At 40.5% G+C, this 124,652-nt stretch overlaps 7 protein-coding genes across 11 annotated transcripts in view; 2 read left to right on the top strand and 5 right to left on the bottom strand.

The window, feature by feature from the left end:
• gata1b (GATA binding protein 1b) overlaps positions 1 to 2,832 on the bottom strand; it is a 4,836-nt gene extending 2,004 nt beyond the window's left edge. The window contains exons 1-3 of the mRNA XM_072680803.1: positions 2,616 to 2,832; positions 969 to 1,472; positions 705 to 850 (exon numbers count right to left, since the gene is read on the bottom strand). Of these exons, the coding sequence (XP_072536904.1) occupies positions 705 to 850; positions 969 to 1,472; positions 2,616 to 2,823 (858 nt within the window). The 5' untranslated portion in view covers positions 2,824 to 2,832. The remainder of the gene's footprint in view (positions 1 to 704; positions 851 to 968; positions 1,473 to 2,615) is intronic.
• A 6,178-nt stretch (positions 2,833 to 9,010) lies between these two features.
• cdk20 (cyclin dependent kinase 20) lies at positions 9,011 to 23,672 on the bottom strand. The gene is made up of 8 exons (XM_072680802.1): positions 23,350 to 23,672; positions 15,799 to 15,912; positions 14,768 to 14,956; positions 13,652 to 13,773; positions 13,292 to 13,354; positions 12,925 to 13,048; positions 12,154 to 12,309; positions 9,011 to 12,006 (listed from the first exon to the last, which is right to left on the bottom strand). The coding sequence occupies exons 1-8, from the start codon at positions 23,422 to 23,424 to the stop codon at positions 11,815 to 11,817; spliced, it is 1,035 nt and encodes a 344-aa protein (XP_072536903.1). The 5' UTR covers positions 23,425 to 23,672; the 3' UTR covers positions 9,011 to 11,814.
• Positions 23,673 to 23,976: 304 nt separating this feature from the next.
• On the bottom strand, positions 23,977 to 43,618 carry hcfc1b (host cell factor C1b). 4 transcript variants are annotated; one of them, XM_072681410.1, is made up of 29 exons: positions 40,550 to 40,984; positions 39,967 to 40,159; positions 37,672 to 37,820; positions 37,072 to 37,232; positions 36,628 to 36,836; positions 36,342 to 36,426; positions 35,947 to 36,053; positions 35,676 to 35,855; positions 35,207 to 35,533; positions 34,890 to 35,041; positions 34,405 to 34,599; positions 33,797 to 34,021; positions 33,542 to 33,646; positions 33,096 to 33,309; positions 32,752 to 32,894; positions 32,513 to 32,651; positions 32,176 to 32,381; positions 30,785 to 31,994; positions 30,440 to 30,585; positions 30,028 to 30,279; positions 29,846 to 29,902; positions 29,656 to 29,704; positions 29,230 to 29,526; positions 28,793 to 28,911; positions 28,561 to 28,698; positions 28,222 to 28,407; positions 27,756 to 28,053; positions 27,329 to 27,392; positions 23,977 to 26,018 (listed from the first exon to the last, which is right to left on the bottom strand). In XM_072681410.1, the coding sequence occupies exons 2-29, from the start codon at positions 40,151 to 40,153 to the stop codon at positions 25,979 to 25,981; spliced, it is 5,640 nt and encodes a 1,879-aa protein (XP_072537511.1). In that variant the 5' UTR covers positions 40,154 to 40,159; positions 40,550 to 40,984; the 3' UTR covers positions 23,977 to 25,978. The 4 variants fall into 4 exon arrangements, with proteins under 4 accessions (XP_072537511.1, XP_072537509.1, XP_072537510.1 ...); XM_072681408.1 differs by lacking the exon at positions 40,550 to 40,984 and adding an exon at positions 43,273 to 43,618 and having other exon boundaries at positions 29,656 to 29,902; XM_072681409.1 differs by having other exon boundaries at positions 29,656 to 29,902; positions 33,105 to 33,309; positions 40,550 to 40,985.
• Positions 43,619 to 49,498: 5,880 nt separating this feature from the next.
• irak1 (interleukin-1 receptor-associated kinase 1) lies at positions 49,499 to 69,030 on the bottom strand. The gene is made up of 14 exons (XM_072681411.1): positions 68,505 to 69,030; positions 64,044 to 64,211; positions 61,732 to 61,863; positions 60,261 to 60,352; positions 59,960 to 60,139; positions 59,681 to 59,745; positions 59,120 to 59,234; positions 57,387 to 57,499; positions 56,837 to 57,044; positions 56,319 to 56,387; positions 56,001 to 56,225; positions 54,456 to 54,918; positions 52,472 to 52,582; positions 49,499 to 50,600 (listed from the first exon to the last, which is right to left on the bottom strand). Exons 1-14 carry the CDS (start codon positions 68,614 to 68,616, stop codon positions 50,533 to 50,535), a joined length of 2,121 nt encoding a protein of 706 aa, XP_072537512.1. The 5' UTR covers positions 68,617 to 69,030; the 3' UTR covers positions 49,499 to 50,532.
• Positions 69,031 to 73,566: 4,536 nt separating this feature from the next.
• mecp2 (methyl CpG binding protein 2) lies at positions 73,567 to 97,949 on the bottom strand. Of its 2 annotated transcripts, XR_011979802.1 has the most exons (4): positions 97,829 to 97,949; positions 83,084 to 83,452; positions 76,749 to 81,131; positions 73,567 to 76,663 (listed from the first exon to the last, which is right to left on the bottom strand). XR_011979802.1 is itself a non-coding variant. In XM_072681406.1 (3 exons), the coding sequence occupies exons 1-3, from the start codon at positions 97,858 to 97,860 to the stop codon at positions 79,808 to 79,810; spliced, it is 1,725 nt and encodes a 574-aa protein (XP_072537507.1). In that variant the 5' UTR covers positions 97,861 to 97,949; the 3' UTR covers positions 73,567 to 79,807. The 2 variants fall into 2 exon arrangements, 1 of the variants encoding a protein (XP_072537507.1); XM_072681406.1 differs by having other exon boundaries at positions 73,567 to 81,131.
• Positions 97,950 to 109,300: 11,351 nt separating this feature from the next.
• On the top strand, positions 109,301 to 111,512 carry LOC140556740 (uncharacterized). Its single transcript, XM_072680801.1, has 4 exons — positions 109,301 to 109,467; positions 109,555 to 109,707; positions 110,196 to 110,335; positions 111,264 to 111,512. Exons 1-4 carry the CDS (start codon positions 109,308 to 109,310, stop codon positions 111,327 to 111,329), a joined length of 519 nt encoding a protein of 172 aa, XP_072536902.1. The 5' UTR covers positions 109,301 to 109,307; the 3' UTR covers positions 111,330 to 111,512.
• Positions 111,513 to 115,806: 4,294 nt separating this feature from the next.
• fgd1 (FYVE, RhoGEF and PH domain containing 1) overlaps positions 115,807 to 124,652 on the top strand; it is a 69,239-nt gene continuing 60,393 nt past the window's right edge. The window contains exon 1 of the mRNA XM_072681404.1: positions 115,807 to 115,960. Within this exon, the coding sequence (XP_072537505.1) occupies positions 115,819 to 115,960 (142 nt within the window). The 5' untranslated portion in view covers positions 115,807 to 115,818. The remainder of the gene's footprint in view (positions 115,961 to 124,652) is intronic.

Here is a 124,652-nt window from a genome sequence, read left to right as displayed (position 1 = left end):
ATGCCGACCCTGACTGTGACAATGTCTCTGATTCTGATTCTACTTTATTTTCTACCTCTGTCTCTGACCCTGACTCGGATTGGATTCTAAATCTGGCTACTACTGTTTCTGATTAGCTTCCCAATTTTGACTCTGATAATGTCTCTGATTCTGACTTCTGTTTCTATCTCTACCTCTAACCCTGACGGGGATTTTGACTTTGGCTTCTGTTCTGACTCTGATTTGGATCCTGACTCTGACAATGTCTCTGATTCTAATTTTCATTCTAAATCTATTTCTACCTCTGCCTCTGACCTGGACTTGGGTTTGACTCTGATTCTAACCCTGGCTACTACTGTTTCTAATTAGGATCCCGATTCTGACCCCAACAATGTCTCTGAGTCTGACTCTGATTCTATCTCTACCTCTGCCTCTGACCTGGACTCAGGTACTGACTCTGATTTTAATCCTGGCTACTATTCTGACTCTAATTAGGATGCCAATGTCGCTGATTCTTTCTCCACCTCTGCCTCTAAACCTGACTCACTTCTGACTCTGACTACTCTTCTGACTCTGATAAGGTCACTGATTCTGACTCTGTTTCTTTCTCTACCTCTAACCCTGACAGGGGTTTTGACTTTGGCTACTGTTCTGACTCTGATTTGGATCCTGACTCTGATAATGTCTCTGTTTTTGACTCTGATTTAGATTTACATGAGCCATACCAGTCTCTTCTTTGGCCGGATGAGGGGCCGATTCTGTCCATTCATTTTGTGGTACAGTCCGCAGGCGTTACAGAGGTAATGGCCTGTACCATCCCGTCTCCACAGGGGGGTCGCAGTGGCTCCACAATTTACACACTCTCGCGCTTCTGTAACCAAAAACGTAGGACAAAACTCATTGTAATGTGTCAAAGAATCCACACATACAAGCAAATGTGTGTATGCATGTGAGTGTAGATGTGTGTGTGTGTGTGTGTGAGCGCTCACCTGTAGGAGAGAGCCTCATCTTGCTGCGTAACTTGGGAGAGAAAGATGAGGGTGAGTAAAAGGCAGTGCTGCTGAAATCCTGCCCTGGGTTTCCGTAGGAGCTGTAGTGACTCAAGGAGTGTGCATGCGACTGAGGTGGTGTGTGAGTGTGTGTGTACACCCCGGCAGTGGCATGATTGAGGGCATAAGCCCCCCCAAGACCCAGGGGGGCCCCTGTGGGACTGGTCCTCTCGCCCTTCACTCCATCCAGCAGCCTTGGGTTCTCCTTACAGTCCAGGCCGGGCGAGTGCAGCTCAGGACGGGGGACTTTGACAGAGGACAACGGGGCGGATGTGGGGTACTGGGGGGAGGCGGAAGAGCTGTGGGGATGAACAGAGGTCTTGGTGAAGGCACTGCTATGCCAGGAGCCTGTGGGTGACGGGTACGGCGCAGAGAGAGAGTGACTGGTAGAACCGTCCAGCCACGGCAGACCGCTCAGGAACGGAGAGGAGTATACCTGCCGAACTGAGGGGGAGAGAGAGAGAGAACAAAATTAGGATGAGAACTGAATCAAACTGAACTGAGATGAGTTGTGCTGAACTTTACCACGCTGAATTCAACTAAGCTGAATTTGACTGAACTGAAACAAGTTTTACTATATTCAATTTGATTTTAATTCAATGTTACTGATTGATACTGAATTTCACTGAACTGAGTAGAAACCTATCTACGCTGAATGCATTTAATTGAACTGAACTAAACTGATTTAATTCAATTGAATGAAATAAATATAATAAAATGATAAGAATATGATCTAAACTAAGCAATATTTTTTAAGTTGAGCTAAATTAAACTGAACTGAATTAAATTTTACTGAGGTATATCACATTCAACTGAATTAAGCTGAAAGTAATTGAACTAAACTAAGCAATATTTTATTAAGCTGAACTGAACTGAACTGAACTGAACCAAACCGAATGAAACCGAGCTGAACTGAACTGAACTGAACTGAACTGAACCAAACCGAATGAAACCGAACTGAACTGAACTGAACTGAACTGAACTGAACTGAACTGAACTGAACTGACCTGAACTGAACTGGGTTAGTTCTGGTTCTGGTTAGAACTGATTTGACCAATAATAATATAATTTAATTGAGCTGTAAGTAATTGAACTATGACTGAACAACTTATAATTGTATTGAACTGAACTGAACTAAATTGAAATGAATGAATTTTAACTAAGCTATATTAAATTTAACTGAATGGAGCTGAAAGTAATTAAACTAAATTGTCCAGTATACGGCTGAGCAGGCAATGAGTTTACAACAATGTAACAGTAGTGACATGACACCAACCAAAGCAGATGGATGCCAGTTCAAGAACAACCTCTAAAATCACAAAGTGGAATTTCTTTTACCACACAGTCTCCTTCCAGACACCTGAACCAAGTAAATCATGCCTTTAAGATTATCTTAACCTCAAAAACTTACACATACTTTTACTACTCATGTATTAGTCTTAAGGTTTATTATTCAGTAACTAGGAGAAATGTGTCAGAAGCTGCAATGAGAAGAGTAACTGAAGCATAGGCCCAGCTGAAGCTTAGGATTTTACAGGGTTAAAAAATCAATAACCCCAGTGTTCTGTGTGTGTATAGACTGCTGACCTGGGCTGTGTCTGTACGCTGCAGCGCTGCGGCTATGGACAGGATTGGAGAAAAGAGAGGGCAGGCTGTAATCAGCTTCCATGCTGGAAAAGGCAGAGTCCTCCTCAGCATGGGACAAATAGCCCGCATCAGATGGATAGCTGACCGCCAGCTCAGTGGGCATCAGCGGCTGGGACACCCAGCGAGATTGCTCTACAGAGGCCTCCATTGGCAAATCCCCCTCAAGCCTGCAGGAGTGAAGAGGAAGTTGAAATGAGGGGAGAGATTCCTTATCAGATGTTGTGCATCAAACATTTTATACAATAATTGCACATTTTAAAATATAAAATGATCAGACATGTCAGAATGCAACATTACCAGACTTATCAACAGATGAAGTTATGAGCCGTCTCAAAATATATAAGACTATACTATAACAGAACGATTAGACTTATCAAAGTATATAATAATCAGACATGTCAAACTATAACATTATCAGACTTATCAAAAGATTAAAAGATTAGACATCGAAATATAAAATCATTATATATATCACTTAAAATATAGAATGATCAGACATCAAAAGATAGAATGACCAGGCATATCAAAAGATAAAATAATCACTTATTAAAATATTGAATGATCAGAGATCAAAAGATGATTTTATATATAAAATCATGTTATCTTTTGATGTCTGATCATTCTATATTATCATGAGTATATTTTTTATATATTAACGATCAAATATCAGATCAGATTATCAAAAGATTAAATGTTTCAACATATCAAAAGATTAAATGTTTTGACATATCAAAAGATACATTTTCTATATATCAAAGAAAAAAGATCAGACATCAAATTTTTAGATACATCAAAAGATAACAATATAGAATTATCAAAAAGATACATCAAAATATTAAATGAATTTTTTTAACACTAAAAAAACTACTCTTATATCTATGTGATATATACTGTGTATATGCACATATATTTCTGATATTGATGTATTATACATTATATATATAATTATTTCATTTTATTTATTTCAACTTAATAATCACTTAACTCTAAAAACTAAACAAATAAGTTCGCAAAAGGTTCTTAAATTGGACAAACAATTTTAGGAAAAATCTTGACTAATAATTAAAAGTTCTTAGAACTTAGAAAAGGTTCGTCACACTCATCCATCCACTGAAAGATTATTTATGTAACCAAACATGGTTCATCTGTGCCGCTGCCTCAAGAAGCCTGTTTTGGTACGATTATTCGTTTGACTGTATCTAATAACACTCGATGTGCAAAGATGTTATTTCAAGTCCTTCTGGAGCATTTCTACTGGTTCATCACAACATTTTGACAGAATGTAAAGATCAGCTGCTGGATTCACATTCTGCCAAAAAGTGAAGAACTTAAAAATGGAGTTACAAGGTTTTTGCTTGCGAGCAATCTTGATGCCTTTAGATGTTTCAGCACAGAAAGAACCTGTAGTAATAATAAGCAAACTGATTCTGATAAGGCCCAATATCACATCCGGGGCACACCTGTTATCTGCTGAGCTGTAGACTGCAGCAGGTTCTGCTTACCTGTCTGGAACTGCCTGATCTTCTCAGCGCTGAACAAGTCACAGGGATGTCCAGGAGCTCCAGGCGAGTGGAGGTGCGAAGCTGCTCTGAAGTGCTGGAGGCTTGATGAGTGAAAGTGACTGTGCTCTGGTGGTTTTGGTGGCTGAGGTTACTGAGGGCAGGGGGGGGGTGGACAGTTCGGGGCAGGAGCTGGAGGGTAGATTTAGGAAATGCCACAAAGACACACCTCCAACAGCAGCAAGGGCTTGGAAAGGAGCTACTATCCTCACTTGTCTATACTAAGGGTAGCCAGAACCCACATTTGAGCAAAACTATTGGCACCTCAATGAAATAATGACTCAAGTAGAAGTGAAAGTATGCTAACAAAAGACAAGCCGAGGTAACATCAGGCCTAAAAGCTCCTCCAGTAGACAATTCCCCAGCTGAGGAACGTCTTAGCAAGCCCATCGTCTCTCAGTATAGGAAGTAAAGTTTGTTAGGCTCTATTTTCTTGACGTTTTGATGAGAACAAGAGCTGAACCAACAGCCTAGACAAAAATTAAACTAAAAAAAAGACTAAATAGGCTTGTTTTAAACTGAAAAGAGTAGCTGAGTACATGGAAATGTAACTAGGTATGGTAACTGGCAAGCTAATACGCACAGCCGGAATCGACAGTACCTGAAGCTATTCTTACAACATTTACTTTACCTGTGATTTTTATTTGCTCTCATTACTCTGATATGAAAAACTGGGACAAACACTTTTCTGTCAATTAAAACAAATGGACCCAGTGAACACTATCACACCAATTATGTCACATTTCAATGCAAATGTAGTAATAATATGATAATATAAGTAATACTATGATCTTCCATTTCTGGTAAAAAGGTAAAGGTGCATGTATTTGTCACTGTACTATGTACAGCGAAATGTGTCCTCCGCATTTAACCCATCTGTGGTAGTGAACACACACACACACACACACACACACACACACACACACACACTAGTGAACTTGGGGCAGTGAGTACACACACACACCCAGAGCGGCGTGCAGTCAACTCCAGCGCCCGGGGAGCAGAGAGGGTGAAGGGCCTTGCTCAAGGGCCCAACAGTGACAGCTTGCCGAGCCCGGGAATCGAACCCACAATCCTGTTATTGATAACCTGGAGCTCTAACCACCGAGCCACCACTGCCCCCGTGCTCAGATGCAGTGGAGTGGAGCACAAAAAAAAAACAGTATGTGCTTAATACTGCAGACCAGATTCTCAGTCTTCCTGGTCTTCAAGTCAGGGTGTAAGGCTGTGAGGGCCACTCCATTAGCCTTGTGTTGTAGAACTCAGCCTCTTCACACATTCAGTATCTGGATGACCGTCACACTTGCTTCCAGAACTTCCAGAGCTAGATATTCGGTGGAATCCATTCTTCAGTGCTTTATGCTTTCTTTGCCATGGGCAGCACTGGCTGTCACATAACCCCAAAGAATAACAGGTCCACCCCAAGCGTAACAGTCGGCTGCTTCTTTCTCTCTCTTTCTCTAAACGTGTCTGTGGTTCATCTAGATGTTGCTTTCATGCTTTAGACAGTGACCTTTGTGATGAGGTCATATGCAAGGTCTCCTTCTGATGACGCTTCCATGCAGATCATGTTTTTGGGAGCAGCGCTGCACAGTAGAACAGTGCACTACTCCTCAGCTTAAATCTGCTAAGGCTTCCTGCAGGTCCTTCTAGATCTTGCATTGACTTCCACAGGTCCCCTTAACTGTCATTTCCTCATGACATTTCAGACGGTGGAAATCGTTTTCTAGTTGGGTTTATTTGTACATGTTTAGCCATAGTCGTTGAGTGTTAGCACATGGTTTGAAGAGTCAGAGAATAAACTGAGGTCTAGGCAGTCCTGCAGTTTATTAAGTTCCAAGACATTACGACTGGAAAGGTGTCCCAACTAATGGACAGCTATTAATATTACAGTACATGCTGATTCTAAGTTATTCAGTGTTGCTGTTTGTATACCCGTGTTTGGATCATGTGGCTGAAGCTGATGACAGTGCTTGTCTCTTCAACATAAGGAAACGTGTAACGCAGAAAAAACCCAAACGGGACAATCCAGACAAAAACCAAACCAGAGATAAAAACAAAAGGAAGTTGGAGCTGCTCGAAGCCAATAAAAGATGCAAAACACAGCTTTCTATGCAACACAAGTGGAGCAGTTGAGATGAGTGGTGAGATGCAAATAGCAAGAAAGGCAGCAATCATGGGGGCGAGATAGAGACCGTCCACATCCACACGGCTCACACAGAACACTGGCTGTGTGGAGGTCATTTGTTAATCAAAGCGTACCGTTCCACTTTCCTTTGTTCATTCAGTTTTCAGGGAAATGAGAGAAAGGAGGAATAGCTGGAGCATAGCTGTCCCAGGATGGGCCTCTGTTAGGCAGACACACCGCAAACATCTACACCTGAGGAGTTATGAGGGGACGAATGCAGCAATTTCGGCATCGCCGGCTCGCTGGCTTCCCTGAATGAAGAGTAACACAACTGAACTGCACTCATATTACAATCACATGCTGTTAACCATGTAGTAAATCTAATCCTACTGAACACCTCATTCACCATCCACAAGTTCACTGAGGAAACCTGTTGAGAAGTCATAACTCAAGGGTTCTTTAGTAAAGGCAATGGTTCATATACAGGAAAAACCTCTAGTAGATGTTCTTCAAAACACTTTTAAGGGAAAAAGGTGAGGATTCCACTATTCCTATCAGTCGAAGAACCCTTTTAGTTTGGAATATACACCCCGATACTTTACCTGATATACATGTGCACATCATTTCCATGTGGTAAATAGTAAAAGTGGTAAAGATCCTGCCAAAAGTAAGCACAATTACGCTGGTTAACCTGAACACACAAATAAACACACATATTTGGGTGTGGTAAGGTGTTAGGACAAGGGCCTGTGATAAATGATTTGTGATAGTATCCCAGTGTAGTATCTTTTTTACAGGGCCCGAAATCCCTAGCAGCACCCCTGTGTACACATGTGAACCAAGTTCATCCAATACATCAGTTCTGCAGTGTTATAACAAAAGGCCCAAAAGCAAAGAACACCTGTCTCCTCCGGGCTTGTACTGCAGTCCACAGGTGAAATCAAAATAACGATGAAACAAAGACAGCGTTTATTACTACTACACTATACATAGTAACTGGAGCAACTAAATTGGTCGCATTTTGCATGTGTGCAGATAACAGGGGGCTGTTTCCTGCAAGGCTTTTGAACAATGCAATGTTTGGAACCTTTTGACAGTGCTGCTCTAAAGACGAGGAGCCAACTAGATCGGCAGAGGCCTGTCCGGTCCTTACAAAGAGGGTTTCAGAGGCCTGTCCAGTCTTTCCAGAGGATGGGCCATGAAGAAAAAACACTTAAATGATTGTACAAAGTGAAAGGTTTAGAGGTACAGCTCTCAGAATACGAGCATCTACAAGTACTTCTACGTATTTGCCTACTTGTCCAGTGTTTCTTCTCAAACTAGGGTTAGAATTAGGAGTAGCAACTTGAACATCAGTGGCTCACTGGCTATCCTGAATGAGGAGTAACATATCTGAACCATACTCACATTGCAGTTTGTGAGTTCTGACATGTAAATCTACTGAACACCTGATTCACCATCCACAAGTTCACTGCTGAAACCTGTAAAAAATAAGAATTATACCTCAAGGGTTAGAAAAGATCATATGTACTCAACTCAGACAACCATGTAATACATACATTCTGTCACCCCTGCTGGTTTTCTGTCCAGTTTTGGCTCTGTTTGTTTCTTGTCTGTTCATTAGTGTTCCCACCTATCCCTCCTCTGTAGCCATGCCCCCTTGTTAGTCCCAGATGTCCCTTATTAGTCTCTGTATTAGTATCCCGTTGTTTGAGCATTCCCTCGCCTGGTCTTTAATGTGTTTATAGTGATTCACTGTATGTTAGCTTGGCCTGTTTTGTTTTGTTCAGTTTCTGTTTGTTTCCTTTCTTAGTCTTTTATATCTTTGTGTTCCATTTGTTCTGTTTAGTTTTAACTTTATTAAAAACCTGCATTTACGCCCGCCTCTGCCTCTATGCTCCACACACCCTGACAATATACAAGAAAAACCTTGTGTAGATGTTCTCCAAAGAACTTTTAAGGGACAAAAAGAGGGTTCTGCTATTCTCATGCATATTCTATACCAGGACACTATATCTTAAACGCACTGAGCCTCTGAAATGATACACCAGCATGTTAAGTGTCTGTTTACCTCAAGCACTTCAGATAAAGGCCTAAACCTAGTCCTCCAAAAGCCTCTGAAAGTACTGCTGATTTTTTTTATTACTGTAAAAAAAAATGTACTGCCAATATATTCTGCAGGACCTTATTGTTGGATCATGTACATCACTTGAGCTTCTGTTAAACCACCAGGAATTATTCAAGTATTGCTCATTTATGACTTGAAGTCATGATCTGATCTGGATTTCTCTAAATTCTAATCTTAGCCATATTAATAAAGAACAGATCAGATTAAATATATAATATATAACATATATATATATATATATACAAATATATATGTTGCATCATGCTGCCTAACACCAGGCGTGGGCTATAGAGGGGTATAAGGCCCCCAAGCATTGAGCTGTGGAGCAGTGGAAGACTATGTTCTCTGGAATGATGGATGGTGGAGCTCCATCCAATACTTATGGGATGAGTTGTGGAATTGGGGATCATCCAACATCTTGATCTCACTAATGCTCTTGTCACTGAATGCAATCCAATCCTCATAGCAATGCTCCACAAGACAATGACAAATGCAGGATAAACATTTTTTATTAGCCTTGATTTAAGGAGAAACAATTAATGAGCAGGTGTCCCAATACTTTTGAACACATTCAGGTAGTCTGTTTAGAAATGCACTGCCAACAGAAAACGTATAAGGACGGTATGCTTATCAAGGGGTATAAGGCCCCAGAGTGTTGGGTTGTGGAGCAGTGAAGGTGTGATCTGTTGGAGTGTTGGAGCTGGAGTGGCATTTGAGATCCCAAACTAATGGTCCAACATCAGTACCTGACCACAGTGATGCTGCTGTGGCTGAACAACCAGCAGCAATGCTCCAACATCTAGTGTAAAGCCTTCTTAGAAGATTGAAAGGCTGTTACTGTGCAGTGGACGGGGTGTTTTAGTGCCCTCTTAAAACGAGGGCAATCACCCAGGTTCTTCTATCCAGTTCAGGCATGTGTTTCACTTGGTCAACAGCAGAAGAGTCATGGGCGTTCATACAGTAAGACCACTGGAAACTGAGTTAGGCCTCCATCAGTGCAAAGTCAGGCAGATGGTTTAGAAACGGCATCATCGCTGTTATTATTCCTAGGACTGGGCGTCCCACAAAGAGATATGGCCAGCCATAGAACCCTCAAAAAAGTGACCTCCAAGTATCTGCTGGCAACCTTTTAAAGGTCTGTGTTTGTGAGCAATCCCAGGGATGCGCATGTTCTGCTGTACTACTGTCATTATTTATGATGATTGATGAGAGGTTCAGATTACATTTTAACAACCAGTCATGAAGAAATCCACATTCCTGTTATTTTGGGCATCATTCCAATCTCGGAAGCTTGCTTTTCAATGCCCGTATTTTGTATTGGCTGACTTTAGCTTAACTGCCGAAGTGAATGTTGTTGTTACTGTTCAAAGTTAATCTTTTATGTGGAACCGGCCCAGACACCTCACCCATAAAACTCCGCTGAATGAAACACTTCCAGCGAAACATGAAATAACTGATCTCGCCTAATGCCTTTGACAGGTGTATATCAAAGCTAATTCAAATGAGCAGTTTGACACACAGCCTCAGCTTATTCAAATTCATCTAAAAAATAAGAGGGTCAGTTTTCAGAGTGGGCATGAACTACACCACTGATCCTACTAAACATGCTGATCCTCAAAAGGAAAATTTCCACAGATAATTATAACTAGACCAACCGAAAAACAATCTGTCAATGAATGGGACATCTGATATCCACACTTCCCCAAGCACTGGCTTGGGGAAATTGGCATAAATATCAATAATACTTTCCATTTCAACTGCAGTCAGATTCATTGTTATATAATGAATTAATTACAGTTAAAAACTATAAAACAGCCCTGGTTCTAAAATCTGATTGGCTAAAACACATTCAAAGTCATTTCAAAATGCTCTATATACAGTGAAATATGGAAGGATAAGAAAAAAAAAATCCTCTGTCCTATTCCTGGGGTTACACACAGGGCCCAGTCCATTCCCTTTACTCCTATTCTAGTATCTCCTATTTCAGATGTTTTTCGCATGTAAAAATGTGGCTGTGATGACCTATAACCCCATTACAGCCAAAATGTAATTCATGATAACACACTCACACTCACATTCTATTATCATGAATTCAATTATATTTAATTGCAAGTTTATAAAAGCAATAATCCACTTTAGATCATTTTCATCAAGCCTAACAATGAGGAGTAGGTGATAAGGCCAAAATACACTCGTACACAGTATCACAGTATTTCATTTTTCTGAGATTTCATAAGTCAGGACACACAAAATGCACCACAATGATATACTATTATTAACCAGTTTACACATGGCACTGGACTAGAGCCAATTATGCAGGTCTAATTATGCTGTCTTCATGTACTGACAATATCCACAATGTGCTCAGAAAGGCATAAAACACTGTCATACTGCCCATAGTAAACTCACTGTAATTCTGGCCTCTCGTGGCCTATTGCTTTATAATATTCTTTGTTAAGGAAGTAATTTAAAAGCACTGATGTCTTGATCCGATCCAGGCATATTTTATTGGATCGCGAATCGGCTATTTTAATCCCAATCCAGTTTAGATTCTTTGTTTTAACCACAGTGTTCAGAGCGCCATCTGGTGGCCCCAGGGTTAATGGACATTATTCCCAGCCGGCTGCAGCAGCAGTGCGGACGTTCTCAGAAAGTAAATAAAAGAGTTGAGGTTCTGCAGTGTGGAGCTATTTTACAGAGGAACATGAAAACAGACCATCATACCTGAACCTTTATAAAAGTCTCACTGAAATGCTCTGTTTTACCAGCGGGAGAACCAGAGAACTGCTCCCCTTTCTCTGTTTATAAACCAGCACTGAAGAACCCATTCAGAACCACGTGGAGGCTAACGCTAATGCTAACACACACACAGGCACATGCTATAGAAACCCCAATCACACACAGCACATTCACACAATATAAACCAGTTATTACACACCAGTAGACCAACAACAACCACAGATACCAGTCCAGAGTGTGTACCACTACACACACACTCTCACACACATAGGAAGTTATTAGACTGCAGTGTTGTAAAGGAGCTGGGAGCTGATTGGTCAGAGAGGAGATCAGACTGGATTATAAAATCCAGACTAAACTAAGTCCAGAAAGTCTGATTATAGAAACTAATACTGAAAATAAATGGATTTTACTGAATGGATTAATCAGCAGCTCATCTGATCTAAACTGTGGGGCTGCATTATTTATACAAACACAAAGATCAGATTGGATCGGATTGGTATCGGATAATACTCAGGACTAAGAGTCTCAGATTTGATCGGGGACATCCCTATTTTAAAGTGCATTCCAACATATTAACCAGCCTCACAAACACCCCCATGCGTGCCTTTGGATCAGGCTGGGATCCACCAGGCTCTCCGCCAAAGGTCGATCCACTGAGAACTCAAATGGAGGCTGCAGTCGCTGGCGGGAATGCTTTCCTCCCCGCTGAGGGATGGGCAGCTCGGAGTGATGGGCAGGGAGAGGGTCTGTGAAGAAGTATGGATGGAGCAAAGCCTTGGGAAAGAAAGGAATGAGATTAGAAAATATGATGGGGTTATTTTACTCATCGGTCCAAATGCAATAAAGCTCCATCTCTGTGATTCCAACAGGTCTTTACACAACCTGGAGCATGCCATGTGATTGAGATTTGCATGGGCAGACCTGTCTGGCACTGATCCTTTGCTTGGAGGGATACACAAGAAATTTCTTCAGCAGGTCAACGGCCTGAGGCGATGTGTCAGGCACAATCTCCTCCAGAGGAATTGGCGGGTTCTCCTTAAAAGTGATCTTATTGTAATCTGGCAGTTCAGTGATTTCCTGTAGAAGAGAGACTGGTGAGGCAGTTGCGGTCTACAAGACTATCATGCCAAAGTCTTTTCTGAAGATTGACCAAGTCTTCACCCCTATGGTAGCTCTTGACTGGTGCTGAATAACTACTGTAAGTACTGCTTATTGCCGCTGTCATGCAAAAGCCTTCTTTATGGTATCTCCATTTTTGTTTTTTTCACTTTCTGACAGAATGAGAATCTGACAGCTGTTCTTTTTTAATGTAAATTGACCAATAGAAATGCTCCATAAATGGCTTAAAATAAAATATTTACAATATTACATACAACATACAAATGTTTTTGCAGTGCCAGTGATGGTATGCTAATCCCATATGTTCCTTTTCAGGACAGAAAAGCATTATAACCTACACTACCTCTAGAAAAAATAAAATATCTCCTCTATATAAGAGTGCTGTAAGCTCTGCACACCACCGATCAGTGATAAAGATACTGATTACTTAATCAGTTGTGTATGATACAGTGTAATTGTTTGGTGACACAAAGGTTTGGACCCACATCAGTCCTTTGTGAACAAGATCACTAACACACTGACAAATCCTGACAGATTAAGGCCGACTGGCTTTTAGTTGTCTATATAGCTCACCGGCCACACTTTCCGGTTTGGAGTTCCTAGCACCCGGAGCACGCAGCACAGCTGCTCGATGTCATTCTCTCCAGGAAACAGAGGAGAGTTATTCAACAGCTCCCCAAAAATACAGCCCACTGCCCTGCAACAACCAACCACCAAAATGGAGATAAGGAGTTAGCAACAAACTCCACCACATCACTACACAGGAGCTGCATTTAACTGCCAGACTGTTCAAGTGCTAAAGTTGATGCCATCTAGTGTTCACTTTTGAGAAAACAGGATGAGAAAATCTTCAGGCAGGTTTTAGAGTCTCTAGATGCAATTTATAATGTAAATATTCTGGTGGACAGAACTGTGAATCATGAAGTTCTTATGTACATACCAGAGATCAACTCCTTCGTCGTATTTCCGAGCACCGTACAGAAGCTCTGGAGCTCTGTACCACCTGAAAAACAGGGTACACTTAAGGATTTCTTGCAAATTCCTTGCAATTTTTTTTTCTAGTGAAAAGATTAAACATGTGAAGAGTTTTCATCTTCTCAATCTTTAAACTTAAAGCCACTGCCATCATATTGGACCTAAAGAACCACTCTGCTACATTTTAACATTCATGTACAGATTCAAAAATAGGGAGATGACTCTTAGCGACTCAAAGCCATCTGAATTAAGTGCTAAGATGGCAAAAAACTGTGTTTCAATTAAACGATCCAAAACTTTCCTGTCAAACGGACTGATTTCTCACCTTGTGGCCACCTGGTGACTGTAAAGCCTCTCTCCTTCATTGGAGAAAAGTCTGGCCAGGCCGAAGTCAGCAATCTTCAAATGACCTGTCGAGCTGATTAGAAGGTTCGCAGGCTTCAGATCCTTGGAATGAATTAGGGAATCATAATTAGGTCATGATAGATTTTTTTCTCTCTTATATTATTACACATATACACCAATAAGCCATAACATTAAAACCACCTGCCTAATAGTGTGTAGACCCTTGTGCCACAGAAAGAGCGCTAACCCGGTTGAGGCATGGACTCCACAAGACCTCTGAAGGTTTCCTGTGGTATCTGGTACTATACTAACATTAGCAGCAGATCCTTTAGGTCCTGTAAGTTATGAGGTGGGGCCTCCATGGATCACATGCCTTTTTTGGGGAACGTTTGGTAGGTACTAATCACTGCATACCGGGAACACCGGGAAGACCTGCCTGATGTTTTGGAGATGTTCTGCTACAGTCGCCTAGAGCATTACAATTTGGTTCTTATCAGAGTGGCTCAGGTTCTTATGCCTGACCATTTTTCCTGCTTTTATCATTTCCTGGTTATGTGTTTACTTGCTGCTTGATATAGCCCAACCGTTGACAGGTGCCACTGGAAACAGATAATCAATGCAGTTTACTTCACCGATCTAATCTAACCGATTTAATGTTATGGCTGAATAGTGTAAATGTTCAAAACATATAAGACAGCCCCGGTAATTAGTTAATTCCACTACTTTGGGGAGCTCCCTCTACTGATCAAGTCATTCAGCTGTCCACAAACTGTCAGACTTTTTTTTAGACTGGTGGAAAGGTGTCTCCTTTCCTTTAGGTCAAATGAAAATTGTGAGTCTGGGGTTCAAATCCAAGACCTCCGACACAACAAAAATAATTAAAAAGAGGGGGCCCTAGGTGGTCGCATGATCAGAGTATCGCTGGTTTGAATGCTGCTTGCCATCAACTAGCCTTGCTTTCTCGTGGCACGTGCTAGTCCGCTCTCACTGGTGACTGGGGCATCGCATGCATGGGGGGGTGGGGAGAAAATAGGGGGGCAAATTGGGGAGAAAATGGGGGAACAAAGGCAGTCTCACAATTACAGAGTTCACCTACCCTGTGCATGATAGAGTTCTCGTGGCAGAAGGCCACTCCTTTGAGCAACATCATCATGTAGCCTTTGACCTGAGACTCAGTCAGAGGCCTCTGCGAGTTTCGAATGACCTCTGATAGATCTGACAGCATATATTCAAAGACCAGCACAAAGCCTGTGCCATGGGGGAACACATCCTTCAGCTTTACTACCTGAGGAGGGAAACAAGACAAATGGTTTGATGGGATGCCCAACGATATCTGTATCATATTGGTATGGCCAGATAATTCCTTTAGCTCTTTAAACCCTGTACGTAGGTCTCACAATTAGCATCAGTTGCATAGGCCCTAAAATGGAACCCTTTGGGACTCCACAAAATATGCTAAACTGTTACCAAGTAATTCTTATTAGTTTCTACACTAGGATTAAAAGCAGATGTTTGTATACACAGAAGAGCTGAGCATTTAGGTTTCGGGGGGCTTTTAAGCTAAAATGTCCACATTTTGTTAATGTACTGTATTTGTAATCTTACAGAAGTAAATGTGACATATTTCTCTGTGGTGCTGATCCAGATGTTTACATTTTAGACATTTTTGTATCGAAATTGGCAGATTGTGCGTCCCTAAACACTAGGCATCTAAAGTCTGCAATGCATGTATAAAATGACCAGACCATTTTTTTAAACTGGAGGGTTTATATGACCTTCTGATCAATTATAATAAAAATAATTCAATATGAAAATAAATTATAATAAAATAATAAAATAGAATAATTTAATAAATTAAATAATTACACTTTGCATGTATGACTTTTATTTTGTACCATATTTGAATGTCCTTTAAAAAGTTACTTAACTAACTTCAAACTATTCTTCAAATCTGTACATATTTGTTCCTGGTGCGTGCAGTGCACTGCTGATCCACCAGGGAGCAGAAAACGTGTCTCTGATTTGATTTTCTTCTTTATTTAATTTAATTATTACAACAAAACCTCAAATATGCACCAAATATAATCCACTTGGCTCTCAAGGGGTAAAGTCATGAAGCAAACTCACATACTGATTGTCTTCAATCTCCTGAAGAGCTTTTATTTCTCTTAGTGCTTGGTTAGGAATCCCATCTTCCAGCTTCCGAAGGGCCACTTTCTTTAAAGCCACCGTCTCTCCAGTCTAAAGAGAGAGAAATGAAAAGGTGTCATGGGAACCTGAATGAGACGCTTTAAAAAGACTAAACTGCCTTATCCCATCAGAGGCAGCGGCTTGAGTCCAATTTACTTGAGGGTTTGTCTCCTGTGCTTGTCCAAAGACAGAGAAAGAAATGAGACAAAGAGTTTATGCACCTACAATTTCCTCAACAAGCACTAAAACAGATCATAATTAGGTCATGTAAGATTATTATACATATACATCAATCAGCCATAACATAGTGTGTAGACCCTTGTGCCACCAAAAGAGCGCTAACCCAGTTAAGGCATGGACTCCACAAGACCTCTGAAGGTTTCCTGTGGTATCTGGTACCAAAACTAACATTAGCAGCAGATCCTTTAGGTCCTGTAAGTTATGAGGTGGGTCCTCCATGGATCCCATGCCTTCAGAAGGCCAGTTCCTTTGTTTTTGCTGTATTCTGGAGACTTTTTGAGAGCAAACCATGAGATGACAGATCTGGATTTGAATGGCAGATCACCATTTTTTAGGTCAGCAAATGTATTGGAACAGACAGTTTTAAAGTAAATTAGGCACATCGCTTACAGAACTGTAAATAATTATAATTAATATTTGGTTGCACTTCCCTTGTATCGACCAGCAACCAAACTGCTGCTGCCATCATCATAAGTCACTAATCAATAGAGATGCTTGACTGGTGGGCCTGTATGCTTTGGATCATGAGCGGATCCTTTCTTCTACACACTCTGATCTGTCATTTACTTTGATAAAGGCAAATCTTTATCTCATCAGTCAATAAAACTTCTGCGGCTCATCTTTACCAACTGCAACGTGATTTCCACTGCTGAAGACTGGTTTGCATTGTGGTAAGTGGCATCTATTTATCTGCTCTACCAAGTCTTGTCTTCAGTCTTCAGATCTTCAAGTCACAGGTGCTGACTTGGGTTAAGTATAGCAGGAACACAAAGCAGTTTTGAACTTATGTCTAATTGATTTGAGTGAGGGTTGCTGTGCTGGTGTTTCTGTCTGACTAATGCTCAATGATGCTGCGACTGAACAGGCAGAACTTCTAGCCTGAATTTTCTTAATCAGCTCAGAAGAAGATGACACTCGTATAACAGTAAAGTGTCACGGTAGAAAAATAGTTTCAATGTAATAAACTGTTCCTTTAAATGTCCCTTCATTTTATAAATTGTACCTGATTTAAAAATTAATTCCAGCAAATTATCAATCAGTTCCTTCAATTTAATAAAGCCTTCCCTCAATGTAATCAATCATTCTCTTAATTTAATAAACCATTTCCTACAATCTCCTACATAATTCTCTAAACAAATAAAAATATTCCTCAATTCAATAAATTGTTTCCTCAGCTTAATCAATCATTGCCTAAATGTAATGTTTCCTCAATTTAATAAAATGTAGCCTTGATTTAATAAATCATTCCCTCAATTTAATAAATAGTGCCTGATTTATAATTCTATTCCCACAATTTAATAAACTGTTTCCTCAATACATAATTCCCTCAATTTAATAAATAACTCCCCAATTAAGTACATCATTTTCTAAATTTAGCTGTTTCCTCAAATCAATAAATCATCTTAATTTTACCATCTTTTCCTCAAATCAATAAATCCTCTTAATTTTACCATCTTTTCCTCAAATCAATAAATCATCTTAATTTTACCATCTTTTCCTCAATTCAATAAATTGCTCCTGTAGCTTAATCAATCATTCCCTAAATGTAATGTTTCCTCAATTTCATAAAATGTAGCCTTGACTTAATAAATCATTCCCTCAACTAGTTAACTAAATAAATCGTGCCTGATTTATACTTGATTTATACTTTTGCTCCCGCAATTAAATAGTTTCCTCCATTTAACCTTCTGCTCACTTAATTGAATAAATCGTTCCCTAAATTTTGCGGTTTCCTCACTTTAATAAATTGTTCCTATGAGTTAACCATTTTGTCCCTCAACTTAATAAAATGTTGCCTTGATTTTAATAAATCATTCCCCCAATTTAATAAATTGTGCCCAATTTATAACTCCATTTCCGCAATTTAATGAACTGTTCCCCAGTTTAATACATTATTCCCTCAATTTAATAAACTGTTTCCTTTAATTTAATAAATCATTTCCTCATTTTAATAAATAATTTCCTAAATTTAGCTATTTAGTGCTAATGTTTCCTCAATTTTATAAACCATCTTAATTTATCCATCTTTTCCTTAATTTTGGTAAATCATTTCCTCATTTTAATAAATCATTCCCTCATTTTAATAAATAATTTCCTAAATTTAGCTACCTAGAGCTGTTTCCTCAATTTAATAAACTGTTCCTATGATTTAACCATCTTGTCCCTCATTTTAATAAATAATTTCCTAAATTTAGCTATTTAGTGCTAATGTTTCCTCAATTTTATAAATTATCTTGATTTAACCATCTTTTCCCCCAATTTAATAAATCGTTTCCTTAATTTTAATAAATCATTCCCTCATTTTAATAAATAATTTCCTAAATTTAGCTTTTTAGTGCTAATGTTTTCTCAATTTAATAAACCATAAATAAATCATAAAAAATGATTTAACCAGCTTGTCCCTCATTTTAATAAATAATTTCCTAAATTTAGTTATCTAATGTTTCCTCAGTTTAATAAATTGTTCCTATGACTGAACCCTAATTTCCCTCAATTTAATAAACTGTTCCTATGACTGAACCCTAATTTCCCTCACTTTAATAAACTGTTCCTATGACTGAACCCTAATTTCCCTCACTTTAATAAACTGTTCCTATGACTGAACCCTAATTTCCTTCACTTTAATAAACTGTTCCTATGACTGAACCCTAATTTCCCTCAGTTTAATAAACTGTTCCTATGACTGAACCCTAATTTCCCTCAATTTAATAAACTGTTCCTATGACTGAACCCTAATTTCCCTCACTTTAATAAACTGTTCCTATGACTGAACCCTAATTTCCCTCAATTTAATAAACTGTTCCTATGACTGAACCCTAATTTCCCTCACTTTAATAAACTGTTCCTATGACTGAACCCTAATTTCCCTCAATTTAATAAACTGTTCCTATGACTGAACCCTAATTTCCCTCCATTTAATAAACTGTTCCTATGACTGAACCCTAATTTCCCTCAATTTAATAAACTGTTCCCATGACTGAACCCTAATTTCCCTCACTTTAATAAACTGTTCCTATGACTGAACCCTAATTTCCCTCAGTTTAATAAACTGTTCCTATGACTGAACCCTAATTTCCCTCAGTTTAATAAACTGTTCCTATGACTGAACCCTAATTTCCCTCACTTTAATAAACTGTTCCTATGACTGAACCCTAATTTCCCTCACTTTAATAAACTGTTCCTATGACTGAACCCTAATTTCCCTCAATTTAATAAACTGTTCCTATGACTGAACCCTAATTTCCCTCCATTTAATAAACTGTTCCTATGACTGAACCCTAATTTCCCTCACTTTAATAAACTGTTCCTATGACTGAACCCTAATTTCCTTCACTTTAACAAACTGTTCCTATGACTGAACCCTAATTCCCCTCAATTTAATAAACTGTTCCTATGACTGAACCCTAATTTCCCTCAGTTTAATAAACTGTTCCTATGACTGAACCCTAATTTCCCTCACTTTAATAAACTGTTCCTATGACTGAACCCTAATTTCCCTCACTTTAATAAACTGTTCCTATGACTGAACCCTAATTTCCCTCACTTTAATAAACTGTTCCTATGACTGAACCCTAATTTCCCTCACTTTAATAAACTGTTCCTATGACTGAACCCTAATTTCCCTCAGTTTAATAAACTGTTCCTATGACTGAACCCTAATTTCCCTCAATTTAATAAACTGTTCCTATGACTGAACCCTAATTTCCCTCCATTTAATAAACTGTTCCTATGACTGAACCCTAATTTCCCTCATTTTAATAAACTGTTCCTATGACTGAACCCTAATTTCCCTCACTTTAATAAACTGTTCCTATGACTGAACCCTAACTTCCCTCACTTTAATAAACTGTTCCTATGACTGAACCCTAATTTCCCTCAGTTTAATAAACTGTTCCTATGACTGAACCCTAATTTCCCTCCATTTAATAAACTGTTCCTATGACTGAACCCTAATTTCCCTCCATTTAATAAACTGTTCCTATGACTGAACCCTAATTTCCCTCAATTTAATAAACTGTTCCTATGACTGAACCCTAATTTCCCTCACTTTAATAAACTGTTCCTATGACTGAACCCTAATTTCCCTCAATTTAATAAACTGTTCCTATGACTGAACCCTAATTTCCCTCACTTTAATAAACTGTTCCTATGACTGAACCCTAATTTCCCTCACTTTAATAAACTGTTCCTATGACTGAACCCTAATTTCCCTCAATTTAATAAACTGTTCCTATGACTGAACCCTAATTTCCCTCACTTTAATAAACTGTTCCTATGACTGAACCCTAATTTCCCTCAATTTAATAAACTGTTCCTATGACTGAACCCTAATTTCCCTCACTTTAATAAACTGTTCCTATGACTGAACCCTAATTTCCCTCACTTTAATAAACTGTTCCTATGACTGAACCCTAATTCCCCTCACTTTAATAAACTGTTCCTATGACTGAACCCTAATTTCCCTCACTTTAATAAACTGTTCCTATGACTGAACCCTAATTTCCCTCAATTTAATAAACTGTTCCTATGACTGAACCCTAATTTCCCTCACTTTAATAAACTGTTCCTATGACTGAACCCTAATTTCCCTCAGTTTAATAAACTGTTCCTATGACTGAACCCTAATTTCCCTCAGTTTAATAAACTGTTCCTATGACTGAACCCTAATTTCCCTCAATTTAATAAACTGTTCCTATGACTGAACCCTAATTTCCCTCACTTTAATAAACTGTTCCTATGACTGAACCCTAATTTCCCTCACTTTAATAAACTGTTCCTATGACTGAACCCTAATTTCCCTCAATTTAATAAACTGTTCCTATGACTGAACCCTAATTTCCCTCACTTTAATAAACTGTTCCTATGACTGAACCCTAATTTCCCTCACTTTAATAAACTGTTCCTATGACTGAACCCTAATTTCCCTCACTTTAATAAACTGTTCCTATGACTGAACCCTAATTTCCCTCACTTTAATAAACTGTTCCTATGACTGAACCCTAATTTCCCTCACTTTAATAAACTGTTCCTATGACTGAACCCTAATTTCCCTCACTTTAATAAACTGTTCCTATGACTGAACCCTAATTTCCCTCAATTTAATAAACTGTTCCTATGACTGAACCCTAATTTCCCTCACTTTAATAAACTGTTCCTATGACTGAACCCTAATTTCCCTCACTTTAATAAACTGTTCCTATGACTGAACCCTAATTCCCCTCACTTTAATAAACTGTTCCTATGACTGAACCCTAATTCCCCTCACTTTAATAAACTGTTCCTATGACTGAACCCTAATTTCCCTCAATTTAATAAACTGTTCCTATGACTGAACCCTAATTTCCCTCACTTTAATAAACTGTTCCTATGACTGAACCCTAATTTCCCTCCATTTAATAAACTGTTCCTATGACTGAACCCTAATTTCCCTCCATTTAATAAACTGTTCCTATGACTGAACCCTAATTTCCCTCAATTTAATAAACTGTTCCTATGACTGAACCCTAATTTCCCTCAATTTAATAAACTGTTCCTATGACTGAACCCTAATTTCCCTCACTTTAATAAACTGTTCCTATGACTGAACCCTAATTTCCCTCACTTTAATAAACTGTTCCTATGACTGAACCCTAATTTCCCTCAATTTAATAAACTGTTCCTATGACTGAACCCTAATTTCCCTCACTTTAATAAACTGTTCCTATGACTGAACCCTAATTTCCCTCACTTTAATAAACTGTTCCTATGACTGAACCCTAATTCCCCTCACTTTAATAAACTGTTCCTATGACTGAACCCTAATTTCCCTCACTTTAATAAACTGTTCCTATGACTGAACCCTAATTTCCCTCAGTTTAATAAACTGTTCCTATGACTGAACCCTAATTTCCCTCACTTTAATAAACTGTTCCTATGACTGAACCCTAATTTCCCTCACTTTAATAAACTGTTCCTATGACTGAACCCTAATTTCCCTCACTTTAATAAACTGTTCCTATGACTGAACCCTAATTTCCCTCAATTTAATAAACTGTTCCTATGACTGAACCCTAATTTCCCTCACTTTAATAAACTGTTCCCATGACTGAACCCTAATTTCCCTCACTTTAATAAACTGTTCCTATGACTGAACCCTAATTTCCCTCACTTTAATAAATTGTTCCTATGACTGAACCCTAATTTCCCTCACTTTAATAAACTGTTCCCATGACTGAACCCTAATTTCCCTCACTTTAATAAACTGTTCCCATGACTGAACCCTAATTTCCCTCACTTTAATAAACTGTTCCTATGACTGAACCCTAATTTCCCTCACTTTAATAAACTGTTCCTATGACTGAACCCTAATTTCCCTCACTTTAATAAACTGTTCCTATGACTGAACCCTAATTTCCCTCACTTTAATAAACTGTTCCTATGACTGAACCCTAATTTCCCTCAGTTTAATAAACTGTTCCTATGACTGAACCCTAATTTCCCTCAATTTAATAAACTGTTCCTATGACTGAACCCTAATTCCCCTCAGTTTAATAAACTGTTCCTATGACTGAACCCTAATTTCCCTCACTTTAATAAACTGTTCCTATGACTGAACCCTAATTTCCCTCACTTTAATAAACTGTTCCTATGACTGAACCCTAATTTCCCTCAATTTAATAAACTGTTCCTATGACTGAACCCTAATTTCCCTCACTTTAATAAACTGTTCCTATGACTGAACCCTAATTTCCCTCACTTTAATAAACTGTTCCTATGACTGAACCCTAATTTCCCTCAATTTAATAAACTGTTCCTATGACTGAACCCTAATTTCCCTCAATTTAATAAACTGTTCCTATGACTGAACCCTAATTTCCCTCACTTTAATAAACTGTTCCTATGACTGAACCCTAATTCCCCTCACTTTAATAAACTGTTCCTATGACTGAACCCTAATTTCCCTCAATTTAATAAACTGTTCCTATGACTGAACCCTAATTAGCTAATGTCTCCTCCTTTTAATAAACTGTCCCCTTGCTTTTTGTCCCTGCTAAATAAATAATCTCCCCCCCAAGTTAATAAATCTTGGCCTCGACACAACCCCCCAGAGCCGGGCCGCTGGAGCAGGGGCCGGGCCGGGCCGGGCCGGGCCGGGCCGTGTCTCTACCGTTAGCTAGCGCTCAGGACATGGAGATCTCAGAGGCTCCGCACAAACCCTCCCAACATCAAACACCAGCCAGACTCTCATTTAGAGAAGACCTTCTTTACCTCGATGTGTTTGGCTTTAAAAACGATGCCGTGAGCTCCTTCCCCTATCCTGCCGAGAATGCTGTACTGGTCCATCTCCCCGGCTAAGCGTAGCAGCTAAACCGCAAACCGCGCCCGCTGAACCTCCGAACCGCCTCCCACCAGAGCCGAACCCCTCACTGAATAAGAGCTACACGCCTTAACATCTTTTCCCGAGGCTCATTAGACAGCAAAGCGGAGAAAACAGGGAAGAAAACACTAAAAAAACAGAACCCGCAACCTAGGAAGCTAGCGCTAGGTCTAGTTAGCTTGTGGCTAACTAGCCGCCTCGTTCCGGTCTCCATGGTAACTTCAAGCAAGAAGCTACGGCAAGCCTGCCGGCTCAGCTCCGCCCGTCCTCGTCGCGTATCACGTGTTTGTAAACGCTACGCTACTACATAAACGACTATGCAGAGTCTTCTCTAAAAGTATTTATTGTCCTTGGATAATATCCCCGTGTCATAAACAGCAGTAAAATCCCATTTCGTGTCTTGCTGGCCTTTTATATTAACTTGTACACGACCGCAAGAAACAAACAAACAAACAAACAAACAAACAATCAGCAACACACAGATAGCTACACATGCAACCCACGAATGAACACACCGACAGATTTCCATTACTTTTATATGTCAAGACACAAAAGCAATCAATAGATGACAACATGTAAAAACATTTGTTACAGATATTTATATAAAAAAGGCAGAGTTGTTGTTTTTTTTGTTGTTTTACTTCTTGCTACGTGAAAGAACTAATTTACAACCGAGTTCAAACGCTGGCTGTGCCAATAATCCATCCATCATCCACAATTTCCAACTGTCAGAAAAAGCAACCCTATAATCCTCATTTCCATTCAGACATGTCTGTTCACTTGTCTCTAAGAAAGAAAAAAAAACATTCTAGAAACTGGGGTCATATGCATAACTTCTCACGGTAAGGGTCCTGATCTAGGATCAGATTTTGATTTTATAAATGTCATTGAATACATTTAAATGAGTTCATCCCGGATCAGCACTCTCACTTGGCATACATCTGCACCCTGCATCCCAAAAAAATCACAGACCAAGTCGAGAAGGACCTCTAGAAAAATGGAAACGCCTCAAATATTCCCTCTGCTATGACAAGAATCCCAGTTTTGCTTCCTTTTTTTTTTTTTTTTTTTTTTTTTTTTTTACCTCTACCAACTCACAAACAAGCATAGAAAAAAAAAATCCACTGAAAGTAAATTTTACATTAACTATGGACTAGTGAAAGGTTAACAGGATAAGAAAAATGAACCAAACTGGAACATAAGCGTTACTCCTTTAAAATGTCCAACAGTATACAAGTCGGGAGGAAACGAACAAAAACGCAAAAACTATTTTATTCAGTATTCTCAAGCTTGGATTCGGGGTGGGTCGTCTGTCTCCAGAACGAGTACAAAAAGTTCACTTTAAATTCCAATTTCTGAACCACCGTTTGAAATACTTAACATGGGATGTAAAAAATACCGTGGCACTGAGACAAGCTGCCACACAATCCCACAAGCACACTCATCGACTATAGGAATGAGCAGGAAACAAGTTAAAACTGCGCTGATGCACACAAAAAACACAATAAGGGGAGAAAGGTTTAAAAAAAAAAAGAAAAGAAAAAATTAAGGGAAAAAAGGAAAAATACAAAAATAAACCACATACAGAGCTTCTGCATCACTGCTTACTATTTTTGGGATTTTGTTTTCCTCTTTCTTTATACAAGATGTACTTCGATGCAATGCAAAAGTCATATGCCTCTCCATCTACAAGGATCGGAGTCCTCACGTCTTCGGTAGAAAATGGTACAGTTCTTAAATCTGTCGCTCTCAGCAATGTATGAAGACACAGTGATGTAATAACAGGCTACTGGACTCGGACTGAATGTACAATTACAGATTTGTCTAAAACGAAACAAGTCTTTTCCTCAGAAGTGTCACCAAGTGCTGCGTTTTTCTTCTCCCATCAGTTGATGGGATTTTCCAGGTGAAACCTTATTGTCTGCTCTCCCTCCATTCAGTCTCCTTCCATCTTCCGTCTGCGCCCAATTGAAATTCACAAACTTGCCAAGGAACAGAAGTGGGGGGTCGGGTGGGCAACTGATAGAAGAGCAAAGTTATTGTTGTTTTTTTCTTTTTCTCTTTCTTTCTTCTTTATCTATTGCTTGTATTGAAATTAGCTAAAACAAAAAATATGAAGGAAGGAAAAGTAACTGAACTACAGAAACAATTAACACAGTTAACTTGACTAAATGCTGCCATTGGAAATCTGTCACACAAAATTGCCAAGAAAAGCAAAAGTATGTGCTTTTTACTGTTTGTCTGAAGACACATTTATAATACAAAAAAAAGAAAAGAAAAAAAAAAAGAAGAAGAAAAAAGGAGAGATAAGGCGTCCATGGCACCAGAACGTTCAGTGATGACTGGGGTAGGGCACAAATAGATTATCTTGATTTTTTTGATTTTTTTCCTTTTTTGCTGCCATCTCATGTAGTAGTGAGTGGTAGTGGGGTGATGAAGGCTGGGGAAGGGCATTCAGCAGGAAGAGGAGTTCAGTCATGGGTCTTGATCTGAGGAGGGGGAGGGCATGGCAAGCTCTTTTCACTGGTCAGCTCTGGCCTTTTTTACACCAATTCCTTTCCTGCAGGACAGAAGGAGTAAAAACAGTCAGGTCATCCGTATTTCATACTTAGTGCATCAGGCTGCTGTGATATAGTCACTATCCTTTACTCAGGTGCATGAGCATGACCTAAAGCAGCACTGCAGATGAAAACCCAGACCATACACTGAATGGAAGATCACTATTGGCCTGATCTTGCAACTACCTAATCTGTACTACAGCTGGCCTTTAAATTCACTGTTTCATGGACACCGGATCTATTGCTCAGAGAAAATACTCCATGTTAGGCTTAAGCTGTAACGCATGCATGTATTACTTTCTATGCGCACATGTATTTTATAGCAAAGTAGATCAGTTCATACTGAAGACCAATCTGGCTACCATCAAATACCTTCACTTGCATGTATACTAAATAGTGGTGGGTAAGATGGCGAATGTTATGTTATATCTAGGCTTGGGCCTAAAAACAGCTTTAAATTCAGCTTTGTCCTTTCAACAGCAGTCCCTCGATCATTCTCGTCTATGCGTTGACTTAAACATGTTTTGTGGTGATCAAACTACTCCCAACCAGCCCCTCTCTCCTGATTCAGAGCAGTTTTAAAAGTGTTTAACGTTTTCTGAATTATTTAATTTAAGTACAAATTCAGTTCGTCATCCTGCGAGCAAACTGAACATTACATTTGGTCATTTTTCAGGTTTAAAATAAGGCAGGATGAGATTGTACGAAAGCCACACAAAACATAACGCTGCTTTAAAAAACAAGTGAATCTCGTCACAGGATTTATACACCTACTGCCTGCTTGTGTAGAAAAGCTGCAGTTGTACTTGTTGGTAACAATAGACTAAAGGCCAAACTCAGCTGAGCAGCTGTGACCAATGCTGAACTAAGGACCATACATCCTGTTGGAGCACCAGACAATCCACTCAAACATTCAATTGCCACTGCAGCGTAGCGATATACCGGTGCATTTCAGATTTCACACAGGAAGAGTGTGCCTTTATCCTCATAGTATACAGAACGATGTTCAGTCTAGGATTTCTTTTCTCGTAGCCTGAAACACTCATTAATGCCATTTGGTCATGGTATGGGTCAGCCTCCAGCAGTTTTCCTGGTTTCCCAGGGAGCTTGCCAATTAGTGGGCCAAGCAGAACATTTGCACATACTCCACGGACATGAAGCATTTCGATCAGCTCATAAGTTCCAGATAATGTCAATTCAACCATCAAAAACTGTAAACACCAAAGTGACTGTCTTTAACGCCAGCAATAAAATGAGTAAAACGGAAGCAATCATATGTATTTACAAGTAGAAAGATTATGAAGATACTCACACATCAGGAGATGAGACCGGTCTCTTCACTGCAGGTTTGGCGGCAGATCCATCCTTACTGGTTTCTGTAAAACATAACATTTGGTTGCAACGGGATATCTAGAGTGGCCTTCAAAAGGGCCACAGAAAAGCTTAGCATTTCTATAATTCAATATCAATTTCAACACTGTAAATGTAATGAATTAATCAGGTCTTAGTTCAAGGTTTAAGACCTTGTGCTTGCACTATATTTACCAAAAACAAAAAACAATCTGGGTATTATGGCCACAAGTGACCAAACTGAAGATATCCATATCATAGGGCCAACGGGAACACTGTGAATAGACACTACATTGGAGCGATTCTTTAGAATTTCAAGCGTTGGCCAGCTTTACAATTTTCCATTTCCCGCCCCCGCCTCCCCCATGTTCACAACTCCCCTTACTCACCTTGCAACCACCTGACTTGCGTGGCAGGGCCGTAACCTTTCTCGTTGCGAGCGGCAATACGGAAGATGATTGCAGGTTTGGTGGTGTAGTCAATGTGAGCATTTGATAGGCTGGACGTCTGAACCAGGCAGGAAGGGTTGGGCCCACAGTAAACCCGCATGAATGCCAGCTGTGCGGGCGCAGATGCCTTTGCCTCTGTAGTCTGCGAGCTCTGGATGGCCAGATAGACTGAATACTCAATAATCTTCCCTGATGTTACTGATGGAGGCTCCCATGTGAGGTGAGCACCGTCAGGGCTCTAAGAGAAAAGACAGAGCATAAAATCAAAATGAGAGAGATAGGTAGTTTATTAAATATTGTATATTTATTTATTACACACACAAAAGAATTATGCTGCTATTACAGATTACAGAAGCATCACAACTGCATAAGGAAAATAACATATTGAACGATGTAAAATTCTCACCTTGCTGATTTTAATGGCACACGGTGCTCCAGGGAACCCAGGTAGACAGGTTTTGAAGGCTGACACTTCAGAGAAGGTTCCACGACCACAAGTGTTAATGCCCGCCACACGGAACTTGTACGCTGTGCCAGGAGAGAGCTCCACTTTCTTCATCTGGTTATAATCCGGCATGGTCCCAGAATCATCCTGCAACACGGCACAAAAAGGGGCCATGACAAAAACCCTCTAAACTCCACTACTGATATTAATAAACCATATCAAAGAAAGGCACTTTATCCGAATCAGTGTAAGATTTACAGGACACTGCTTAGCTTGAATGACTAACAAGATCTTACTTACATCAGTAACCTCTGAATCATCTGCTGGCATGTAATAATGTGTGACGACCATGTTGGTGACCTTCACTATTCCAACATCAAACCACTGATTTTCTTTCTTCACTGGTGGTTTTACAACTGCAGGGGGTGCTCCTTGTTTCTATTAACCAAAGAAACAATATAAAAGGTTAAATCAGTACATTATATGATACATTACATGGTTGTACGTAATGACAGTAGATTGATAAACTCACTCCAACTGCAGACTCTATGCCATTGGCCACTTCAGCAAGAGCAGTGGCTGCCTGCATCTTGGCAGGGCTGGCTACTACCATTGGCTGTGATGGAGCAAACGTACTTGATGGTGCCAAAGCTGAAGGAAAAACAAACATATGATGTGTCAGTTTAGGCTGATAAGAAGTGTGTACAGTCATTAGAATATACCTAGTCAATAACACTTCTCACAGAGGCTCTGGGTAACGTTCATATTATGAATAAAGGCTGGGACCACACCATTAATCATGATCTTTTTGCATCTAAATGTTTGCTGCTGTATGGAAAACGACAAACCTTAGAAACATATGATGCAATCCCATGAAACTTTGCAGGACCATTAAAAGCAACTCTTTGGCCCGCAAAACCAAAGACCTAGAACTATACATGCTAGTCTGCAACAATTAATGTGTCTCACTTTCTGCAGAGGTGCTTGGAAGAAGTCGAGCAACGGTTCCAGTGACTGCTGCAGCGGCAGCCATCTCATGGCCATTGCTCTCGGACGTGGGGTCGTTGAGGCTGTCTGCAGGGGCAAGGCCCTCAGTGGGCAGCGCTGCGGAGGCCGAATCAGCTGCCAGCTGCTGAGCAGCAGCTGCAGCAGCCTGGGCTTCCTGTAGCTGTTGCTGCTGCTGGACGAGTGCAGCCAACTCCTGCTGCGTCAGGACAATGGGAATGGTGGTTGACTGCTGACCATCTTGTCCAGCATCTCCTTCATCTTAAACAAAGAGACAAGAAAACATGTAGGACAACTGTAAGAAGTCAAGATATAAAGATTTGCTCTACTAGAGCTATAGTGTCAGGAAACTGTAAAATCAGTAAAATCATTCAGCCATCATTCACTCACTGAGCACTGCCTGTTGGGCTGCTTGGAGCACAGCCTGTATAGCAAGGGCCTGGGCCTCCTCTGTGGCTGCAGCCTGAGCAGCAGCTTCTGCTGCAGCAGTGACAGCCAGCTCCTCTGGGGTCAATCCAGTCACCATTAGTGTGGTGGGCTGCCCCTCAGCGGACATCAGCTCCTGGGGCAGTGCCAAGGCCTCAGAGTCCTGCCCTGTCAGACCCACAGCCTCTTCACTCGCTCCTCCCTGCTCCATCTGCAGAAGTACAAACAAAACTATTCAGAGAAGCCCAATAAAGTGGTCAAACTAATTGACCCACAACAATGTTCTCACTGCTTAGTCTCTGCAAAATCAAATAAATTCTTAAAGCATCAACATACCTCAGCCTGTTCGCCCTGGCCAGACTGAGCTTCCATGGCAACATGCACCTGTAGCATGGTTCCTGCCTCACCAGCGCCACCCTCTTCAATAGCAACAACCCTGACTGTGCCCTCTTCGCCCAGCACGCCTTCGGTCTGCATAGGCTCTTCACCCGTTGCCACTGCCTCAGAGTCACCCTGTTCCATTGCCTCAGCTTCACCTTCACCGGAGGCCTCCACCAAGGCAGCAGAGCCTGCCATAGAGGAGATTTCCTGCAAGGGGAAGCGTAAAAGACAACAGCATAAGGGTGAGATAATCCATCAATGGGAGATGGTGTCTAAAAGGGGGAGGGTAGTAGAGTAACTCCTTAACAATTCCTTAACATGGTCCCCTCAAGAACATGCAGACCACAACGCTAAAAAATGTACTTACTGGGACAGACGGCCCGGGAGCGGGTGTAGCTTGGGTCACTGTGGTTACAGCTCTGCTCTGGATTGTAGGATTGGCAGGCTCTGTAGATGAAGTTGCTTCAACACTGGTGCCACTGGTGTCGTCTTGTCCCTCAGCACTTTGTTGAGCTGCAAGACACAATTACAGTCCCACTAAGTTTATGGTATCACACCTCAACCTCAGACATGCTCAGCCTGATAGACCTAGCCTTTGGTTTATACAGTAAGAACATTAATTTACTGCCAAATTGCAATTGTCTGCTTAATCTTGGTTAAGTAATATTCCCTCTTTTATAAGATAGGTCACTGGATATGTAATTACACATGCCTGCTCCTTCGGCTGACTCCAGGTTGCTGGTGGCAGTTGTGGTCGTGTTTGTGGTTCCAGTCTCATGGGTTTCGCAGGGTGGATTAGAACACACTCTTTGCACTGTGCCGTTCTGAACTGCTCCCATGGTCGAGGAAGCCTGTGTGGGTGTGTTGGTGGTGCCGGTTTCGTGGGTCTCACATGGTGGGTTGGAACACACTCTCTGTACAGTGCTGGTTTGCCCGCTGCCCATGTTTGAGGAAGCCTGTGTGGGTGTGTTGGTGGTGCCGGTTTCGTGGGTCTCACATGGTGGGTTGGAACACACTCTCTGTACAGTGCTGGTTTGCCCGCTGCCCATGTTTGAGGAAGCCTGTGTGGGTGTGTTGGTGGTGCCGGTTTCGTGGGTCTCACGTGGCGGGTTGGAGCACACTCTCTGTACAGTGCTGGTTTGCCCGCTGCCCATGTTTGAGGAAGCCTGTGTGGGTGTGTTGGTGGTGCCGGTTTCGTGGGTCTCACGTGGTGGGTTGGAACACACTCTCTGTACAGTGCTGGTTTGCCCGCTGCCCATGTTTGAGGATGCCTGTGTGGGTGTGTTGGTGGTGCCGGTTTCGTGGGTCTCACGTGGCGGGTTGGAGCACACTTTCTGTACGGTGTTAGTTTGCCCAGAGCCCATGCTCGAGGATGCTTGCGTGGGTGTGTTGGTGGTGCCCGTTTCATGCGTCTCACACGGAGAGTTGGAACATACCGGAGACAGAAGTGTACTGCCTGATGAGGTCACTGTGGGTTGTTGGGATGCCGTGCTGCTGTCAACGACACCCATCGCACTGGAGCCCATGCTGCAGCTGGCAGTAGTAGCAGTGTTCGTGGTGCCTGTGTCGTGTGTCTCTGATGGCGGATTGCTGCACACCTGTTGCACGCGGCCCATGTTGGAAGAGGCTGTGGTCGTTGTGTTGGTAGTTCCGGTCACGTGTGTTTCACAAGGTGGGTTAGAACATATCTTTGCAGACGCCACGGTGGGTGTGTTGGTGGTACCGGTCTCATGGGTCTCGCAGGGTGGGTTGGAGCAGACCAGAGTCACTTCACCAGGAGCGTCACTGGATTCAGCCCCTGTGGAAGAGGGCTGCTCAGAGGTGGGGGATGCCAGGATGGAGACCGGGAGGTCCTGAACTGGTTGCGCCTCCACACCACTAGGGGTGCTAATCAGTGTCACCTGAGTTGGCTGAGCAGCTGCCTACAGGGTGAAAATCATTGGAACAATATTTAAAATATTATACTGTTAAAAATAATAAAAATAATGTGCAATTTCTTTAATAGGGTCAGGTCTCCATATTAAAAAAACAAAGCCATCACTAGGCAGTACCACAATACTTGGTGAGATACAGACCCAAGGACTAAACAGAATTAAATTGTACCTGCAGGGCCACAGAGGGTGCGGTAGTCAGGCTCGTCTGAGCTGCGGACACAGTGATGGTTGCAGGGTTTACCACATGACTGGAAAGTGTGGCAATGGTACCCAGGGTGGTTATGGGAGTAGCAAGGCTGGCATTGGCAGTGGGAACATTGCCCCCTGCCAAGCTGGTGGAGACCGTGCCGGTCACAGTGCCAAGAGTCGTCACTCCTACATCAGGACAGAGATTTAATAAAACACAAAGACTTTATTAGAGAAATTATTTACAATAGACATATTTTACTTAAGTAGACAAAGCTATAGAAAGGAGGACAAAAAAAGCTATTAACTGTGACATGTACCTGTTGTGCCTTTGACTACTAGTGTGGTAACCGTGGGTTTGCCACCAGAAACAGTTCCAGGGGAAACAAGACGCACACCTCCCATAGGCACTGTGCGCAAAATAGTGCCAGGCTGCCCTGGTGCACCTTTCAAGACCACCTGAGGAAAACATAGAAAGTAAGTAATGACAAATAAAGGACAGAAGTCACAGATCATGTAAATCTTTTGTCTATACGTTCCAAAAAAGTAATAACCTCACCTGCGTCACTCCCTGCTGTCCAGCTCCTGTGGTCAGTTTAGGTACAGCTGTAATGATTTTGCCTGGTGTGCCTGTGCCAGGCGTCACCATCTTGGTGGTGATGATGGTAATGGGAGACTTTATACCAGGGCCACTGGCAGCACCTGATAAGTACGATTAAAAAAAAAAGAAATGAATAAAACAAATAACTGGAAACCTTCTCAATAAGTTCAGTTGCATTGAAAATCATTGAAAGCTAGATCACAAGCTTAAAAACTAGACTTGGAAGCCAAGCTAACAGCAGCATTAACACCACAATACAAGCTACCAGTAACCCAGTGAGGTTAGGTAACTTAAAAACAGACCTGCAGCACCTTGTTGGATGGCAGACATGGGGATGGTTTTGATGATTGTGGTGCCAGGTTTGGTGGCAGAGCTCGGGGAGACTCCACTGATGCCCAGGATGGTTGGTTTGGTGCCAGTGCCACCTGCTTGCGTGGTTGTGATTATTGTTGTGGGCTTTCCATCTGCAGAGGTGACCAATTTCAGGATGGTACCTGCAGGTAGAGGACCCTTCGTCTGGTAGACCAATGTAAAGAAAATGTGTCAGAACAGAACAACCAATGCCAACACACGCAAAAATCCGTAACTCCAAGTTCTTCCTTAAGCTAAATTATTTGCTGTAGATAGAAAAAAAGTGCAAAGCTCTTAGGTTGTTTAATTTGCACGTATGTAGAACCACATGAATCCTATTCAGCAGTATTTTGAAATCCTATCCTGACTAGTAAAATGTACGGTCTGCTGTGATTACCTGTATAATCTGAGTTACAGGGCTGCTACCAGCTTGGCCAGTCACTGCAGATGTCTGTACAGGTTTGGTCTGTACCACAGACATCACCTTCCCCAGACTCGAGATCTGGGCATGAAAGAGGATAAAATTAATAAAAGATACAGACACAAATATAAATGCTAAATGAAAGATAATCAGCTACACATACTCAGTTCTCAGTTATACTCAGTTATCAACAATAAACTGGAAAGACGTTTTCTGAAGGCACATCCTTACCAAAGTTCCACCACTACCCATAGTGAGTGGGCTCTTTACGAGGGTGATTGTTTTGGTCACCCCTCCAACCACTGTGGTGACCACTTGGGCCTGCTGGGCTACGGTCACAGTGCCCGATTTGTGCACTGTGATGATGGGGCGAGTTGGAGTGTTGGGCGTAGAGATGGTTGATGTCCCAACCTGGGCAGCAGCGGTCTTCAGCATGCGGGTTGCTGGGTTGCTCACCTGGTGAGAAAACATTCAATGTCATTAGAGTGGGGTAATGTGATGAGATTTTATCGTAATTCTTGTTTTCCTGATACACATTAAGGATAAGTGCTTAAATAAGACTAAGTTGCAACTTTTATTATAAACTGTTTAATTAGTGCTGTTTAACTGGATAAAGTGTGGGAAGAATAGGAGAGTATACTGATTCATTTAGCCTGTATTTACATGTATTGCGATAACGCTGTGTATCGTCTTTTAATATCGTGATAGTTTTCTGACCATATCGCCCAGCCCAAAACATCATTACACATGAAAACACCACATAGCAAGGACAGATGCATTTTCCCCCACTGAGATGTGCCATATTACTAGAGCTTGTGAATAGAACCATCATCGCTCACCATCACTGGCGAGGCCACTTTCATGGTAGCTGGTAGAGTTGTGGAGCCTGGAGTCATAGCAACAGTCTTCATTATGGTGGCTCCTGCTGGAACGTTCAGCACAGTGGCTGCGGAGGAGGGCGGTATCTTCTGTGTGGCAGCTGCAGCTGCAGCCAGGGCAGCCATGCCACTCATCTGCGGGCTGCTTCCAATTGGCTGATAAGGATTGGGAGGATGGATTAGATTTAGGTAAGAAAGACCTACATAGACACATATAGGGCAGTGGTCACCAAAGCATCTTCTGGAGATCTACTTTCATGCAGGCTTCACCCCCAACCCAAATCTAACACCACTCAATGCAAACCAAGGACTTCTTCAGACAATACATTGGAGCTAAAGTCTGTAGGAAAGCAGATCGCCAGCAGGTGAGTGGTCACAGACCAAAATAGTAAAGTTAGCAGCCCTCTCCACACTCTAGTACTGATTTTAGGACTCTGATCACATACCGTTCCTTGAGTGCTCTGAGCAGGGACAACCATACGGACTCCAGCAGGAAGCGATGTAACAGTGACCGGGGACTTGCCCACTTGATTGGCCTGACGCACAGTGACAATGGAGGTCCCAGCAGTGGACTGAGGTGCAGCTACTTTCAGAATGGCTGCAACAGATAAGTCAACAAAAATGGCCGTTATTTGAGCCAACATTTGGTCTTTAGACTGTTCAGACTTAAATGTTTATATTATGTAAAGAATCCTTTAGGGCAGAGCTGCTTAAAAAATGTCACACACAAGTTTTTAAACCATTTTGTACCATACACTCTTACCTGGACCCCTGGGTGAGGCTGCAGCGAGTGGGCTGCCAGGCATGGAAGTAGTGGGTGAAGGACTCTGCGGTACGAGCGTGACCCCAGTCAGGGGCATACTCTGAGATGCTGGGGCGGCAGCGGCTGGAGCCGGGCTCTTGGGCGAGTTGGCCGGTAGAGAGGAAGTGGGCGTGATATTCGGAGAGGTGGCTGCTGTTGCTGCGGGGATGTCATATTTCTGCAGCTGCAAAAGGTAGGTGTCGGCAGTGGGAACCGCACCCCAGCTCACCTCCAGGGAGCTGGTGTTAGCACGGACCAACTGCACTCGCGACGGCGCATGAGGACGGTCTGCAGGGAATTTTAGAGATTTTTACAGATCAGCTATCATACAGTATTTCCTCCTAACAATTATGCTGTGCATTTCATATCAGGATAAACTACATACATGTATAAAACTACAAAAATGACCAACTTCAGTGCTGAAACTCACCTGTCTCCAGGTACCAGAGATCTTTGCAGCAAACCTGGTTGTTCCAGGCCTTGCGGTAGCCATCCCTTCCGCTCCAGACGTAGAGTCGGGAGTTGATCGCAACAGAGCAGTGGCCTGCTCTGGCTCTTGGGATGTTGTCTTCAAGAGTGTCCATTAAAATAGACTCCCATGTCATTGAGTCTAAAAGAGAGGAGAGTTAGAATTACTAACAACGAGTGCTCCTTTGTGGTTAATATAACCAAATCAGTTGTTTTCTATAGTTAAGACTTACCAAGATTTAGGCAGGCCAGTGTGTTTGTGCACTTCCATTCCTTCTCATGTGTTGCCACTTTCACATCATCCATCACCAAGGGCACCCAACCGCCAAATACATACATCCTAGAGACAGCAGCAATGGGGCAAGTTATTGTAAAATCAGTGACATTACTCATTCCCAGACCCAACCTAACCACAGTGTTTTTTTTTTTTTTAAATAAATCAGGTGGGCTTTTTTCCACCATCCCATTACATCAAAATCTCTTGCATCCGTACAAATCAACCCCCCTTCACCCATGTAGTGGCAAAAGAATGAATAAAAACTGCCACTTTATCACTTACTTAAGTTAGTTTCTACACAAGCCTAGTGCAGTGTTATAACGGTTATTATGATCAGGAGAAAACGCTCACTTGTTTGTTATAGTTGTGGCCGAGTGAAGACTTCGAGGAAGGGGAGCTGTGCCACTGATGGCAGGTTTGTTCCAGGTCAGTGTGTCTGCAAGAAAGAATTTGTTTAAGAAATATTTATTCAAATGCTGACGACTAGACAGCTCATTTACTAAAAGTTTAAAAAGGTCCAAACTAAACCTTCCCCAGTTAAATAAATAAACCACCTCCTTCAGCCAGAAGTGAAATAAACAAAACAAGTTTTAATATCTTAAAGTTTAACAAATAATCCCAAGATTTCACTCCTCACCTATATCTAACGTCCAGAGGTCTCCGAGTCGACAGCCACTCATGCCTCCATAGATGACAAGGCGAGACTTCTTGGAGGTTTTCTCTGTGTAGACCACGGCAGTGTGGCTCTCACGAGGCGGCGGCAGGACACCGTATGTGATTGGGATGTCCCAGCCTGCCACATTGGAGCCAGGACGCAACTCGAGTGTGTACAAGTCATTCAGGTATCTGTGAAGCGAAGAAATCTGCTTTTACAACTCTAGTCTTCGAGAGTCTGACGCAAGCTGGGATTTTGATGAAATACCAGAAGCAACATGAAGCGTTAGCTGTGCTAATTAAATGCATTACACAGCTCAAATCCTGTTAGGAATACTGCACAGTGTGTGAAAGGACAGCTACCTCTCTCTTATAGCGTAAAAAGAGACTACAAACATGTTTAACGTGCTCTGCATGAACTGCCTACCTTGGAATATTGTTCTTGGGATCCTCGCTGTCATTGGCAAGTCCTCCAAACAGGTAGCATTTGTTTCCCACCAGGGAGAAGCTGTGGCCCAGGCGGGGACAAGGGGGTGGGCCATTTTTTGGAGCTTTAGGCTTCAGCCGTTTCCACTCCCATCTACTGGCCTGTAAAAAGCATCACACTGGTCAACTACAGAGAAGCAGAGGGTTTCCTTTTAACAGCAAAATGCAGACGGGATGGTTTAACCCACTTAAATAAAAATGCTCTAACTGAATGGTATATGACAGTCCACAGCATAGCAGTTGTGTGAAGTACTGTACGAACTGCCCAACACCACGCACCCTAGACGGCAATAAGTCAAAAACCTTTTTGAGCATATTGTGGACATCGCTACTCCATGTACTAACTCCATGTTTCATTATAAAAAGGACGATATTTTTATTTTAATAAAAAGTATCAAGCATTATTAAGTATTCTTAAGTTTTTACTGCTGCTTTCATTTGTCCAGTCCAACTCATCAGACCTGAGAAATACTAAATACTGCGACGCACATCATCTCTGCCCAACTACTGCGATAGTTATAGTGCCCACCCCCAGACTTACCTGTAGTTCATAGAGATCATTGCTGTATTTTCCATATTCCACCATACCACCAAACACCAGCAACCGAGTGCCATCACACACAAATCCATAAGCGGCACAGCCAGGTGGAACGTCACCCCGGACAGCGGGAATGAACCACTGATTGGTTGCTACAAAGTAAAAAACACAAACCGGACATTCACAAACCACTCCAGAGATAAGCTGTGCAATAAAACTTTGAGCAAGTCCCCAAACCCCAAATTGCCCCATTCACCAAACCGGTGTTCAGCTCCACAAGCAGGTCAAATTTCACAGTACTGCTGTGTAACCGCTATAAAGCGGGTTTCTAATGCAACGCTATGCTGCGTCACACAAAAGGGGGTTGAGGTTTGTTGCTCATTTTGGAAACGCAACATAAAACCACGGGTGGTTAGCTTAGTTGGGAGTGAGAGTTGAACGACTTGGCTGCACGCAATCCTAAAACGCGCAGATTACCTGCAGCTATTTATTTATTTATTTATTTATTTTACTTAAAGCAGCTCAGGGCTGCACTGTGGGACATTACGGAGCATCTCTGACTTAAAACACCTTCATGTTAAAAGAGCATTGCGACGGATCCTAAAGAATTGAGGTAGGAAGGAAAATATTTAGATCGCACTGCACTTTAGCACTTGTAACAAAATCAAAATCAAAGCAAATGTAACAAAATCAGCTTCTTTTTTTTAGGATTGCTACCTTAGTTGAGAGGACGGAGAAACTTTGATCAGCATTAATTTTTTTATAATTTATTGATTTTTAAGATGGATGGATTTGTGATTGGATGAGTGGTTGATCAGTACAGAGGTCTGATATTATTGACCCCAATGCAGGAATCGAGTTAAGACTATTTCATCTGTGTGTGTGTGTGTGTGTGTGTGTGTGTGTGTATATATATATATATATATATATATATATATATATATATATATATATATATATATATATATATATATATTTGTATTTCTATTTTTTTTGCTTACATTTACATTTACGGCATTTAGCAGACGCTCTTATCCAGAGCGACTTACAAAGCGCTTTGCTATTTACCCAAGAAAACCTTCGCTAGTTAGAATAGACCAATAATTCAAAAGATACCTCTAAGCTTAGACACTACTAAACACAATACAATTATGTATTTACACATTTACTTCCATATTTACATTTTTTCATATTTTATTTTTTAACTTAAATGTAACTTAGTCTATTTTTCTCTTGCACTTTACTTCACTAAGTTACGGTCTAGTTAAGTTTAAACGTAGATCGTTATCGTACAGCTTTGATGTGGGCAGACTGTCATAAAAGCATTTCACTGCAAGTTACACTGTGTATGACTACATATGAGACAAATAAAATTTCATTTGATTTCATTAGATTTTGACCAGGTTAAATCCAGGAGATGTTTTTCTGAAATCTCTGAATATTTCCCTACCTGATACATAAGTGGCTTCATGCATTACTAAAAAAACCCCAAAAAACAATAAGGGGGTGCAGAAATCTGACAACACGAGTGTAAATATTTACACAGCAATGCGGGAGCGGGCAGGGGGCGGAGTTTGTTGACGTGGTGACGTCATGCCTGTTGTATTAACCCGCCATTTCTCTTTGCAGTTTTCCCTCCTTTCTCTGCTCGGCTGGAGCTGCTCCACTGTCTGGTTAGCCTGAACGGGCTTAGCCTTGTCTAGCATTAGCTCTCTAGCTCAGTGGGGTAGCCCCAGCTAGCTGTGCGCATCCCTGCGACCAGCAGCACTGCGGTAGCTTTGTGTGCAGGCGAAATAGCCGACCTGGCTCTGGACGTGGGAGACAGCAGCCAGCAGCTCTGGCTAATAAACCTGCAGCTTTTAGACACTGACCTGAGAAAGACCCTGAATTCACTGTTTTCTTTTTTTGGGGGGGAACAGAAACATCAGCTAAGCAACTAATGCTAAAGGTGCAACAGATTCCAGTGCCTATTCATTTATTTAGGGTTAGGATCTATCTATGCACGCCTCAAAATGAGCTTATTACATTAATAAAGATATATATGATCATATTTAACATGCATTCGCACTGTGGATGTTTTACAACAGCTGTATAATTGAGTATAATCAAACCCCACTGGAAAAATAGCTAGCTACAACCCCAAATAATCAGCTTCAGCTAGCAGTGCTACACGTTAGCGGGCTAATGAAGCTTTGCGTGCCTGTTTTACGTGTTTTACCCCTTTAAAGAGTCCCGAATAATCTGCATCTGCCTTATTATAAGTGAATATACAGCTGTGTGTGTGTGTGTTTTCGTTACCTGTGTTGTAAACGTGGAGCTCGTCGACTATTCCTTCGTTGCCCCCGCCGAAAACCACCATGAGCTCCTTGATGGCAACAGCCCGATGACCGTGCCGAGGGCGAGGAACCGGGCCAGACCAGCCCAGCACCCTCTTCCACCGGGGCTGCAGCACCGAGCCAGACGTCGCAGTACCAGGAGAAGCCATTTTCCTCTTTAAGAAGAAGAAACAGAGCACATCCCATTCAGAGCGCTGTGGTTTAGAGACTCGGCTTCTTCACAAAGCTGCGCTACACAATGCCATGCAAGCCTACAGCTAGCTAGGTAGCTATGCTAGCTAACGCTTCAAGCTGGCTAGCTAACTAACTAGGTGCCGCCAAACGAAGCCGCTTTAACGCTTTAACGAGACGCAAATCTCACTTAGATGGTTTAAAACAAATCACAGGTGTAGTTTATAATATAATCCACTCGACAGGAGTCAGATATTTCGCTGTACATGTTGCAAAAGCAAGCTCCTCTCGTCGCGGCGGCTGGCTAACGAGATTAGCCCATGCTAGCACGCACCGCTACAATAGACTTTAACCTAATTAGGGGGAGGGAGTACCTAATAGTGGCAGGTAAAGTCGAGTAAACGCAGAGAAAAGCACTAGTCCATTATATTTTTAGCTGCAAGCTGGCTGTTTGTTCACATCCGAGGTCGGGTTTAGATAGATGAGCCGAAAAGTGCAGCTAGCCAGCCGGCTAGGTAAAAGAGTCCGCCATTTTAGCGGGTGCAGAAATAACAACGCCGGTGAAAATCTGGGTTTTCGGCGCCAGTTCTCCGAAATTATCACTCCGTCCGTCCGCGAAGCAGGTCGAGGTCCTTTCCCCTGCTTTATCCCGAAAGCAAAAGCGACAGAAGCAGTCCGGTATGGTGTTAAAACAAATAGATTCAAGAGAGAGAGAAGCGCTGCGAGTCGCCGAGTGCCGCCATCTCGTAGCCTGTGCTACACAGAAGTAGCCTAGCGGGCTAGGCGGCTAACGCTAGCGAGGGCAGCTAACGTCAGAGCGAAAATGGGCGGCGGGCTGAGTCCGAGAACACCAGCGAAGGAAGTCCAGGTCCGGAAAGTACAGAAATCCACCCCGGGCTTTTTTTATTTATTTATTATTATTATTATTATTTTAATTTATTTATTATTTTAATTTTAGCGCTCGAAACCTGCACTTATATTAAATAACAAATAACAAACTAAAAATGATTTATCTTAAATTAGCACTTACAACATTACAGTGTAGATATCAGGAATTACTATAATACTATAACTATAATAACGTCTATTAAAAGTACAGTACAGTATTTATATTTGAGATTAAAATATTTCCTAGTAAAATCTAACTATAATCCAGCTACACAATTTCATTAAATTGATCTAGCATTTAATTACAGTGTAGATATCAGGAATTACTATAATACTATAACTATAATAACGTTTATTAAAAATAAAAAAAAAGTCAGAATAACTTTACAAAGCTGTAATCATCAGTACAGTATTTATATTTGAGATTAAAATATTTCCTAGTAAAATTATAAAACTATAATCCAGCTACACAATTTCAATAAATTGATCTAGCATTTAATTACAGTGTAGATATCAGGAATTACTATAATACTATAACTATAATAACGTCTATTAATTTTTTTTTTTTTTTAAAAAGTCAGAATAACTTTACAAAGCTGTAATCATCAGTACAGTATTTATATTATATAAATATTTCCTACTAAAATCTAACTATAGCTACACAATTTCATTAAATTGATCTAGCATTTACAGCATTTAATTACAGTGTAGATATCAGGAATTACTATAATACTATAACTATAATAACGTCTATTAAATTTTTTTTAAAAAGTCAGAATAACTTTACAAAGCTGTAATCATCAGTACAGTATTTATATTTGAGATTAAAATATTTCCTAGTAAAATCTAACTATAATCCAGCTACACAATTTCATACACTAGTTAGACAGGTCACATCTGCTGAAATGTCCCATTTTCTTGAGTTTTTAACCTAAATATGAAGAAAATACACAACATAAGCCACGATATGACTTGTATAACCTGCAGCCTGTAGTGTTTATATATATATATTATTCTTATATAGCACTCTATGGTATATAAAAGTTATAGAAATCGTCCTGATTTAATATTATGATACAGAATAAAGCTACTGTCAGTCATACCGTCTCTGCAAAGCCTCTGGTCAAGTGATATTAGCTTATTTTCTTTAATTTTCTTGCTATTTTAGACCCAGCACTGTTTATGTTCTCAGCGTGAGCGACACTAAAGCCCGGCCTGGACTCCTACTTTCCGGACCCGGATCCGCCGCTGAATTTCCATTTTCCGCCGCCGACATTTTGTAGCTTTTGCTAGCTAACAACCAACCAGGCAGCTAATAGGGAGGGATAATACCGTAGATAGCTTAGCTGGCTAAACGCTGAGCTAAGCTAAGGGAGCTGAGCTAGAGTCAGAAATAAAAATGGGCGGCGAGCCTCAACAACACAAAGTCAATTTCCATTTCTTTGCTGCTGAAGCGGAAAATTTCAATGAACCCGAGCACATTTCGCCTAATAAAATAAACAACACGTTGCCGTTTTGATGAGCGCATTTAAGTATTTATTCCCGCTGTTGATAATATCAGTGCCCGTGTTCTTATTTTGCATGTAGTTTCTGGTAACTACGGCATTTCTTCACTTTCTCGCTGCTCGGTTTTCATGCCTGCGCTGTGTGGGAGCCGCCATCGCGGTCTCCGAGCCGCGCTAGCCAGCATGCTAGCCGGCTAGCTAGCTAGCGCGCTAACCGCCTCCCGAGAGCCTGCATCCACCACTCAGCTCGGCGCACTGCCTGAAATGAAATCGAGACGTTTTCTACATCCTAAAGAGCTTCTTTACTGAAGCCGATCTAAATAAGCACCGCAATCCTGCTAGTTAGGCAGCTGTCTAGCTAGCTGCTCCGGGTAGCTACAGGCTAAGCTAGTTAGCGCGTTAGCTATAGCCGAACTCCGCAGGGTTGGTGTTAGCTACGGCAGAGCCAGCGCGGCTGGACACAACTGACCACAAGCAAGCAGTGCGACAGAGAAACGCCACGGGTTTAATTTAAGTGGGTTTTATTAACTCTTATCATGGAAAGTGGCAGTACTGGAACCCCCCGTTCCCCCTCGAAATGGTCGTTTTGCCCCCTGACTCCTCGCTAGCTTCCCTCAGTAAAAATGGCGGACGCACCGTTAGCCGTCATCAGAAACGCTGCAAAGTAATTCAAGCTCTTTCGTCTCGAATCGCGAAATACTTACTCGGTCCGAGCTGTTATTTTAATACGGAAAAATCGAGGGAGAGACTCAGTGAACGAATTCAACCCCGAGTATGTCTTTTTTCCTGCAGATATTGCTAACTCTACATCCTTTCATGCCGCCCAGGAAGCCGCCATCTTCTTAACAACCCCTCGGTAATTAACTGCCCCTGGTTCTCTTGCCCTCAGCCCCTAGTGCAGATGGCGAAACACTACTACTGCTGCTGCTGCTGCTGCTGGTGGTGGTGCTGCTGCTGCTGCTGCGGCGGCACACTATCTATCTAGCTAACTAACTACAGCCAAGCCTGCCCGAGCACCCCCTGCTCATCCACCCAGACAGGGCTTCCACAGTCCGCCTGAGCTCCAGCAGCAGAGCAGAGCGGCAGTCTGCCGCTGTAAGACATTATAAGACTCCGGTAACGCTTATAACAAGCTGCCCGACTTCATTACACTATTATATTACTGCAACCTGACCTCACCTGGACAGTGCAGCTGTAGAAATGATGGTGATATAATATTGGGTCACATAACAAAACACACTGTATATTAAACATTTCATTTAAGTCATTATAAGACTTCTATAACGCTTTATAACAACCCAGTACACAGTATTTATATGCAAATTATACATTTTGATGATTTTCTAAGTTCAAACATAATTGAACACCATTTAATTTAATTTAATTTTAGTTTAATTAAATTTAATTTAATTTGTCATTATAAGACTTCTATAATGATGTATAACAACCCAGTACACAGTATTTATTATACTGTATATGCAAACATAGGCATCCCAGGTCATATTATACATTCTGTTGATTTTAGTTAGATTTAAGTTCAAACATAATTGAACACCATTTAATTTAATTTAATTTTAGTTTAATTTAATTTAATTTAACTTAATTTGACATTATAAGACTTCTATAACACTGTATAACAACCCAGTACACAGTATTTATTATACTGTATATGCAAACATAGGCATCCTAGGTCAAATTATACATTCTGATGATTTTAGTTAGATTTAAGTTCAAACATAATTAAACAACATTTAATTTAATTTAATTTAATGTAATTTAAGACATTATAAGACTTCTATAACGCTTTATAACAACCCAGTACACAGTATTTATTATACTGTATATGCAAACATAGGCATCCCAGGTCAAATTATACATTCTGTTGATTTTAGTTAGATTTAAGTTCAAACATAATTAAACACCATTTAATTTAATTTAATGTAATTTAAGACATTATAAGACTTCTATAACGCTTTATAACAACCCAATACACAGTATTTATCATACTGTATATGCAAACATAGGCATCCCAGGTCAAATTATACATTCTGATGATTTTAGTTAGATTTAAGTTCAAACATAATTAAACAACATTTAATTGAATTACATTTTATTTAAGTTATTATAAGACTTCTATAACGCTGTATAACAACCCAGTACACAGTATTTATTATACTGTATATGCAAACATAGGCATCCCTGGTCAAATTATACATTTTGATGATTTTCTAAGTTCAAACATAATTGAACACCATTTAATTAAATTTAATTTTAGTTTAATTTAATTTAATTTAATTTGTCATTATAAGACTTCTATAACGCTGTATAACAACCCAGTACACAGTATTTATCATACTGTATATGCAAACATAGGCATCCCAGGTCAAATTATACATTCTGATGATTTTAGTTAGATTTAAGTTCAAACATAATTAAACACCATTTAATTGAATTACATTTCATTTAAGTTATTATAAGACTTCTATAACGCTGTATAACAACCCAGTACACAGTATTTATTATACTGTATATGCAAACATAGGCATCCCAGGTCAAATTATACATTCTGATGATTTTAGTTAGATTTAAGTTCAAACATAATTAAACAACATTTAATTTCATTTAATTTAATGTAATTTAAGACATTATAAGACTTCTATAACGCTGTATAACAACCCAGTACACAGTATTTATTATACTGTATATGCAAACATAGGCATCCCTGGTCAAATTATACATTTTGATGATTTTCTAAGTTCAAACATAATTGAACACCATTTAATTTAACTTAATGTAATTTAATTTGTCATTATAAGACTTCTATAACGCTGTATAACAACCCAGTACACAGTATTTATTATACTGTATATGCAAACATAGGCATCCCAGGTCAAATTATACATTCTGATGATTTTAGTTAGATTTAAGTTCAAACATAATTAAACACCATTTAATTTAATTTAATGTAATTTAAGACATTATAAGACTTCTATAACGCTGTATAACAACCCAGTACACAGTATTTATATGCAAATTATACATTTTGATGATTTTCTAAGTTCAAACATAATTGAACACCATTTAATTTAATTTAATTTAACTTAATTTGTCATTATAAGACTTCTATAACGCTGTATAACAACCCAGTACACAGTATTTATCATACTGTATATGCAAACATAGGCATCCCTGGTCAAATTATACATTTTGATGATTTTTTAAGTTCAAACATAATTGAACACCATTTAATTAAATTTAATTTTAGTTTAATTTAATTTAATTTAATTTGTCATTATAAGACTTCTATAACGCTGTATAACAACCCAGTACACAGTATTTATCATACTGTATATGCAAACAAAGGCATCCCAGGTCATATTATACATTCTGTTGATTTTAGTTAGATTTAAGTTCAAACATAATTAAACAACATTTAATTTAATTTAATTTAATTTTAGTTTAATTTAATTTAATTTAACTTAATTTGACATTATAAGACTTCTATAACGCTGTATAACAACCCAGTACACAGTATTTATCATACTGTATATGCAAACATAGGCATCCCTGGTCAAATTATACATTCTGTTGATTTTAGTTAGATTTAAGTTCAAACATAATTAAACAACATTTAATTGAATTACATTTCATTTAAGTTATTATAAGACTTCTATAACGCTGTATAACAACCCAGTACACAGTATTTATTATACTGTATATGCAAACATAGGCATCCCTGGTCAAATTATACATTCTGTTGATTTTAGTTAGATTTAAGTTCAAACATAATTAAACAACATTTAATTGAATTACATTTCATTTAAGTTATTATAAGACTTCTATAACGCTGTATAACAACCCAGTACACAGTATTTATCATACTGTATATGCAAACATAGGCATCCCTGGTCAAATTATACATTTTGATGATTTTCTAAGTTCAAACATAATTGAACACCATTTAATTTAATTTAATTTTAGTTTAATTTAATTTAATTTAATTTGTCATTATAAGACTTCTATAATGATGTATAACAATCCAGTACACAGTATTTATCATACTGTATATGCAAACATAGGCATCCCAGGTCAAATTATACATTCTGTTGATTTTAGTTAGATTTAAGTTCAAACATAATTAAACAACATTTAATTTAATTTAATTTAATTTAATGTAATTTAAGACATTATAAGACTTCTATAACGCTGTATAACAACCCAGTACACAGTATTTATATGCAAACATAGGCATCCCTGGTCAAATTATACATTTTGATGATTTTCTAAGATCAAACATAATTGAACACCATTTCATTTCATTTCATTTCATTTCATTTGTCATTATAAGACTTCTATAACGCTGTATAACAACCCAGTACACAGTATTTATCATACTGTATATGCATACATAGGCATCTCTGGCCAAATTATACATTTAGTTGAATTCAAACATAATTAAACAACATTTACTTTAAATCAACATTTAATTTAATTTAATTAAATGTAATTTAAGTTATAACATTACATTAGTTATAACATTATTATCTATAACTATCTATAACACTATAACAACCCAGTACACAGTATTTATTATACTGTTTATACAAAAACGTGGGCATCCCCGGTCAAATTATACATTCTGTTGAAGTTCAAACATAATTAAACAACATTTAATTAAAATCAACATTTAATAAAATTTAATGTAATTTAACATTTCTATAACACTGTATAACAACCCAATACACAGTATTTATCATACTGTATATGCAAACATAGGCATACCTGGTCAAATTATACATTCTGTTGATATTCTAGACTTCTATAACGCTGTATAACAATCCAGTACACATTATTTATCATACTGTTTGTGCAAAAACGTGGAATTCCCTGGCCAAATTATACAAATTATACATTTAATTTAAATCAACATTTAATTTAATTTAATTTAATTTAATGTAATTTAAGTTATAACATTTCTATAACACATTTCTATATCATACTGTATATGCAAACATAGGCATACCTGGTCAAATTATACATTCTGTTGATATTCTAAGTTCAAACATAATTGAACAACATTTAATCAAATTACATTTAATTTAAGTCATTATAAGACTTCTATAACACTGTATAACAATCCAGTACACAGTTTTATCATACTGTATATGCAGAAATGTTGGCATCCCTGATCAAATTATACATTTTGTTGATTTTCTCATTTCATACATAAAAAAACAACATTTAATTCAATTTAATTTAATGAAATGCAAGTCATTATAAGACTTCTGTAACATTTATAACAACCTACTTGCTTTTATTACACTATTATATTACTGCAACTCTGCCTGACCTGTATAATATCACTGTAGAAATTATCATCATTTAATATTGGGCCACATAAAAATACACACTATACATTAAACATGTAAGTCATTATAAGACTTCTATAATGCTGCAAACAATCTAGTACGCAGTATTTATCATACTGTATATGCAATAACGTGGGCATCCCTGGTCAAATTACACATTTGGTTGATTTTCTAATTTCAAATAAAATTTTAAATATTTATTTTAATAAATTTAATTTAGTTTTGAATTTAAATTATATGACTTCTATAACGCTGTATAACAGTCTACCCAATTTCATTACAGTATAATATTACTGCATCCCTGCCTGGTATGTAAAGGTAAAAAAGGTAAAGGTGCACGTATTTGTCACTGTACAGCGAAATGTGTCCTCCGCATTTAACCCATCTGGTAGTGAACACACACTCACACACACACGTGTTAGGGGCAGTGAGTACACACACACACCCAGAGCGGTGGGCAGCCAACTCCAGCGCCCGGGGAGCAGAGAGGGTAAAGGGCCTTGCTCAAGGGCCCAACAGTGGCAGCTTGCCGAGCCCGGGAATCGAACCCACAACCCTGTTATCGATATCCCGGCGCTCTAACCGCTGAACCACCACTGTGTAATATCACCGTAGAAATGATCATGATTGAATATTAGACAGGTCACATCACAATACACACCATATATCATACTGTTTTATGCAAAGGTGTGGGCATCCCTGGGCAAATTACACAGTCTGTTGTTTTTAGATACTCTACTCTAATAGAAACTATTTGAGACACAAGACTCAAAACTCATTCAATGCTGCAGAATAATCTACACTATTTCACCTCTGTAAAATCCTGCAGCACTGCCTGATGTATATAATACTGTTATAAAGTTAATTTTCTATAAAATATAGAATTTCTATTATGATCGTGATTCAATATCATCACATCACAATGCCGTAGTTGATTTTCTTACTCAAAAAATAATAAAATATAATTAATAAATACATTTTTTGCATTCCTACATTTCAGAACACAGTTCCTATGTATTTTTTTTTATTTGCCAATACATTTGTACACACATTTATATATGTAATAACAGTATTATGTATATAACGGTAATTATGCTTTAGCTTATGCATAAAGTGTGTCTCTGTGTGATGTGAATTTATTTTCACTTAGACAGTTTTACACCCCTACAGTCCCTCACAGGAATCCTGTAGATATTTTGTTACTGTAGATTTTTACAGGCTGTATAATCATAAATAATAAGTATACTGTTGCACAAACCTCATATTTGGTGTGTGTGTGTGCAGGGGCACCATAGGGGCCCTAAAAAGTATTGAGTAGTTTGGCAGAATTGTTTGAGTTGTAGAGCCCAGTGTAATATTTTATCATAAGGCCCAAAATCCCAGGCAGCGCCTCTCAGGGTGTGTGTATTAGAATTACTGCTATAAGTAAGTGTTGTCTTTGCTATGACATTCAGCTTCCACAATTCCCACAATCTTTACACCAATATTTGAAAAGCAGTGTTGCAGCCTGAACATTCAAATCCAGGTTTTCCCAAACAGCAAAACTCAAGTCAAACACTGCAACAGGTAATAACCATTTATTACACATGACGTACCGTGGGTAGTATATAAATATTGCAAAAAAAAAAGTAATTGGTAATTATATATAATAATGGGGTAATTTAGGATTTCAAGAAAAAAAACAAAAACAAAGAAATACGAGTTTTATCGCCTGTTTTCGTACATGTGTTCAACAAGTTTGTGGTACACTAAGGTCCGTGTTCCTGATAGGAGGCATTCTCAACAGAAGATAAAAAATCTAATGCAGCTAGATTTCTACTCACAGACTTAAGAGTCTGTGCAAGTATATACTCTTCATTTGTGTGTGTTTACAATCTCACATTCAATAAGATACAGATCACTGCTGCCACGCAAAAACCTTCTATCTCTATTTGTGCTGTTTATCTCGTTTGTTTTTGACATAATGTGAATCTGATGGTGTCAAAATTCAATCAATAAATCGACCAATAAAAATTCTCTAAAATCTTTTTACACTGACTTACATTAAAAGGTAAAAACATAGAAAAAAAACGTCTTTTTTTTTTTTTGCATGGCAGCGACGATGCAGTAAACTTCATTTAATGTGGCGGTCACAGTTTAAACACAACTAAAAGCAGCCAGGCTTGGTTTCCCACAGTTTCATTGCATCGCAGGTGCTCCGTGATGCAGGCCAGAATTCAGAGCTCCTTTCCAGATAGATGGTACAGTGCCGTGTAGAAGGTACTGTACAGGAAGAGGTGAGTACTTCCCATAGTCGTTTCTTGGCATAACGCTGCTTACAGTCAAACAATATGACAGATTCTTACACCACAATATAAACAGGTTCCAGGTTGCAGCGGTTCGGTAACATACTAGAGTCTGTCAAATAAATTACACACTTTGGTTCAGAAGTAAACAGCAGTATCCAAACACAAACACACAAAACTTTCCATAGGTCACCATTCGGTGTTGAGAACTGGTAAAATGCTGGGAAATCTGGAAATCATGTTGTGTCCAATTTCCTTGAGTGTTGACCTTGAAATTTTGTACAATTCAGTCCACATTCGTTCCAGTACCCTAGCCCACATTGCTGGCGAACTCGTCACTCTCCTCCGGTTCCCTTCTTTGAGAATTCGTTGCTCCGCCTGCAAAGGAAAGACAGACTTTATAACAAACAATGCTATGTCCAATTTCATCTACTTTAAAGTATACTATAAAAGACCTCAATATCTAAGGTCAAGACAAGTATTATATAATGCACAGTCATCTCAGAATATTATGACCACCCCTGGCTTGGAATGAACTCGGCCCATTCGATCAGCTCCGCGTCCCATACATCCCATCCCGCATCCCTACATTGCATCCCATCCCAAGTATCCCTGGGTAGTTCTGTAATTCTAGACTGTAATCCATCTGTTTCTCTGCATACTTTGTTACTAGCCTCCTTTCACCCTATTTGTTAATGGTCAGGACCCCATAGGACTGGCCACCACAGAGCAGGTATTATTTATAATATTCTGATATGGCTGTATATTTACTGTACATATAGGGCTGGTTTCCCAAACAGGGATTAAGCCTAATCCTGGACTACATTTCACTTTCAATGAAAAATCGTTATTTAGAATGACGTGTAGTCTGGGACCAGGCTCAATCCTTGTCTGGGAAACAAATGTCCATAAGTATTTGGACAGTGATCTGTAACCTCCCCCTCTGTACACCACTACAGTAGATTAAAAATGTAGGAATTAATATTTGAAGTGTAGTCTTTCCGCTTTAAGAGGGGTAATAAAATATTGCATTTTAAGTTAATACAAGCTACTACAGCCAGTTTCACACAGTCCGTCCATTTTCACAGGATCACAAGTAGTTGGCAAAAGACTGCAGTTTCATGACCAGATGTGGAACGTTCTTGTCACTTCCTAAAGCATTAAATAAATAAACAGTCTGGGGTTGATTCAAGTGTAGAATTTGCATTGGCATTTCCGAAATACACCAATCAGCCATAACATTAACACCGTGATGTGAAAAGCATGGACCATCTTCATCTACAGTGGCATCTGTCAAGGGGTGGGATCTACCCCTGCCCTGCACATTTTAACAAATTCCCTGCAACTCTGAAAGGGCTTGAGGAAATGAGCTGAGTAGTTAAATCAGGTGTGTTGGGTGCAGGGAAAGCACTAAAATGTGCAGGGCAGGGTGCCTCCAACGCTGGGCTAGACAACTGGGTCAGAACATCTCCAAAACATCAGGCAGGCCTTGCATGACCTGCAAACCGGCGTCAGGGTCATGGGCACCCAAGGCTCACTGTTGATGCGACCCCTAGAGGCCCCACCTCACAACTTACAGGACTTAAAGGATCTTCCGCTAATGTTGCATGGCCAGATACCACAGGATGCCTTCAAAGGCCTTGCGGAGTCCATGCTTCAAATGGTCAGAGCTGCTGTGGCAGCACAAGGGGGATCTACTCAACATCAGGCAGAAGATGTAGGACCATCAACCAGGTCTCTCTGACAGTAAGATATTTATGGTATGGGAATTAACTTATAAAAACGAACAGATCTGTCTAATATAATTCATTTTTAGTTGCCTGGAGCTGCCAAATTAGACCAGGTTCCTTCAAAGCTCACTCAGTGTGTATTTAAGACTGTCTAATCTGAAATGATCAACGCCAGCATCTTGAAAAACACTGCCTACATGCAGTCAAGTCTAAACAGAGCAATTTCTCTGGGAGGCTTTGATGTCTCACCCTTTTTTTGTGATCAGACGGGTCCTTGCAGATTTGAAAAGCATGAGCTATATTTGTCTCTCTGGTGAGATCAAAATCACTTAGCTATTCATTTACATGGGAAAAAAGATTCAATCTGTAGAGTGCAGCTTTAGCTTTTCAGACTGTGCAAACTGAACCCAAAAGGGGGTTCATGTCCTCCCCACTCTGTGCACACATTCATTCTTTAATCAGTTCAGCTTCTCCAAGATGCAAACTCTACTTTCATCCCTGCGCTTTTTGAGGACTTACATGATGGAGTCGCAGATGAGAGGAGGTCTGATGTTGGAATTCTGCCTTCCTCATAAAGTACCATCTTCTCAACAAATCGCTTTCTGACTGGATTAATGATCACTCTGCCGTCTGCAAAGACAAAAGGTAGAAAATGTGAGAAGGGTTACACAAGGATACACAAATCAAAGTGTTATAAAGGGTTCTCTGAGCGATGCCATAGGAGAACCCTGTTTGTGGTTCAAGAACCTCCACATTTTGTTCTTCTATTCTTATTTTTTCATTCATTTTTACTTCCACAAGAATCTTCACTTGATCTAAGACTACACTCACATTACGAGCCTCATTAGCCCCTTAACACTCCAAAGCTTATTACACACTAAGGTTTTATCTGGTAACAGAAGTCTGTAATAATACTTTTAGCCCACTGGTGGACCACGGGCTGATTAAGGGGTTAATCAATTCAGATGTTTCGCTCAGATCGGATTTAGCCATCTTTACCTGTATCTTCTCTGTAATGTAAATGCATCTGTCCCTGATTCACTTCTGCATGTCGCCCCCTCACCGGGCTGATGGCAACAGCAGTCGGCGCATGCATGCAGGCAAAGAGACGCATTAATCTGATCTAACCGTTCACATTCATATCACATGCCCACCAATCGGCTATACATCCGATCTAAGATCACATATGAAAATGAATCAAATCTGATTTGAAAAGATCGAAATCTGATCTGTGTCTCATTAAGGCAATAAATCAATAAATCAATCAATCAATAAATAAATAAGGTTTAGTAGTCTAAAGGTTTCTTAATATTTTCTACAGGTTCTACACACTCTGGTTCTTCTATGGCAGGGGTGCACAATTCCAGCAAAGTTTGGTAGTTGCCCTACTCAAAGAGCCTGGCATTAACAAACGGTTTGGGTGATCGGACCACCGGATCGGTTTGGTTTTCACTTGTATCCGCATAAAAAAAAAAGAGAAAACCATTAGCATAAAAACCCCCAAGACGCATTGTTATTAGATTACGATCAGATCACTCAAACCATGTTAGGAGATGGTCAGAGACGGATCTTATCCGCATTTAATACAATTGTAAAGAACTTTACTCAGTTTCATAATATGACCTGAGAGCTGCATCAATGTCTGGAGAATCAGGTCCTGACTGTTTCCGCAGTTGCTCTTTCACACATGTAAAGTACAGCCAGAGGTTTTCGGTGTCGGACGCTTTCTCACTAAAAGGAAAGGTATCTGCTCTATTTACACATGGACTTACCAGCCCCCTAGTACAAAGTCCGGGTAAAGTCCGGTAAAGTACTGTCTGATGCCACTGATTCAGACATTTGCGTTCGCACATACAGCTCCTCCGGGTAATGTCCGGGAAAGTTCTGGGCTATGTCTGAAAGGGGCTTATGTTTATTTATGTGCACCAGAAATCTCTCTGTCCTCTGCTTGGTCAATGTCAAGGAACATGACTATGGACATGTCAAACTACGTGGGGGGAAAATACAAAATAAATAGGGCATGCTAGATTTCTTATCAGGGATGTGCTGCATCCTTGACGTCATATCACTGTTCTTTAATAATGTCGTTGTTCACAATGCTCATATTTGTCAGCTTTGAGAAAATCATATAAAAATCAGGCTCTATTCATGTAGTCTGATCCCTGCGTTAGGCCCACTGTACTGGCCTAAGTGCTTCTTATCAGAGATTCTAGTGCGAGACACTTTAGTTTGTAGCTTTTAACAACAACCATCATTATCCAGACAAGGAGCCAGAGAAAAAAAAACACTAAATCACTGGTCATGTATCTACAGCTTTGGAATTAAGGGGCGAGTTCCCCAAAAGACCCATAAAACAAACACTGTAATTTGTTTAACAAAGATCTTATTAATAATTAATACTTATTTCTCACAGTGTTAATCGCTGTTTCCAGCCACAAGTCACAGGATTTAGTTTGGTTTAAATCAGAAAGCACTTCTGTGAAGCACATCTTAAAGCTTTTACCTGAACTGCAGCTGGATGAACATGGTGTGACTACTGAGGGGCTGCTTGATTGCGTGGTCTTAATGTCACTGTGTCCACCAGACCATGGCTGAGATTTACTTGTCTGAGCTGCCCACGGGGATGCAAAACACTGCGAGAAGCCCTGACTCTCGTCTGATTCGCAGGGCGCACGAACTGATGAGTACTGAGTATCCCATAATCCTTCTCTGCTCTGTGACTTGGGGGCTTCTGAGTGAGTCACTGCGGAAGGGAGGGGGAGGGAGCTGTGTTTGTGTGGGCAGCAGTAAGTGTCCTCTTGGGGACCCAGCTTAGAGAACTGATGAGTGAGAGAGTCCAGAGAGCGATGGTCTGAGCACAGAGGCTTTGGGGCGGAGAGATGCGGAAGAGATGGAGACGTTTTGACCAAGCCAGACCTGCCAAAGGCCTTCAAGCCCAAATGCACATCCTGGAGAGTTTTGAAGACCTGATGGGACAAAATAAACAATGAGACGAACTTTTAAAAAATACAACCAATGCAAAAATAGGAAATGTACACGCAGACGTCTAGACAGCAAGTCAGTTATTATGCACCACTGGCCACCGAGTGCATTTGAGAATACAAATGTCTTTACTGTGCACAAGAAACACAGCAAAGAGTGCTTAGAGTAATAACAACATTATAATAAATAAATAAATAAATAAATAAATAAAATGAAACCTGTTTTGAATGCATGTGCATGTTTGGTTTTTTTTTTGCACACAATTATTTAATAAAAAAAATGCTTTTGCCATTTTTCACTTTTTGACATAATGCGAACCAGCAGTTTTCGTTATGTTCAAATAGTGTCCAATATAAATGCTTAAATATGACTTGGAATAAAATCTTAGAATAAAAAAAGCTTTGAAGTTTTTTTTTTGCTTTTATTAAGCTGCAATTGTGTGCATACCATTTTTCTACACGTTTTTTTGTTTGATTGTTTTTTTTTTTTAGCATTTCTTTCCAAATTTTATCCCATTTTCTACCTAATTTATAAGGCCAATGCCCAGTCAAGTGAACTCCCCCTATCACTAGCAACGACCCCAATCACCAGGAGAGCGAAGACTAGCAAATCTCGTACGAATTTCACAAATGAATGGGATTTCACAAAACAACTGTATTTAACAAATAATTAGACCACTGTTATTTTTAGTTTTATAGTTTTAACATGACAAATGTAAAACATGGTAAATATACATGTAAAAATGTATGTAAACAAAAAATGCTATTTTAAAATGTAAGATTTTCTTGGGCTAAATGAAGTAAAGCAAACCAACTCAAAGAATATTTGGGAATACTCCGAAAGTACTTGGGCGAATAGTAGAATAGTTTAGTAGAGTCTAAACTTAGAGATATCTTTGAATTATTATTATTATACTATTTAAACTAGCTGAGGTTTTTCTTGGGTAAATAGCAAAGCACTTTTGTAAGTCGCTCTGGATAAAAGTGTCTGCCAAATGCCTTAAATGTAAATGTAAATAAATAACTGAACACAGCTGATGCAGGGGAATGAACGGATTTTGTCCCACCTCAGTCATCGGAGGCCTCTTCTTCCTCCGACGGTCTAAGCAGCGGCACGCCAGCTGAGAGATGTCCCTGGAACCATGAGGGTCAGGAATGCCTTTCGTCACCAGCAGAGGATCCAGATGCTTCTTCCAGATGTTCTCAGCCGCCTGGGAAAAGGCCAACTCCCGGGAATTCTTCCCTTTGCTGACACTTTTACCATCATCCTCCACTTCTGACACCAAGTCTTTCTGTGTAAAAGAAAGACCTTCTTTAGCATTTGTCTTTCACTGCTTGTGGCACCAGACGTACATACGCAAGACATAAGACAGGAAGGTTCTCACCAGGTAGACGTTCTTTGACTTGCTGTCAGTGTCTAAAGCTCTTCGGCCAGTGAGAACCTCCAGCAACACCTGCGGGAGCAGATATATCAGGAGAATGAAATTGCATCATGTGTTGAGAGTTGAGGTCTAAGCCAACCAGTAGCTGTGTATTTAACCTAAAATTAGAGCTAAAATTTGAGCTGCACCTACAGTTGCAAACATTTGGGCAACCTTGGACAAATAACATGTTCTCACTTAGAAAATCCACAAATTAAATGAACTAGTTCTTTACAGGAAACAAACTTAGACATGGAATAAACAAATTTGCTGAATTTAACATCATAAAAAAGACAGTACTATCAATGGACGGATATGGATGGATATGGATAAAAAATAACATTAAAAATAAAATAAAATAATACATAAGAGTTTGCATAACATACTGTTTTCATTGCCAGTCCCACCTATCCCATGTTTTCTTATGTTGCAGAACATGTGATATCATCTGGCAGTTAAATCAACTAAATGACTGCTCCTACCACGCCGAAGCTGTAGATGTCAATCTCCACACCAAGCTGACCCTCTTTCAGGTACTCATCAGGCAGGTATGCCAGAGTTCCTCGTACGGTGGCTGTCTGAGCCACACTGCTCGTCTTTCCCGGAGTCCTGCTGGGGTTGTGACACAGCCGCGCCAGGCCAAAGTCCCCCAGCTTGGGCTCAAGGTGTTCATCTAGAAGGATGTTGGAGCTGTGGTGGAGAACAATTAAGAGACATGTCACCTAAAAATACAATGTGTATTCTTGCGTACAATATAAAAAGGCAGAACTACCAATGAACGGATATGGATGGATATGGCGAACAAATTATATATATATACAAAAAAAAACAAAAAAAAAATAATACATAGAGTTTGCATAACATACTGTTTTATTGCCAGTCTGCTAAACTGTAGGTCTTATCATAACTCCTAAAACATACGTTTGTTCTGTAATTTATATGCTTTTGAAATATTTCTAATTTCAGAGCAAATGTAATGATGATGTCAAACATAAATACATGAAATTAGCAGACTGAATGTAACAGACCCACCTTTTAACATCTCCATGAATCAGCGCAGGAGAACAAGAGTGGAGATACTGAATAGCTTTTGCTGCGTACAACACCACATTCACCCGCTGTGACCAGGAGAGGGCAGTCCTATTCTGGAAAAGGAACAACAACAAAAACCACAACAAATCAAGTTGAGAAGAGACTCGCATTAATCTGAATCAAGTCAAATAAGGGACTGAACTTATATTTATAGAGTCACTGGCACACAAAAACCTTGTATCTCTGTACCTGTTTTTCACTTTGACATAATGTGAATCTGGCAGCTGTTCAAACATTGTGTCAAACGTTTAAGGGACCAGTAGAAACGCTCCAAAAGTGGAATAAAATATCTTTTAAAAACTGACTTCCATCTTATATATGCAGAAATGCTGAATATATAATATATTGAATATAGAATGTATATAGAAATGTTGTGGGGGGGGATCTGAAGCAAGCAGCTGATGGGATAAAACCCATCAACATAACAGAGGTGAAGCCCTTTTGTATGGAGGAATGGGCTGATGTGCAGGATTGGTCACCAGTTACCGGAAACATTTAGTTTAGCAGTTATACGGTTCACATACTTTTGCCACTCGCATGTAATATTGGATAGATCTCCTCAATAAACAAATCATCAAGTCTAATATTCATGTATTATTTTTTAATTTGTTTCTCCTTATATACTTTTAGGAAAATCTGGTCAAATTTATGCAGAAATATAGAAAATTCCAAAGGGTTCACAAACTATCAAGCACCACTCTTGAACCACTCAAACATATTTTACTGACAACAGTTTCACCCCCTTTACAGACACATTCTAAATTGTCATTACTTTTATATAGGTTTATTTACTCAATTTTAACATGCAAAATTTTTTAAATGCAAAGATTTTAGTTCTTGGTTTTGTAAAGGATTTGTTCATTTATTTTATTAAAAAAATAAAACAAAATAACAAAACTGAACATGGGCACCCAACCGTATGCATAAGAGTTTTTCACTTATATTTAATTTATTATGAATTAAAGTATTTATAATAACAATAGTAATAATAACAATAGTAATAATAATAATAATAATAATAATAATAATACTTATTATTATTTCATGCACAACAGCACCCATTTCTACAGTACTACACAAACGTTTTAGGCATCTGTGAACTACAAATCTGTTTATCTGCTTGGTAAATCATTGATATTAGAATAAACCCTAATAATATCACTCCTACAGAAGGTGGTGGTGGTTCTCCATCACTGTGTTCATCATTAGAACATCTCCAAAGTTCTCCTCTCTCATGGAGTCTAGTATTATTTAGAGTTCTCCTCAGATCAACACCTGGTTTGGTGGTAAATCAGGGCTTAATGATGGTAAATCAGGTGATCTGCTGCTGCTGCTGTTGCTGCTGATGGAGTTGAACACATCCTCCACGCTGTGCTGGCTGGACTGGGGGGCGTCCAGGAGAAACCTGGAGGAACCGAGCTCTGTTCTTCAGACTAGCTCACCGACAAGATCTCACTACTTTCTTTCTTCAGAATGAGAAGCTCTTGTTTCTCCTTTTTACTGGATTTATGTTTACCTGCATCTGTTCTAATGAGATCTGGAGCTTCTACAAGCAAAAACCAGCAAACGCTCTTATTGCTGTGAAAAATGGTTTAAAATAATGTTTGTGTTTAATTGTAAGAGAAACAGGTCTCAGAAGCTACTCGGAATCTGTGCTGAGCACCAGCACTTACTTCACAGTGCAGCCGGTCCTCCAAAGAGCCGCCAGGCATGTAGACGTATATGAGGCAGTAGGATCCACCTCCCACACTATAGCCAACCAAGTCCATTATGTTTGGGTGTCTGTATCTGTCAGAGGAAAAATAAAAAATACTCAGTTAAACTGTTGCATAGACAGAGTCTGTTCATGAAAGAAGAGCATAATGCAGCTGAAAGTGCAAAGCAGAAAAGGAGGTGGCTCAGATGAAAGCTTAACGACCCCATTAAGAAGCGAACAAAAGGAAACTAACCACAGCAAAGAAGCAGAAGACTTTCATTTTTCAGGGCTGAGCCGTCATGTGGCCTGTACAGATGGCATTGAACATTTCAGTTGGGGGAAGTCCCTCTCTGTGTTTTTGTTGACACGAAAGGAAAAAAAGAAATATGTCATTTCTAAGACAGCGAGTAGGGCCACCTCAACATGTAGGAAAAGAGAGAGGGAGGGATGGGAGGGGGGGGGGAGAAAAAGTGAAAGCAAGAGAAGAAAATAGATGCTCAAGCTGCCAAAACAAGCATGGAAAAAAAAGGCTTCTTACTCCGAGAGTCTCTCCACCTCAGTCTTAAAGCTGTCCTTCACCACACTCCAACCCATATGGGAATCCTGCAGAAGACATTAGGAAATTCCCGTTACTGCACAATCAAAAGACATCAAGCGCTCTGCTGAAATACAAATCCCATGTTTGAGTTACGTTTCACTAAAGAAGCAGAAATACAAGTAATAGAGAACTGCAGCAAAGGCCAGACTATTCACTGACGTCAGTTACCTGCTGGGTTTTCTCATTCGCATTCATTTACTCATTCACTTCACCACTTGCCTCTTTCAGCCTCTTGACTGCAAAGTCAGTGTTCTTCATGGAGGCGCGATAGACGTGCCCGAAGCCTCCCTCTCCGATCTGACAAGACGCCGAGAAATTGTCTGTGCCCCTTTGCACTTCTTCAAATGGCCAGCACATGACGCTGGTGCACAGAGTTAGGGGAGCTTCCAACTCTTCCCTCTGAATTAAAAAAAAAAAAAATAATGAATGAATTAATTATACATATACATACATATAATATAAATACACAAATATATAATACAAATCCATCTCTCACATCTGGAGTCAAATCTGCCATCACCTTTTCTTTTGCAGACTGCGTTGACTGTGAACAGAAATGAGCCGACTCCAGATCTGGGGGTGGAGGTCCAGGTTTGGGCAGCAGTCTGTTCTCTACACACACACACACACAAACACAACAATCTAAACACCTCCCATGAGCTATGACACCACCTGAGCTCCAATCAAATGGATCTGATGCTCTGGTATAAGAACGTTTAAATAATGCGTAAAATAAAACTAATTTGGAAGCAGATTAAATTATTTAATTATGTTAATATGCTTGTTATGAAAAACTACAGTAAGAAATGAAAAATCTAAAAAAGAAAGACTAAAAAAAGAAAGAAAACTACAGATAGAATAAAAGAAATAGAAAAGAATAGAACAGAAGAAAGAAAAAACTAAGTAAAGACAAACGAAGAAAGAAAAAAGGAAATAAAGAATTAAATAAATAACGGATTGAAGAAAGAAAGAAAAACACAAAGAAACAAAGAAAAGAAGAAATATCATAAAAAGGGGAATTGAAAAGAAATAAATAAGGAATAAAACAAGTAATTAAAATAAGAAAGAAAACCTAAAAAGAATGAAAAAGAAAGATTGGAGAAACGAAGAGAGAGAAAAAAGCAAGAGTGAAGGGACAAAAATGAAAAGAGGAAGAAAGAAAAAAGGAACATAAGGAATTAAAAAAAGAAAGGACTAAAAAACAAGAAATGAAAAGACTGAAATAAATAAATAATGAATGAAGAAAAAAAAGAAAAAGAAAGAACGTAAAAAAAATTCAATAAAAAAAAAAATCACTGAAAAAGATGAAATGAAGAAAAAGGATAAAAAGTATACCAACTAAAAATAATGAAAAAGAAAAAGAAATGAAAAAAGATTGAAAGAAACGAAAGAAAGGAAACTTCAGACGTGTCCAGAATGATGATCAGATCTATACATTTGTCTAAAATGACTCAGAACGCTGTGGAACACCAATAACAAATAACGGGAAATGAATCTCCAAAACTGATGAAAATTACTTTGTTATTATTAAAGGTAAAATAAAAAATAATATTAATCCAACAACTCTTGTGCCAACTAGTTTTTTCTCTGCAAGCCAAAAACATTGTACATGCATTAACAGTTCCAGCAGCATGCTTTATTAACGCTAAATTACTAATTGAGAAATCACAGCGCTAAACTTTGATGTTTGTTATGGGGTTTGCAATCTCACACACCTGAGCTGCACAATACCTATAAACTGTTACTCCCTTCTATATATGAAAAACTCATCAGTTAACCCTGATCTAATAGCTTCAACTGATCTTCATTACTTTATCCTAAATGAGTTCGGCATTCGTTGGATCACACATCAAAGACAACACACACAGTTTTGAGACTGGTTATTGGTTGAGGGCTCACTTGCATTTCTTACCCTGTAGTTACTGATTATTAAGCGGTATACTGTGCAGCCCCACCATAAACCCCATTAAAAGGATTTAGTAAGTGGTTACCCCAGCTAGGAAGCGGCAGGCTAACGTCTTTGGACGGAGTAAACAGTGACGAGGGAGGGGTGCTGTAGCGGGAGGGGCTGGTCTGTGGCAGAGAGCTGGTGGGCAGTGAGACAGAGCTAGGAATACGTCTCCCTGCAGGAAAACACACAGAGCATTGTGAGGAAATGGTTAGCAAGGTTAGGAGATATAATACGCGTTTAGTCATCAGCTGCTAAATGAATGATGCTTTCAGTTAGACTTCCTGCAAAGAAATGGCATTACTGTAATATTAAAGCCACAAAAACTCTAATGGACAATTCTCTCCCCATCACAGCTGTAGCTGATCAATGTTTAATGCAGTCACTTTAAAGCATAAATTCTGTCCAAACTTGGGTATATTTTTAGATGTCAAGTGACGTGTGCGAGATTTTTAATGACAGTAATCTAAGGTCTATAAACCTTCATTACTTGTAGCTAGATTAATCTCACAGCACTGGCCATAATGAAAGAAAAAACTGTTTAAAAAATGTAAAAAAAAAAAAAATAAAAAAAAAAACCCTAATGTTTAGCCCTACTAAAATTATGTACATGAGTATTTGTATCAAAACCTCAACGCAACCAATTTTCAAAAGAAAGTATAATAAAGAACAAAGGGACAGGAGAAAGAAAGAGAGAAAGGGAAAAACAGAAAAAGAAAAACAAAACGAAAGAAAAAGGACAAATGAAAGACAGCAAGAAGGAAAATATGAAAGGGGAATAATAAACATGAAGAAATGAAGAAACAACAGACAAAAGAATAACAGTAAAAACAGTAAAAAGGTAGAGAAAACAAAGTAAAAGAAACAACAAAAATACAGAAGGAAGAATGACAAAAATGACAAAGGACAATAAAACCAAATGAAAGTGAAAAGGAAAATATAAGAAAAATGGACAAAAAGAACAAGAAGAAAAGAAAAAGCTCAAAGATAGAAAAGGGAAGAAACAAAAAAGGAAAGAAACGATAAAAAAAGAAAAGAGGGAAATAAAGAAACACTCAAAGAAAGAAAGAAAGGGAAAGAAAAAAAGAATAAAAAGAAAGGAAGAAAAGACAGACAAAAGACAAAGGACAGAAAGAAAAGAAAATAATGGAAAAAAGGAAGAACAAAATAAAGGCCACAAGACGATAAGAAAGAATAAATGAAAGAAAATATTTGAAAAAAAAGAAAAGAAGAAGAGAAAGAAAGGCAGAAAGAAGGAAAGAATAAAGAAAAACAGAACAATGAAAGTAAAAAGACAGACAAAAGAGAAAGGAACGAAAGAAAAGGGATGAAACAAATGGAAAAAAAGAAAGTCAGGAAAAAAAATGAATGAAAGAAAAATTTAGAAAAAAGAAAGAAAAGATTGTAAAACATTAAAAAAAGTTAGAAAGACATAAAAGAAGAAGGAAAAACTATGAAAGAAAGGTGGAAAAAAATAACACAAAGAAAGGAAGAAAAAAGACAGACAAAGAAAAGGGAAAATTATGGAACAAATAAAGACAAGAACAAAAAGGAAGAAGAAAGAAAAGAAATGACAACAGACGAAAGAAAAAGGAAAGAAATAAAAGGGGAGAAAAGAATAAAAAAAAACAAAAGAATTACAACAGAAAAGGATGAAAGGAAGAAAAAGAAAAAAAATCAAAAGAAAGGAAATTTCAGACGTGTCCAGATTGGCCATCAGATCTGAATATTCTTGTAAACTGACGCAGAGAGCTGTAGAGCATCACAATAACAGGTGGAATAAAAGCAGGTCCACTATTACTCATGTTCAACACGTAGTGATCAAATCAGAGGACCTGACAGACAATCCTACTTTCTGTGTCTCTGAAGTGTTTATGAAGACGTGTCAGCAGAGCTGTCCTGAGCTAGGTCAATGATGGTCCTCGATGCCAGCAGTGAGATCAGATTCTCTTACACAGCAAAATCCTGAACACTAAATGAACTCTGACAGCACCCGTCACACACGTGAAAGTGATAGTACACGGGTTTGTGAGTAGTGTAGTTTTGCGGCCAGGCCTCTGCTACAGATAAATGTAGCTCACTATGATAGTGTAGGAAGATAAAGGGAATGAGGAGTAACCAAAACGTCTTAGATGAGATCCAGGTCAAGATAATGGACCCAAAACATTTCAAAACACAACCGAGCATCAACTTCACAGCCAGGTGAAGAATTTCCTCAGCCTAAGACTAGACTTAGTCTTGTGTATTAGCTGCCAAAATGACTAATTAGTTTAAATAATGTGCCTTTCTGAGCTGTCCATTCCAGTCAAAAACATTAATAATAAAAGCTAAAGCATTTCACTGGCATTAACTCACATTTAAGGATGATATCCCGTGGTCTTAACAGCTCCAGATCTTGGAGGAGGTCCACAAGTTCTCCCACTGTCCCATTTCTACAGCCCCACTTGTGCATTAGTGTTTCCGTCCGTCTGCTGCTTTGCTCCAGAAGGCGTAGTTCAGTCTGGTCAGATATTACTCGAGAAGCTGGATGGGGAACAACAACAGTTTCAGGTTATTTTCATAAGAGGGCATAAAAAAATGCAACTGGGGAAAAGCTACAGATATCCAGAAGGAATTAAGCTACAGATTTCGCACAATCAGTGATTGAAGGAAACATTTCCACGACCCGTCATTAGCCTTCCAGCTGCTCGGTCCACCTACTCACTGACGAATTAGGAAACCCTGGAGTCCGCATTCAGTGCTGGGTTAGAAATCGGTGCTTCTTAAGACGAGGCTGAATGACAGACCGGATGAAGTACTGCTAAACCAGTCTCTGTGGTTATTTAGCTTGAAGCTATTTGGACATATTCCATAGACAAAAGTAGAATAGAGAATAGGCCTTTTCTACTATGTGGTTTTTTTATGTCTCGTCCACTGTTATTTTCCACAGTTTCAAACTGTCAAACCTTCTCCTACATTATTTTTATTAAATGTCAATCATTTCATTTTGTTATTTTAAACGTTTTGTTTTGCTGATTGCACTTCTTTGTATTAGTATGTCTACGCCAGGAAGAATAGCAGCTATTGAGGATCTTAATAATACTAAAAAAAACAAGAATAATAAAGCAATTCAACTAGCTAAATACACTGACACCTCATTTGCCCTCTCAGAGTTAGGTTTTAGCTCTGGGTTGCAGTGGTTTTTCGGTTTAAGACACTGTGGTATTGAAATCGATGGTTATCAGACTGTGAACATTTTCTTTAAAACCAGGATTGGAAAAAATAATATGCAACCAACAAATAATCAAGGTGGTTGTGCAGGTGTTGCTGCACAGGAGAACAGTGCACCGCCACTCCAGAGCCTGCTAAATCCTCCTGAAGGTCAGCTGGCTTTTCCTAATGACTTCCCAATGACTGCTAACAAGCCATAGCCCCAACATGCTAATTAAAGTCTGGCACCTTGGTAAAAGTTCTCAGAGAGCTCAAAACTCTAGGCCTTCATAGCGCTCCTTTCCCCTTATTGCACTCTAAACTGTACAAGACCAAAAAAAAAAAATAATAATTATCTTGCTTAAAATGTTGTTATGTTGTTAAAATGAAAATAACTAATAACAATTTGTAAAGAATTGTGCATTTTGGAGATCAGTTGATCTACTCATTGAATATTCATACAAACAGAGATTTCGTACAGCAGTGCTCAAACCTTTGTATGCCCGTGTGACCACAGCTAGTGTTGCACTGATACAGAAGGTATAGCGCCAGTGTTTTGAAAGGTACGTGACCTGAATGCACTTGTGACTAAATGACTGTAACATGCATGGCTAAAGGTTGTGCTTGACACAAAAACGGCCAGTCTGTGAGCTTCTCTTACCAGGTTAAAAACCCACACATTAAAGTTTAGTACCTTAATACACAGAAACCTGCTGCATTAAACCTTCTGGTTCAAATCTGTAGAAATTTAATTTATTATTATTTTTTAACAATATATACATATATATAATATCAATATCTATCTATCTATCTATCTTATTTTTTTAATACACTGAAATAACACATTTAAACGTTTTCTTACTTGTACTGGTTTCCATCCAAACTGTGAAAGTTATTTAACTGGTAATTGCTGTTTATTCAATATTTTATTTATTACACAGAGCACAGCCTTTACCAAAGATACCATAGATAATAGAAGCAGTGGAATGGTATAGAGATGAGTGTTATAGGCACCTAGAGAGGCGTTCATTTATATAAAATGGTATCGGATTGTGTTTTTTTTGTGTGTGGATTTCATTATAGGTAACTATCTCTTTCTGCTGTGACACTGAGAATTTCTCCACTGTGGGACTAACAGGATTATCTTATCTTATCTCATATCTCATATTTTCCCTCCATGAAACATCTTAATAATATATACATATATACATTTTTTTTTATATACTGAAATAAAACTTTTAAATACTAAGTTTTCTTACTTGTACTGGTTTCCATTCAAACTGTGAAAGTTATTTAACTGGTACCTCTACTTACAATGTGTTTTTTTTTTTGTGGATTTCGTTTTAGGTAACTAGGTGCGTAAAGTTCATATTGAGGAATTAAAGCATGGGTAGTACTAACTTACTAACTGAGAACTATTAACTGATATAACAGGATTAAATCAAATCAAAATGTATTTGTATAGCGCTTTTTACAACTGCTGCTGTCACAAAGCAGCTTTACAGAATCAGTAATCAGTAAAAAGACAACTATACAACAACATAAGAAGACATGAAGACACGCACTCTAGGCTTTCACAGCACTCCTTTCCCCTTATTGCACTCTAAAGTGCTCAAACCTTTGTATACCACTGTAACCAACGCGTGACCACAGCTAGTGTTGCACTGATACAGAAGGTATACCGCCGGACTGAAAGAGTCTCACTATCTTAAAAAACTTGAGATCTGCAGTTGAGGTCTCTCCTGCACTCACCTCCACCCACACCACAGTACAAATACTTAGTAAGTTTAGTTTCCTTACTTAAGTAGAATCTTAATCTAAACTTTACTGGAGTAATTATTTATTTTTAGACGACTTTTTACTTCTACTTCTTACATTTTCACACAATTATCTGAACTTTCTCCTCCTTCCATGATAAAAATAGCCTCATTACTCCTATTTCCTTTCTGTTTGTTTTCATTCTGGCTCGTCATCCTTCCAAAAAAAAAAAAAAAAAAAACCCTATCCAGATAAATGTCTCCATCCGGAAAGTGTGACACAGCAGACGCCTGTAGTCTAGTATGAAGACTGTGTCCGTGGCAGAGACCTAAGAGAGCTGCAGTGAAACATCCCGACTGAGCCCCACATTTACACTCCAATAAAGCTTATTGATCACACGCCTCTGAAGTCTGACTTTCTGCCCCATTACAAAACTTATAGACAACGACTCCTACACACACATATGAAGTCCCTCAATGTAAAAATACTATGTGCAATACCCCCCACACACATTTGCAATAACCTGTAAACAATACTGTTATTGCCTTTTTTTTTTTTACTTTTTATGTATATTGTGTATATATATATATAATTTTTTATATCTACGTTTTTGCAACTGCTATCTCTTTCTGCTGTGACACAAAAAATGTCCCCACTGTGCGACTAATAGGACTATCTTATCTTATCTCATATTTTCCCTCCATGAAACACATCTTAATGCTCAGTAGTGCTCCTTATTTAATATATATCTGATAATACTAAATGTATGTATTTTCAATGGGCAGATCTGCAGCCCAGCATTTCTCAACATTAATATTTTGGTTTTTGGGGATGCTTTCGGCCTTTATGTATTTTCCTTACATTAATTTTACTTTTCTACTTTAAGCAGTTTTAAACCAGTACTTTACTAAAAGTACACTTTTACTTGAGTAAATAGCTTAATTAATAAACACTAGTAATGAATGACTACGTTTGACACCTCTGCTTACACGTGTTATAGGGGTCACCCATTCATTTCTACTGACCGGTGATTTATGACTGGGAACAGCAAGGGAACAGGTATCTATAGAAGTTAAATAAAATAATTAAAAAATAATTTAAATGAATGTAGTGTGTTCAGATAGAAAGAAATTACATGAGCAGATTGAGCAGATTAGCTAGATAGCTACGTTTATCAGAGGGCAAGTTTGACCGGACCCCAATAGGAGGGTTATGGCATCTAGCGAGTGCTAGGCGTGAATTTCTGTCAGTATTTCTAAAAGCAAACAATAATTTCGCATTATTAGACCATAAAACGCATGGAAAGATCCCCAACATATTTACAGGAAAACGGCTGGATTTAATTGTTTCTAAAAAACCCACAAAAACAGTCTGAAGACAAAGTTAGAGAAGGCAGCGCCGCCGACGTTGAGGCTACTCTACGGACCGTCGCTATGCTAAGCTAACTGTCAACAGCTACGACCTGGCCAGTAAACATTCCCATCTGAGAGAGAACAACAGCGACGAAGCCGCTCATTTACCACACAGTTCACTCAGAAACTAAATCATAAGCAAACCAGCATTTACAGCAGCACAATTTAACTCCAATGTTCAGAACAGCGGAGTAGAAAAGTTGATCAACCAGGCTGAGTTTCACGGCTAGCGGCTACACGGCTCGTTAACGTCCAATCACGGTGAGGAAGTTAGCGGTAGCTAGCTATGCTAGCATAACTCTAGCTAGCCAAGCTAGACGTGTAGCGCTGGCTAGCTAACAAACAACCGCTGTTTGTTTATTTATTTATCTATTTATCTGTTTATTTACGTCTAAATCGGGGTTAACCGAAGCGAGAACATGCCTGGGGCAGAAATAAATACTCAACTCGACCTTACCAAATCTCAGCCAGTCCGAAACCGGGAGCGAATCCATAACTCGTGTAAATTCATTCATCCCAGCCGCCGGCAAGTCGTAGATATACTCGCTGTAAAGTCTCAAATCTGACATTATAAACGCTAGAAGTTATGCCAAACCCTGTGGGAGAATAATACTACTAGTAATAATAGTAATAATAGTAATAATAAAGAGTTTCAGCAGCTAACGCAGCTAGCTAACTAACTAACGTAGCCCAAGTTATGCCCTCCACATGAGGTCTGAGTGAGTGAACGACTCCCAGCGGGCTGAAGCGGTGAGTAATCCCAGCCGTGGGACCCGGGTCCTGCTATTCTGCGTGATGCACTGCTGGAGGATTTAAGCCTGGCCGGTTCGTGTGCTCTGGAAGCCATGCTGTGTCATGTTTGACACGTACTTTTCTCTCCTTCTGTTTTTAACAGCGTCAGAAAGCCTGATCTAGCTATGTGCCGCCCCACACTTCCTCTTTCCTCGCTCTCAGCGCTCAGCAGCGGGCTGCCAGTGATGAAGACGCGGAGCTGCTCGGCTCCCCTTTCAGGCAGGGGTCATCAGCGAGGTCGCTTGCCATAAGCAAGAGGATGGAGGTGGAGGGAAATTCCACCGTCATGGAGATATAATCAGACCCAGTGCTTCAGTGGAAACCTAGAAACACTGATTTTTGGCCCATGTGGGACCTGTGAGTCTACACATCCACCTAGGTCCATATGTAATGTAGAGCATGGGGAGGTAGCTATATTTTCATATTATATTATATTTTCATAATTTCAGTTCAATTTCAGATGATCTATATGCTGTAAAACATTAAGCTGCAGTCTAAACCCTGAAGATTTAATTTTTTTTAGTCTAAGGCATTTCTTACAAAGTGGTTTCGAAGGGGTTAAAGGCATTTGCTGACTTGTTAACAGTTTATTACACATCATTTTTTTGGATTTTTGGTGGAATTCCCCTTCATCACCCTCAGGAAAGTATGGTATGTCAGTGCTGATGATTAAAAAAAGAGAGAGAGAGAAAAAAAAAACAGACATGAGCCACACAGCAATTTATTTTATTTGTATTTATTTATTGATTATTAATTCCTAAAAATGGGGGAAATTGCATGTAGACGTTGCATTACGCTGCATTAGGGATATAAACGTGCAATAGTTAAACAGGAAGATTAAATAATACCATAAATGCATAGTAATTATAGAGTGGTCTTGCATACAGATCTATTAATATGCATAAATACATGTGATTGTTAGTGTAGCCTAAAATGTGTGTGGGACGATATTGTGGTCAATGTATGGGACAGTGTCCTTAAATTTGTATTAAATTAAAGTAAGGGTACGGTACGAAAACCATAGTCAGTTAAAGGTTAATAGTGAAAGACCAAAAGACCAAAATCTCAATTTAAACACATTCAAGTTTTAACAGCTACATTTGGGGGGGGGGGGGGGGGGTGTTAAGCTGGGACTAATGGATTGTACCGGTCTTACCTTTAGATATATGAGCATTATTATAGTTAATTTACACAGACTAAATTTGTTAAGATGTTTTATTATATATAATAATTATTTACCATTTCTAAATTGAATCAAATATTAAATATAATAAGTAAGAAAAAAAAGTGTAAAAGTAAAAAAAAAAAACACAAGCACCCTTATTATTTCAATGATATTCAAGTAATACAATTTCTCAGTCTAGTAATCAGGTATTTTTGTAAATGTTGTAAACAGGTGCAGTGAATCAGGGTCCTTTATAAACAGCCTGGAGATCCCTGGTTCGATCCCCAGTGATGGCACAGCTATCCTTGGCTGGGTGAGTAGTATGGCCCTCCCGCTCCCCTCGGCACTCTGTAAAATGCTGGCCTGTGCAGTATTGACCTATGTAGCAGAACTGGCTGTTAGTGTTCTCCTCCAATGATGCGTCTGTGTTAGGAGCGAGTGGAGCCAGCACATGCAAGCCTTTATCCTACCTGCACTGGTAGTAGCATTTGACAAAGGGGAGTCCTAACTAGTAGGTGGCACTCGCAAATGACTAAATGACCTGAAGCATCCTTTACAGGAATTTCCCAAACCAACATCAGTGTAAGTGCCCCCACCCCCAACCCCATGCCATTACTCTAACTGCAAATACTACACCTGCACACCATGCTTTTTTATGTGTATTAGTGTATTAACCACAGTCCTGCTATGAGTAAATGCTGAAAGCTAAGCTAAGAGTAAATTCAGAAGTATTGTTCCAACGTATCCTGGTTTGCTCTGGCACTGCAGTGTTGTGTTAAGGTTAAGGTGCACGTTTTTGTCACTGTACAGTGAAATGTGTCCTCCGCATTTAATCCATCTGGTAGTGAAAACACACACACACACCTGTGTGTTAGGGGCAGTGAGTACACACACACACACCCAGAGCGGTGGGCAGCCAACTCCAGTGCCCAGGGAGCAGAGAGGGTAAAGGGCCTTGCTCAAGGACCCAACAGTGGCAGCTTGCTGAGCCCGGGAATCGAACCCACAACCCTGTTATCGATATGTTAGCCACCACTGCAGGGGTGTGAGACTACTGCCATACAAGGTTTAACACCTCACGCATTTAACACACCTGATTTAATTCTTCAGCTCCTTCCCAAGTCCTCTCCTCTGCTCTGCTCTGCTCTGCTCTGCTGGCTGCAGCCCTCCAGGGCCTCAGTTTGAGATCTCAGGTCCTTTTTTCACCACGACGAACACCTCATAATAATGCACAACGCATCTACCCTCACGATGCCGGCTTGTGAGACTCCGCTGTGGTGTCCACAATTGGAGCCTGCAGATCTGCAGGTGTCTGAAGTTCACTTCTGGAGCTAGAAAGCTGTTGGAAGTGTGTTTTGTCAAACTTCATAAAAAGTTGCGTTTTTGTTCATTTTAGCTTATTTTCCTAATTAAAACATTCAGTACCATATTCAGTTTTGGGAATCTTTGCAGTGAGCATTTGATTGCATTCAGCGACAATAGCATAGCTTTGTGGGCAGTGGTGGCTCAGAGGTTAGAGCACCGGGCTATTGAAGGCAGGCTTGTGGATTTCATACTCGGGCTTAGCAAGCTGCCACTGTTGGGGCCTTTGAGCAAGGCTGCCACCGCTCCGGGCTGTTGATGACAGGGGATGACAGGGTTGTGGGTTTGATACCCGAGCTCAGCAAGCTGCCACTGTTGGCCCCTCTCTGCTTCCCGGGCGCTGGAGTTGGCTGCCCACTGCTCTGGGTGTGGGTGTGTGTGCTCACTGCCCCCAGTTCACAGTAGCATAGCTTTGTGAGCACCGCTCTATGTGTGTGTGTGTGTGTGTGTGTGTGTGGGTGGGTGGGTGCTTACTGCCCCTAGTTCACTAGTGTGTGTTTTCACTACCACAGATGGGTTAAATGCGGAGGGCACATGTTTTGCTGTACGTAGTACAGTGACAAATACGTGCACCTTTACGTGCACTTACTGTCACTAAAGTTAAAGCCGGAGGCCCAAATTCCATCTGCATCCAACACAAATAGTGATTATGCTTGTCTTGTCTTGTCAGTGAGGTCAGGATGTTGGCTGATCACCAGCCCACCTCATTTCCAACTCATCCCGAAAGTATTGCATTCCAGAGAACACTGTTACACTGCTAGATTAGCCAGAGAGTCCTATTCTATTGGCACTAGAGGAACTAGAGATCCTGTGTGTCACATCTGTGTCAGCAACTGGTGCAACTTGAAATGGTTAAATGCATTAATTAGAATGGGTGTCCACAAACATTTGGACATATAGGGCGTGTATATATATATATATATATATATATATATATATATATATATATATATATATATATATATATATAAAATCATAACATAGCCACTATAGAAGAAGGAAAAAGTCTTCTTGACATTCAATGGAAGTCAATGTATAAAATGTCTATTGTCCCACAGCATCGAGATATGTTTTTAAATGTAAATATTTGACATTAACTTAAATATATTTTTATTTTCATATATTTTTGACTTTCATTACATGCAGAAACTGAATATGTTAATGTGTAAGCATATTCATAAGCATACCAAGGGGACCTTTATTCTACAAAATTACTGCATAATCTAATGGTTACCTGATCCCTGACACAGTTTGGCCTAATATACTGTCAAATATGTTCACTGTGGAGGAGTACCAGCAGGGTGTTGTAAGGCAAAACAGTCCCCAAACAAATTTTCACGTTTCACACTGACCACTATTTACCATCATCAACATTATATATGGAAAGAATACACAAGTAGTGCAATTGTGGGTTTGGAGAGTGTGTGGACTCTTGGCTTTTTGTGCTGTAGACTTCATAAGCCCAGGTTCCACTCAGCAGCGTAGTCAGAAAATCAGAGGTGTTCAATTTCTCTACAATAATAATAATAATAATAATAGTAATTTTACATCTCAGTGACGGAATGGTGTAAGAACTGTGAACTGTGTGGAATTCCCCTTTACAGGCTTCAAGGCTACTTCTACTGTAGCGTACTATTGAGTAACTGCACGACTGAATAGCTACTGAGGTCTTCTTGGCTGCCTAGTGAGACCTGACTTCCGAGAAAGCATTTCATTTGAGGGCCTTGAGGGTTAATTAAAATATTACGCAATTGCGACGGAATATCTGACTCAACATGGGGTATCTGACTCAACGTGAAATAATAATAATAATAATTTAAAAAGTCATAAAAAACATCTAAATACTCTGTAGAACTACGTAGACTAGCGCATTTCACCAATGTAAGAACACACATATCTACATTATTCAGGGGCTAAAACATATGGAATCCTCCAATCATACACATTTTATTTTCAAACATTTCATGTTAAGCCTAACATCAGTTTGTGAGCTAAAAGAAAAAAGAAAAAGAAAAGGTCTAGGCAAATGATTTAGCATTTTGCCTCTTAAAAAAAATAATAAAAAAACAACAACAACAAAAAAATAACCCCAAAATAAAATGGAGGAGTAAACCCCCCCCTTAAAAAAGAGGAGTAGTCGTACCAGTGTCGGACTGAAGCTTACCTGCGATGCGAGCGAAATAAACATTTTAGACAGGAAGAAGGTAAATGTTGTTTACTGTTGTGTATCTGTTACATACGGCAAACAAATAATACAGTAACACATTACTATAAAAGTAGACACAAACTATACTTTTCACTTTCAGGAAGGCAAGGACTTAGCTTGGCAAATGGTGAGTAACCAGTGACACCTAGGCTGTAGGATTGTTTGGTTAAAATAATATAGTTGTTGTTTTTTTTGTTTTTGTGTTTTTTTTTCCTTTAAAGATACATAGTACTACCCATCCCTTTTATTTAAAACTAAATCAAAACATATGAAAATAAAACAGCAACTTCGGACAACGGTAAAAAATACATACAAAACGTTAATGGGTGTCCTGCCGGGAAACATACTTTATAAAGTGCAGATCTTTTTAATTCATTGTCACCAGTCGTGGTTGAAATATTCCTTTCAGAAAATGCAAAATTGTGGTTGGAAGATACCGTTTGAGGCAGGCTCTAATGACGAATAACTCGTGATGTTAAAATGAAGAACATTTCCCGACAAACACACTTCACCCAACGTGAGAGACACATTCAACATACCAGGGATGAAAAATACCAAGATCCTATCACCTTTTACATAGTCGATATTGCCCAAGTACATTTTTCCTAATTTATTCCAAATGCGCTTTTGTTTTTTGTTTTTTTTTTAGCTTTTTCTTTCCCGTATGAAAATAAAACAAGGCAAACGTATCGTTGATCTCTATAAATCCTTAACACACCCAAAGCACTGAATACCAACAAGAGGCAAACACAGGACTCAGAATAAAAATACAACTACGGTATAAAGATAAATTTCTATTACTGAAACTTCAAGGCACAAGACTATGTTAAATAGACCATGAACTTTCTACCAATGAAGTTTGGAACCTAGTTCTTTTAGCTGAACTTTAAAAGTGACTCTGTTTGACCTTCATTCATTCAGTCCTGCTTGTTTGTTTGTTGTTGTTGTTTTTTTGTTGTGTTTTTATGTTTTTTTTTAAGCTGAAGTGCTGTAATTGGTTTCATGTACGTACTGGTCAATTTTTGTACTTCAGAGATTTCCTAAAAATGGATTCAGTTTTACTGCCTGTTTATGTTTTTTTTCTTCCTCCTCCTCAAATATACTGTTTAACAGTGCACACGATCTAAAGACGCAAGAAATGACGGAACGCAAATCAGATCTACTAAGTATACTATTGCTTTTAAGGTAAAATAGTCTACTCTCAACATTTGGCTTAACAAAAAATCAACACTAAGATCCACAAATAATAATAATAATAATAATAATAATAATAATTTACTCTGAATATCTTTGACACTGTGCCGGGGATGTGAGAAATAGCTTTAGGAGCCTATGCGGAACCATCATCGTCATCATCATCATCATCATCGTCATCATCATTAATCATCATCGGCTAAATAAATAAGTGGAAAAAGGGGGACAAATTTCCAAATAAAAATGAGAAATTAAAAAGTAATAATAATAAAAAAATCACGTGAAAACTATTCCTGTCAACATAACTGAAGAACTGAAGGTATTTTTGTGTTTTTTTCCTGTATATTTTTCGTATATATATATATAATGTTTGTTTGTTTTTTAACTGAAGTGCACAAACAGGTGACCTTGTGTTTTTCTCAGCTTGTACAGCGTTCAGCTCTCGTGAATCTACCCTCAGATTTATTTTTTTTTGGCCAGATGGTTCTGCTCAGCTCTTGGAGAGAAAAAGTGTTGTCCCGAAAACGTCATTACGAAGAATAGTAAAGGGCAAGCAATGTACTACCTTCTAATGGCAATCATGCATATTGATACATGTTCACGTACATAGCATGTATTTTTGGCTACAGGGACACAAGGACATTCCATAGCATATTTGTCTGCCAGAGGCACAAAAAACAGAGAAGTAAATGGAATTGGTCTCCTTTTTTTGTAGGACTCTCCATTTTTGACAGTGGGCATCGAGTGCTACAAAAGGCATAAATGACTGTTCGTTTAAGTAGAAGGTTACATGGATACATCATCTCTATGAAGGAGACCGAAAGGACCAGCTGATGAAAAAGAACATAGAAAACAATGAGATTTTGTTTTATAGTTACAGCAAAGATTAAAGCACATCCTGCTTTGTGAAAATGACCAATCAGCCCATCTTCTGCTGAGGAAGTTCTGTCTTCTTTGATTGGGATAAAGGTGTTTCTTTTTTTTTCTCTATATATATATATATTTATATATTTATACATATATATATCAAAGGCCACCTTGGTCACGTTCCCGCAAAATAAAGGCACTACCCACTCAGCGGCAGACAGACAGAAACAGACTGCTGCCGGCTTTCTTATAGGTGCAGCGTTGTTGGTTGCCTTTCCTTGACACTCTCGCTCTACTTCAACCCCCTACATGCCCGTGATGACCCCTAAACCTTCATGTCTTTTTTTTTTTTCTTCTATATAATATTGGCCCGATTTTCCCCTGGTTGAAGGTCACGGTGCTTTACGCGTTCATGCTGTGTTGCTGTTTTATCTCTCACTGTGCTCTCACTTGCTGACTCAAAGCTGTAGTCCTCCGGCCTCCTCCTCCTCCTCCGGCCTCCTCTTCCAGGTTAGTCAGACCAGGGAGACGACGTTTAGCGCATGTAGGTCAGCCACGTCGTCCGCCGTTGGCTAAGTGAGTGCTCAGCACTCTGTTCGCGCAGGCCACATGCAACGGAGCTCACGCACATCGATCCGGCGTCAGCTTTCCTGCCGGTTCTGCCTGGCGAAACCAATTAGAACGGACAGAACGGACGCGTTCCTGGCGTAACGAGGCCCGGGCCGCCGTGGGCCGGCCGCTGGACAGAGAGGTGAGCTGGAGGGTGTGTGTATGTGAAGACGCTTGAAACCTCAAGCAGTTAACCCGGTGTGACTGCAGAGCAAAGTGGATTGCGTCTGTCCTCCCAGCAAGGCTTTCAGATAGCCTTTTCTCCATCAGATTATCCTCTGCTTTTGTCTGTTGAGAATATTGCATAGCCCTTTTCTCTAGAATGCGAACGCTCTAGTTTCTCTGTGCCCCTTCCCCGCTGGCCAGGGTCGAGGTGGAGAGGAGGCCGAGGGATGAGGAGGGACGAGGATCACTTGTAAGCCTTTGACAAGAGGGTGATCAAGTAATTTTTGCTTGAGGGAAGCGCCAAAAAAAAAAGGAAGCAAAGAAGACATGTTTATATGTACCTGGAGACGGTCCGCGCTGAACAGGTCTACAGTTATCTACAGAAGAAATTTCATTTCTTTCAGCTCTCTGTTGCATGCACTTATAACTCCGAACAGGGATACGCACTAAAACATCGTCCTAGTCCTCAGAATCTGGTAGATTTCAACTGGGAGAAAAGGTGCTGGGCTTAATGGTATAAACGGTTCCCCATCCCACTTATGTACACAATAGCAAGTAGCCTACACGAATAGCATGCTACCTGTACCATACCTATCTATCATCAAACGCTTTCAGGCAGGCGTCTTGTCGCCCAGTCCACGTCGGGAGACTGTTTAACAGACAGACCTGCATTGTTCTGCAACGAATGCAATTTCACCTAAGCACAGATGTGCTGCTTGCATATTTACCTGGCAACAAAAGAAGCGTCAGATAAGAGGCCGCGTCAGATGAGAAACGGCTTAATTGCCTCCGCTGTTTGATTACTGGGTGTAACTATCTGCAATTAGATCATCTATGACTGGAAACGGTGCACAATCAAAGACTTCTCTCATCAATGGCAAATCATTCACCTCGCTGCTTTATGCATACTTTAATGCACAGGTCTGGGACTGAACTGGGCTGAAAGAAAAGAACAACAACAAAAAAACAACAAAAACAACAACATAAAAACACGAGTAAAAAGATGGTGCAAATTCCACAGTCATCTAAATTAAGCCACATCTCCCCGGATATGAGACGGAAACGTGTGAATTTTATTAATGAGAGGCAAACCAACAGGACTGCCAAATATGAGAGAGGTCCACCCTCATGGAACGAGTTCTACTGCTGAAACTCAAGGTGCTTTTGTTTGATCAAATCAAATAGAAAGAAAGGTGCGTTTGTTGACGTGTCAGTATAGGTAGAGCTCTACCCAGCTGAAAATTAACATCCACTGTTTGGTTTCTCAATATTCCTTTGGGATCGACTTCCATGCCGCTCCCAAGTGCGCAAATATCTCACAATCGGTCCCAGAATTCCTCCATTTCTAATCGTCACACATGATCCTAACTGAATACAAGCGGTTTCTGGTCTTGTATGGCTCCATACAAGAAGACGACCCTGTACGATCGTTAAAAAAAAAAAAAAAACTATTGTGTTAGACCACAAACACAATACTATGGCAATACTTCGCTACATGTAAACAAAGGCCCAAAAAACAAAAACAAACAAACAAACAAACAAACAAATGGGATTATGAAACAGTATGAAAGCCCCCCACCCAAAAAAAAATAGATATATGGGAAACTGTCCCATATGGCTGTCAGGCAGCAGCACTGAGCATGGCTTGATGACCCTTTGTAAGTGTCGGAAGAGAAAACGTGAATGTCTAGATGCTGCAATGAAGAGCCACACCTTTCACGCGTAAAAAAAAAACCCTCCAGAGCTCCGACGTAGGCCGCAGCTGTCGTATCTGAAGTCGTTGAGTACATGTAGACGGTGTGTGGTGTCTTCTGTTGATATCGACTTTATCGAGATTTGACTATTCTATCATCACGAGAAACAAACTACCCAACTAACTAACTAACTAACTAAAAAGAACGGCTACATTTTCAAACCTTACACTCTGTTGGCTGTGGTGTGTTCAAAAAGTTTGCTTCCCTACTTTATTATAGGTATCATCGCTGTCGCACAAAAACCTCATATCCCCAAAACAGCAGCTTTACAGGAAACGGAAAAAACACCTTCTTAACTTCCGATAGAAGTCAATGGAACAAGATTCTATTCCAAGTCATTTCGGAGCATTTCTATTGGTTCATCCTAACATTCGGAGACAACCTAAACGAAGGACCGCCAGATTGATGTTATGTCAAAAAGTGAAAAACGGCAAAATTTAAGCTACAAGGTTTTAACTTGACCGCTGTAAATAACCAAGTCTATACGAAAGTAGGGAAGGAAACGCGTACGTTAGAATCCTCTGCTTTAGACTGAATGTCGCTGATCCTTCTACATGTGAACTACGGGCTCATTTCATGCACTCTCTTGGACTGTGCTTCCAGCGGCTCCTTACAAACACGTTTGTGCTTTATCCTCCCCATAGCAAATTATCATAAAGACAGAGAGCTCTTCCCACCACGGTAGTAGCCGTCTAGCCTGGGTGGCAAGGTTAATTACATTACTCAGCATTCAAGAAATCTCTTTCTTCCAAGTCTTTGCACTTAAGATACCAGTGGGACAGAGATAAAGACATATGGGTTGAGAAATCAGCCAGTCGTCCTAAAACATGATGGACGAGAGAAAAGAAAAAAAAAAAAAAAAAAAAAACACACAACACGCATTCGTCTTCCCATCCTGCGAACCCCACCAGCGGGAAGTTCTTGTCTGTCGCTGTCTGACTAGCCTCTCTGCTTTAAACCGCTGTGGACAGTGCTGCAGCGGGTGTCCGTATTTGTGTAAACAGGTGAGGGAGTTGCAGCATGGCCCTTTTCCTCCCACCCTCAACTTCCCTCAACACTCTTCATGAAGCCAGCCAGACTGCCTTCATCTATTAGTCACTTCTACGAAACGAAGGAAAGAAAGGTTAAAGATGACACAATTAAACAGTAGGATTTTCCTTTTTAGGGCTGAGTGACAACTGATCATTTAGAAAGCATTTTGGAGGGAAAGATTAGTTTTAAGACTGCTTCATCATGAACTACAACTTGTGCATCCATTGCTATTTCAGTGTCTTGCTATTTTCCTACAAGCTTGGGCGAAGGTATGACACATGGTTCCTAAGCTCTGTATATTATCATCAAGAACCGAAAAACGGGCAAATGAAAGAAATGGTCTAAGAATTCATCCGGAAGCAGTACGCCAGCGACGGTTCTCGCTCTGCGTCCAACTCACAAAGAGAACTAGACACAACAGCTGCCTTTTGTTATAAGTACGTTTACATTTTTTGTTTTTGTGTATTTTTTTTTCTTGGTTAGAAAAAAGAAAAAAAAATATCAAGAAAGAAAAACCAAAAAATGACTCCTCCCCCTGTGAGTGCCTCTATTCCTGCAAGCAAACACAGCTGTTGCTGCTGATTGGTCAGTTTGTCTGTGTGTCAGTCAGTCAGTCAGCTCACGCGTTCACTCACAGGTGTCCTGGACTCCACCGTTTCTTCCCGGCTCGGCCTGGGAACGGCGGAGGGAGGAACAATGTCTCTCAGCTCCTTCCCCTCGCCCGTCACAGTGCCGTGCTGCTGCTGCTGCTGCTGTTGTTGTTGTTGTTGTTGTTGTTGTTGTTGCTGCTGCTGCTGCTGCTGCTGCTGCTGCTGCTGCTGTTGGGCTGCTCGCAGCTCTACGGCCACCATCTTGCCGGCTGCTGGAGTGTCTCTGGCGGCGCGGCTGTCGGTTCTGGCCTCCTCCCTGCAGGCTAGCGGCTCCTGCCTGGGCCTGGAGGTGCTCAAGTCCTGGGGCTCGTTCTCCACCTGGATGGGCAGAGGAATAGGCGCCGGGGGTCCCCCTTGCGTGGAGTGGCCGAGGGAGAGCTGGTGGGCCTGTGGGGTGAACGTGGAAGGCTCCATCACCGGCAGGTGGTGTTGGTGATGGTGGTGATGGTGGTGAAGGTGTTTGAAGTGCTGCCCTCTCTGATCTCTCTTCTTGTGGCTCTTGGGGCCACTGCTGCCGCTCCCACTGCTTCCATTTCCGGGATCCTGCGTCTCCTTGTGCTTCCTGCCCAAGTGCTTGTGAAGCTTTTGTCCCATTTCAGACTCCGCTCCAGCAGGGGGCACCGGCTGCACCGTGGGACGCTTAGCTACGCTCATGCCACTGCTTGGCGCCGTGCCCTCGGGCGCGGTGCTGGTGGACCCCTCCGCCTCCTCCATGGTCTCCCGCGTTTTGCGCTTCTTGATGGGAAGCGCCTTCTCCTGAACAGGCTTGGCTGCCGACTCCTTCTGCACTTTTTTCTTGGCCTCGGCTGAGACCATGGCAGCGGCCGCGTAGGCCACGCTGGAACCTGCCCCGGCAGCAGACTGAGCGGCGGCTGCAGGTTTCCGGCCGCGCTTCTTGGGGACGCTCGGCGGCTCCTTCTCGGCTTTCCTCTTGCGCCCCGGGCGCAGTTTGGCAACGGCAACTTGCCCCGAAGGAGATCCTGCTTCAGTTTTGGGGGCTACAAAGGGCATCTTGACGAGGAGTTTCCCCGGACTCTTCTCTACCACGCGTTTCACTGCCACGCCTTCCGTGGCCTGCCGTACCTTTCCGCTTCCCTTCGGTCGGCCCCTTCCTCGCCCTGACGGTTTGACCACTTTTGGCTTCTTCGGCGGTCTCTTCTCCCTCCGAGAGGGGCTACCCCGCCCTGTGACCGTAAAGTCAAAGTCATTTGGGTCTGTGGTGGTGTCTCCCACCTTTTGGAAGTACGCCATGAGCTCCACTTTGGAACGGAAGGCTTTCCCTTCTGGGCTGGAAAAATAAATGAAAAAAGGTTTACTATAGGTTTTACGAGAAGACAGCGAAGACAATGTGTAGATATTGAGTAAAGTAGCAGACGCTGCGGAGCAGGCTTAGAAAAGCACGACACCACACCAGCTGAAATAAATCTCAAGGTCTGAGCATCATCTGTAAATCCTGCCGAATGTAAGCACCTGCTTTGGCGCTGCTGACATTGAAAGCAGGGGCGAACAAATAGTGTGAGAACTGGGACGCACCGTCCACACTGACCCACAAATACCTTATCCATCACGTCAAATTAGGCGGTAGTACAATGCACTTCACAGCACTGACTTATTTACCTTTGCACTGCATCTTACAAATCAATCCCCACAAAGCTCCACACTACAACATACATCTCCCATCGACCAGCACAGCACAGCACAGCAGACACAGTGTAATTGTAATTCCTTATTATCATTATTATTATGTAATATTCAGAGCTCCACGCACTACTGAAGCTCAGTCGCTCAGGTTGTTTGTCTTAGGTCTCTGGAGTCCAAGCACACACTGTCACATAACCTGGCCCACGTGACAACATTACACATTGAGGCCTACTGATTCAGTTCCTCTTTTGCAGCAACAGTATATTTTTATGTCAAGCAAGAATAGAAGTCTGCGGCTGCCAGAAACTGTCAAAAGAAAATGCTGGAATGATTGTTTAATGTTAAGCTGCTATCACAACTCAACGCTATTCTACTTCTGCTCCCCGAAACTGCCAACATGTCTAACAATGCCTGGAAGATGCATGAAAGTAAGGGTTGGAATGACTCACTGAAATGATGAGCTGGACAATATAACCCTGCGTAGTGTGACGTAATTAATTACAATATCCCTTATGTCACTATATGCACAATTTCTTGAATTTTGGGAATATCAGCAGTCAAATGGTACATAATCTTATATGTGTACTCTGTGCTGTTGCAGTTTTTTACTTTCCCTCTATGCACCTGCCACTATTTTAATTTTAATTAAAGATTTAAAAGTATTAAATATGTGCATATTTATTTGCACTGGGAAGGTGAATGTACTGCACCTCTAAAACACATAAGGTATACAACTGGACCTTATGAATCCTATTGTCTCCTTAAGGGTACATGCACATCATTTGTACATTGGTTAGGGCTCCTCGATTATGGCAAAAACCATAATCACAACTATTTTGGTCAATATTGAGATCATGATTGTTTAATACGTTTACTTACAACTTATGAAAAAGTTTTTTAAAAGTGGATTTCCCAGAATTTTAAATGTAATCCAACTGGGAAACAAATGTGAAACTCTATGTAAAAAAAAATTTATAATAATAAGGAATAATAATGATCTTGATTATCATTTTTTGAGATATTGAGACAAGAATTGATGATAAAATGTTATTAACTACCTAGTCCTACCCTTGGTGAACAAAAATGTAACTGTATAGTACCACTTTTCATTTAGTGAAAACCAGCATGTGAAATTATGAATATCATTTGTATTACTTTGTAAAAAAAAAAATGTAATCGTGTACTAGATCCTTATACAGCTACTTTTAATTGTGTACTACATAGCATAACATTTTAATCTGGCTACTTTTAGTCTAGTCTTAATGCTGTGGTTAGGTGTCAGTATTACTTTGTGATAAATACTAAAATGTTATTTAAAAAGAAAATATATATAGAGAGAGTAAATTATTAGTTGGGCTATATTTATTATAGTAATATAATATGCATAGATTCATATATAAATCTTCTATATGTTAAATTACAAACAATTGCTATATCGCAATTGTTCTTGATCTTGATCAATCTTCAATCTTGATCGTGATATACAGCCATGCGCCATATCGCCCACTCTTAGAGGTCAGTCTCCCCCGCTAGTCATTCATTCCTCTGAGCTTCACTGAAGCAGCCCTTCAAAGCACACTGCAACGCCTCACTACTCACTTGATCAGGTAGACGTCGAATTTGCCAGCAGATCTCCCCGACTTTCTCTGTTTCAGCTTGCGCGTCCAGCCCTGGGGCAGCGAAGGGTCATCGTACAGTGGCCCCCGATCCCGAATGATGGAGCGCCGCTGCTTGGCGGAGGAAGAAGACTCCGGAGTGCCTTGAGCCGCTCCGGCTTCGGGAGCCAAGGGCTCGGACTGCCCCGCTTCCGCGCGCTGTCCGTCATCAGCCTGGGCCGGGGCCGTGACGGTGGGAGGCGCCGAGACGGTGGCCTCGGCTCTCTCCACATCCTGCCGCTCCTTTTTGCTCTTCTTCTGCTTCTGCGTCTTCTCTTTAGAGCCCTCCTGGTCCTCCCCCTTCCCCTCACCTCTGCGGGCAGCACAACAGGAAAGAAACACTCAGGGTTACAAAGCAAAGCAAAGATGACAGCGACAAAGCCAAAGCCGGCGCGTCTCTAAAGGCATCTGGAGAAGCTAATAGGATGATTCCTCAGCTCCTTAGTTTTGTATGTGTGTGTGTGTTTTACCGGGGGGCTGTGCATCAGTGCAGCAGTGGCGAGCTTGACTTTAATATGTGGAAATGAATGAAATGAATGAAATGAACTCATGTTTAGTTTATGCGAAGCCACATTTAACACCACCTGTACACGCAAGGAAGTTAGACAAGGCATCAAAGTCTGAAACAGAAAGAGAAGGCTTCAACCACAGACCGCCTACTGATAAGAGCTAGTACAACCTGGGGGTTGCACCGTCAAAGGAAAGGGGGAACGCACTGAATCCGGTGGCATCTGGCCATAGACGTGCCGGGGAAATCACCAGCAATATTCTTCCACTGCACCCTGGAGGGTGAAGATTCCCCAGCCATTCAGCTGAGCCATTAAGGGCAAAAGGGCCGGTGGGATTTCCCTCAAGGCTTCTGCAGTTCCTTCAATGAGCCTCGAGACATTTTGTTTTTGGCATTTCAGGTTCATTTACCTCTCGGAAAAAAGTAGCAACAGGTAGCTGCAGAAGTGTCTATACTGCATAAAAGACGGCGCTCTGGAGAAGTGCCACAGCGTCAGCATCCTCCCCTCCACCCTGTGCCTGTTAAACTGATCTTCACTATTCTGCTCACTGCGATACGTCTCACAGTGGGCTGCTCGCAGCAGGACTGCTGATCTAGGACTGTCCCACTTCTCGTCCCCACAAACGTATCATCTTAGATCAGCACTCTAACTTCATGCGACTCGCCCTAAATATCATAATCGTGAACCTGAAGGCCATGCCTACAACAGAAAATATGAAAACACCAGAAAATGAGAGCAATAAATACTGACACCTAACCACAGCATTAAGACTAGACTCTGATTTAAAGTAGCCGTCTAGTACACGGTTGAAAGTAGATGTCTAGTCCACGATTAAAAGTAGCCGTCTAGTCCACGATTAAAAGTAGCCGTCTAGTCCACGATTAAAAGTAGCCGTCTAGTCCACGATTAAAAGTAGCCGTCCAGTCCACGATTAAAAGTAGCCGTCCAGTCCACGATTAAAAGTAGCCGTCCAGTCCACGATTAAAAGTAGCCGTCCAGTCCACGATTAAAAGTAGCCGTCCAGTCCACGATTAAAAGTAGCCGTCCAGTACACGATTTAAAGTAGCTCTCTAGTACACGATTTAAAGTAGCTCTCTAGTCCACGATTAAAAGTAGCTCTCTAGTCCACGATTAAAAGTAGCCGTCTAGTCCACGATTAAAAGTAGCCGTCTAGTCCACGATTAAAAGTAGCCGTCTAGTCCACGATTTAAAGTAGCCGTCTAGTCCACGATTAAAAGTAGCCGTCTAGTCCACGATTAAAAGTAGCCGTCTAGTCCACGATTTAAAGTAGCCGTCTAGTACACGATTTAAAGTAGCCGTCTAGTACACGATTTAAAGTAGCTCTCTAGTCCACGATTTAAAGTAGCCGTCTAGTACACGATTAAAAGTAGCCGTCTAGTCCACGATTAAAAGTAGCCGTCTAGTCCACGATTAAAAGTAGCCGTCTAGTCCACGATTAAAAGTAGCCGTCTAGTCCACGATTAAAAGTAGCCGTCTAGTCCACGATTAAAAGTAGCCGTCTAGTCCACGATTAAAAGTAGCCGTCTAGTCCACGATTAAAAGTAGCCGTCTAGTCCACGATTAAAAGTAGCCGTCTAGTCCACGATTAAAAGTAGCCGTCTAGTCCACGATTCAAAGTAGCCGTCTAGTCCACGATTCAAAGTAGCCGTCTAGTCCACGATTCAAAGTAGCCGTCTAGTCCACGATTAAAAGTAGCCGTCTAGTACACGATTTAAAGTAGCTGTCTAGTACACGATTTAAAGTAGCTGTCTAGTACACGATTTAAAGTAGCTCTCTAGTACACGATTAAAAGTAGCTCTCTAGTACACGATTAAAAGTAGCTCTCTAGTACACGATTAAAAGTAGCTCTCTAGTACACGATTAAAAGTAGCTGTCTAGTACACGATTAAAAGTAGCTGTCTAGTACACTATTAAAAGTAGCTGTCTAGTACACTATTAAAAGTAGCTGTCTAGTACACGATTAAAAGTAGCTGTCTAGTACACGATTAAAAGTAGCTGTCTAGTACACGATTAAAAGTAGCTCTCTAGTCCACGATTAAAAGTAGCTCTCTAGTCCACGATTAAAAGTAGCTCTCTAGTCCATGATTAAAAGTAGCTCTCTAGTACACGATTAAAAGTAGCTCTCTAGTACACGATTAAAAGTAGCTCTCTAGTACACGATTAAAAGTAGCTCTCTAGTACACGATTAAAAGTAGCTGTCTAGTACACGATTAAAAGTAGCTGTCTAGTACACGATTAAAAGTAGCTGTCTAGTACACGATTAAAAGTAGCTCTCTAGTACACGATTAAAAGTAGCTCTCTAGTACACGATTAAAAGTAGCTCTCTAGTACACGATTAAAAGTAGCTGTCTAGTACATCTAGTACACGCTGTCTATGGTCAAACCAACCCATTTCAGCATTCACCACTGTGTGACTGCAGACTATTTACATTCACCCAGACCAGCATTACAGAGGAAGTTACCATCATATACACTATATGGACATAAGTATTGGGACACCTGCTCATTCATTGTTTCTTCCAAAATTAAGGGTGTTAAAAAGGGTTTATCCTGCGTCCGTAGATTTTGGAGGACTGTAGCTGTGAGGATCTGATTAGATCTTAAATTTGAATTTTATTTTTTACTAGTTTTCCAAATTAGGCATTTTCATTAAATCAGTAAATAGGGAACAACACATTTAACCTTATGTGATTCGACCTTAATGTCATAACCAACAACGCTTGAAAATTTAGAGGGGAAAAAATACTATTAATAAAATTAATATTAATGTATAATAATTAATAAAATAATAATAATTAAAAATCATCTAACCACAACATTACGATTCTGTAGACTCAGTATTAGAGCTGGGCAATATGACGATATTTTATGATATTGTGATTAATTTTGCTATCACAACATATTTAATATATTGTAGGTGCTTAATAAACACTGATCAGCTGCAGATTTCATCACTAACAGTGTAATTAGCCTGGGTTCATTAGATGAAGAGCAGCAGATGTTGAGTATAAATCACTGTATTCAGTACAGGAGAGTCTCTGAATAGTAGTTTATAAGAATTTGTCACTACTGATGGATTTAGTCTGTGATTACATGTATGTATCGTGAAAATGTCTTGAAATATCATGATATAGTATTTTTACCATATCGGCCAGCCCTGCTCAGTAATTCAGACAAATTAACTCGACACAATGTGTCGGTCAGCCCAACTCTTCAGCACTTATTGAAAATCAGCTTGCAGGTAACCTAACTGAGCTCTACTGACTAACTGAGCTATACGCTGTGCTCTGTAAGTATATACTATACTTCAGTATAATTACATGACATGTCTCCAATAAAGGCATTAAAGTATACCCACTGAATTTTAAACCACATACCTGTGATATTACCTTATTAAAGCCTGATATCTGATACTTTGCAGAAGATGAATACACCCTCTGTGTCTGCGATTCCCCAAATTCCCCCCTCTTTAAATATTTAGAATGTGGCAAAATTGCTCTAAAAATAGAGGCTAAGACCTAAATGGTTGGACATGGTTCTCAGGCAGCACCAGAGCAAATGGAATATTAATGATTAAAGATTGGAGAACTCTGCGATGATGATGATGATGATGATGATTTTGATGTGGATAATGGTCACAGCGGCTGTAAACCTTCCCCAGCTGTCCCCTAGAGACTGCCTCTCAAAGAGTGCCATTTGGTGCAAGTGCAGTGATATGGGGGAGGGGGGGGGTTTATGCCTGTAAAGACACCATATACCATTAAAACACATGCAAGAATAAACTTTAAGGTAGTAAAAAGTATCAAAATATTGGAGTGAATTAGATGGTTTGGCTCTATTCTGCTCTTCGGAGGAATCACACACAGTACAAATGTGTTAAATTCCACCAGCAGTTCACCTGAGGTCATTTACTGAAGCGCTAATTAACCAGACCAGGTATTAGGTAATAACTATAAGTAATGCGATATATATAAGTAATACGATAATTGATCAAAATCGTGATCAATTTTGTTAATGCGATACACGCGAGCATATCGTGGACATAACTAGAGCTTAAAGAGTCTGGTCAACCGGACATTTCCTTACAGAGAGAGCAATCTGTCTGGTTTAATTAGATAAAGCGGGAAAATATTGAACAGAAATCACAGTACTCAGTATGGGAGAGTATGTGAATAGCAGTTTTTAAGAATCCCCCACTACCAATGCATTTTAATAAATATTGTGTATCGTGAAATTATGTATTGTCTTTAAATATTGTGATATAATATTTTAATCATATCGCCCAACCCTAAGGTAATGTAATATAAATGGTTAATACATTGCTGTACATGAAATTACGACTTTTAATTATGTATATATATATATATATATATATATATATATATATTTTTATTATTATTATTATTTTTATTATTATTATTATATATTAGCATTTGTCAGAGTAAAAATATCAAAATCAGATGCCTAAAACTGTGTCATGGTAATATACTGTACATCTCACATGGCCTCAGTTATGTTTAGTTTAGTGGAAAGTAATAAAGTAACTCATAACTATTCACACCTGCAGTGTAAGGCTGTCGGTCAGTTTTCCCAGAACAGACCTTCTCTATAAAACTAAATAATCGTGACATTTTAAGTAAATATCATGATGTTGATGACAATACGATTAAACTGTCCAGCGATCCATAAAAGTACTGCCTCTCTCTGGAGCAGATAAACAAGAACCTAATGGCACCATGTCTAATAATTCCAGGTGTGGGCTAAAGGGGTATAAAGCCCCCCAGCATTGAGCTGTGGAGCAGTGGAAGAACTGTGTTCTCTGGAATGATGGTGGTGGTGGAGCTCCATCAAATACTTTTGGGATGAGTTGGGGATGATGAGGTGGGGATGATGAGGTGGGGATGATGAGGTGGGGTGGTGATCATGCAACATCCTGAACTGACTAATGCTTTTGTCACTGAATGCAATCAAATCCTCATACCAATGCAGTACAGACAGTTACTCCAACAAAAGCCGGATAAACTCTTTAATTCCCTTAATTTCAGAAGAAACATTAAAGGAGCAGGTGTCTCAATAATCCACCCACCTGGATCAGCACTACAGGAAAGTATCAAACATTGTTTATTCACATAATGTCTCAGAATATACCTTTGGGTGCCCATAGATGGCTTAGAATATCATGGGAACTAAAATCATAAAGACTTAATATCTTAAGACTTAAAGACAACCAGGCAAAATCTAGGCAGCGTGTTTATGCCAATAAAAACAATCTCATATAAATAAATAAATAAATAAATAAACACACACACACACACACACACACACACACACACACACACACACATATATATATATATATATATATACACACACTCTGGTCGTAGCAGAGTGTGATACAATCAACACTGGCACAGGACACCATTAGACTGATGTCCAAAAGGGCGTGCTAATAGGGTACTGGGTGAAGGGTGGTAGCATCTCAGAAACCTCTAACTTTGTGGGATGTTCTAGAGCCACTATTGGAAAGGTGTCCTGGGAATAGACTTATCCCACATTAAGTGCCTTCCAAGAACGGTGCCCCAAAGGGCCACTGATGCCAAAGGGGAGCGACGACTCCAGCGAGTGGTACGGAGCAATTGACGCACCACTGTGGAGCAGCTAACCTCTGTAATGAACAACTTTATAATGAGCCCACGCCATGATGTCTGTAGCTAGTTTCATCTGAACCTGAACAACTGAAGGTTGTTATTCCCACTGATATTTAGGTGGTCATAATATTCTGATGCGACTGTGTAAATGTGTCCCACATTAACACTCAAATACATTCAAAAACAAACATTAGGGAAGTCAAAAGTATCACAACATCAGTTTTAAATATCAAAATCACATCTAAACATCTGCCCAATGTAGATCAAGGAATGATCAACCTCCATCAGGGTTCTGATAGCACTGTATAGTGTCTTCCTATTAACGTCTTCTCATCAATTCTTCTAACTCTCATAACTTCTTCACCAAATACTTCAATAAAAACATCCGTATTTTAAAAAAAGAATCATAACACAAGCCAGTAATGTCCTCAGGCATGTCCTCAAATTTTTTCAAATGTAAAAAGTTTCAGTAATTTTCCAAGTTAGTAATCTTTGCATCATCAGGAGGTGTGGATTTCCACACGCTGATGAGAAGTGAAAACGCCTTTCTTTCCTAAACCAGGCCAGTCCGGCCCACATGACCCTGGCGGTTCCTCCCAAAGCAGAGGTCCTTCAGAGCTCTTACAACACCAACTTTTCATTTTTGTCTAATGCGACCATCTAGAACGATTAAATGACCAATGCCAAGAAAGCTCTGAGGGACGCTGTCTGATAGCAGGGTGCTGGGACTCTACCTCAAGTGGCCTGTAATGAAGGTACGGTCGTATTCGCGTCATCAGTGAGCAACAGGAACGTCACGCTTTACTGCGTGGGCCGCTTCCTATAGCCAGCGATTCGCTGTGTGGTCTGACTTGTAGAAAAAGAAAACTGAAAGCTTTTGTGGCTGCTGCGCTGCGTTGTGAAGAATACCTGCCAGCGAGTCGCGTGGATTTGTGAAAGCATTATGGGAAAGGGGGGAAAGCACCTTGCGTTCTGCTCGCTTACCCGTGCTCTCTCTCTCTTTCTTTGCCTGGCGAAGTGGAAAGCATGGCGATGCCTGGTTTGTTCATGCAGGCCAAATCGAAATCTAGTCACACCCTGTGTGGTTAAACTTATTAACAGCTAAAACAGCACATGCATGCTTCCGACGGACGTTGTGGGGAGCAATGTGGCAAGCCGTGTAACTAGTAGAAGTACTGTGCAAATGAAACGTGCAGTGCTGAACACAGCTGGGCGGTAGAAGAGGATTTAACTTGATTCGTTTGCAAATTCCGTCACTATTCTGAGCAAAATACGTAAAGAGGCGTTTCTGTCCCTAATAATATGTCAGTAGGATCAGTCATGTTGAGCATGTCCTTAAATTCGTTTAAATTTTCCGTACATGTGGGATGCCACAAGTGTGAGAGCCCATCATAGTTTGGGAGCCAGGAAAAGCCTCTCACGTCTGACTCTGCAGGTTGCTCCCTAGAAGAGATGCTTCCAAAAAATAATAAATAAATAAATAAATAAATATAAAATAATCATTATCTTGATCAATTACATCACAATATGCTTTCTGGGCATTTTTATGGATATTCTGATGACTTCTGCAGCACTAAGCTGCAGGCTTCATTACATTAAGAGTACAATCAGCATCAGGTAACTGGATTTGGCGCGGCACAATCAGTGCCACCCTGACTAAACGCATTTGTATGCAAAAATTCCTTTTAAATAATAATGTAAAATATGAAAAAATGCTGAAATCATGTGTCATTCAAATTTCTTGCAGTATCATGAGATCCAATTTGTGCCACATCAGCTTATAAAACAACCTGAATCTCCAAATTTGCCAGCTTTACAGGAGAAGGGGAAAAAAACGCCTGAACTTTCAATGGAAGTCAATGCAAAATCATTTAATTCCAAGTCATTCTGGAGCATTTCTATTGGTCCATTGATCATGAAATTGCGATACTGTTTGTTTTAAATGATGTCAAAAAGTGAAAAACGTCTTTTGAGTGACATATATGCGATTTATATATTTAATAACCTCAGTTCTGACTGTACTGGTCACCCGGTACTGGTCCTGGTAGCACACTGGGCTGAAACGCTCATTTTGGAGCATTTCATATGGCCCATTCATCACGAAATTTTAACAGGATGTAAAGAAACATCTGCCAGATCTGTAAAAAAAAATATTTAATAATAAAAGATGAGGAGATGGAGATACGAGGTTTTGGTGTGACAGCGACGAGATACAGCCAGGAGTGCAACCGTGCGACTGTCAAAGTTTAAACATGGATATTTACTGCAGTATGACTTTTAACAATATGCCACCTAAAGAAGCCCGGTCCAGCATAAAGAACCCAACAGCACACCTGACCTACAAAAGGCCCGAATTTCCTACCAGCAGTTCTTTACACACGTCCATTTGTGTGGTCTTCTAAACAAAAGGAAACAGAGGTAATCAGGGTTGGGCAGCACTACTGGTAATAAAGCATACCCCAGTGTGTAAATATTGTGACTGTATTTCAAAATTACGATGGTCTCAGATTTCTGAAGCACATCTATCTACTGAGCAGCCATATAAGCACAATCCAACCATGTCCAGTTTATGGGTCAGGGAGTTCACTGGTTAGTGGGGTCATGCAGTGACAGGAGGACAGAAAACATGTGGTCATTAAAGCATCAGTAGCAGCACCCCATTAATGTATTTGTAGATGATAAAAAAATCGGATACTGCTCACCACCCTAGTCGTAATTCATAAGTTGTAATATAGAGCATCATCAAGTTTTAAGTAATTAGTAAGTCATAAGTCGCAGCAGTTATGCCCATTTTCCAGCCTCCATTCATCACAAATATTAAACAGTTTGGGGTCATATAAGGATCACAAGATCTTATTTCTCAGAATATGGCAACTTTACAGGAGAAGGTAAAAACCGTCTGAACTTTCAATGGAAGTCAATGCAAAATGTTTTAATTCCAAGTCATTTTGGAGCCTTTCTATTGGTCCGTTCAGCATAAAATTACAATGCAATATAAAGAATAACTGTTCGTTTCAAATGACGTCAAAAAGTAAAAAACGTCTTTTTGCGTGATAGCGACGATATATTTAAATGAGCTCTGTTCTGATTGGTCACCCTGTACTGGTCCTGGTAGCACACTGAGCTGAAATGCTCCATATAACAGGCTGGCTATGATTGTGCTAAACTACTATAGACTGAACAGGCTGATGTATGTGTGTGTAATATATATATATATATATATATATACAGTCATGCCCGAAAGTATTCATACCCCTGTCAAAGTTTGACTTAAATTTACTTTTATTTAACCAGAAATTATATTTTTGCCTGGAAATGACACAGGCATCTCCCAGGAGATAACACGATGATGTACAAGAGGCATCATTGTGGGAAAAAATATTTCTCAGCTTTTATACACATTTGAACAAAAAGTGGCATGTCCAAAATTATTCATACTCTTCTCAATAATTAATAGAAAAGCCTTTATTGGCTATTACAGCAATCAAACGCTTCCTGTAATTGCTGACCAGCTTTTTGCATGTCTCCACTGGTATTTTTGCCCATTCATCTTTAGTGATGAGCTCCAACTCTTTGAGGTTGAGGGTCTCCTTGCCATCACCCTGATCTTTAGCTCCCTCCACAGATTCTCAATTGGATTCAAGTCAGGACTCTGGCTGGGCCACTGCAAAACATGAATGTTTTTGTCTGCTAACCATTTCTTCACCACTTTGGCTGTGTGTTTTGGGTCGTTGTCGTGCTGAAATGTCCACCGGTTCCCAAGGCCAAGTTTCTCTGCAGACTGCCTGATGTTGTTGTTGAGAATCTTGATGTATTGCTCTTTTTTCATGGTGCCATTTACTGCGATCAAGTTCCCTGGTCCATTGGCTGAAAAACACCCCCAAAACATTAGGTTCCCACCACCATGTTTGACAGTGGGGATGGTGTTCTTAGGGTTGAAGGCTTCTCCTTTTTTACGCCAAATGGTGCACACATCATTGTGGCCAAACAATTCAATTTTTGTTTCATCTGACCATAAAAGAGAACACCAGAAGTCTTCTTCTTTGTCCAGATGAGCATTTGCAAAGGTCAAGCGGGCTTTTGTGTGCCTTTTCTGGAGAAGTGGTGTCCTCCTTGGCCTGCGTCCGTGGAACCCAGCAGTGTGCAGTGTCCGTTGAACTGTCTGCCTTGAGATGTCGCCACCAGCAGAGTCCAGATTCACCAGGATGGCCTTGGTGGTGATCCTTGGATTTTTCTTCACCTCTCTCACTATTCTCCTGGCCAGCACAGGTGTCACTTTTGGCTTCCGACCACATCTTCTGAGATTTTCCACAGTGCGGAACTTCTTGTATTTTTTAATAATACTTTGCACTGTAGCCACTGGAACTTGAAAACATTTTGATATGGCTTTATAGCCCTTTCCTGACTTGTGAGCGGCCACAATGCACAGCCGCAGGTCCTTAGTGAGCTCCTTTGTCTTAGCCATGACTGTCCACAAACCAACTGCAGAGAGCTGCTGTTTTTCTCCTGTTGAGTTGATTAAAACAGCTGTTCCCAATGAATCAGGGTAATTAGGATGCTTTAAAACAGCTTGGACTATTTGGAATGGTATAGAACTTTGGATTTTCCCATAAACTGTGACAGTTTTCAAAGGGTATGAATAATTTTGGACATGCCACTTTTTGTTCAAATGTGTATAAAAGCTGAGAAATACTTTTTCCCACAATGATGCCTCTTGTACATCATCGTGTTATCTCCTAGGAGATGCCTGTGTCGTTTCAAGGCAAAAATATAATTTCTGGTTAAATAAAAGTAAACTTAAGTCAAACTTTGCCAGGGGTATGAATACTTTCGGGCATGACTGTGTAATATATATATATATATATATGATGGGCCAAGTAGGACGCAAGTGGGACGCTTCTGACCATCAAGTGAAAAAACCTCGTAAGTTCCACCTGGAAAGTCAGAACTTCTTCAAGAACTTCTCAAATGGGCCACAGAGCAAGAAGTAGGCTTTTGACTTTCCATTTGTGCATCATAGGGCTGGGCAATGTGACGATATTTTATCGTATCGTGATACATTTTGTGTGATACTTTTCTGAGCTTTAGGTGGATTATCATCAGTGCTTAAAGTAATTGAAATTGTAATTAAAACTGTAATTAGTCCTGTTTAACTGGATACAATGCAGCACATTATGAATAATAAACACTGTACATAAGTATGGGGGGGGGTATGTGAAAAGCAGCTGATTAAGAATCTGGCACTACTGGTACATGTATTGTCTTTACATTTGTGTCCAAATATAATAATAATAATGATAAATATTGTGTATCATTAAAAAATGCCTTTAAATATCATGATAATATTTTTAACATATCACCACCACCCCTTAATTAAAAGGTTAAGCCATTGTGTGCAATGTTTTTGACCTGCTTTGTTAATGCTGAAAACATTCAACAATCAGCTCTTTAATAAATTCATATCATTTCATTATAAATCATCACTGTCACGCAAAAACCTTATATCTCCATTTTTGCATTTCTCACTTTTTGCCGTAATGTGAATCCGGCAGCATTTGTGCCCAAATATTATGAGGAACGGACCAGTAGAAATGCTCCAGAATGACTTGGAATAATTATAATAATAATAATAATAATAATAATAATAATAATAATAATGCATCGACTTCTATAGAGAGTTAAGGTGTTTCTTTCCTTTTCCTGTAAAATTGCTGTTTCAGAGACGCGAGGTTTTTGCGTGACCGCGCTAAAATTCTTTTAGATGCATTTAAGAGGCACACAGCTCCCAAACAAGTGCAACATTTCTGTGAACGTCACATTTTTAATCATCTTAAATAGCTAAAATGGCAATGCAATGCCTTTTTACGATATTCCGCGTCTTGGCTTTCTATATGTGGACTATACGGGCTAAGATGTGAGCGCGTTTAACTGCGTCAAATTCCATTTCCGAAACAGTGAAGAAATTTCCATTATATGATTATATGGTCCCTCGGAATATTACACGGCCTAGACGAGCCGTGAAACTGAGCACGACGTAATATCTTTTATGCCGACGAGATATGACAATACGTAGCACGCGGCACACATTCAACTCACATTCAACTCACATGATGAATATCCTTTGTGTCTCATATCAGAACCATGCTGCCACTTTCATAAAGGCACCTCCAACACATGGTGATGTGAGATGCAGGGATGCAGCAATATTGTGTTGCACTGTGCAAAGTCATTCCAGCCTAGCTTTGACACATACATGTCTTCACCACCTTTGCTGCCAGTCTGATGCCCAACATGGGACACGTGAAAAAAACGCACGGTGTTGTGGCCCATTTGGTACAGCAGCCTGAAATCCAGCTCGACCATATTACACAGATGGGAGTGCCTTGTGCACTTGCACACCAGCTCATCCTCCCAACTGAACTGTCTGTGACTTGCATCCACCCGAGTAGCAGCAACAACAACCACAACAACTGCATGTCAACTTAGCTGGGTTTAGCAACACTACACCAACCAAAAGTGACCATCAAACAGAGCTAGCCCACCTAACCTGCATGCATGTGCACGTAAAAGTGACCTCAGAACCGGGCCACCGAGTGAAAGCAAGGCACTAGGCTGAGTTTAGCTGATAGTCTGATGATGCTCAACATGTGACAATCTGCGGATGGGTTTTTCAGCAAGGCACCCAAGAAGCACTGTGTTGTGGCCCACTTGGTACAGCTTAGATGGGAGTGCCTTGTGCACTTGCACTCCAGCTCATCCTCCTAACTAAACTGTCTGTGACTTGCATCCACCCGAGTAGCAGCAGCAACCACAACAACTGCATGTCAACTTAGCTGGGTTTAGCAACACTACACCAACCAAAAGTGACCATCAAACGGAACTAGCCCACCTAACCTGCATGCATGTGCATGTAAAAGTGACCTCAACACCGGGCCACCAAGTAAAAGCAATGCACTAGTCTAGCTGAGTTTAGCTGATAGTCTGATGATGCTCAACATGTGACAACATGCAGGAAGCGTGTGTTAAAGCCAATGTGCTCAATCTGCTAATTATTTATTCCCTTTTTCTTCCAGCAAGGCACCCTAGATGCACTATGTTGTGGCCCACTTGGTACAGCTTAGATGGGAGTGCCTCGTGCACTTTGCACTCCAGCTCATCCTCCTAACTAAACTGTCTGTGACTTGCATCCACCTCAGTAGCAGCAACAACAACCACAACAACTGCACGTCAACTTAGCTGGGTTTAGCAACACTACACCAACCAAAAGTGACCATCAAACAGAGCTAGCCCACCTAACCTGCATGCATGCATGTGCACGTAAAAGTGACCTCAACACCGGGCCACCAAGTAAAAGCAATGCACTAGTCTAGCTGAGTTTAGCTGATGGTCTGATGATGCTCAACATGTGACAACATGCAGGAAGCGCAAGTGTTAAAGCCAATGTGCTCAATCTGCCTCTTTTTCTTTCATCAAGGCACCCTAGATGCACTGTGTTGTGGCCCACTTGGTACAGCAACTAACCTGAAATCCCAATCCACCCAGCTCAGATGGGAGTGCCTCGTGCACTTTGCACTCCAGCTCATCCTCCATCCTCAACTCAAGCCTCCTGACCTGGCATGACAGCTAGCTGGGTGGCCATCAAACAAACAAGACCAGCCTCACCAAGTAACTCGCATTCATGCATACATGCATGCATGTATGTATGTACGTGCATGCAAACTTGGAAGGCACAACCAGGCCAGCGCGCGTGCAAGCGTGCAAGCGTGCAAGCAGGCAACTAGGCGTACTAGCACGAGTTTTGGTGCTTTGGGGTAGCTAGCTAACTAACTAAATATGGCTGTGGCCAAGCATAAACACACAGCGCGAGCGGCTTTCTGCCTGCAGAAACGAGCCTAGCAGGCTGGCTGGGCTAACTTACTCCAACTAACTGCACGGTGGGCTGTAAAACTGACGCTAGCGTTACAGAAGGGGAAGGGAGGAAAGGGAGGAAAGGGAGGAAAGGGGTGCAGTTGGGAAATGTCAAAAAAAAAAAAAAAAGAGGAGGAAGACGAGCCAGAGAGGGACTAAAGTGTCTCAGGAAAGCATATCTAGCTATATGCACGCACACACACATAGTAGTAGCTAGCCAGGTTATCTTGCAAAAAGAGTTGTGAGTGAGTGAGGTCAGAAAACGACCCAAAACACACCTCCTCGCGCTACTTAGCGGACTAGCGAGCAGCTAACAGCCCCGCAAAAGTGGCTATTTGCTGCGATCGTCCGCGAAGCAGAGGGGGAAATACAAGTGACGTATCCTCAACGCCTTTCTGGCTAGCTGGCTAACGGGCTAGCACGGCGAGCTAACATTATTATTATTTTATTTATTTATTGCACAGCCCAACAACGGCGGCGGTACAGCTACAATGAATACTGCGCAACAGCAGCAGCGGTTCTGTTTTTTTGCGGCGCCCGACATTTGAATCAGCGGTTCCGCGGCGGATTTACGGCGTTCAACAACAGCAATTTCGCACTTACAGTCTCTCCTCTCCGCTCTCCGCGGCGGCCATTTTTTTTTATATTTTATTATTTAAATAAATAAATTCCCAAAAAAATCACGCAACATCTTTGTGGGCGCCCCTCGCCCTCTCCCCACTCCCTCTTCTACACCATCGCCTCTGCTGCACATCTCGCGAGACGTCAGCCGCCGCTCCGCCGCGCTCTGCGGCGCTTCTCGCGAGAACAGAACTGGAGCAAGGCAATCATCGGAGAGGAATGTCTAGGCCGGGTGAGGGGTGCACACTGCACACTGCAATGCACATCAGAATAGCAGTCCTGGCTGCTGTCAGGGGCTGTTTGGGGGGCTTAGTCTGTCTGTATTGTTTCTGTGGGACTTTAATTAAAGCTTGCATTAAAAAAATACATGTAAGAAGTTGACCTAAGTTATCTGGCTGCACTGTTCTGGTGTCTGGTGGAAGTTAGGGGGGTTGTGGTGTAACCTGCCGGACGTTGGTGTTTACATGTATTGCATTTATAAGACTTAGGCTGCTGTTAAGGGGGTCTTAGTCTGTCTGTATTGTTTCTATGGGACTTTAATTAAAGCTTGCATTAAAAAATACATGGAAAAAGTTGCATTTAAAAGATTTAGGCTTAGTCTTAGGTGGTTAATATAGAGTATTCCCAGATAGTGTGGACCAAACAGAGTCCAGAAGAAACCGCCAAGCTTAGATGCTGTCCAATATATCTAAATATCTAAAGGTAAAAGTGCATGTATTTGTCACTGTACAGTGAAATGTGTCCTCTGCATTTAACCCATCTCTTGTAGTGAACACACACACACACACTAGTGAACTAGGGGCAGTGAGTACACACACACCCAGAGCGGTGGGCAGCCAACTCCAGCACCCAGGGAGCAGAGAGGGTAAAGGGCCTTGCTCAAGGGCCCAACAGTGGCAGCTTGCCGAGCCCGGGTGTCGAACCCACAACCTTGTTATCAAATAAATCAATATAATATTTTAATCATAGGCAATATTAGTGCTGAAGACCCTGACCCGAAGACGCTGGCCTACACAACTTGACCCGATAAGCAATACGTTTATCCAGGGCAACTTAGAGAGGTGCTTAGCTGCCCATTGCGAAACTATCGATTCCTAGCTAGTGTAAGCAGGCTAGAGTCCAGAGATACCTCCACGCTTAGATTTGGCCCAACACCGAAAGTCAGTGTGGATACCTAGATACAAAAGATGCACTATATTCAACAGCTGGACACTTACACCAAAATACATGCGAATGAATGATGATGCCAAAGAAATCAATATAAGGCATTTAAGTGCAGTCACAAGCATTAATCAGTGTAACATTAGTACTGAAAAGAGACTTCAGCTCTTCGGCCTACATTTGAACACACACTGGCAAAGGGCTGCATGATTTATGGCTTTAGCATTGTCATCGCAATGTGTGCATGTGCAATAGTCACAATGCATAAAATCATATCTGCCCAATATAATTTATTTCACTTTATTGTGATTATTGTATCATTATTCACATCATGACATGACAATTTAGTTTAATAACACGAATAACAAAAAAAAACAATCCAGGTTTTTCAATATCGTCCAGTCCTACATTGTCAAGGAGTCAAGTCACAAGCACTCCTGGTGTAGCGTGGTTTGCTTGCGCTGGAAGGCCGTGTTGTTACCCAGTACAATATACCAACCAACAGCATGTGTAATTCTAACCACTAACCAGCAGCAATAATATACAGTGCAGTGGTCCTCTATACTGCCGTCGAATAGCACTGTATTTATTATTATTATTATTATTACTAATAAACCATATAGTGCTTTTTTTTTACTGAGCTCTAATTTCCAACTCCCTTGCAACTTCCCAAGCCATAAAGCTTGCCTGGGAGGGAGACCTGGGCATTTCCACTGATGACCTAGACTGGAGAAAGTGTGGGCCCACACTACGGGAATATCTGTAATAATATCTAAATCTACGAAGTATATTTTTTCACATCGTTCATATACAGTATAACACCTGCATGTGTAGTAAAGTCAGAGTCTGGTAGTTATAGCCCCTGTTTCTGGTCATGTATGAAGCTTTGTGAAGAAACTGTGTGTAACTTTTGGTGTTCCAATAGAGCCGGATCTTATGATGAAAAAAATTTTTGCACCTTTGGATTAAAAAAAACAAAACAAAAAAAAAATATAGAACCCGGTCTTATAGTGGAGTATATCCCCCACCAATACATTCATGTATGCTTCACTCTTCGATATACACTTTCTATTAGATCTGGGACCACTATGGGACCAGTCTGAGAGCACTACTTACTTACCACTATGACTTATTGGACCTACGCTGTCTTCTTCCTTAAATACATATACATATAATACTTTTTTTTTTCATATTGATACTGTTGATGATTCCTTTCTCTGTTGTGGAGAGTGGTGAGGGTTGGGGTGGGTGATAATGCCCATTTATTTATTTATTTATTTATATTCTTGTTTACATCATTTATCATTTTGTCAGTCACATCATGTCTGCTTTGTTCTGTGTTGTATATGGAAAATATAGCAAAAAATAAATGTAATAATAAAAAGTTAAATAATATTTTTTTTTATTTGACCCAATTTTCTTACCCAATCCCTGTTCATGTGAACTTTCCCTATCCCCTTAGCAATGCCCCCAACACTAGGAGGATGAAGACTAGCACATGTCTGCATGCTCCCCAGCTCCACTACAACAGCTAACAGCTAGGATTGATGTGGGGAGGAAGAGCAATCAACCCACCCTGAGAGAGCAAGGCCAGTTGTGCTCTCTCCGACTCCGGCTGCTGATGGCAAACAGCGTGACCCAGAATTCGATTATACTTTTTCCACATTTACCTTCAGACAAACACTTTTTTCAGTTTCAGGACACATGCTGTCTTTATGCCTTGCTCTGTGCTCACCCTGTATTCTTGACTCTAAAAACCCGGCTCTAATCAGTTTACGACCCGCAAGAACAGAACCGCATGCTTTCAAACACTAGATCATTTGATCTCAGCTCAGGCATTTTTTAATATCACTTAAATATAATCAGCCTGAGAAGCATCACAGGGCATCGATCAGTGTAAACCAATGTGTAAGACAAACCCAGCTGGCCCTGTAATAGCAGCAGATAGAGCTCACACGAATACACGACACACTCGCTGTATGACACACCCACTACAAAGCCCACAAGTATTTCCCAGCATCAGTGTTCAAACGCTGACGTAGGAAAGTAGTGATCATTTACATTTAAACAAAAGTAAAAGCACCCGGTGATGAAATGAGGCCTCTGCCACGCGTACCGCAGCTGCCCGAGCTCTCTCTGTACCCACGGTCAGATTCCTGTTCCTGTTCCTCTCTCACTTGTTGCTGAGCAGAACTGCAGTTTTTAAAGGTGCATTCAGGTCTAATCCTCATTAAAGCTTTGCTAAAAATGTGTGACTGTGACCTCCTAGCACTGACATTACCTTAATAGTCCAGCCAGTGTCTTGTGGCCTTTTAGGGGCTTATTTTTAAATCAGCTTTTCTGAATATTTGCAGCACTATTTTATATTTACATTTTTTTATTTATTTATAATATGAACATTTATTTGTTCATATTAGATATACATTACACACACACACACACACACACATATATATATATATAATTTTAGAATTGTTTTTTTTATATTTTTATATAATATTTATACATATATATATATATATATATAAACTGCTGCTAATGCAATGCTATTACAGCTGAACAGCCAATACCCTGATACCCGAATACTCCCAAAATAACTATATATGTAGTAACATAAATTTTATTGTAAAACATTTATATATATATATATATAACATATATATATATATACATGCATGTAAAAAATGTGTATATTGTATATTTTACAACATTAGACACACACACACACACACACACACACATATATATATATATATATATATATATATATATATATATATATATACACTGCTGTTAACACAATGTTTTTAGAGCTGAGTGGCCAATACCCCGATACCCGAATACTCCCGAAATAACTATATATGTAGTAACATAAATTGTATTGTAAAAAAATATACAAAAACTAAAACACTTTACTGTCTCTGTTTAGTCAGTAAAAATAATTAATTATATATATGTATACATGTATAAAAATGTTATATTGTATAATTTAACATTACACACACCCATATATATATATATATATATATATATATATACTGCTGTTAACATGATGCTTTTAGAACTGAACCACCAATACCATGAATTTATACTAAACATTGAACAATATGTAATATTTGTATATATTTTTTTGAATTTATACATTTTACACACACGCATACACACACACACGTATGTATATATAATTTTAGAATAGTTTTTATAAATCTTTTTAATATTTATACATATATATATAAACTGCTGCTAATACAATGCTTTTAGAGCTGACTGGCCAATACCATGAAGCTATAATAAACAATAAACAATGTGTAATATTTGTATATAAATAATGTATATTTATACATTTTACACACACACACATATATATATACCCTATTTATTAAAAATAATAGTATAGTTTTTTTTTATTAATATTCTATATTGAGATAATATAATAAAAACAATATTAGCATCTGTCCTGATTCCCCTCTTACAGAGACTCTGTTTACTCGGTCTATTAAAACTAAAGGCTGTTCACTACACAGGGAGGAGGAGGAGATTTAAGACACCTCCACTGAAGGGCGTCTCCACCCTGCATCGTCGTATAGGGGGCTTAATTGGCCCTGCGCGCGCGCGTGGGGGGCGGCCTTCACGCTGCGGTTCTCCTATTACTGGCAGCCCCGGGCCTGTTCGCTCGTTTAGCCATGCGCGCGATTGTGGGGCTTTATGTCGGGCTCGGTCTCCTCTGCTCCGGGACCCCCGACAAAACTCTGGAGGAGAAAGGTCGAGATGAACTGCGGAGGGTGAGGGAGCTGGCGGTGCAGCCCCGGTATGGGGAATGCTGGAGCCGGGCTCTGGAGAAGATCCACACGGGCTGCAGGGAGTTCAGCGCAGACATGCAGAGCATGATAGCTGTGGCCTTCACCCACTGCCACCTGAGGAGGTCCAACACACACACACACACACACACACACACACACACAAGCAGGTTAGATTGTTAGTCGACCAGTAATTGACTAATCGGCCGAGTGTTTTGACGATTAGATGAATAATTGAGATAAATTGGGACTTAATGGGCAGTATTAAAGACCCCCAGGCTCTGATCAGTGTAAGGGGGCACAGGCTGATTTTCAGGGTCAGGGTTCATTACCTGTGTTTTAATGGGCCTGTGTTTTACCATCACTGCTTATTGCTGTGTTTGGTCACTTTTTTGCATGGCTTTACTTATTTACTTATTCTAATGGTTATATAATCTTATATATACTGGATTTAGGATGTTATTGTGATATTATGAAATTAACACTACATCCATAACAAAACATATACTTACAGTGTATGTATCGCTTTTGTCCAATGAAAATCACATCTCACTTTTTCTCTCTTTAGTTTTCATCATCTTTTGAACCCTGTAATTCTAGATGAATGGACCAATAGAAATGCTCTAAATTACTTGGGAAAAAGTCATATTTTACATTGACTTCCATTCAAAGCTCAGAGCATTTTTGCCCTCTGTAAAGCTCATATATAATGTTCTGAATGCTGTTTGTAGTAGAACTAATGTTGTAATGTATTTTTCAAGTAATTTACAATATTTCTATTGGTCCATTAATTCAGAATCATTTACACAGTATTCAGAGCAGCTACAGGGTTCAAACTATGGAGAAAACTAAACAGACAAAAATATTTTTCATTGGACAGCAGCAATTAATATATATATATATATATATATATATATATATATATATATATACACACACACACACACAAAAAATTATGTATATATACACACAAATATATATATATATATAACGGGGTGTGTGTATATATAATATATATACTATACATATACATACACACGCACACACACACACTTAGTGTGTGTGTGTGTGTCTATGTCTATGTCTATGTAAATCTGGTAGTTGTTGCATAAATGATTCATGGGTCAATAGAAATGCTCCAAAATGATAAAGTCTTACCTTGACTTCCATTAAAAGTTGAAAAGATTTTTTCGGTCTCCTGTAAAGTTGCTGTTTTGGGATCAGATCAGATCAGATCAGATACATTTTTCTTCTGATCTAATATACCATCTTCTGCTTTCTGCCAAAAGTGATTCTCCATGACCAAAGCTGCACCCTTGGTCTCCTGTGAAGCTGGATTTATTGGTTATTGTCCGTAACTGCTTCTCTTGATGGTCGCTCTGAGACGTTTATATTGAAATTTGATTTATTCCATTTATGATTACCCTGAACGATCCCCGTCCTACAGTGCTAACCCCACAGCTCAGCTTGGTCCTGCCTGCATGATTATTCTTGAATATTATTCTATGAATATTCTTCCATACAGTCTGTGTGTCTCCAATCAGCTGAATGTTGGCCGCTCGTCATCGTAGGTCTGGACGTCGTTTTCCAGAGTGCCCTGAGGGCAGCGATGTTAAGGTCTGCACCCGTGACATGGACCCTGTCGCTTTTAACACCTACACGGAGTTCTTCACCCACGCCCACAGCATCTGCCATTATCTGCAGAGCGAGCAGTGGCAGAACCGGGCAGAAAACACCATCCACAGGTGGGAAACCCTAACCCCAACCCTGTTTTGGGCAGGAGTCTTAGGGATGCAGTATTAATATAAATGTTCTTCAAAGGGTTCTTTGTGCGATGCTGTGGTAGAACCACTTTTGGTGAACCTTTCAGAACATTAAAGAACATTCATTGATGTAAAGGTTCTTTACCAATGAACACATCTGTCTTACTGCTTTTACATGGTTCTTTATGGGTCCAAAAGTGGTTCTTCGATGGAACCACCAAAAGAACCCTATTTTTAAAACTACAATCTTAAAAATAGGGTTCTTTGGTGGTTCCATATTTTTAAGAGTGTAGTTTAAAAAATAGGGTTCTTTTGGTGGTTCCATCGAAAAACCACTTTTGGGCCCATAAAGAACCATGTAAAAGCAGTAACTCCATTCCTTTCTTTACGTAAAACCTACTGTTGGCCAATCCTGACTTCCTGTTGTCACACCGGATGACCGATATTGTATAAATGCCAATGGCAAAAATTAATTTTTTTAATGGTGTGTGTTTATCAGATTGTCAGTCTTTTTTTTTTTTTTTTTCTTTCTTTTTTTTTTTTCTTTAAACGCATCAGGCTGACCGAGAATTCAGCCAGTGTGGCCGAGCAGCTAGCGTCCACTCAGAGGATGGCAGAGGATCTTGTAGAAGCCCAGAGTGCAGCCCTCAAATCGCAGGAAACCATCCTGCGCAACGGAGAGGAGCTCAAAAACACCCTGCAGGACTCTACAAACGGTAATTTTAACAATGCGGCTTTGAAACTGTCCAGGTTCTCAGCAGTCAATACAGCAGCGTACCTGAACTCAACAGCAGCGTGTGGTAAGAAGCCATTATATTTGGTAGAATGCAGAGCTTCTGAATGTTGATGAATACAGCGGTCTTCCTGCTGTTCTCTCAAAAAGCAAAAGTGTTCTGAGCTTTGAATGGAAGTCAGTGTAAAAAAAAAAAAAAAGTTTAACCCAAGTGATTTAGGGCATTTCTATTGGTCCAAACATCCAGCATTTACACAGTATTTGTAGCAGCTACAGGGTTCAAACCAAGGAGAAAACTAAACTGCCTTTGGACGGCAGCAATAACTTAAATAGACACACGCTTAATTCCAATTGATAATATAAATAAATAAATAAATAAATAACACACACACACACACACACACACACACACACACACACACACACACAGAGAGCTCTGGAATTCCATTAAAAGACCACTTAATTTTTTTTCCTTAAATTAGCATCTCTACGTGTCTGGCAGACATCTTCTTCCTGGCATTTCATTAAAAAAGCTGAGTTGGCTGAATTTGCAGACTGAATGGCATAAAGTCCCAACAACAATGTGAAAGACCAGTGGAGAGCCGGCCAAGACATTAAAGCTGTGATTGGTCAGTCAAGGTTATTTCACTATTGTGATTTTTGAATGCTCTCAAAGTTCAGATATTAGTACTGGTGTTTAAATTTAATAAGAATAATAATAATAATAATAATAACTTCTTTACATTATAATTATTATAACATTTCTGTGCATTATTTAAGCAGCTGTTTTTAAGCAGTTGTCATTTCTGCAAATAAATTCTCTAAATAGCAAATATTGTCGTTTGGAATTTAGGGGAAATGTTGTCCATGGTTATTGAAATACAAAGCAAATGTTAATTTCCCTTAAACACATTAAAACCAGAGAAACTAATAATGTAAGGTGGTCTGTTTTTTTTTTTCTGGAGATAAATATATAAATATAAAAACACAAACTACTTAATATTCATATGTGTATCGTGTCACTGTTTCTAAAACCTTTTTTTGACACCATGCGAGTCTGTTATTTATTCTTTACCTGGTGAATGGACCAATAGAAATGCTCCTACATTGACTTCCATTAAAAGTTAAGGAGTTTCCTTCTGTTTGTAAGCTGTCTCGGCCTCTCTTCTGCACGCAGTCTTTTGCAAGTCATTCTTTCTGTGTTTCTGATTATGTTTAGATGTTTAGATGTTCTGATTATGTTCAGGAATTTGTTTGTGCAGATGTTGGGCTTTCTGTCGTAACAAAACTCTTCAGGATACGAGGGCAACTGCTCTGTCCTAGGCTCTTTTCCTCATCACCAGGGTACTTTTAAGGGTCATTAATTCAGTTATTTCATCTATTAGAAATAAGTAAGTTGCTCCCATTATATAATTATATTAATGTAATGTAATTAATAAGGATCATAATGAATACATTTTCCTACATTGTATGTTCAAATGTAAGTTATTTATGATGATGTTTTTGTTTTTATCCTACATTTGGGATTGTTTAAACATTGTGCAATCGACCAAAGTCGTGTCCTTGCAGGTCTGAAGGATGTGTTTGCGGAGATGAGGCATTCCGTGCAGGAGCAGCAGGTGGCGTTTGCGGAAATCTTTAACCGCATGGCTTTTCTCCAGAGTTTCATCATGTCTGAGTCACACACCCTCAGCTCCCTGTTCTACAATGCTCTGGGCTTCTGCGCCTCCTTCCTGCTCACCTCCACCCGGCGCACGTCTGGAGCCAGGTACCGCTAGCAATGGCGAGTTACTCTGTTGTAGGCCTGAATGATTTTGGACACAAGGCACCTTTGAGAAAAAAAGTATGTATATAATATGTATGTAAATTTATTGAAGGATTAATAGGATTAAAGGGGTATTTAAATCCAGTAATTAAATTACATTGATGGGTGTTGTGATATTGTACTGTGTTTTCCTCTGCCTGTGATATTCCTTCCATACCTTTCCAGTATATTGAAACCCCATTAGTAAACCCATCCTTGATGTGATGTGGTTAAAGGAATGCTTTACCTAAGAAGCTCCATCATAGGGAGATTGCTGGGGTTCAATTTCACAGGATAATTAAGGAGCAGCCATCCGTGACCATCCAGGAGTCCAACAGCGTAATTGGCCTTACGCTCGGTGGGAGGCAGGACCCTCTTCTGCCCCATCACTCAGCATGATGCCGTCCAGTGCAGGCATTTCTATTAGCTGGTATAACAACTGGCGGTTAAGTGTTCTCCTCAGAGCGCGTTCAGCTGCCCAATGATGCTGCATTAGTCACAGTGGAGGGGGGGCTTCACCCTCCCAGCTCTTGTAGTGTTGGAATTGGAAATGCCTCAAATTGGAAGTCGCCCCCCCCCCCCAAAAAAAGTTTTTCCACTACATTACAGCAGACTTGTAAGTAACCTAAAAAGATTTTGGGTGACCAGAAAGCACAGAATCCCCAGCTTTGATATGTCAGCCAACAGATGGCTGTGCTAGCCAGCATCACAGTGAGAGTAAGACATGAGAGAGCAGGGCCAGTTGTGGTCTCTCTGGCTCTGGCTGCTGATGGCGAAGCAGCCTTCTCAGCTGTTTTAATGGTTTAGCACTACTGCACAACTAAAGAGGAGAACTTTTGCACAGCAGTCTTTTTCTTTTAGGTACTTTGACTATGATGGAAAATTGGAGTAAGTGTAAAATTATGTACCTTTTCTGCCTGCGACTTATAAATAAAATGTATTGATCGGGCGTCATGCAGATTGATGCATTTGGCCTTGGAATTGATGAGTTGATGGGTTCCAAAAATGCCAGTGCTGTTGCTGAGGTAAGGGAATCCTCTAAATCAACATCTGAACAGCCTGAAGCCTCAGAGTCTTTATTCTTTTTTTGAAGGCAGAGACCGCCCCGTCACCCGTCCTGTTCTTTCATTATGATTGGGCAGATAAACTGTTTCAGCTGGACAATAGCAGCAGACTTTACTGCAGTCGCTTGCCGGTTCCCTGGCAAGGTGAAGATGACCCTGAGATTGTTCAGCATTATTGTGTTCTAGCCGTGGACAGAGGAGAACCACAGCGCTGTAACCAAAGGCCTGATCTATAAAACTGGGTTTAGTAGTCCTTTAAAGCCAGAACCATAATTGCTTGAAAAATATATATAGCATAAAAAAGAAATAATAAAAATAAGAAAATATTTTATATATATATATATATATATATATATATATATATATATATATATATATATATATATATATATATATATATATATATCACACTTAATACATGTATTAAATAAGACTTTGCATATATAACTTTCTTTTTGTATAATATTTGGTATATCTAGGATTTATTGCTCACAGCAGGTTTTTGTATTTATAATTTTTTTCCCATGTAAATATTTTTCTAAACTAATTGGTCAAAAGGTCAAATAATACACACACACATATATACATACATATATATATACACACACACACACACACACACACACACACATATATACATACATACATACACACACACACACACATACATATATATATGTGTGTGTTATCATTATTGTTTTTTATGTAGGTATTGTTTTATTGAAATTATTTTATTGTTATTTAAAGATAATTGCCATGCTGATGTTGAAGAGGTCTCAAACGTGAAAAATAATAAAATGTGATGCATTTTAATTAATAATGAAAAGTAAATGTAACTTTTAAACCACATAACTGCATTATTCTCATATTCTGTATGTTCTCTTGTTTTATAGATTGTTCCTGTTTGGGCTGGTGGCCCTGAATGTCTATCTGGAGAGGTTGATCTGTAGGATGGTGCTGGAAAACGATAATCCAGGATATCAGCAAATGGTGAGTCTACACACGCCTGCAGAACAGTATATGTGGTAGACGCAGGTTCACAATGAATGCCGTTCTTGCAGTGAACTGTTTCTGGTGACAGTTCTGAGGTAATCCTAATGCCACTGTCTGCTGCTGCTGTTGTGTAGGAGCGGATTGCTATGCTGGTCGGCATTCTGAGAAAAGCCATGCTCGTGATTGGCAGCTTTGTTCTATTGTACTTCGCTCTGCGGTTTCGGAACGTTAACAGGGAAAGTCTGGAGATACTGAGGGAGCTGAAGGAGACTCGCTCAAATCTTCAGCAAGCTTTGCGGAAAGCAGGTTGAGTATTTGCTTTCTTTTGCGCTGCCCTGTGAGTTGGACCTAAGCAATAAAGCCGTTTCTGGAGTGTGCTCTGTTGCTTTCCAGAACGTCTGTCTGGGTCCATGGACAGCTGGAAACAGCCCAGGCCAAAGCAGTGGGATGGAAGTTGGGATCGGGAAGAGGAGGGCAGTTTGGTCATTTTGCATCCCTCTGGTGCGATCGAAGCCACTTTGCCATCTTTTACTACCAGTCATAGCAGTAAGTAATCTAGATGTCAGGTAACGGGGTGGTCCCAGTTACAGCATTTAGTTTTATAATTTAGAGAAATTCATAATAAATGTTGCCATTCAAATAAAATTTCCATATATTTTATATTTTATTTTACTTATTATATTAATTAACAGTGAAATTATGCTCCTCAAAGCATTTCACTGTTAGTTGTATCATGCATGTGGCAAACGTGGCTTTCCGAATTCTCCGTCTGCTTGATGATTGGTGCTCTCGTATCAAATCTACCTAATTTATAATCTCTCTCTCTCTCTCTCTCTCTATATATATATATATATATATATATATATATATATATATATAATTTAAATATAATATTTTGGAAGGCTCTAGATTTAGATTTTTATACTGGATTTGTTCAAATGGACTTGATTACTAATACAATTAATTGTGGCACTTACCTGCTACCATAAGCTAGTTTAAGCTCCCACTGTCTGACTGTTTATCTGACTCATCAGGCCGACACAGGGAAACCTCGGTATCATTGGAAGCGTCGAGCACCATGGAGATCCCTAAAAGACGCCCACGTCGTTCTTCTGGCTCTCGCGGCCGGCCCTCCTCCGCTCTGGTCTACAGTGTGCTGGTGGACGACAACCAGGTATGGTTATAAATGGGTATATACCTGGTAAAAAGAGGTAGAGACCAGGTGTGTAGCTCAGATGTGTAGAAATGCTGACGTTTTTGCGTGGTAGCGACAGTATGCACTGACCGGCCATTTCATTAAAACCACCTCTCTGCTTCTACACTCCCTGCTTGTTTAATGAGCTTCAAAGTCTTCTTATAATTCCAGATTGTCTCCATCGGTTTCTCTGCACCCTCTGTTATCAGCCTCCTTTCACCCTGTTCTTCAATGGTCGGGACCCCACAGGACTGACCACCACAGAGCAGGGGTAAGGGTGTTTGGGTGGTGGGTCATTCTCAGCTCTGTGTGTTAGTTGGTGTGTTGCCAGTGAAGACCATTGAAGAACCGGGTGAACGGAGGCTAACTGAGTTTGCAGGGAAACAGATGGACTGCAGTCTGGACTTGCAGATCTACAGTTGTACAGGGGTGAGGGCTCTGGGCAGCCCCATTTTCATGCCAGGTTTTGATATGATCAGTTCAGTGCACATCAAAAAGATGCAGAAATAAATGAATTCATTACATTAAATTTATTTGGCAACGTTTTTGTGCCGCTGAGTCCCCCAGAGATCACCCATATGGCAGGTCTAGCCGTGCTACAGTGGGATACACAGCGGTTTGGGATTCCTGAATTTCAGCTTGCCCAGCCTGCACATTCCAAAAATTCCTGTCTTCATTCCCAGGCATTTGAGGAATTCACTAAGGCCCTCCTCCTCCTCCTCCTCCTCCTAAACGTCTTTCAGCTCTTCTCTTTACTCACATGAATCGCTTTCAGGTGTGGTTTAGTTTTTTTACAGGCTGTAATCCCTTCCTGATCTGCACTCTTTTAAGCGGTATTGAAGTGTGTGATCGTTGCAGCTCCTCTAAACCAGTCATTTGCTTATCTGGTTTAATTACCTCTCCACAGCCGAGGTACAGCCTGAGGAGCAGGAAGTCCATATGTGCTCCAGAGCCAAAAGGAGAGGGAGACTGATGCAGGTCACTTTGGAAGTCTCTGTGTCTGTGTCTGTGTCTGTGTCTGTGTCTGTGTCTGTGTCTGTCTGTGTTGCTTGAGGGAGTATCCTTTGAGCCTATGGCACTAGACTATGTGTGTGATATGCAGAGACTTGTTTACCATGTTCACCTTTGCAGGTGTTTTAAGAGAAATCTTGTTTGATGCACATTTGATTATAATTGTTCATAAATTTTAATAAATGCTATTTTAAATACCAATATTATAATGAGCAAATATGGTCTGCTGTTTGGATGTTGCACTACTGGTCTGTCTCATAAGACTCCCTCCACAAGACTGCCACCTGCTGGTCCGAAGCTGTAATTGCATTTTTCTTATTGCTGTGTAAACCTCAAGCAGCCGCTGCTTGTATGAACAGTATTTTAGCCGTAAAAGGCATGTGGTGATTTAATGATCAATTACTGATTTATTCACAGGTTTTTCTCTTCACTTTTCATTCATTCATTCAGAAATGTAAGCAGAATTTGGTTTGACCACCTTGGACGTATTGGCGGTGGATGTGCTCATTTTAACGCAGTATAGAAAATGTGACGAACCATATGGCTCGGGGATGCACAGTGATATCAGTCATGATGCCATGTGCAGGTAATTGCTTAAAAAAGTAATTATTGAACTTCAGAAGACTTAAAGGTGAAGGTAATACTACTGAACCAACACCTAGAGGAGCATTGGTTCCTCTCAGGGTTCCTTCTCTCGATCTGGCCACTGTCGCTCTTGGCTCGCTAAAAGGAGGCTTGGACCTGGATCTCTGTGAAGCTGCTTTGTGACCGCGTTCGTTGTGAAAAGCAGTAAATAATTGAAAACCTCTGCATATGATTAATTTCACTGCTTTTTCACCGATCAGGCATAACATTACCACTACCTGCCTAATATGGTGTTGGTAGCTCTGTTATAATCTGTTGAGGCATGGACTCCACAAGACCTCTGCAGGTGTCCTGTGGTAACTGGTACCAAAGCATTGGCAGCAGATCCTTTGGGTCCTGTAAGGTGAGGCCTCCGTGCCTGTTTATAAGTTGTTCTTTCTTGGAGCACTGTTGGTAGGTACTGACCACGGCCCACCGGGGGGAAAAGAATCAAGACCTGCCTGATGTTTTGGAGGTGTTCTTGACCCATCAGTTGTCTAGCTTATTTATTTATTATATTTTGGTTCTTGTCTTCTCATATTCTTGAACAAATGGAGATAGAAAATATTTTACACACACATAAATACATATATATACACATATATATTACACACATGTATGTATATAAATAATTATGATTAAAAATATTTAATTATAATTAGGACTCTGGTAACTGATGGTTGATTAGAAAGCACAATACAAAATCTTGAGGGAATTCTTTTGTCTAACAGCGCCCTGTATGTATGTCTAGGAAGGCATTTAACCCAAATGTGTCTCAAAACTATCCTAAAACAATGCCCCGGGTAATGTCTTCATCACAACCTGCTTTATTTACTGTTTGAGAGAGATTTTGGATTTTTTTCAGACACTTCAGGTTGCGTTTACCACCATCACCAATCCCTCAGTTTCCCCCCCTAATTTATCGATGGAGAAAATAAGGCGTCTGTGTGCATGGTCAGAGTAAAGTGGGTGGGGAGGCGGCGGAGCTGAAGCTATGTAAGCACCCATGTTTATTTGGAATAAATCCAGGTCTTCATCCCCTTTATCATCACCCACACCTCTCTGTCTATCCCCATTTGAACAAACTTCGCACCCACCTTGACGCCGTCCTCTCCCTTTTCTTCGGCCGATCGCTCTAACTGGGGGGCCAGGCTTTACTCTAAGGCCACCGAAAAGCCGACGCGGACTCCTGGCCAAATTTACTTCTTAGTCCGCCCTCCCGCTTCACGCCAGGGTGTGTCTGGCACTACACTAAAAATAAAATACTCATACAGGGTGTTGTAAGGTTAAGTAGTCCACAAACAAAACCAACCAGTGGCTATACTTGCATTACAGACGTTGTGACCACCAGCTCAAGGAGAGAAACCAGGGGTCACTGTGACCCCACGGTAAAGACAGTCCCTCAGTAGTGAGCCATCTCTGCAGTGTTAGAGTTGTCCTTTACATTTCCAGTGGGCACATTTTTCTCACTTTGACCTGAGACAGGGTGTAATCTCCTTATGGGATACAGCCACTGTGACCACCTCACCCACACACAGGCGTTCTGAGGAATGAGGGCCTACATGCTGTTAATGGGAGCTGCTTACTCAACCAGTATGAATTTGACTCTGTATAAACATTTACAGGAAATAGTCCAGATTCCTAAAGGTCTTTTCCACATCGTCCTATAAGAGATGGAAGAGGTAGGAGGTGATTGTTGCCTTAGCTGTGTTGTAATAGTGTTCCATTGCTAAGAGGACAGCCATATATTCTGAACCAGTTGGTGACATGTCTGGTTCTCTGGGCCTCCTGGCTAATTCGCCTCCGACAACCAGGTCCTCCCTCTTCTAATTTCCCCCATCACTAATCTATTGCTTACTAGCTACCCACTAGCTACGTCTTGGACGGTGGAGGCTGGCATGCGCTTCTTTCAGGATACGTGAACCGCTATCAATTGACCGCAATTGTCCAACATCTGGTGTAAGGTCTTCCCAGAAGAGTAGATGCTTTTATTGCTACAATGGGTGCAAATTGGTAAACCCCCTATGAATACTCTGGATTTTCAGTTGGACAGGCTGTCGTCTACAGAGCTTTGGACGTGCAGGAGTCGGTTTCCTGGACTGTATCTTCTATCCAATGGAGAATCTCCATCCTCAATGCTGTGGAGGACCAGGCTTCTAGTCCTAGAAGAAGTTCTAGTACTAGAAGCCTCCTTGTCCGGGGGAAGTGGATCTTCTAAAAGTGTAAATGCTCACAAGACAGTCCTGGTACCTAGTCCTGCACTGTGTTTTCCATTCACAGTGCTGTGTATTTTAAGACTAGGCCTAATCCTTGTCCAGGAGACCAACCAACAGATCAAAGAAAAATCCTCTTCCCATAAACCTTTCTTATTCCCCCCTGAGTCCATTCGCCCAGCTTGCTCGCCCACTGGAGCAATCTGGGTCAGCTTGGAGGAGTCCGTGACCTTTTCTGCTGCTGTTTACAGCCTCCTCCCTGCCCTCCCTGCCCTCCCTGTCCGGCTAAAAGTTTAATTCACGTAATGTAAACCATCACCCCCAATTAGGAGATCCCATAAAAACGCATGCTTTCAAATATGTGTTTTTGAGAGTGAGAGGAAAAGAGAGAGAGGGAGGAATCCAAATATCCTTCTAACGTTTTTCTTCGCATCAGATTTCAAGTCCAAACCCCACAGACAGGGAAAAAAAAAAACCCAAATGAGAAACAGACTTTGGGAAAAGTGGAGATGGTGGTGTTTTGAGGAGGAGAAGGGGGAGGAGGAGGAGGAGGAGAAGGGGGAGGAGGGGGTAGAGCTGAGACTTGGTTTCATATGTCGACCGAGTAATGCACACAGGAGCAGGGAAAGGGAGCCAGGAAGGGAAGAAAAAAGAGGAGGAGAAATAGGGGGAGAGAGAGAGAGAGAGAAGAGGGGGGTGGGGGGTTACGCTTATCGTCTTTTGGACTCCACCACATCTGACAACGAGGCTTTCCTATTCACACACACGGTGGATCTGTACCCGGTAAAGGCTGGAAGGAAAAATGCAGCTGGATTTATGGAGACGCTTCAGCTGTTGGATGGTTAATGCAGTGAGACCGAGGATTTGAGAGCAGAAGCGAGGGGGTTTGGGGGTTTTGTGTGTGTGGAAGAAGCTGAGTGAGCACATTTCAGGAGCTTTTCCAGAGAAAGGACTGAACGGCGACGGGAATGGCCGGAGCCAACTCCAACTTTTACGCAGCGCGGAGCGCGTCCTCGTCTTCCTCTCGTTCGTCCTCTCGTTCGTCCTCTCGTCTGTCCTCGTTTGTCTCCAGCAAATGTGCATTTTGAACGAATACGTGACCAGAAGATGGATTAGGAGCTTGCATTTCTACAGGACTAATCCCCCACCTGGCCTAATTCCTCCTTATTGTTTAGTTTTTCCTTGACGAGCCTTTTTCCAGCTACTTCAGCAACGATGCGCTCGCCAGCAAGCCTGCAGTGCTTCACAGTGAACGAAAAGCAAATGTGTGGAAGTATAAACCCATAAAATGTGCGTTTTGGTGTGTTTATGATTTATACCAAGTAAAATAAGTCGAATAAAAATCATACTTGAGTCAAAGGAGGTTTCATTTCCTTCTTAAATACACCCCAAAGCCACCGGACCGTTATGAAGGCTCCACTTTACTTCTAGCACCCATAAATGACCCATAAATGACCCTGAATTAAGCTGCTCTTTGATGGAGTTTTCCAGCACTCGAAGGCACTGGGATCTGATTTTGGGATTTGCTCTGGGCAGCAGACTGGGAGATAATAACCCCCCTTCCAGCTCGCTACTACCCGCCGTGTCCCGCCTCCAGGCTGAGGGCGAGCAGGCATGCAGCTGAACCGGCCGAGGAGCGCCCTTCTCGGCTACGCGGAGAGCCACGCGTCCTTCTCCAGCCAGTTCAAAACCATGCGCTTCTCCTACCACATCAGCGGGGGGCTGCCGAGCCCCCAGCCGGCTCTACGCCGGAGAGGTGAGTCCTGCGCTGGGTACGGCTCCGCCTGTACGTGGTCTTGTCGTTGTGGAGCTGAATGGATGGATGAAGTGTGTCCTTGCAAGGTCCTTCCTGCTGAAGCTGGGAGATGATTCATCTGAGAGCTGATCAGTTGAAATGCTCAGCATGTGTCTGGTCTTGTTTCAAGGGCACGGAATGAGAGAAGCATGTATTGAAAGGTGAATGTTGTTGGCCTTGGACAGGGCCAGCAATGGGTCAGCAATGCCACCATGGGGTCAGGCGTATGGTTGGATCCAACCATGGTGCAAATGGGCCAGTACGATTGGGCAACCATGTTAAATGTCAGGAATGACCGTTCAGCCAGTCAATGTTCTTCACTAGGTGGATGCTTTGTGATAGGGTCAGCATTGTGACCATGAGGTCAGGTGTATATAATCTGGAGGAATGTCTTCTGCCTTGGTTAAATCCATGGAAATACTCCATTATCCCACAAAAATGTAGTTGTGGTTGGGCAACCCTTTTGGATTTCATCACTGGACGTTCAGGATATGTTCTAGGATGCACTCATTGGAGGCATGGCCACTGTATTAGTTTAACATGTAGCTGAATGTGTTTTTCCCCATTGGACAGGGTCAGCAATGTGACCATGAGGTCAGGTATATCTGCTTTCTCACCTGCCTTGGTTAAATCCAATGGAAATAATCCATTACTCCTAAAAAAAACTGGTCATTACCACCCACAACCCCTTTTTGATGTAATCACTGGACATACAGGATATGATCTATCTCATTGAGGGTTCATTCATTGGATGCACTGTCAGTATATCAGTTCAGCATGTCAGCGTCAGCAATCTGACCATGAGGTCAGGCCTAGCTTTTCTGGACGAATACCATCTCCTTTCTAACCTGCCTTGGGTAAATCCAATGGAAATAATCCATTACCCCCAAAAAGGTTGTTGTATTTGGGCAACCCTTTTGGATTTCATCACTGGACATCCAGGATATGTTCTTGGGTGCACTCATTGAAGGCATGGCCACTATATTAGTGAACTAACATGTAGCTGAATGTGTTTTTCACCATTAGATAGGGTCAGCAATCTGACCATGAGGTCAGGCCTAGCTTTTCTGGACGAATACCATCTCCTTTCTAACCTGCCTTGGTTAAATCCAATGGAAATAATCCATTACCCCAAAAAAACTGGTCATTACCACCCAAAACCCCTTTTTGATGTAATCACTGGACGTCCAGGATATGATCTACCTCATTGAGGGTTCATTCATTGGATGCACTGTCAGTATATCAGTTCAGCATGTCAGCGTCAGCAGTAGCACAGCTTCTCTGGAAGAATACCATGCCCCTTCTCACCTGCCTTGGGTAAATCCAATGGAAATAATCCATTACCCCCAAAAAGGTTGTTGTATTTGGGCAACCCTTTTGGATTTTATCACTGGACGTCCAGTATATGTTCTAGGATGCACTCATTGGAGGCATGGTCACTGTATTAGTTCATCATGTAGCTGGATGTGTTTTTTATTATTGCCCCACTGGACAGGGTCAGCAATCTGGCAGTACATATCTTCCTGGTGGTTTCTCATCTACCCTGGATCAGCTGTTTGATTAATCAGTTTGAACACACATCCACTGTATGTTCTGATTTCAAGACCCCAAATGAGGGAAGGATGCAGGTGACTGCCCTCTGGACTTCCCAGGGCAGTGCCCGCAATATGACAACAGGGTCAAATAAGGAAGACCTTGGCTTTTGTTATCTGTATTGGTTAAATCCTTTCCTTAATCAATGTAATCTGATCTGACTGTTTGGATTTCTTGGTTTGTTGACATGGAGCTCCAGCATATGTTCTAAACAGAGACCTTATTGAGCTGAGCGTGGCAGTGTTATGGCCCTGTCTGTGCATTTTAGGAATGTAGTGCAGGACATACATTGCTGGGAGTGATGTGGCTCCAGTGGAGGCTCAGCATATGTCCAGTACAGTAGTAGGTCTCCAAGCAGAGTCGTCTTAAGTGATCCTGATGCGATTTGTAAATCTAATCACAGGGGTTCCAGAACAGGGCCATGATGGCATTCACGTGGCTCTCTGCTCACAAGTTAAGGACACCAACAAAAGCCCTGGAATGGAACGGCTTTGTCCCTGTGCTGCTCTTCGCTACTCTGCCATGTTTGTACTTCTCTCTCTCTATGTGTGTGTGTTTCTTTGAGACTCTGTCAGTGTGGGGTATTTGCTCAAGCAGTGTGCTGTGAAATCCAATTAAACTCCAGAGAATGGAGCATGCGTCCGAGATGCTGTCTGTCTGTGCTGACCAGCAGATACACAGTTGCCTGTCACAATATAAGCCAGTGCTTTGCTCCAGTGGATTGCTGCAGTGGAGGAAGGGCATGTCTTTAAATTGGCCGTAGAAATGATGGCCTATTGATTTGTGTGGGGTTGTGTGTGCACTGAGCATGTGTAACCCAGGGCACTACATTTAGATACTTAGCTAAGCCTGCACTGTAAATGATGCATTAATCACAGTTGTGATTTGGGGCCTCTATAATTAGTTAATAACACGCTAAGACGAGTCTATTCTCTTCGGCATGAATGGCTGTGCAGCATGTAGGCACAGAGTAGGCTTAACACAAGGCTTTATGTTTGCATACATTTAAAAAGCGAAGCACTGTTAATTATACAGCTGATTTTGACTGCTGGGATTGGTTAACATGCTGAGATCAGTCCGTTCTGTTTGGCAGTGTGTTTGCTGAGTCATACTTCATTCATTACACCAAGCACTGCTGATTGACACTAAGTGTTTACAGGGTTATTTGTTGTTGTTGTATCAAGAATATGCAAATGTCTCCAAAACAGCAGCTTTAATCAACCTTCTTAACATTCAGTGGAAGCCAACGTAGAACGATTGTATCCCAAGTCATTTTGGAGCATTTCTATTGGTTCGTTCGTCATGACATTTGGATACAATGTAATGAACAACTGCCAGCGCAGTAACCGATCACTGTCAATGTCCGTTGAATACGACAAATCGTAGTTCTTCAGGTTCGGAAATGCTTTTGCTGACTCCACATAGACGGACGTTGGAACGTAATGGCTACTTTTAATGGCAATTATCCAGCCATCCATCTTCCTGTCCACTAGGCAAGGTCGTGGTGGTTCCAGAGTCTACCCGGAATCACAGGCCGTAAGGCAGGAATACCTCCTGGACAGGGCAACACTAACATTTTATTGTACATATATGCTCAAATACCGAGAGGCTCCATTTACTTAATAACTAACTTATTATGTCCATAAAATGCTGGTGTCGGCAATCTCCATGAGCTCGCACAAGGCTGAACACTGATCATAAATGACCTGACCTAATGCCGCTACTTTATTGCTTAATATAATATTTGTAATAGAATACAAATATAGGGAAAAATAGAGGGAAAAAAAACATTGGAGCTGCTGAGTATTAAAGAAAACCAAAAAACACTGCAAATAAATGACAAACTTTAATGCTTAATATAATATATATTTTTGTTAATAAATATTGTAGTATATGTCCATACGCGCTATACTAGGCTGGTGTCCAACAAACAGAGGATAAAAATACCATTATTGGAGCTGCAGGCCATTAAAGGAAACCAAATAAATGACCAAAATGAATGCCATTACTTTAATGGTGAAAATAATATTTTCTGTTGATAAATATAGCTGAATATAAAGGCCATTGGCTCATGCCGGGCTGGTGTCTGCATAGTAGAGGTTAATATACCTGTTTTGTAGCTGCTAATCATTCGTGTGTGGTGGCTAATGTTGTGTTTAAGGGCATGTCAGGTGGCAAGGTTCTCCGAGCTGAAACTCGTTCATACATTTTTTTATATTTCTTATATATTTTATTATGCAAAAGAAGTTTGAGTTCATTGTAGATGTTTAAAAATGAAGCTACTATTAGAATTAATGTACAAATTGTACATTATTATTTATTATTAAACAATAAAATAAACACCACTGGAAAGCAGGATAAGTGGTTATTGAGCTCTGGGTTGTGGGTTCAATACCCTCGCTCTGCTAAGCTGCCGCTGTTGGCCCTTGAGCAAGGCCCCAAACCCTTTCTGCTCCAGAGCTGCCGTAGCTTCAGAGACTGCCCCTGCGCTCTGCATATTGCAGTATATAATGGACATAATCTCCTGCAGGGCTGATGTTTGAACAATAGCGGATAAAAACACCCATTTTTACGGCTGCTGACCATTAAAAACCTCACCAGGGGAGCCCACACAATGACTTAATCCTCCTCAGACTCCTCAAATTGGGATCAGTCTCTATAGCCAGCCGTCAGTATTGGGGAGTGGGTTAATCTGTTGTTGTTCCAAAAACATTTTGATCCTCAACGCTTAAGATGAAGCGTAGGCGCCATTCCAAATAGGGTCATGGCGTCTTTTTGACCTCCGAGTGAAAGCAGAATCCCTGAGCCCATATTGCCACACTTTACCCCTAAATCCTATTTTCACTTGCACTAATGGTCAGATATAAGCTTGAGTGTGAGATCAGTGTTGATGGGTTTCATGGCGACTTTAGCAGATAATGTGTTTTGAGTCGGTGCTCTGTTTTGAAAGAGGCTTTGGGATTTTTAGGGGGTTTATTTTTTGCATGTGGGACTATATAAATATAAATAGCACACTCGCCGTACGACCACCCACCACAAACTGACTCTTTAGCCCAATTTGAAGTGTGAAGGGTCTTTTTCTCACAGACATGGACGGGTAGATATTGGAAATACTACTACTACTAATAATAATAATGATGATAATAATATTTAATCCCTAACATTTAATATTTTCTGTTGATAAATATTGCAGAATATAAAGGCCATTGGCTCATGCTGGGCTGGCGTCTGCATAGAGGTTAAAAATACCTGTTTTGTAGCTGCTAATCATTAAAAACAAATCAGTCATTTGTGTGTGGTGGCTATAAAATAATACTACTAGTACCACTACTACTACTACTAATAATAATAATTAATCCCTAATTACATTGCATCTCAGATAACCATAACACTGGTTCCATACTCCATACTGGTAGGTGTCCAGTTGCTTATTAGCACATGTGTTATTGGCTGACCCTGGCCAGGGCCATATTGGTGACTTCAGCAAGTGTTGTTGGACCCAGGTCATGTACACTTCAAAATTAATGCCATTACTTTAATGGTGAATATAATATTTTCTGTTGATAAATATTGCTGAATATAAAGGCCATTGGCTCATGCTGGGCTGGCGTCTGCATAGAGGTTAAAAATACCTGTTTTGTAGTTGCTTATGATTAAAAACAAATCAATCATTTGTGTGTGGTGGCTATAAAATACTACTACTAATAACAATAATAATAATTACAATAATAATAATAATAATAACAATAATACACAATGGTAGGTGTCCAGTTGCTTATTAGTACATGTGTTATTGGGCCATATTGGTGACTTCAGCAAGTGTTGTTGGACCCAGGTAGTGTTCACTTCACTTGTCATTATACAGTATTTCTATAAATAAACACAGCCGTATATTATGACCTTAAGCTCATGCAGAGCAGTTGTGGGTTCAGTTTTGGGGGCTCTCATTGTTCGCTGCTATCTTTGGCAATGCACAGAGCTTACACTATATTTGTCCAAATATTTGTGGACAGCCCTTCTAATGAATACATTCAGCTACTTTAGGCTGCACCCATTGCAGACACTGATGTGCAAATGTACACACACACATACACCGCTTGTCTAGTCCCTGTAGAGAAGTACTGCCAATAGGGTAGGACTCTGGATAACAGGAACCTGTTGGCACCATGGCTTATGCCAAGGGCATGGGCTAGAGGGGTGTAAAGCCCCCCAGCATTGAGCTGTGGAGCAGTGGAAGAACTGTGTTTTCTGGAATGATGGTGGTGGTGGTGCTCCATCCAGTACTTTTTTGGGGGGATGATCCAATATCCTGACCTCACTAATGCTCCTGTTGCTGAATGCAATCCTTCTTCCCTGGAAAGCAGGATAAACTCAGGATGAATACCTTTGATGTTGGAAGAAACTATGAATAAGCTTGTGTCCCAATACTTTTGTCCATATAGTCCATGTTAAGTTGATATAATATACATTATAGATATACATTAGTATCAAAGCAGATTCAGCGGGTCACTGTTCCTCAGTGCATCAGCATCTTCACACAGCGATCACGTTCTCCGGAATTCTTCCTCCTGCTGTTTTGCTGGGGCGAAGGAATCCGGCTGGAATGTGTGTGAAGGATTCTTGGTGGATCTGTAATGTTGTGCAAAAACTTGGACGTGTCTCCTGTTAAATGGGTGTATCTCTGTTACACGGCCTCGCAACTCAAATCGAAGCCACTGCTCCCCTGACTTTCGTCACATGGCGTTCGGAGAGACTCTGTAAAAGAGCCAAACTGTAAAAGCTTATCTCCTGATGGAAATCATGGGTGAATTGCCGTGAGAGAGCAAGAGAGCAATACAAACGGCAGCTTGCTCTCAGTGTTTACGTGTGGAGATTATGACAGCTCGCAACTGAGGGGAGTTCATTGGTCCCTGGCCAGCCACGTCTTGGATGAGCAGGATGTCTGCCTGGCTGAGCGAGGAGAATAACACTCGTGTGAATGAATCTGCAGGCCCTCTGGAGATCTCTGAAGTGCTGTTATGCCCACAGAGTGCAATCTGTGTGTCCATATATAGGGCAGGAATGAAAGGGGCAGTCTCTGGACCGGACTGGCTAGCTCTAAACTGTGAGTTACTTTTGGAAGTCCTGCTGCGCAAACCCGGCCCGCGCTCCCGACCCGTCCGTCTCTTTTATAAATATTTCTAAATGGAGCGGAGAGGGTAGAGTGACTTTGTGGCTTTACAGCCGTGGCACACTGACCCGGCATTCCTGCACAAACACCAACGTTCTGCTGTAGCCTTTATTTTAGAGTGTTTAGAACGAGAACGGCTAAAGCGAATGGACCAGTCTGCAGGAGGGAGAACGTTTTGTAGAGTAGTGTGGATGGGGGCGGGGGGGGTTCTAGAATGTTCTAGAGTGTGAAATGGTAAAAGGTGGAAAACAGTCTAGAACAGTGTAAATGGGGGTTAGTCTAGAACAGTATGGATTGAGAGAACAGTCTGTAAAGATGTGAAGGGAAGAATGTCCTAGAAGAGTGCAGCATTCTACAATAGTGTGAATGATGGAGAATAATCTAGAACGTTGTGAATGAGGGAAAATATTCTAGAACAGTGTAGATGGGGGATAGAACATTCTAGAACAGTGTGATAGGCAGAGAACATTCTAGAACAGTGTAGATGGGGGATAGAACATTCTAGAACAGTGTGATAGGCAGAGAACATTCTAGAACAGTGTAGATGGGGGACAGAACATTCTAGAACAGTGTGATTAGGGGCAGAACATTCTAGAACAGTGAGAATGGGGGCAGAACATTTTAGAACCGTGTAAATGGGGGAGAGAACATTCTAGAACTGTGTGATTAGGGGCAGAACATTCTAGAACAGTGAGAATGGGGGCAGAACATTTTAGAACCGTGTAAATGGGGGAGAGAACATTCTAGAACTGTGTGAATGGGGGAGAGAACATTCTAGAACAGTGAGAATGGGTGACAGACCATTCTAGAACAGTGTAAATGGGGGACAGAACATTCTAGAACAGTGTGAATGGGGGGCAGAACATTCTAGAACTGTGTGAATGGGGCAGAACATTTTAGAACCGTGTAAATGGGGGAGAGAACATTTTAGAACCGTGTGAATGGTGACAGACCATTCTAGAACAGTGTAAATGGGTGACAGACCATTCTAGAACAGTGTGAATGGGTGACAGACCATTCTAGAACAATGTGAATGGGTGGCAGACCATTCTAGAACAGTGTGAATGGGTGGCAGACCATTCTAGAACAATGTGAATGGGTGGCAGACCATTCTAGAACAGTGTGAATGGGTGGCAGACCATTCTAGAACAGTGTGAATGGGTGGCAGAACATTCTAGAACAGTGTGATTAGGGGGCAGACCATTCTAGAACAGTGTGAATGGGTGGCAGACCATTCTAGAACAGTGTGATTAGGGGGCAGACCATTCTAGAACAGTGTGAATGGGTGACAGACCATTCTAGAACAGTGTGAATGGGGGACAGAACATTCTTGAACAGTGTGAATGGGTGGCAGACCATTCTAGAACAATGTGAATGGGTGGCAGACCATTCTAGAACAGTGTGAATGGGGGACAGAACATTCTAGAACAGTGTGAATGGGTGGCAGACCATTCTAGAACAATGTGAATGGGTGGCAGACCATTCTAGAACAGTGTGAATGGGTGGCAGACCATTCTAGAACAGTGTGAATGGGTGGCAGAACATTCTAGAACAGTGTGATTAGGGGGCAGACCATTCTAGAACAGTGTGAATGGGTGGCAGACCATTCTAGAACAGTGTGATTAGGGGGCAGACCATTCTAGAACAGTGTGAATGGGTGGCAGACCATTCTAGAACAGTGTGAATGGGTGGCAGACCATTCTAGAACAGTGTGAATGGGTGGCAGAACATTCTAGAACAGTGTGATTAGGGGGCAGACCATTCTAGAACAGTGTGAATGGGTGGCAGACCATTCTAGAACAGTGTGATTAGGGGGCAGACCATTCTAGAACAGTGTGAATGGGTGGCAGACCATTCTAGAACAGTGTGATTAGGGGGCAGACCATTCTA

Source organism: Salminus brasiliensis, chromosome 6, assembly GCF_030463535.1.
Source record: "Salminus brasiliensis chromosome 6, fSalBra1.hap2, whole genome shotgun sequence".
Classification (NCBI taxonomy): domain Eukaryota; kingdom Metazoa; phylum Chordata; class Actinopteri; order Characiformes; family Bryconidae; genus Salminus; species Salminus brasiliensis.
This window is presented reverse-complemented; position numbering and strand designations above follow the sequence as displayed.

Coding starts and splice junctions, on each gene's coding strand:
- cdk20 (XM_072680802.1), bottom strand. CDS start 23,424: ATGGACCAGTACAGCATTCTCGGCAGGATAGGGGAAGGAGCTCACGGC. Junction 13,049..13,291: donor GACGAAGGAGTTGATCTCTG/GTATGTACATAA, acceptor TGGTTGTTGCAG/GGCAGTGGGCTGTATTTTTG. Junction 12,310..12,924: donor CAAACCGGAAAGTGTGGCCG/GTGAGCTATATA, acceptor TCTCTTCTACAG/GAAATCACTGAACTGCCAGA.
- hcfc1b (XM_072681408.1), bottom strand. CDS start 40,153: ATGGCTTCTCCTGGTACTGCGACGTCTGGCTCGGTGCTGCAGCCCCGG. Junction 33,310..33,541: donor CTGTAACTCAGATTATACAG/GTAATCACAGCA, acceptor TTGGTCTACCAG/ACGAAGGGTCCTCTACCTGC. Junction 28,912..29,229: donor TCCAAGCACCTCTGCAGAAA/GTGAGACACATT, acceptor TTTTTCCTTCAG/CTTTGGCACCATCAAGTACG.
- irak1 (XM_072681411.1), bottom strand. CDS start 68,616: ATGTCAGATTTGAGACTTTACAGCGAGTATATCTACGACTTGCCGGCG. Junction 64,212..68,504: donor TTCGGACTGGCTGAGATTTG/GTAAGGTCGAGT, acceptor TTCCCCATCCAG/CTTCTCGAGTAATATCTGAC. Junction 57,500..59,119: donor AGGACCGGCTGCACTGTGAA/GTAAGTGCTGGT, acceptor TTCCTTTTCCAG/AATAGGACTGCCCTCTCCTG.
- mecp2 (XM_072681406.1), bottom strand. CDS start 97,860: ATGGCCGCCGCGGAGAGCGGAGAGGAGAGACT. Junction 83,453..97,828: donor GAGAGCGGAGAGGAGAGACT/GTAAGTGCGAAA, acceptor TGCTGCCCGCAG/AGGTGAGGGGAAGGGGGAGG. Junction 81,132..83,083: donor TTCGACGTCTACCTGATCAA/GTGAGTAGTGAG, acceptor TTATTTTTCCAG/CCCAGAAGGGAAAGCCTTCC.
- LOC140556740 (XM_072680801.1), top strand. CDS start 109,308: ATGCTGGTCGGCATTCTGAGAAAAGCCATGCTCGTGATTGGCAGCTTT. Junction 109,468..109,554: donor GCAAGCTTTGCGGAAAGCAG/GTTGAGTATTTG, acceptor GTTGCTTTCCAG/AACGTCTGTCTGGGTCCATG. Junction 110,336..111,263: donor TGCTGGTGGACGACAACCAG/GTATGGTTATAA, acceptor ACCTCTCCACAG/CCGAGGTACAGCCTGAGGAG.